The 144,179-nt window shown below is 33.5% G+C and overlaps 1 pseudogene; it reads right to left on the minus strand.

Annotated features, from left to right (window-relative positions):
- Positions 1–3,078: 3,078 nt before the first annotated feature.
- On the minus strand, positions 3,079–77,970 carry LOC141551387 (ectonucleoside triphosphate diphosphohydrolase 4 pseudogene; annotated as a pseudogene).
- Positions 77,971–144,179: the final 66,209 nt, after the last annotated feature.

The raw sequence follows: 144,179 nt of genomic DNA on the forward strand, positions 1-144,179 counted from the left end.
TGTGGTTGGCTGATGACTTGTAAAATCATGAGGAGATCTCATTACTTCACTATAAATACCTGGAATCAAAGAATAGTACATAATGACAGATCTTTAGTTGTCTTCTCTTACCCTTACTTTAGGAATGAGGAAAGAGTATTTTAGAAAAGAGAAGTGATTTGTACAATGCTATGGCAGAATGGAAATTTAAAATCCTGGCTCTCTGACAGATAATCCAGTGACAGAGTGTGGAAAAAGCTATTAGAATTGGAAATATGGGCCCTCAGTATAAATCTCTCATCTGTAGAGTTCAAGAAGTGTAAATATGGACAACAAACCCCTAATATTTCTCAAATAACACATTTCTTATCTATAAAAATAAGTATAATATAATAATGCTTCTAATCCTCACACGATTGTTAGGAAAAAAATGCTTTCCTAAATATTATATGTTATTACCAATTATGTTATTATTGTTATCACAGCAATATGCTTTCTCCATCTATTCTTTGATGTTTCAAGTTTCTTTAATTCTAGAAAAAAAAAAAGATTGTTTAATAGTGTTACTAGACATAATCTTTATTCCTTATAATATAAATGCTACTCATAAAAGGAACACAAAAAATTATTTATTTTCTTTTAAAGCACCATATTTAAATGACTAGAACATTTTCCCTCTGAGAATTAGAGGAAGATAATATAAGAAGAGATTCCAGTATTCAGAAGTAGAAAGTGTAAGAGGATTTACCAACAAAGTAAAGACAGGACAAAGGAAGAGAAATCTGTGGTGAGTGAAGACTTGTGTTGATATTTCTCCTTTCATTCCTTCTATTTCCTCTAAAACCATTTGGAATTTCTCCTGGGACATAATCAACCTCTCTAGGTTTGGAATTCTCCTAGTGAATATATGGTGAGCTCATACAATGAAACCCAGAAATCCAATCGATATCATGGCTCACACTATTCCTATATACCCAAAAGGTTCTTTTTTTACCTGTGTAATATGTGACAAAGTGAGAAATAATACCGAAGCCTGGCAGAATGAGGATATATACTTCTGGGTACCTGAAGAATCAGAATAAGTGTTGCTAAAGAATTGGGTCTCCTCCTCCAGCAGGGTCAAAGAAAGTTGTGTTTAAGTTGCCATCTGTTAAAAATATTGTAATACCAGCAACTATGACTGGCATAATCAACCTCTTCTAGTCTGATGCTAGTCTGGTCCACTACAATATATTTCCTCTTTCAATGTTTTTAACTTCTATATATGGACCACCTCCCCATCTTTTTCTTATCTATGTCATAGTTGATCATTACACTCCTGGATACATTATTTCTAAGCACTTACAAGTTTCCCCAGCAACATCCCTGATGAGACCACTTCTGGATGCCTATTTTCATCTGTCAGCATTAGGTCACATTAGTTTGATTTGCCACAGCAAATTTAGAATTTCTCAAATGTACTGACACATACAAAAGATGAGAAAAACATTGATTTGGTCCATCCTTGTGCTTTGGGGCAGGTATGACCTTTTATTATCTCAGACAATATATTTATGAGTGTATTCCTCCCCATCCTTTTTGTTATTTCCCATACACATATTTTGAAATGAAAAAAAATATTTTCCCCATATAATTTCTTTTTCAGCATTTTTCCTGATTTTAAACAGCAATATGAAACCAACAAAAACTTTTCAAACAGACTGTACTTTATCCTTGTCAAGACAAAGGATATAATTAAAGAAGTAACTGGTTATTTGTCATGGTTGGGCAGGAGAAAGAGAAAACTTAGTGTTGACTGTTCTGCTTTCAGCTAAGTTTCTCAGCCCTTATGTTGTGTCTACCTTGGGAAAGCTAGGTTAAAATAGATAGCATGTTGGACTTGGAGTTAGCAAGATCAATGTTCACACCCTGCCTAAATTGTACCACAATTCCCTTTTAATGTCCTAACCCAGTTTTCCTAATTGTCCTACCTCAGTTACTCTGCTTCAGGATATAACTATTCATCTTTGAGTCTTCTATTTCCCAGAGACTTAGCTTCCTTCAGAAACAATAAAAAACAGTGCAGAAAATATAAAGAAAGTGACATGTCTCTATCTTGACTTGGCATTGAACTAACATGAGTAATGTTTATGCTATTGTCTGGAGATAATTTTACAACTGCAAAAATCACAACCTTGTTTATGTTGCAACAGACAGTTCAGGAGATAGAAAGAAAAATATGCTATACCACTTTATACACTTTATAAATTAAACTGTTTCCCTGGCAGCAAGGGTTACTCCAAGCTGTTGTTAAAATTATAGCCAGCAAACAAATGTAGAGCCTATTGATTCACAGAACTTGAGAGGGAAATATAGTGGGGTTAAGAAATCAGTCTTTTGGAAGAAATATGATAAAGTCAGAAATATTTATAAGTGAAATGAATTTTAAGAGAAAAAATCAGGATGAAATGGGCAAACCTTGAGTGGGATATTCAAACTTCATTTCCCTAAAAAATAAAGTAGATTCCACCCAATCTTGAAGGAATTTAATCTAGGAAGGGGAAGACCATTGTGAACTGCTGAAAATTGGGTAGAGACTGATTCTTTTATCTAGAGAGTCAAAGTCTAGGGATAGTCTGAGTAGGGATATTTTTTTCTATCCAGGGGTCACTCTCAGCCCCTCCCGCAACCCTTGAAAAGCATATATAAATGGTAAGCCCTGACACTATAACTGTCTTTGGACAACCATCTTTTTTTTATTAATCACCCACTGATCTTATTAATAAAATAATTAAATTATCCAGAAATTATTTCTGTCTAAGCTTTTTAAACATTACATTATCTACATATGTTTGCATAAGGAATTGCATAAACCTTGAACTAATTCCCTTTTCACCTTGGCCTTAAAGAATTCTTGTTTCTCACTCTCTCTCTCTCTCTCTCTCTCTCTCTCTCTCTCTCTCTCTCTCTCTCTCTCTTAAGCAGGTCTTTTTAAAAATTGTTTTGTTGTTATTTGAGGGACCAAATGGGGAGGAAAAAAAAAAGAGAGAGAAATGAAAAGAACCCCTGAGGCAAAATAGCTTTTTCTTTCCGAGTCTCCCCGGGCCCTAGTGCCCCGGCTCACAAGGCTCCAGCCATCTTCTGCAGGGGAGGCCTTCCTCCATCCAGAGGGAAGATGCCGAGATGCTCCACTGCATGCTCTGGTGAATCCGCCTCAGGCACAGCAGGTAGAGAGGTGTGGAGAGGAGGAGGATCAGGAAGCAGTCCCAGAACTGGTAGTGGTTGTAGACAAAGGAGAAGCTCCGCCAGTGCTCGTGGCCGGCCCGGAAGGTCTCCTGCTGGACGTCTCTAGAAGGCAAAAACCGGGTCCTGTAGAGGATTGCTCCCAGTGTCCACTGCGCTTCCTTGTCGTACACCTACAAGGCCGTCTTTAGATTGCTATAATTAAGTGGGAATGAGAAGCCTTGGTGAAACACCTCATACATCCAGGTGGATTTAAACCACTGATACTTCAGCCTATGGAGGTCAGTGTGAGAGGCATACAGTACCAGGTCAAAGCGTTCCCGCAAGAGTGACCACCTTGTTGCACAATAATCCTTGGAAGCATTAATAAACTTAGCTGCATTGTAATCTCCTCCCGTTCTTAACACATCCTCAGGGCAATAGTAGAATTCTGAAAAGCCTTAGAATTCACTGTTCTCGAAATGAACTAGAGGTTGATAGACCCCGTTGAGGGAAGTCTGGGTCTCGTTGGTCTGGTTCATGAAAGGCTGGAGTGTCTTCCGGCACAGGGTGAAGTCTCTGGTTCCCTGAAGGTACATGGTCTGCCCATTCTGCTGAACTTCGTCCCTGATGTCTAAGGTAAGGCAAGGGTCCAGGTAGGGAGTATAGGAAGTTAGACCCATCTGCTTACTCAGGAGCCCGTTCCTCAGCAGGGTGCTGGCGAGTATGCTGTCCTCCTAGCGCTGCTGGGCCTTGTTTGCCGCCAAAGCCAAGGAAGGTGGCCACGTATGCCCTGTACACGTGCTCCATTCAATGGACGTCACATCCCAGGTTAAATTCTGCAAGCAAATTTTTGGCTACTTCTTCCTGCTGTGAGGAGGCAAAGCTTCCACTTTGGGAGACTTCGTATGCTATCTGGGTAGACGCTCCACCTGTCCAGAATACCCGCTGTCCTTTTGCGGACAATGGCTGCTTGGCTCTCAGCTCCAGTAACATTCACTTCTACCATGGCCTCATCATCCTCTTCAATGTGCTCAAATTGCCCCAGATCAAAGTTAATGCCAATCCAAGCACAGACACCTTCCTTCTGCCCTGAAAGAACTTCAACATGAGAGTCGGAGAAAGTCAAAGTGTTCTGGGACGTCTCTCAGAAGACCTTCCAGGATGGCTTTTCGCTGACTTTCTAGAAGGATTCTTATCCCAGCTGGACAGAGGATATAGAGAGGGGGTCTCTGTGTTTTGCCCCGTGGCATGTGTTCTGCAGCAAAACTCAGAAGTGGAGAAATATAATCACTGACTTTCTCTGGAGAGGTAGCAAACTCCTGATATGCCTGGTTTTATTTTCATCACCATCGGCTTCCAGTTCTTGTCCCTCACCTGTCTGGTGTCCAACAGATCGTGCGGGTGGCCATTGTGCTGGGGCCAGCAGTAGATGAAGATCGGTGACCGCTTGCTCCCACAATCCATCACGATGCCATAATGGATGTGGGGGTTGCTGGTGTCAGTGGCTTCGATGTCTGTCACGCGGGCCAGGTACCTGTGAAACTTCTTATCCCGGAACAAGCCCTCATACTTATTCCAGATGATGATGTCAGAAAAGTACAGCAGGGAAACCGCAGCAGCCAGGATGTCGACGACCACAATCTGGCGCAGGTGGATGTTCAGGATTCAAGGGCATCCCACGGGGGAGATGCTACAATGCCAGGAAGCAGGAAACAAGCAGGAGACTCTGATCGTCCATATGCTGAGATGATCCGAAGGAGAAATCTAACCCAGGCTCTTGGTCTCGGGCACCAGAGCAGCTGGGGAGAGCCACAGCCGTCCCGTCTCCACCGCTGTAGCAGGACCCCTGGGAACAGGGTGCAGTGGACAGGCTCATCTGGGACCTGGGAGGCTAAGAGGGCAGCACTGGGACCCGCCTCCCTCCAGCAGTTGCGCTTTCGGACTCTTGTTTCTCTTAAAGAATAGTTCACCTAAGTCATTTCTTTATATCCCTTAACATCCATTTACTAAGATTTGTTTTATTAAATTCAAATTTTTTCAATTATTTACTTGAGTTTTTATTATATCTATCCTTTTGAAGAATAAGATTTTGGGGAACAGAGACTGATTATTTTAAATGTGTTTCAAAAGTATCTAGCATTATCTCTATTATACATTGTTGTGTTTAACTGAATAGGCTATATTGTGAAGAAATATTCATCAATCTTAATGATAATCTCCGTAGGACAGTGCATGATGTTTGAGAGTGGGGATCAGAATTTCATGTTGTCTAGATCCATTCTGGAGAGCAATTTGGAACTATGCCCAAATGGCTATCAAACTGTGCATATCTTTTGATCCACAACAGTGTCTTTACTGAGCCTGTATCTCAAAGAGATCATAAAAAAGGAAAAAGACCACATGTACAAAAATGTTTATAGCAGCCTTTTTTGTAATGTCAAGGAACTTGAAACTGAGTGGATTCCAAGTGAATGTTATGAATATTATGCTCTATAAGAAACGATCAGCAGTATGATTTCAGAAAGGTCTGGAGAGACTTTCATGAACTGATACAAAGTAAAGTGAGCAAAACCAGATCATTGTACATGGCAACAGCAAGATTATGTGATATCGATCAATTGTGATTGACATGGCTCTTTTCAACACTGAGGTGATTCAGGCCAATTCCAAAAGACTTGTGATGAAGAAAGCCATTTGCACCCAGAGAAAGGACTGTGGGAACTGAATGTTGATCAAAACATAGTGTTTTCACTGTTTTTATTGCTGTTTGTTTTCTTTCTCATTTTTTCCCTTATTGATCTTGTGACCCTGGATCTCTTAGAATCAGCAGGAGTCAGGATAAGCAAAAGTCTTTATTCTTGGTCTTTTGCAGTTGCAGTTAGGGGATTAGATCTAGCAATCCCCACAGCTCTTTCCTCTTTCTCCACCACCAGGAGAATGAATCAATCTCCTCCTCCTACTCCACCCACTGATTTCACTTCCCCTTCTTTGTCCACACCCACCCATGGAGCCAGCACAGAACAGTTGGGGAAGGTCATCCTTCAAATATGTGGTAATAGAGAATTGTCCAATTGGTGATTAGCCTCACTTGCCAGGTTACCTTGCATCTGCTCATTTGTAGCCCTTGACATCATCTGATTTTTCTTGTGCAGCATAATTGCAGAAATACGTAAAATAATTGCACATATTTACCATATATTGCATTACTTGCTATCTATGGGAAGGAGTAAGGAGAAGGAAAGGAGAAAAAAAAAAATTGGAACACAAGGTTTTCCAAAGTTTAATGTTGAAAATATTGCATATATTTTGGGGGAAAAAAAATCTATTATCAAAAAAAAAAAATAAAAAATAAAATAAAAAGGAAGAATTTCATGTTGTGACAAGATCATAGAGTTGCAAGTTAAAAGAATCTCAGAGAATAGCCGTAACAATCTCTTCAATTTACACAGGCAGAAATTGAGACCTCCACAAAGTTAAGTGACTTAATAAGATAACAAGAAATTGCAAGGAATGGAATTTGAATCTCAGTTACCTGACTACAAACAGGTGCTCATTCAATTAAACCATCTTAAGTCCTTTGAGTTGAAAGAGAGCTTAGTGATCTTCCAATGTACACCATCACTTTTTGCCTGATAAAATCTCTTCAACTTCCTGAAGCCTCTAATTGTTAGGAAGTTTTCTTGCTTTGCAGATTCTCCTCATTGTCTCTACTTCTGTCTCTATATCTGTCCTGTAATATCTTGTCTAATAGTATGACTATTTAGATACTTGATGAGAGCAGCTATCACTCCCTTGAATTTTCTCATTTCCAGGATAAAGAAATGTCATTGATTCTACTGGACTTTATATGAATGGGATCATTTTTCTGTATCCACACAATATTTCAGACAGTTTTGCATGGATAATATTGAGTATGCAATTAATAAACAATTTAAGCAATAATGAATTAAAGATCTCTCTGAATAAGAGAGTCATCATGATACCCAGAAAGATCAGTGACTTTGAAGATAGATTACCTGAGTTCATATTCCATCACCAACATTTACCTAATTGTATAATCTTAACAAACATATGTATATATATATGTATATATATGCATACTTAATATCTTTGCAAACTTGCAAATTTTCCTGAAAACAAGGAAATTCAAAGCTCCATGGTTGCTATCATCATGACTTATTTTCTCATCTATATATGACAAATTCTGATTAGATGATCTCTGAGAGCCATTTCAGTTGTATATCTATGCTCCAATCATTAGCAAAGTACCTGACACACAGTACTAGGAAAATGCTAGTTGTTATTTATTATTACTTTATTAGATTTATTATTATTATTATTATATCACGTAAGGGTTAAAAAGCCTCTAGAAGCAAAGAATGCAATTCAAGGCATGTGGAAGGACCTGAGGGATGAGAGGTTCTGAGGTGCAGGAGAGTCCTACATGGAGGTGGGGCATAGCCCCAAGAGGCGGTGTCTGACTCCAGGTACCATGCCTCCCTCCTTAGTGCTCTCAAAGCCTAGCTGGCCTCCTTCCTTCTTCTCGGGCCAATCCCATTATGCCAGATTCCTAGAAGACCCTCTCCCTTCCCCCATATCATCAGTGGGGTATAAATATGTGCTATCTCTGAATAAAATTCTCTTTCGCTTCACTCCTATCTTCTGGTGGTCTGTCTCTATGGGATCCAGGTTGGTGCCCGAAGACTGGTAAGTGTGGCCTAAGCATGCCGTTGAGGGACGGGCATTAAGAGTAGCTCTAAGGGAAGCTACCAGGTCCATAGGGGTGTAACATATAATACTCACTTAATAAGTGATTATTTTATCACTTTTCAAGTAGAATGAAACTAACAGGTAAAAATTATATTCATATATATATATATATATATCTTCCTTAAAAGTGAAATGTTGGGCATAGGGCATGAAGGGGACCAGAGCAGTTATACCATAAAATTTGGTATCTACATCAGAATTTTAACCTCACAGTATCTGAGGTTAGTATAAAACTAAAGAAATGAAATGTATCAGAATGGCCCATCATTGTATCAAGGTTAGAAATTCAGCTCTTTTTTGAAATGAAATATATTCAGTTCCTTAGGCATTTGAAATTTAGGACTTAACCTATTACTCAGAAAGATACTTGCCTTTAGGAAATTTTGATTTTGAATCTGAGATATATTTTTGACTAAAAAATAAAAAGTACTGATGTACCATCATGGAGCATAAAACCCACCAATTTGTTTGACAGTTTTATGCTACTTGACTTGAGAATGATTCCTAATTTTCTCCCTTCCACCCACCCACCAAGGACTTCATGTATTGAAAAACCACAGCCCTATAGCTCAGATCCATTATCATATATGCTTCACTAAGTCAAATTCAGTGGTCAAAGGTGGAAGAGAAATATAAATATGCAATCCCCAAGTGGGAAGGAGACTAGTGAGGCAGAGAGTAGCTACATAATAAATTCTATCATAGTCTGACAGGTAAAAAGAAAGTAAGGTAATGTTCTGTAAAAGGTACAAATTTATTCCTGGATTACTATCCATCTTCTGGATCAGAGCTCTATGATATCCAAAAATATCATAAATACACAATAAATACAAGCAATTTCTTTAGACAGTTAAAACTTTAAAAATCTTTTCCACCACAGATTTTATGGCTCCCCTCTATGTAAGTCTATCAGGTGGTAGCTCTGAGATATAAAAATAATCCACAGCTAATAGAGTTGGAGCATTGTAGTCCATGATAAATGTCTACATAATGATTACCTTTTTTCAAAGAATCAGAAATTTATGATAGGAAAAGGGAGAAGCAAAAGAAATTCTCTAAAATATCACTTGGTTTTTGAATTAGCAGTTTCTAAAACTTCTCATGATACTTTCCACTTTGGAATTTTATCCAATTATGTGCTACAATTTTTTTTTTTTGATTTGTTTTTTTGGTATTTTCCTTCTCAAGACCAAATAAAGAAGGGCTTTATTAAAATGGGATTATGATTATATCCAATACTGCTTCATCTTCTATTTTTTAGAAACCTTGGAGTTAGAGAAAATGGAACCTCTGGAACATATATCCACACATAACATCTCATACCTTCACCCCCCCTATGACTCAATTTTCATTTTTGATAAGTCGGTTTTATTTTTCCCACAGTGAGAGAAAGTAATAAGGTATGCATCCTTTTCAATAATTTATTTGAGAAAAATTTGCTTCAGAGTGGAAATTATGAATAGTTGCTCAGTGAAGAGATGGCTTCTACTACTCCTTAACCTTCTCTGACCTTCAGATTCACCCCTAACAATCTACTGTTAGTGCTACATTATAAAATTGCTCAGTTTAGAACATAAAGAAACTACCTCTATTAAGAAAGAATTTATATTGTTTTAATCATTACAGGGTATTGTTAGTGAGTAATCCAGTGTTGTTTAGTAGGAAAGATCAAAAGAAAAAAAAAATTGTAGTCTTTATATTTATTAGTGTTTTTTTCCATACAGTAATATATCAATATATACAGATAGCACGATTTGTTTAGCAATTACCTATTAAATAAATATTTCCTTAGCTTACAACTCTTAACTACTTTTTTTTTACCTTTTTTTTTTTTTTAATTAAAGCTTTTTGTTTTTTTAAATATATGCATGGACAATTCTTCCCCTCCTTTCCCCCATGCTCTCCCTTAGATGGTAAGTAGTGCAATACATATTAAACATGGTAGAAATTATATGTTAAATTCAATATATGCATATATATTTATACAATTATCATGCCACACAAGAAAAATAAAATCAAACCAGTAACAAGAGAGAGCGAGAGAGAAGCAAAATAAAATGCAAGCAAATAACCACAAAAGAGTGAAAATGCTATGTTGTGAACCACACTCAGTTCCCACAGTCCTCTTTCTGTGTATAGATGGCTTTCTTCATGACTAAGGAATTAAAAGTGATTTGAATCATCTCATTGTTGAAGAGAGCCAAGTCCATCACTGTGCATAATGCTCTCTTGGTACTTCTCATTTCACTTAACAACAATTCATGTAAGTCTCTTCAGGCCTCTTTGAAATTATCTTGCTGTTCATATCTTACAGAACAATAACATTCCATAACATTCATATGCCATAATTTATTCAGCCATTCTCCAATTTATGGGCATCCACTCAGTTTCCACTTTCTTGCCAAAGTAAAAAGGGCTGCCACAAACTTTTTGCACATTTGCGTCCCTTTCCCTCCTTTAAGATCACTTTAGGATATAACCCCAGTAGAAACACTGTTGGATCAAAGAGTATGCACAATTTGATATTTCAGCATAATTGTAAATTGCACTCCAAAATGGTTGGATCTGTTCACAGTTCTACCAACAATGAATCAGTGTCCCAGTCTTCCCACATGTCCTCAAATGTTCATCATTATCTTTTTCTGTCATCTTAGCCAATCTGAGAAATGTGTAGTGGTATCTCAGAGTTTTCTTAATTTGCATTTCTCTAATCAATAGAGATTTAGAGCACTTTTTCATATGATGAGAAACGGTTTTCATTTCTTCATCTGAAAATTGTCTGTTCATATCCTTTGACCATTTATCAGTTGGAGAATGGCTTGAATTCTTACAAATTTGGGACAATTCTCTCTATATATTTTAGAAATGAGCCCTTTATCAGAACCTTTGAATGTAAAAATGTTTTCCCAGTTTATTGCTTCCCTTTTCATTTTGTCTACATTAGTTTTGCATTATTATATTAACTTTTTAAACTAATATAATCAAAATTATCTATTTTGTGATCAATAATGATTTCCAGTTCTTATTTGGTCACAGATTCAAAGACTCAAAAATTGCATGCCCAGCATACTTACCTTGGCTGTTATATATCTCAGCTTATCTTCTGAGTAGATTCATTGAGAAAACTAAGCATTCAATGATCTTCAGAAAGTGAATAGAAATCTCTTCTCCCCCATGCCTCCTTTTTTTGTCTGCTTGTGTCATGTCATTGATTTAATAGATATGACTAGAGTTATTTTATCCAATCAGCAATATCTTTATGCCTCTACCTACTTACTGGTGACACTGCATGTTCTCTGATATTATTTATTTTATTGAGTCCTAGTGATATAATCTCATCATAATATAATAGGTATGCCAGGAAGCATGGAAATCATACTTTATTCAATACATCATTGTACTCTTTGCATAATTTTAGTAGCAGGGATGATATAATGCATATTGAATATAACCCAGACAGTTTACCAGAAGATTCATTTAACTCTAAGGCATTCCTAATGAATACATGGGAAGTGGACTTGGGACTAGGTATAGGAAAAAAAAAAAATCACCATTTTCTTGTCCATCACTTTTCCTTTAGCTTGAAGAGATCTCCATTTTCTTCTTGTAGCATCACTGATAGAATAGCAGGATCATTGCTCAGGTTCATGAGACTCAGAGAGGTCTGGGTCATAGAGTCAATGCATTAGAGGACAGAAGCAGTATGGGTAGAAGGATAGTTGGAAGAAAGAGAAATACAGAGACATAATGACAAAAGACAAAGATATAGACAGAAAAATTCAGGTAGAAAAGGAGAAATGAGGAAGAGAGACAGAGGAAAGATACTCTGAGAGAGAGATGGAAACAAAAAATAAAAAGAGTACTTTGGAAAAGACTTATATTAGATCTCAAGGCTTGAAAAGAGGGAAAATTTATTTGAGGGATGAGGCAGCAAAAGCTTTTTTAGTCTATTGTTAATGCATTCAAAATGAGGTATTTAAAGATTAAATGAGTTTGGGATAATAAAGAATTATTAGACATTAGACTTACATATCAATTGATAAATGGACATTTCAGAAAATTTATTTGTAGAAGTCATGTTTGTAGCAAAGTAAGTATAAATAAGGTAATATCAAGGCTAATACTTTGTAGGCAATCGTCTGGTAAATTAGAAAAGGTGGCCTTCTATAAGAACTTTGTAAAATTTAAGCTCTTTAAGGAAAAGGAATGCCTACCATAGTACTCCCAATCAGCTAGAACTAACCTCTAACTTGGATATGACAACTGCTGAGTAGAGAAAGCCAAAAGTAGGTTTATTAGAAATCTAGTAGAGGTCTAATTAACTTTAGTATGAAGAAAAGACTTGCAAGCAGAAACTTCACCTCCTGAGAAGGAGGGCTTGTCATTGAGGGACAAAGGCAGGATTTGTATCCATAAATAAGCACAAACCACAAAACAATCATTCTTAAGTCTTGACTAACGATTCCCATCGTAGGCTTGATGAGGTAACTAGGTGGGGTTGGCAGAGAGACACTAAAGTTTTGATGGAATTATTCCCAGAGGCAAGTAGAGAATGATATCCATGAGGATAGTTAATCCTTATAGCCACCTCCTGGCTATGTCCAGCCAGAAATCCAAGTTATGTAAAATCCTGGAGGTTTAATTTCCCCTATAAATCTGTCCATAACTCACCTGATCTTTGCTAAATTCCTTTGGGATTATAGCCAGACACTGACACTCTGCCTTGTGGTGTCTTTTCCCTAACTCTACCCCTATGCCATATGGTATCACTCTTCTCATTTCCATCAACACCATGCTTCATAATGTCTTTCTTCTTGTAGCTAACTCTCTTAAGTGTGCTAAATCCCTTTTAGGAGTTAATCTGCCAAGTAAGGGCATACTCCAACCTCATGGAATATTCTTTTTCTCCTAGTTAATTGTGAGTTCCACTTGGGAACTTGTCATTTATATTATTAATTGTTAAAAACTCTTTCCTTGGTAACTATATGTTCTCCCAACTCTATTTTATATTGACCATTTCTGGTGTCTATTGCATCTCTTCATTGTCTCTGTAACTCCTCTCCTAAATAAACCTATGTTTTGCCAAAGGAAATGGTTATTGTGAATTCTTCACATGACTAAACAACATGAACATCAATCTCATCATTTGGTACAAACCCCAAACACATCATTTAGGACTAGAAACTACTCTTTTAAATCACACCAGGCTCCTGCATAAAGAATGCAGGTGTTCCTCTTTCTTATAGGAATATCTCCAAGATGATTATCTCAAATTTTAGGAGTCATTGATCCTTGCGATTATTCAACAGAGTACAGAACCTGAGTTACATTCCTGGGAACAGGAGTGCAGTAGCTTTGGGTTCATTTACACAAACATAGGAATTCAGGAATTATTGCCATTGAAGTAGCTTTAGAATGCAGCACATCTTATGCTTCTGGCTCTCTGGTTCCTACAAAAAGGTGGGAAGGGGAAGGAGCTTCAACAAACTTCCATAAATTCCTCAGTGAATGCCTGGGTGCTTATCAAAGAAATAAATTTTGCCAGAGACTGACAAAATGCTGATCACAAAGCATTGTTGTTAGTCCAGGCTCAAGGCATGATCTGCTTGCTGGGCCTTAGCTTTGGGAAACAGAGTGTCTTCAAATATCTTGGAAGTGCCTTGTACATAATGGAAGCTTTATAAATGTTTATAAAATTGAAATTAATGGCAATAGTTGAGTACAGAGGATATAATCACTCCAATAGAATTTTTTTTTCAAAATTCATATATTTAGCCATTAATTTACCAAGCTTTGACTCAGACTACTTAATGAGCTTGCATCCAATCCCAAAACACTATCATCTGTATCCTACTTCTGTCTTCCTTAAAACAATAGTATGGGAGGCTTTACTTTAGTTAAAATTTGAGTAGATCATAGCTATAGCAGTCATCTGATATACAGCCTAATAGTCCTTTGATGTTTTTTTTTTTATTTTTTATTTTTAAAGGGAATTAAACTAGCCTAGCATGATTTATTCTTGTGATCACTGAAGTATTTTTTTTTTCCCTTCTAGATGTTCATGTATCATTTGTTTAATATATTTTGGCAGTTTGCTATAAATTGAAGTTACACCTGCTAACACAAAAATCAAAGTCTTAGTTTTCTTTTAGATCCCAGTAGATTACCATAGGTCACTCTAATTGTCTAATATGGTCTAATATTTTCAACATTGACTTGGATAGAAACCCAAATGTCCTGGTTTTCAAATGTTTAGATAACACAAAAATTAGAAGGACAAACTATATTAGATAAGGGTTAGGAATCAAAAAGATCTCAATAGGATTAGAGCTGAATCTGTAATTCCAGAGAAACTGAGGCAAGATAGAAATTTGAGAACGATTTAATATTTTATTTGAAAGGGAGAAATTTACTGGGACCAAATGGATCCACGATTTGGTCCTAGGACTGAATGACACTATCATCTCCAAGAATCCAACAGTGAATGTCAGATACTAGACTTTCTTATAGTATAAAAAGAACAATGACATAATGGAGGAAGTACCTGGATGGGGATGATATAATGAGGATGACCTAATGGGGGGAGGCACCCAGGATGACATAATGGAGGGGGATACTCTCCAGTACTGGAGAGGCTCCTCATATTCTAATGATATCTAAAATGGTTAAAGACCTTTATGCTATCAAATATAAACAGGGAATGATTAAAGCCTAAGGTCTAAGATATAAGGGCTTTATTCAACCAAACATTCTAATGATTAAGAGGGAATGGTTATAGCCTGAGGCAGAGTAACTGAAATAGGACAATTAGGGAAACTGGATCAGGACATTAAAAGAGAACTGTGGCACAACAAATCTACTGAGATACAATCAAATAAAAATATGAAATATCATATGATTCCATATAATCAAACTGTCAGTCAAAAAACATTTTTAAATAGTAATTGTTTTTAATAAATGCTTATCGTATTTAACAAAAGCTATTGTGTACCAAGAAATATACTACATTGTAGGTATATAAAAAAGATAAAATTTCTGCCCTCAAGGAATTCATAGTCTAATGGGAAATACAATACAAATACCTATGATAAAACAAGCTATAAACAGCACAAACTGGAAGAATCATTAGAAGGAAAATACAAGTTCAAGTCATGGAAGTCATGACCAGATAATTCTTAATATAAAAATTTTAAAATGTGCGGTTATAGCATTGAACATAAACCATTTTTTTAAAGAATACAGAGGGAGCCAAGAATGTTAATTCACTCTCTGGAATAATTAAGATATATTATTCAATGGAAAATGCCATCCAGATCCAGAGAGAAAACTATGGAGACTGAATGGAGCTGAAAACATTTTTTTCATCTTTTTGCTGTTATTTGCTTGTTTGTTTTTTTATTTTTATTTTTATTTTTTTCTTTTTCATGTTTTTTTTTCCTGTTTTTGATCTGATATTTCTTGAAAAACATGACACATATGTAAATATGTTTAAAAGAATTTCACATATTTCACTTATACCAGATTCCTTAGGAAGTAGTAGGGAAGGGAAAGGGGAGAAAAATCTGGACCACAAAGTTTTATAAAAATGAATGTTGAAAACTATCTTTACGTGTATTTGGGAAAATAAACTACTCTTGAAAAAAAAAAAAAAAAGTAGAGGCAGCTAAGTGGCACAGTGGATAGAGCACCAGCCATAAATTCAGGAAGACTTGAATTCAAACATGGTCTCAAACATTTAACACTTTCTAGCTGTGTAATGCCAGGGAAGTCACTTAACCCCAATTGCATCAAAATACCAAGAAAATTATATTGCTACTATTCTCTGTTCTAAACATACATTTTCAATATTGTACTCACTTCTTTGTGCCTTATTTTAGGAAGGGCAGTGATTACCTGAAGAATGTGGAGAGAAAAACTATAATAATGAAGACACTTGCATTCATGACATTTGGGGATACTTTGAATGATTTGAATGTGTTAGCTTGAAGAGGAAAAGATTTAAGGATCACATGACAATTGCTGTAGTTTCATTTGTTTGTTTGTTTTAATTTTTAAAGTTCCATCACATTAAAAAGGGATCAGGTTTGTCTAGCTTGGCCCTTCAGGAATATCAAGAAGATCAATGTAGATGTAGATGTGAAACCAAGAAGCACATGCTATAGAACTTGGAATTGTAAAAAAATAGTAGAGTAGAAAAGTGGGAGGTATTAAATCTCCTTCTTCTCCCTATCATTTATTTTATTGGTTACCAGGGAAATATTTTTTTGCTGCCCTGGGTTTGAATGAATGAGTCTTGAGAGGTGTCTCTTTCATCCAGGATGTAAGTATTCCTCTTTAATTTTGTTACTAAGTTGATGAATTATTACCCTATATTACTAGTGGGGTAGGTATTGGGGCAATAAACTGCTCTTTTTTTATTCTTTAACTCTTACTGTATCATATTTTCCTTGATACTACCTAGCAATTCACAACACCATGTTTCTCATGACAAGTAGTGTCTCCTTTCTGGGTTGAGTCAATGATTTTCTCTTCAGGAAAATCTTCATATGTTTTATCTCATTCCAAGTATTCAGTGATCCTTTCCTAATTTCTCCTGCCATATTTTTCTATCTTTCAACCTTTTGACATAGGTCTAACATATGTTTCTCTATGTTCTATTTCTTATTTTATCTTCTTGTTGAAATGTACCTCTTTCTCTTCCAACTTTTCCTCATCCTTTTTCTTTTCTCTATCTTCTTTATTTTTATCCTGCATTTTTTACTGTATCTTTTCATGTATCTGTCTCTTGATGTCTCTCTCTCTCTTCCTCCTCTTCTTCTCCTTCTTTGTCTCCTCCTCCTCTCTACTGACCACTGTGAAATGTTCCCTACTTTATGCTTCATAGTTCTCCTGGGAAGTAGTACCTCTAGGGAATTTTGACAGTTTCTATCAACAAAACAGTATGATTTTCATTTAAAATTTAAGAATGGTTAAATAATGAGAGAAAAGAAGAAAGATGGCATAATACAGATCAGTAAGTTTTGTCTCTTTATTTTTTGTATGTGATGGTAGGATGGGGTAGAGAAGGGTGAAAAAATGATTGACAATTTCTGAATACAATAATGCTGGATTATGCTGCCAAATTCTTCACCCCTCTATCCCTCTCAAACCATCTGCAGCTGCAGCTGTAGATGAGTTACATTGATAACCTATCATAGAAAATGATGTTCATAATGATGGCCCCAAATCATCAAGGAACATTTAAATTATGCTCACTATATTCTATTTAGGATAGCAGTTTGTATGTATTCCATTTCAGAAAAATTTGCATAAATAGAGTTAAATTGAAAAACTTCCAACTTCAAGAATTAACCCTCAGCATAATTCAGTAACATTGACCATCCGGAAGTATTCTTCTCTCAGTTCTGCATAACTGAAATTTTGATATAAGTCACTGCTTTTTATTATGACATATGATTAAATGATATAAAATATAAACTCACATACAGATATACATATATATATATCTATTAATACATAGAATGGTTATATGTGTTAATTTATATATGTACATATTTATATATGCATATAATATAATCAAACCTATAGGTATATATTTTGTATATTATACAAAATGTATATTGATATTGATATCTATATATTTATATGTATATATATATATACATGTATATATATATATATACATGTATATATATATCACACATATATACACATATAAAATGTTACCTTGTCACTCATCTATTTCAAAACTTAAATTATGTGTTTGATGCATTTCAACAAGAAAAAATGTTTCAGGTCTAGGCACTTGCTTGGCCCTCTTCACACTTGGGTGTTCTCTTGGTTGAGCAGTAGGCACATGAAGTTGTCCAGGTATACTTCCCAAGATAGTTCTTCCCTACCTGATAAAATCTGGATTATAGACCATAGTTCCAAGCCCCCAGGAAAACCGAAATCTGAGAATTTAAAATGACCCAGTGATTCCCCCTTCTGTACCCCTAAAATGACTCTGTTCTCCTTTTCTGTCAGAACTCTTCTCAGCATAAGAACAATGGAAATCTCATGCAAGACTACTATCTCTCTGCCTTGTCTTTAATGTATTTTCTTAACAGCACTTGCAAGTATTTCAGATAAGGAAGCAGGCTACATGACTTAAATCCTCCAATTAAAATTTAATATTTCTCAACTTGTCTCTATATCTTGGCACAACATAGCAAAGAGAATGATGTGCAGGACTGTCAGATTAGAGCCCAAGATGATGAGGTTAGATTTTGGACAAGTTCCTACAAGATGATGTGTTTGCAGTGTATAGCCTCCCATCTTCACAGTACTACTGTTGATGTACTGTACTGTACTATGCTGTACATCAACAGTAGTACTAGAAAGGACATAGATAGAGCATGAGGTACGGAGGAAGGGTAGGAGAAGAATCATCAGGAGCAGCAGCAATGGCACAAGCAGCAGCTACTGTAGCCCAATTAGACTTGGCAGAGGATATAAGACTTCTAGCAACTCTGAACTCCAGGCAGCAGCCTGAGATTTAGACAGTGGACAATGTGGAACCCAGGCTTCCCCTCCACATACAATATGCCTCCACCCAAGGAAGCTTGAACAGTGTGAGGTGAAGGGAAGAATATAAATGTCATGATTCCTCTCAAAATGTGAATTAGGGAAATAAGGGAGGCACCTTTGTGGGCTGAGCTAGGCTGGGCTGGTTTGTTTTTCTACAGCTGGAAGCCTTACTTACCCCTTTGAGGAATTTGGTGAGGGAGATGGTTAGATTGGATATGAAGTAGTTATGGGAAATATTCATCTGGTACTCAAGTTTTTGACACTGGTCTTGGTTTCTGGAAACAATTTATGTTGAGTACTGAGGTACCACTGTATATGAATTTTTGTACGTATTTATATATTATAATGTATGTATAACACTATAGATAGATATATAGATAGATGGATAAGATAGATATGTATAAACACATATTGGAGGCATGTTTCTAACTATCAAATTCCTGAAACAGTAGCAACACAGAATTCTCAAGCAATTTTTGTTTTTTTTAAAGGAAATTCAATAGCATTCTTTGGTCACTAATTGTTATTGCTTGTCCTGTGTTCTAGAAAAGACCAGTAATATTGAGAGGGTAAAGTTCTAACTTGCAATTGAATTGGATTAAAGTGAGGCAGAACTGTGCAATGTAATCAGCCTTATCCTCTACAGTCATCAGGGTTTAGTGTCAAGACAAAAGTCAAGACAGGCAATGGCCTAGGAAGTTCTGGATAACCTTGACCTTTTTAAAATTTTTAATTCAGGTCTTTTCCAGGTCTATGTTTATCTGATACAATGCCCATTCAAAAACAGCTAGGTAATAATTGAGATGAAAAGAAATTTAGTTTGCTATCAGAAAATAATTAATCTGGGAGGGAAGAACCCTCTGAGTTTCTGGCCAGAACAGAAAAGAATTGCTATTTACCAAAACAATTAGCAAGAGCAGATTGGGTTGGGACCTATTATTGGCCATTCAGTGAAAGCCAGAGTAATTGGAGTTTAAATGCACAGTTCAATAACCCCATTGGAATAACAATGGACTTTTTTGAAGCCTGCTTTTTTTCCAGTTATATTTCAAGAAATAATAACTACTTTACAAGATAAAGAGTTAATTCTCCAAGATTTTGAAAACAAATGATAAAATAAATAAAACATTTAAAAACACCTAGCCACTAAACCCCAATATATTTTACAAAATGTGTGACTGAAAATTATATTACTTTAGACAGAGCACCCACATTTATGAGCATGACTCCCCACATGCATAGAGGGACCCTGTATGATGAAAGAAAGAGTAGAAAAAAGAAGAGGAAGAGGAGGAGGAAGAGGAGAGAAAAAGGAGACATCTCTGTACAAAACCAGTCTGGAGGAAAAAGAGTGATAAGTTGATGAATCCTTTTTTGATTACAACATCTCATGAAGACTATTTCAAAAGTTATAAATGGTGTCTCTCATGCATTGTGGTAATATAGCAGTTTATTGAATAAGTTGGTGGGAGGTGGAGTCAATTTATTCAAATCTTGTTTCATCCTCTTATTAGAGATATTAACCATATCAAGTCACTTATCCTTTCTAGTCACAATTCCTTTATTTGTAAAATAAGGATAATAATAGCACTTACTTCCTAGGATAATTGTGATGTTTAAACAAATTTATAAATATGTGGAGGGTATACCTATACATAAGTAGACAGATATATATATATATATATATATATATATATATTTATTTATTTTTAATTTGTAATATATATTTGTTATAGATACATAACAAATACATAAATAAACGTGTGTGTATATATATATATATATATATATATACATAAACATTTTGCAAATCTTAAAGCTATATGCTTGATGTATCATCTTCTAGATTGTAGATAACAAAAATAAATTCATCAATCTTTTGTAAAAATATAAAAGGAGCATCACTAAATATCTCTTAGACAAACTGTGTACATTTGTTTTTTCTATTCATGTTGCTGATATTTCATCATTCATTAGTGGCTAAACATGAGTTATATCAAACTATAGGCACAGAAAAAAATAATATAAAAACTTCCCTTGGGAAAATCCCCTAAGACTTGTTTATTTATTAGCTTTCTTCCTCTGCCTTAAAGCTTACCTGAAAGAATGAATTATTTTCCCCTTAAATTGAGTTTTTGTATTCTACTAGTTAGAGTCAAAGAAGGGTCAGTTTGATTAAATCCAATTCAACAACAGTTCAACATTTGATTCATAATCCATCAAAATCCAAATTTAACAGCAAATAGCTTTGGTGCTGTTGTTTCAGCGTCTAGCAGAAGGCCTTTTTGGTAGACAGAATAGATAGGATGGATCTGGGGAAAAAAACAAAACCAAAAAAACACTTGTTTGAACATGGATATATTCAATCCACTGATTTGTAGAATGTTTATATACCCTAGAGATAAATGTGTAATCTCTTTATCTACTTTTAAACAAGCAGTATTCTCTGCTATATTTATGAGTAGGAATAAAAACAAGTCCTCCTCCACCTTAAGCTTCTGTGCTCCCTATGAAAAGAAAAGAACAAACCAAGAGGAGGAAAAAAACAATTTACCCTAACTGCTCAAAAGCCAGCTTAACATCTTATCCCACTTGGTAAGCTTTTCAGATCAGCAAAAGAAATATAGACTTGTGTATTTGGTAAAAGATGTTGAAGTTTAATCAGTTCCTACTTTTGTTTGTTTTGTTTTAGGCTTTACTTTTGCTTTATAAAGAAGTATTCTAAGTGTGGCTATAAACAAAACTTTTGACAAGAGAATATTTTCTCTTGCTGATTTGAAATCATAGAATGAAGGAGCCAAAAGAGATATGAGTTTGTTTGTTTGTTTGTTTGTTTGTTTTTCCCATTAAAAATTCCTGCTTCATTTTGTAGAGCAGAAAAACAAAATAGGAAAGGTTCATTGATTGACCTAACTTCATGAAGGGCATTTTTGTTAGAGTCAACATGAGAGTCCAAGTGTCAAAATTTCTAGTCTAACATTAATTTCCCCTTAACTATGACCTCTGAAATTCTATCATCTAGTAACAACAACAAAAGACATTTGGGAAGCAATAGCATTAGAAAAGAGATAGTGATTGTGGAGAAATCACTTCCCTTATATATTATTTAAGATTCATCCTGGCAGTGATGGAAAGAAATTGGTGGGGTTAGGTCTACATCATCTGAAATAGGCATTAGAAAATCTATTTTTTTTAATTAAACAATGTTATAAATATAGCTATTTTTAAATTCACTGCATTCTTCAAAATAATTCTAAAAGCAGCAGAAGAAATGCTTCTTTCAGAAACAGTTTAAATTTGGAAATCTAGTGACTGAGTTAAAGGATTTTTGAGTTATTTCTTCAGAAGAACAAGATAATCTACTTTGGGTGTTGTGGAAGTTCATGTGATAGAGACATAAAAAAATCAGAGTTAATATCTGTAGTTTCAAAGCAGGAACTCTGCATTAGAATAATTGCAAGTGTCTATGGTTTTGGAGAACAATTTCTTTGAATGATAATGAAGGAAACAATTTTGTGTTTTAGCATGTGATTAATGTTCACTGTAAATGGTAAATAAATAGCTCTATGCCTGGGTAAAGTGGTACAGTTATCTGAATTATGAACTGAATTATGTATTTAGAATATAGTTAGGTTTGGTGGCTGTATGACAAGTAATCATGTGCTATTCCTAGACTTGTTTAGCATTCAGAAATGGTAAATCTGAACTTATCTTAAGGGACTCATTTTCAAACTTCACAGTATAGTGTCTGTTCCTAAGATTTGCTTTTTTGCTGCTAAATTTTGGAATCTACAGACCTCAATTAAGACAGATATCCTTTTCTGGACTTTTACTCAGAAAATAGTTACTATTATCATTATTATGTTATTAAGAAACCCAATTTGCTCCATATGAAAAGGCTCTAGCTATATGAAAAGGGGCTCTAAATCACTACTGATCACAGAAATGAAATTACACACTTTTCACATTGACTAAAATGGCAGGAAAAGATAACAATGAATGTTGGAGGAATGTAGGAAAACTGGTGGAGTTGTGAACTGATCCATCCAACAATTCTGGAGAGCAATTTGGAACTATGCCCAAAGGGCTATCAAACTGTGTATGTCCTTTGATCAGCCATGTCTCTACAGGGCCTATATTCCAAAGAGATCTTAAAGGAGGGAAAGAGATTCACATGTATAAAAATGTTTGTGGCAGCCCTTTTTATAGTGGCAAGAAACTGGAAACTAAGTGGATGTCTATCAATTGGAGAAAGCCTGAGTAAGTTATGGTATGTGAATATTATGGAATATTATTGTTCTGTAAGAAACAATGAGCACAATGATTTCAGAGGCCTTGAGAGGATTATATGGATTGATGCTAAGTGAAGTGAGTAAAACATTGTGCATGGGAACAGCAAGATTATATGATGATCAATTCTGATTGGACATATCTCTTTTTAACTGAGATGATTCAGGCCAGTTTCAATAGTCTTGTGATGGAAAGAGCCATCTACACTTAGAGAGAGGATATGGGGACTGAGTGTACATCATAACACAGTATTTTCACTCTTTTTTGTTGTTCTCTGCTTCCATTTTGTTTTCTTTATCAATTTTTTTTTCCCTTTTTGATCTGATTTTTCTTTTCTTTTCTTTTTTTTTTTTTAATATTTTTCCAAATTATCCCCTCCCTCCCTCCACTCCCTCCCCCCGATGGCAGGTACATACATTTTACATGTGTTACAATATAACCTAGATACAATATATGTGTGTAAATACCATTTTCTTGTTGCACATTAATTATTAGCTTCCGAAGGTATAAGTAACCTGGGTAGATAGACAGTAGTGCTAACAATTTACATTTGCTTCCCAGTGTTCCTTCTCTGGGTATAGTTATTTCTGTCCATCATTTGATCTGATTTTTCATGTGCAGCATGATAATTGTGAGAATATGTATAGAATAATTGCCCATGTTTGACATATATTGGATTACATGCCAAATAGGGTAGGGGGTGTGCAAAAGGGGGAAGCAAGAGTTTAGAACTTAAGGTTTTTGTAAGGATGAAAGATGGAAATTATCTACGCATATGTTTTGAAAATAAAAATCTTTAATAATAAAAGAAAATAAACTGTCTGTGCCCTATATTGGGGTACTGAGACAGTGTTGTGGATAAAATACTGAACTTAAAATCAAGACCTTATTTCCTATCTTTACTCGACACCTTTTTTAACACTATCATCGTGGGTAAATAAGTTAACCTCTCAGTCTCAGTAACTTCATCTGTAAAATAGGGATAATGTGACAATATTATTTTTAGACTTGAGATGAAATATGCAATGTATTTTGCAAACAATGAAGTTCTATATAGATGTTTGCTATATTGTCAGTAATTTGAGGAATATGTCTGCATATAAACATAAATCCATATATGTGAATACAGACACATATTTAAGGGCCTATCTAAATGTTCGCTTTTTTTTTGCTATTTTAAGTGGAATCAATACCTATATTAAAGCAACTGTAGGCAATTACACAGAAGTATAAATGTCATTGTGTGAATATTCTATAGATAGTTAGTGGAAGAAGTGATTTTTTTTTTTCTTTTTCTGTTTCATTCTTTTTTTTCTTCCTTTTAAAAATTAATTTTATAATTATAATTTTTGACAGTACATATGCATGAGTAATTTTTTTTTTACAACATTATTCCTTGTATTCATTTTTTCAAATTTTCCCCTCCCTCCCTCTACTCCCTCCCCTAGATGACAGGCAATCACATACATATTAAATGTGTTACATTATAACCTAGATACAATATATGTGTGCAAATCCAATTTTCTTGTTGCACGGTAAGAATTGGATTCTGAAGATATAAGTAACCTGGGTAGAAAGACAGTAGTGCAAACAATTAACATTCAATTCCCAGTGTTCCTTCTCTGGGTGTAGCTGTTTCTGTCCATCATTGATCAACTGGAAGTGAATTGGATGGAAGAAGTGATTTTGACGGAGTTCTAGTAGCAATCAGAGTTGTGGAAATCCCTTTTTAACCTGAAGTGTTTTAGGTGGCAAAAATGGAAGTTTATTGTTGGATGAGAAGTCAGCTTTTCTAAGATACTGACTTCATAGTGGCAAAGTCCTATTAGGGTAATGGATGCTGGTACTGAGAAAAGCATGTCTTCTCAATGGGCAGAGTCCTGACAGGCAGCTATAACAAGGGACAAGGCATAGTCCTGCTTTGGACATTCTGCAAAAAATGACTAAATACAAACTTATTATATGAGCAGATCTTGGTGGGGGGTTGGGGCAGTTTGAGCTGATCAAACCAGGATCTCCCAAATGAAATTGCTTTGAAGGCTTTTTCAGCCTGAATTTGAATAGATCTGCTATCTATGGAGGTGATTTGCCTTAGAAATGGCCCAATCAGATAACTCCACTTAACTTGTCTGGTGAGATATGTTTCCCAGGAGGTCCTGAAACTGGAATCTCCCTTCTTTACAGATCAAAGGGTATGTAATTTTAGAGTATTAATTTTATAGATTAAAGGGAATGTAATTTCACAGCCCCATCAATTTGAGAAATAATCCATCTCTGCTAGTATGTTTTTGAGGAATAAATGTCCATGCTGCTTCCTCCCATCCTCACCCCTCAAAAGCCTGGTCTTAGGAAAACAGAACCATTCTAATAGGACTAGAAGTGTATGAACAAAATAAAATAAATCAATTTAGTTCTAGTTCTTCATGCCAAAATAGATCCAAATTCCATCTACTGCTGGAACTCTATCTTTCCAGAAATCAGCAAGAGTCAGGATCACTAAACGTCTTTATTCTAGATCTTTTCCTTCGCCTCCAACGCCCGGTCACGAGTGCAAGTGAGCGTGAGTTCCACCACCCAAGTTTCTCTTGCTCCTCCCACACAAGTCACTTCCCTCTCTTTGTCTCACCAATCAAGTCAGCACAGAACAGCTGGGGAGGGTCAACCTTAAACAAGTTAATAGGGAACCGTCCAATTGGCAATTAGTCTCACGTGCTTCATCATCCAAGTGCATTGCTCAGTTCTAGCCCTTTACATCTCCCGCTTTCTTTTGTTTTAGACCACAGGAGGTCGCGCCATCCCTGACCTTTCAGGGAGATGAGAACCCCAAAAAGGACGTGATCACGCCCCCCCTGACTTCTCAGGAGGGGAGATGAAAGCACTAAAAAGGAGATAATCACGCCCTCCCTGACATCTCAGGAAGGGAGATGAGAAGCACCAAAGAGAAGTGGGGATTTGCTAGCGGGTTTCTGGATTGAAGGGCCTTATTAGAGACAAGTATGCACAAACCCATCAGCATGGGAGTTATTACACAAGCACATAGCAATAACGCAGAGGCTATTAGTGGTGACTCTCCCCACAATCAGTGCAGACTCGATGTGGTGTAACAAACAGGAATTGTACATGCAAATAGTGACATAACAAACAATATAAATCAACATGGTATTGTAAGAGATTTCCAGAAGTCCTAGAAGGAGGGTATGTAGACACCAGACACACATACCCCTTCTTCAGCAACCAAGAAATAGTCCAAAACCAATCTATTGTCCATTGCTTCACTGTTAGGGAATCCAATGATCCCCACAAGTTTTTGAAATCCCACATCAGTCTTTTTATATGTTAGGGAATCCAATGATCCCCACAAGTTTTTGAAGTCCAGCAACAGTCTTATGATGCCTCAGAGAATCCAATGATTCCTGAGGACTTTCAGTCCTACAATAGTCTTATGATGCCTCAGAGAATCCAATGATTCCTGAGGACTTTCAGTCCTACAATAGTCTTATGATGTCTCAGAGAATCCAATGATTCCTGAGGATTTCAGTCCTACAATAGTCTTATGATGTCTCAGAGAATCCAATGATTCCTGAGACTTTCAAGTCCTACAATAGTCTTATGATGTCTCAGAGAATCCAATGATTCCTGAGAATTTTCAAGTCCAACAGTTTTTGATGTCCATGGGTCAAACGCCATAACTGCCAGGTTCTTTCAGTGGTGGGCACAGTCAGCAACGGAACCACCCGATGTTTCTTGGGCCTTCTCCTTCGTTTCAAGGGTCTGTTCTGTCTCTCTCCGATGGACAAGGCGAATACGGCTCGTTGGCACCCATCTGATTCCTTCTCCATCTGTAGAGATACAAGCAAACCCTCTCCCCCAAGCAGTTAACCTATCTGGTCCCTTCCATTCACCACTTTCTGGGTCTCTCCACATCACTTGGCGATTATCTAAAGACAGTGGAGCTGCTCGCACTGGACACTGCCCTTCCGGTGAGTTATAAAACCTGTCTGCTGGAGCCAGTGCATCTTTGTCAAAAATTAAAAAATTAATGGTATAGAGAACTAAATTTAGAAGTTCTCTAGGGTTACCCGTGGCTCCCCCTTTCTTTTGTTTTTGGAGGAGTGTCTTAATATCTCTGTTTCTTCTCTCTACTATTGCCTGCCCTTGAGGATTAAAGGGTATGCCCGTGGTGTGTAAAATCTTATACTGTGCACAAAAGTGTGTAAAATGTTTAGATGTATATGCAGGTCCATTGTCTGTTTTTATTGCTTGTGGCACGCCCATAATTGCAAATGCTTGTATAAGGAATTCAGTGACCACTCGGGCTGTCTCTTTTGCTGCTGGTATTGCAAATGTGAATCCTGAAAAGGTGTCTACCACGACATGGATAAAAGATAGACGACCAAAAGATTTATAATGGGTCACATCCATTTGCCAAATTTCATTAGGTCTCAAACCACGAGGGTTCTTCCCTGGAGGGAGTGTAGGAGCATGGAAAGGAAGGCAAGCTGTACAGGCTTTTACTATGCTCCTAGCTTCTTCTCTTGTTATTCCTTAGAAATGTAGGTAATTGCTACACATTCATTCATAACTTTAAAATAAATAAAGGTAATTGTGTAATAAGTATATACTTCATTCTGCTAAATTCTGGAAAGGCTACCCAGATGAATAAGGCCTAGTATATAGTCTCAAAGATCACAAGTTTAAAAGTGAAAGAGCCTTCAGAAGCAATCTAGTACTTTGCCTTTCTTATTTTATACTTAAGGAAACTCAGTTTAAAAGACACTAAGTAACAGGTCTACAGACAGGCAGGCATTAAGAGTCAGCTACAGGATTTGAAACCATCTTCTCATTCATGAACCAGTATACTTTCCATTGCACTGTACCACCTGTTCTTTGTGTTAAAGAAGGAAGAAATTCTGTACTAAATCAAACCATTTTTTGTAATGTTCATCATTCTCCCCACCATTGCCCAGGGCAGAACTCAATGCACTCCATATGTTCTGTAGCTACATTAATATAGTAATAACACCATTTACTGCAGCCAGGACTGGTGCTTGTATTTACCTGGGCAATCATGCATAGCTTTCTGAATAGCACACAGTAGCTTTGTTCCAGAACTCATTTGAGCATATAATAGAGTTCCAATGAGTTGCAATTTTCTGCTTAAGGGGATGTTTTGGCCAGTTGTTTTCCTGTTATAGCTGGGTCAGGATGTTTGTAATTTGGTAGAATGACTGAAGCAGCCTTCACTATGCAAAATCAGGTTTGCTGGGTTAATTTTTACTCAGTTGAAGGAAGGTATATTAGCATTGTTAGCTAGGATACACAGCAAACTTGTTCCCATAAACCAAAACTTCATATAAATTAAGAGCATTTGAAAGCCCTGCATCATCATTGTCCTAACAAATGCCTACAAATACTATCAGCAATAATAACAATAGCCAGCATTTTATGGTTTTTCAAAGCATACAAAGAAAGTACTTTATACAAATTTGCATCTGTTACTCTTCCTAGTTTTGACTCAAGTTGACTTTCCACAATTCATCACTTGTAAAATTATCACCCTGCAGCAAACTCAACCCTTGATTAACTTCACTTTCTCAACCATCTTTCCCAACTAACTAGAGGGCTAGAGGGCCTAGTACTATGCTTCTTTCAAAGCATTCTTTTAAATGGGACAGACTTTGAATTCCTTCTACTTTGCACCTACAGCCCTGGCACTTTTCAGTTCTCAAGAACAAGATCCCCCATTCCAATGGGCCCCCTTCTATACCCCACTTGGTGTACTGTCTCTTATTATAGATTGTAAGGTGTTTGAGAGCAGGGATTACATATCTCTTACATAGCATAGTGCTTGGCACATAGAAGGTGCTTAATAAATGTTTATTGGATTGGAATGGAGTATTTAATTTTCACAATAATCTGTGAAGTAAGCCATTTTATAGCTAAGGATATTGAAAACAAAATTGGTGATCTTTTGCCCAAGGTCATAGTAACTGTCTGATTCAATTTCAGGTTTTCCTGACTTAAAGGCCAACATTCTATCCAGCTCAGCTAGATAGCTGCCTAGTTGATATTAAAGTTTTCATAAGGTATTTTATTTCTAGGAAAATTTCATCAAAATGCAAAATAGACAATATTACCTATTTTAGATTTCAAGTAAGCTAATATCACTCATTAAGACCTTAACATGAATTTATGTTCATTATTATGAAAAAATACTTATGGCTTATTATTATTTTGCTGGATATTAAGGTGCATGAAATGGTTGAATTTTAGAACACATTGCATTTGGAGTAGAGAGATAAGACATATGAGCAAAAATAAACAACTAGATTATGTGGCAAATGTATAATAATCCAATGCATTATAAATATCTTATGGTTTCAGAGGAAGGGAATAAACACAACCTAAAAGGAAAATTTTGTATCTTTCTTGTCAAGTGGCTATCTAGTTTCTGGTTTTGCATTTTTATTAATATTAACCTACTATGAGCACACTGAAACCAGATCCTTGGATCTATAAAGTTTTATAGATCTTTGGATTTATTAAAATATGTATTTGGACAGGGAAGGAATGAAAAGATGATAAAATGAGAAGCAAAAGAGACCATTTTAGACTTTAGAGACAATCTAATATTATGATTAACCTATGGTCACATGGATAATAAGGATCAGTAGAAGATTTTAACTGAATCTTCTGACTCCAACTTGAGTTTCTGGATCTTACACTATACTGTTTTTTCAGTGACAAGTAAGGTATTTGAAATCAGGGCTTACATATCTCTTACATAGCACAGTGCTTGGCATATAGAAGGTGCTTAATAAATGTTTATTGAATTGGAATGGAGTATTTCATTTTCACAATAATCTGTGAAGTATCTATCCCCATTTCATAGCTTTTTTATTTATTATTTAACTTATTCATGAATTTAAGGTCTCTAGACCATTTAGGTGATAGCTATACCTATGTATCCACATATCCTCATGAGAGCATCACTAGTTAGAGGCAGAATCCTTTTATCATTCTTCAAAAGCAATTGCCATTCACTGAGTAGTAAGAACAAAGTTGATTAATCAAAATTCTTATTTCTTGTTTCAATCTATAAAGCTTTGTCTTGAGAAATCTTTTTAGATTATTTTATCTTCTTCAGATATATAATGACCTCATCATGGGAGGCAAAATAGGAAAACAAAGATCAGTATCTGAAATCAGAGGGCTGTATTCCAATTAAAACTCTATCACTTAACATTATATATGATCTTGTACATCCACTTAACTTCTATAGGTTTCAGTATCCTCAACATAAAGTAATGTGAGGCATGCCATATAGTGTCAAGAGAAATTTCTTCTTTTAAAAGTCAATTAATTATTTCTTTTTAACATTCTTTTTTCTTGTTTTAATTTTGAATTTCAGATTCTCTCCCTCTCTCAAACCCTTTCCCCAATTACTGAGAATGCAAAAAAATATATACATATGAAATCATTAAAAAGATTTCCATATTAGTCATAAAAACAACAACAACAACAAAACATTTTCTCTGGGGTGAAAATACCTTTTCACATTTTTTTTTATCATGAATCCTCTGGAATTGTCTTGGATCATTGCACTATTCATGGTAGCTGAGGCTTCCACAATTGTTCATCATAACAACATTATTTTACTGTGCACAATGATATTTTGATCACTTCCCAAAAGTTAATCTAAGTCTTGCCATATTTTTTCCTGAAAACACCCACCTTGTCATTTTATATAGCACAACAGTACTGCATTACAGGCATATGCCACCACTTGTTCAGTCATTCCCCAAATAAATTAATACAAATTAATTCTGACACTGTATAAACTATTTGAAAAAATGGGTAAAGAAGGAGTCCTGTCAAGTTGTTTCTCTGATACAAATATGATTTTAATACCTAAATGAAGGAGAGAAAAAATAAAGGAAGAGAATTATAAATCAATTTCTCTAATGGATTTTGATACAAAATAATTTAAATAAAATACTAGCACAAACATCATAGACATATATCACAAAGATGATACAAAATGAACAGATTGAATTTTACTAAAGGCAAGACTGGTTCAAGATTAGGTAAACTATCAACATAATTGAACATGTCTATAATAAAAACAAAAAAAATCATGATTATCCCAATAATATCAATATCATATCAATCAAACTACCATAGAATTATTTTGTACTGGTAGAAAAAATAGCAACAAAATTATTTTGGTAGTCTAAAAGCTCAAGACAGTTAAAGAAATTCATTATTTAAAATGTGAAGGAAGAGAGCCTAGTAGCACCATATTCAAACTAAATTGCAAAACAAAGATCATCAGAACAAGCTGGTATAGACTAAGAAATAGAGTGCTTCATGAGTGAAATAGATCAAAAGATTAAGTAGAAAATTTAATAAATTAAATGTATTTAATAATAATGATAATAGTTAATAATAATAATAATAAATGACCATAGGAATTAGAAAAGATTCTTTCAACTGTGTACCATAGAACTCCATCTTGAAAGTAACAATCTTGAAACACTAAAGAATCATGTTATGAGATATTTATGTAGTTAGTAGAATTTGGTATCAATAGATCCTGAATTTGACAGGTTCTCTGGTATTTACTAGAACATTAAGCTTAACTTTCTTCAGCTGTAAAATAATAGCATCTGTCTCACAGAATTGTTGTGAGGATTAAAAGAAATAATATATGTAAAAGTACTTTGCAAATTTTTAGAGAGAAAGATAGAAAGATATTATCATGGAGATAACCTGCTACCTTTAAAGAAAAATCTCAGATTGTATTATTCAAATATATCAGTGATATCACATTTTTATCTCCTCTAATGAAGCAGATGGTATATCAGACAAGCCTACTCATTCTGTCTGACTATTATCCATCCTTCCAATAAACTTGCCACAGATCATCATCAAATTTGCTGGAGAACTTCCTTGCTTTCTGCTAAAATCATCAGTAGTGGTTGATCACTTTAGCTCTCTTGTCATTCCTTGACCTTTCCATGTGATCAACTCAGTTTCTCATCTTTTCATCCAATTCTTTAATTAAATCTTTAATTTTGGTCCTCCCATGGATTTTTCATTAGTTTTATGTTACAGCTTTTTCAGAACCATTATACACCTCCCTTATACTTCCTGTAATACACTTATTTTTGATGCAAAAAAAAGCAGCTAGAAATTCATAAGCACCCTTTCTCGTTTCTATACAATTTTGTGATGTTTATTTGCATGTGTATTATAAGTAATCTCTCTGAAAATATAAGAATAGAGAAGGAAGTCTTTAAAATTATGCACTAAAGCCAATAATGTAATATTTACAGTAATTCATATGACTGAAAGATACAAAGACTATATGGTTCTACTATTTTATTGCTCATTTAAAAATATTTAATTTTGTTTTTTTAATCAGCCTTAAAAATATTAGGTTTTGAGAAGAAATCTGTCATAGATTAAGATCATACAAAATTATGTGATTAAGGAATCCATAAACATAATTTTTCTAATAGTTTTCTGATTGTCAGACTAGTGATAAGTATTTCCTGAGCATCATTTTATTATCATCTTCACTTTTGCTAAAATATCTATCTTTCACTCACCAGAAGTTTGGTCTCCATTTGTGGGATGCTGAATTCTGATAAGTAAGCATTCATTTTATCTTGTCTAAAGCTGGGTTTACATTACATTTCTTGTTAATGCCTACACTATATTGTCTATCCCATCTAGCACCACTACATTCCTGTTCTTCTTGGTATAGTGCTTTCTTCTATAAAAATATAAACTCCTGGAGAGCAAGGACTGATTGTTCTTGCTTTTATCTATATTTTAATTGTTTAGCAGACAATAATCTCATTATAAATGCTTTATCTATTTGCCTATCAAAAATGAAATATATATACATATATATATATATATATATATATATATATATGTGTGTGTGTGTGTGTGTGTGTGTGTGTGTGTGTGTGTGTGTGTGTGTATATGTGTGTATTTATACATGTATCTCCTATTCTTAAGTGAGATGGCTTGTGCAGGTTCCAAATGAAAAATTTTAAGCATCAAGGTCCTCAGGAGATTCTTGTTTGTTGAAGCTTTTTATATTAATTTCAAAAATCCCCAGAATTTCACAAGTCATTTTCATTTAGATCTACTGAATGATTCAAAAGTGATTTGCCTAAAAATCCATACAGGAAAAACTAAATTGATAAAACAAATGTCTTTTTTCCAAACATGGCATTTATTTGAAATGCACAGACTCAGTACATAACTACATACATTTGGCATTTGCAATTCAAATGTCACATAACTGAATCAAAGGAAGAAAATATGTTGGAATGTATTTGGCATGCTATGCAGTGCTTTTAAAGATTCCATCATGAGGTGATCAAAACCCTTTTTAATATAACCATTTTAACAAAGATATTATTGTATGGCTACAAAAGTTGGAACTCCCTAATTTTTGATGTATCAAATTTTGGGTAGTCCAGAGACTAATGAAGAGAGGTTCATGTTATTTTTAAGAATGGTACAGTATATTTTCAATGATAATCCATGTTTAAGAAGAAGAGCAAGAAAAACAAATTTTAAAGGCATAATTGAAGAAGAAAGTAAGTCGGTATTATTGAGAGAAAGGGATAGCATATAGAACTCTCAAAATATTGAAAAATAATAGAGGAAACTCTCTGACACATAGATTTGATCTGCCAAGGAGAAAAAAAAAAATGGAAGAACAAAAATCATAGAACAGGAGAGAATCATGAGCTATAAGATGCACTCATTGAGAATCTAACATACATGAGCTTTATGGATCCATTAAAGTGTTGATCTATTCAGATTTCCAGTAGTGTATGAGCACTATTGGATAGAAGATTTGAATCAGGCTTATTCAGGACAAGTATGAGATATGCAGTGGCTATACCTTTAGCTAACTTTGAAACTTTGTTTTCTTTAACAAATCCTTTCTTAGATCTAAGCTTACTAAGATCAATTTTTTTAAATAAAAGGAAACGCTTCACATATTATGGGAAAAAAATGAAGTCTAAAAAGTTCCCTTCACACATATTAATAACAATCATTTTATCAGCAGGACTGCAAATCTCTTCCAATGAATTTCCTATCGAATAGTGAAGATTTTCAAAGATTAAGTGGAACTAAAGTTCCTGAAGCCCTGACTGATGGATTAATTTAAGTTGTGAAGGTAACAGAGTTCTCAAGCACAATGAAAACAATCCTATTTTATCAACCCTGATAATTGGGTTCTGTTTGACTTAACATAATTTTTCCTACTTTTTTTCCCTCTAATCTTAGCTTCAGTGCTCTTAAAACCCAAAACTTATGTGAATTTTCTGAGATAAACTGTAGAAGGGCACTCTGGTGAATTAGCAGAGCCATGGTGACCTGAGTACAAAACTTGCATCTAATGCGTCTTATCTATGTGACCCTGAATATGTATTCAATGAACAATGAGCTAAACATTATGAGAAGGCTTAAAATGAATCATTTTGTAACAAACTATATGTTTTCGGGTGAAAGGTGGGAAATTCAATTTATTTTGTCTATTCCAATATACAGACTATAACAATCTAAACTTTAGTGCAGAAACTGTTCTATTTTCATCTTTAGTCTCCAGCTTCTATCCTACTGCATATGGTTAATAATATTTGGTTTTTTTAAAATAATATTTTATAACCTCCAATTACATGTACAAACAATTTTAACATTCTTTTTTTAGGTTTTGAATTCCAAATTCTTCTCTTTACTTACCCCTCACTAATATCATTGCTGGATATTTAATATTATATAGGTTATACATGTGCGGCCAAGTTAAACATTTCTATTAATAAATATTTGTTGAGTTCAGTTATTTTTAAAGGAAATAATATGCAAAATACTTGAAATTTTCTTCTTAGTATGTCTAGTTATCCTAGGATCAAATAAATTCAATATTATAAATGAAAAAAAAATTATTCAAATCCTTAAAGTTTTTTCATGACTTTTAAATGTCTCTTATTTCAGAGTCTTTAAAGCCATGGATTCACAGCTTAAAGGGAACTTAGAACATCATTTAGTCCAAATCCCTCTTTTTTCTTCATTTTTTAGATGAAGAAACTGAATGTGAGGCTCTCTATAATTCATCCTCTAAATAGCTGCAAACTCACAATTTTGTTCATTTCACTTCCCTATTCAAGGATATATCTGAAAGTGACCATATTGTGAAAACAAAAACATCAATAAAATAGAATAAATAGTAATGGTGATATATCTGGGATTTCATTAGAAACACATACTGGTAATACTTTGATGATTCAGGCTGCTTATAAACATCAAAGTGAAACACACTTGCTCTTAGAAAATTCAGAATATCTCTCAATTCTAAGAATACTACTTATGTTTTTGTTTATTTCATTTCTTAAATTTTATTTATTAGAACAGTGTTCTGTGGATTCAAATTAGAAAACATCAATGTGAAAGAGAATTATGTTCTAACCTAAGTAATCCCAGCAAAGTATCAGACCTGGATCTAGAGCAGGTTTGTAAACTTGCTGGTTTCGCAGTTTGTCCATTTTTTATACCGTTAACTTTAAAATTAGAATTTGATCTTTTGTTTTAGAAATATATTCAATTAATGCTTTTGTTAAATAGAATTTCCCCTATTACACACTGTACTTAGCATCAAAAAGGCTCAATATGATTTCTGGTTCTGGCATTTCCTGTCTTTGTCACCCTAGACAAGTCATTTGCAATCCAATATACTCATCTATTTTATAGGAATAATTATATCTAAGAGGCAGCATGCAGTACTAGAAATAATCTTAGAACTTAAGGTAGAAGAGCAATATTGGATTTGCCAATTGGAACTGGGATATACTTGAGAAATTTCATTCACCTCTTTAGTCCTGATTTTTTTCAACATGTATAAGATATTAGACTAGATAAAAGTCAGAGTAAGCATGAAGACAGTATGAATAAGCATTGGAGGGATAATTTTTTGTTTTGCTTTAAATTTGTTTCCTTTCCATCTTTCCCATCAATTATCCACTTGCCTTCATTCATATGTTGTCATACTATATGTCTTATATAAATCATACCCATTTGGGGACTTCAATAAATGCATGGGATGGAATAAATGATTTCTGAAGCTCCTTCCAGCTTTGAGCTTGTGCTATTCAATCCACTTCCTATAATTTCCTTCACCCTTTTCACTACCTTTTCTTCTATTTTACAAAAGTATCCACTTACCAAATGGTCTACTAATGATCCATTAGAGTAATTCACTCTCTAAGGCCATTTTAAGTATCCCTGGGAGTATCACTGCTCTGGTGAATTAGGTTTGATCAAGACTTGCAGAATCTTTTCTGGTTCATATAAAAATTCTCAAGACTTCTATTTTCAGGTAACAGAAAATATGAAAACTTTCTTTTCAATATATTCTGGAAAATAAATTTATCAAAAAGATCTCACCTTAAAGCAAAACAAAATGAGAGACAAAAATGTTATAAGAAACAGAGATGGACATTAGCTATTTCCAACACAAAGCTAAATAACAACAATCTACTTCCCATAATAAAAGTGTCTTTACTAAACAATGTGATGGAATAGAAACTGTTCAGTAATAAATGTGGGGCATTCTTCCTTTTCACAGTGTTTTCTATGTACTTGATATGCTATGTATGAAAATTGTACCAAGAACAATTGCCCATCTGCCTCTGTGTCTTTGTAAATAATGAAAAAAAGCTCCTCCTTTGTGAGGCTGCCCCTCTTGAATTTGTCAGGTCAAACCAATCCTGGCCTAATTTTCCAGTCTCAAAGGCCACCTTCTCAGTTTCATTTTATAATGTGAAATATTGATGAGAAGGGCTAGATGGGGAAAAGCTCAGACTATGTCAATGACAAATATGCTCTTCTTGTTTTCAGAACAACTCAATTGTGTATAATTCTGTCACAATAATCCTGATTTCTGTTGCAGGAAAGAAAGGGATTTGTGAAATGGAAGCAACATCATTTGCCAGGAAAATGGGACTCATGTAACACTATTATTTTTACAGAGCCTCATATATTTTGTTTATTTTCAGGACAAGAATCAACCAAGTAGGTGATTTCAAATTTGAAAGGGACCTTGGTGAGTAACTAGTCCAATGCAAACTTTAAAAGGGATTTCTTCTTCTAACTCATACTTGACAACTAATCACCCAGTTTATTCTTGAAGAACAACAAAAAAGAATTCACTACCTCCTCATGCACTCTATTCCACTTTTAGATAATTCTAAATATGAGAAAATTTATTTTCACATCAAGCTCTCTGTCGATCTTTTGATCCTATCACAAAACTTAAGAGAGTTATTTTCTATTTTGTAATGAAACACCATGATTTAAGATAAGAAAAGAAAGTTAAAGAAGGGGCATTTGAGATTATCTAGTCAAACCTTTTATGTGGAAATCTGAAGCCTATAAAAATGAAATGAATTATCTGAGAAATCATACTTTGGGGATAATTTTATTTAATTGTATGTACCTCAAAAAAAAGATGCAAAGGGTAAATGAATGGAAGTGTTCTTTCAGGCATAGAGCCCTATATTAACCTGATTATCATAAACTAATGGCAATATAAAGAATTGAGATTATAAATTTTATAACTAAGCTTTCTGTTTAGTCTCAAGACCTCAGGATACTGCTCACAGTTTTGAGTACATGTAACACTGTTCCTGAAAAGACAGTTGAATTAATGCCTCCTAAGCTTTCATCGAGGACTTTGCACCTTTGCAAATTGCTAGGTAATATTGGCAAAGTGTATCTTACAAAGGTTTCTTTTTAAGCCATTTGCTCCCTTAATATCCCTTTCCCAAATGCTCCAAATATTTATCCTCATTTGCCTCATGCACAGAAAAAAAAAACAAAAAACAAAAAACTTTGTTCCAAAAGACCTGATAAATCAATTCACAATGCCTTTGACATATCAAATGATCTGTCATTTATTTGTTCATAGTTTAGATCCCTCATAAATGTTTTCTCATTCTTTGTGATTCTTATGTGTGATTTTACATAGAGACTTCAAATTAGATGCACCCATTATACTGAGACCCAAAACGTTTTGCATTATTTGGGTACCAAGGGAGAATACAGGTTGTCTGCTTAATATTCCTTTCTTCTGGATGATATACTCAATACATTTCTGATAATATTTTTTTAATCTTACATCCCATATAATATCTAATGTCCTCTTCTTGATTATAATACTTCTTGGCATCTCTGAAGTATTTGATATTATTGATCTTACTCCTTAAAATTCTCTCCTTTCTGATTTTTGTAATAGTGATCTTTCTTCAGTCTTTCCCTTTTTTTCTGGCCAATCCTCAGTCTCCTTTACAAGGTCATCATAATTCTGCCTCATATATGTGGGTTTCTCACAAGACTGTTCTGAGTCATTATCTTTCTACATGCTTAATAACCTCATTAGCCCTAAGAGTTTGAATACCTTCACTACTCAGATGATTTTGAAATTTGCTCCAAAATTTATTAAACTGTGAATACCCTTTGATCCAGCAGTGTTTCTATTGGTCCTGTATCCTTTCCTTTCTTTAAGATCTCTTTAGGATATAGGCCCAATAGAATATTGTTAAATATACTTTTATATAGTTTAATAAATTTTGGATTGTTCTCCAGAATGGTTGGATCCATTCAGTTTCATTAACAATGTATTAGTGTCTCAGTTTTACTACATCCCCTCCAACATTCTGTCACCTTAGCCAATCTGAGAGGTGTTTAGTGGTATCTCAGACTTGGCTTAATTTGCATTTCTCTGTTCAATAGTGATTTAGAATATGTTTTCAAACGACTAGATATGGTTTCAATTTCTTCATCTCAAAATTGTCTGTTCATAATCTTCGACCATTTATCACATGGAAAATGGCTTTAATTCTCATAAATTTGAGTCAATTCTCTCTATATTTTAGAAATGAGGCCTTTATCAGAACCTCTGAATGTAAAAATGTTTTCCCAATTTTTTGCTTTCCTTCTGATCCTGTGATCCTAACTTATTCCACTGATAGACTACATTATTTCTTAGCCAATACCAAATGTTTTTTTGATCGCTGCTTTATAATGTAGTTTTACAACTGGTACAGCTAGGACACTTTCATTGGCATTTTTTTCCATTAATTCCTTTGAAATTCTTGATCTTTTGTTCTTCCAGATGAATTTTTTTATTATTTTTCTAGATCTGTAAAATGATTTTTTGGGTTTTTATTGGTATGGCACTAAATAAGTATAATTTTATATTTTCTGAAATAAATATTTTCATCCTACTCTCTCTACTATGTATAAATATAGAGTTTTAATTAAGAAATCTCGATCCTTTAAAATATATTTGAATTATGGATCTTCTATAGGACATGTGGGCCCATGTCATTACTCCCATCAGGAAGCTTCAGTGATTTCCATTTACCTCAAAAAATGAAATTCATGTGCTATGCTTGCCATTTTAAGCTTTTAAAATCTGAATATCATCTACCTTTTCCAAACTTTTTACATTATTGAGTAATCCTCTCATTTGGATATGTATGCTATGGCAAGATTAGAATATTTGCTGTTCCCTGCATGTAACATTTCTTATTTGTCTTCTGTGCCATTGCACAACCACTTCCCCATGCCTTGCTCCTCAACTTTCCCTCTTTGAACCCCCAAGCAGTCAAATGATTTACTAGTAAAAATCTATTAAACACTTAGTATACTAATGTTAAGTATATATATAATATATATAATGTATATATATATAATATATATAATAATATATATAATGCTGAGTATAATGCTTAGTATAACTATGCTGAGAATTAGGTATTCAGAAAAAGGCAAAAATTCTCCCTACTCACATAATGTTTCAGAGATAACATGTAAATTATATAAGTTATACATGGAATAGAAAGAAGGTAATCTAAGTGGGAAAAGTGTAAGCATCTGAGAGATTAGGGATTGCCTCCCAAAGTAGGTGAGATAGGGAATAAGTTTAAATGAAAGAAAGGAAATCCAAGGGAAGAGGTAAGGAGTATCACACCATGGAAATGGGATAGCTCATGAAAAGGCATAATGATTGGAAATGCAGTTTTATGTTTGAAGAAGTAAAAATAATCCAGTATAGTTTGATTCCATTATGTGAAAAGAACTAAAGTATAAAAATACTGGAAAGGTAGGAAAATATTTTATTTGATTTTATTGATAAAAATGCATACATGTCATAGAGTGGTGATATGGTCAGATTTTGTTTTAGGGAGGAAAAAAAATCACCTTAAGAGTTAAATGTGGATGGTCTGAAGAGGGGCAAAATGAGGCAGGGACATTCAAAAGACTATTGTAGTACTCCTGATATTAGTCAATAATTAATTAAATTTTGATTGTAGCAATATGAGTAGGGGCAAAGAGAAGTATATGAGAAACACTGTAAAGAACAGATACTGTAAAAAGATGCTGCCATAAGTCTAGTAGTAAATTTGATATACAGGGAAAATTGGGAACTGAATATGAAAGCATGATTGTGAGTATGGAGGTATTCCAAAAATTGGTTCAGAAGAAAGAAGGACTTTGTGGGGGAAAGGGAAGATAATGATTTTTTTTTTTAATCTATTAAGTTTAACAGGACATCTAAATCAAAATGCCCAAAACACAGTTAATCATGCATTACTGTAGCTTAGGAGAAGTTTTAGAACTTGATAGATATGCAGATCATCTATAAAGTAATTGAATGCATTGATGAGATCACCAAGGGGTATAATATAAAACAAACAAGGACAAAAAGTAGGGGGCATTAAAGATTATTGTACATGATTTGCATGAAGAACTGACAAAGAAGAATAAAAGTAGCGTTTAGATTGACAATGCCTTAAAAACCTAGGAATAAGCTACATCTAGCAGTAGATAATGCTATCAAATATTATAAAGAGATCTAGAAGGATCACAAGTGATAAAAAGCCATTAGATTTGACAATTAAGTGACCACTTTTAACTTTGGAGAGAGTAATTTCAGTTTAATGTAGATATAAGAAAATAGATTGTGGAGGTTTTATAAGAGAGCAATAGAAGAGGAAGCAGAGGGATTGAATGTAAATGACTTTCATCTCAAAGTCTATCACTGATAAGAGGTTTTTTTGTAATGCCAGAGAAACTGAGGCAAGATAGAGATCTAATATTTTATTTGAAAGGGAGAGATTTACTGGGACCAAATGGATCCATGGTTTGGTCCCAGGATTGAATGAGACTATCATTTCCAAGAATCCAGCAAACTATGTGAGTTCTCAATGACATATATACACGTAGTTCAGCTACAGAGGGTAGACTGAGGCAGGGGCCGAGTCAGGGTGCTGAGAGTAAGAACACAGGACTAACAATAGGGATCTGACAGGGTGAGGGGAGTTATGGAGGATATCTGATAATTCAGATTACAGAATGGAGAGAGGCACCCAATATCTGATCTTAGACTAAGATAGAAAGTCTTTCATCTTACCTGGATCATCATGCTTAGGAGGGAGGGGTGTTGTTGTTGCAGGATGGAGCAGAACAATTGAGGCAGGACAATTTAGGGAAACTGAGTCAGGACAATAAAAGAGAACTGTGGCACAGCATTTTATCTCTAGCTTTTCTCCTTTCTCACTGGATAATTTGGCTATCTTTGTGCATATTGCCTTCCACCATGTCCCTCAGGTAAATGTAAGCTTCTTGTTAGCAGGGAATTGCTTGTTTTAATTTTAAATTTGTTAAAAACAACCTATTACATATTAGTGGATAAAATTATTTATTGAAATAAATTTGTGACCATAAGTTTAAACTTGCCTGTGTTCATTTCATATTTTTCCATTCCTTTTTATGTCTTATGTAACTCTGATTACTGGGAAGTTGTTGTGTTACAAAATTTGAAAGAATATTTGAGTCTAAAAATGGTTTTTGCCCTGGGGAATAGCTGGGGATGGTTAATGTCACTGTGCAATTTCCCAAGTACAATATGAACTGCTATTCAATTCTGGACCCTATTAATTGGTTATATGCCATGCTTATTCCAGGTAATGGGCAATATACAAACAATAGAATGACAAAGACATACATACTCTTTTGAATCTCCTTCTATTTGCTCTTCCTGCAGTAATTAGCACTCAGAAGAATGTGGCTCCAATTATCTTTAGAGAAACTTTCTTTTTGAGGTTTACAAAGCACTAAATGTTCCTGGTTCTCCCACTACCTTTCTGACTACTATGAAGTCTCCTTTTGGAGCCTTCTCCTAACTCTGCATATAAGCATTAAAGTGTAAACCTTTTGAGGATAAAGGCTGCTTGTACTTGTGATTGTGGTTGTTGTTTTCTTTTGTTTTTTAACCCCTCTTTGTATCTCCAATGATTAACATAGTACCCTGCATTGAGTAGGCTCTTAATAAATGCTAATTGATTGATGTACATAGAGTTGGAAAGTACCTCAGATGTCATTAAGACTAACCCTTTTATTTTAGGGATGAGAAACTTGAAGCAGCGAGAATTAAAGTAAGTCAGTTATCTAGCATTTATTAAGTATTTACTATGCATAAATCATATGCTAAACACTGGGAATAATGACAAAAAACAACAACAACAACAACATGAGCCATCCCTTCAAAGAACTAATGTTCTAATTTGATGAATAAAGTGACTTAACCAGGGTTGCACAGTTGTGTCCAAAAACAGATATGAATTCAGAGCTTCCTGATTCAAAATCCAATAGCATTATTACTATATTATCCTTTTCTCTTTGAGTACTTTCTTCTTCCCTTCATAATCTCATCTTTTCCTCTGACTTCATTTAATACCCTGAAGGCAAGTCAGTCTATCCCTGATGACACAGCTGTGTTCTGTTCTCATATCTGCTGTTGCTGCTTATAAGAAATCTCTAATTGGATATCTCTCTGTTTGTTCATCCATTCATCCATCCATTCACCACAAGCTTATTACGTTAACATAGGATAAAGCCTCAAGGAAAAAGAATGCTTGTCTACTTATAGAATTTCAGACATTAGTTAGCTAGGTAGAGGAAGGTATTGAGGTCAACAGAGGCTGCCACTGCCTATTTTGCTGTACCCTAGGCAAGAAAGTGATTAGAAGCAACCTTTTATGAAGTCTCCTATATTATATCATTCGTTGATGGGGAAATTCTAGTTTACATCCTACTGGTCCCATGACACATTTGTCCTTTTGGAGCTCTCTAATCATATCCTTATATAACCACTTCTTGTCAGGTCACCTCTTTTAAACCTTCTCAGCTTTAATTTATATATGTATTATATATGTGTGTGTGTATTTAATTTACATATGTATACATATATGAACACATAACATGAGAAATTTGAAGGAGAAAGGAGGAAGGCAGTAGATAAAAGCTTTCTCTCTGGTGTGGAGTGAGAGAAACACCCAAATTTACCCCCCCATTCCCTCTAAAATTAACACAAGTGATATTTAGTAGTTCTAAGTCTACCCCTAAATAAAAGATAGAGCCCTTTCTCCTCTTATCTCCATTTCCTAGTGCTGTTGTGGCAGTTAAGTTTCAACCCACGTTTTGTTCTGCAACATTTTCCACACACTAATAAAATGAAGGGCAGCTAGTTGGCAGAATGGATTGAGTGCTAGGCCTGGAATCATGAAAACCCTTCCTGAGTTCAAATTCAGTCTTAGTCACTTACTAGTTCTATAATCCTAGGCAGATCATTTACCCCTTTTTGCCTCTGCTTTCTCATCTATAAAATGAGCTGGAGAAGATGGCAAACCATGCCAGTACCTTGGCAAGAAAACCCAAAATGGTTTCAAAGGTGTGACTAAAAAGCAACAACAATAAATGTTGCATACAATAATGCTTCCATGTTCTGATGAAAAACTCAGGGCAAAGAAAATGTGCTTATCATCTATATCTCATAAAAAAAAAATTAAGTGCAGTAATGCTTTACCAACAAAAAATGTAATTGTTTTCTAATCATAACCCAAAGAATCAAATCATATGCCTTCTTGGAATGATAGGACTTTACTGTTCAAAATATTGTCAGTCTTTGCCATAACTATCATCTGCTTATATCTTTGTACATAACTCTGGCAGCCACAATAAGCCAACACTTTGCTCTCCATTCCACTACTTCATTTTCATATAACAAATTTTATCATATATGAAAAAAGGTGATTCTTGATACATAGAAACTTTTAAATGTCCCCTTTTTTACTGAACTCAGTAGACATTGAAATACAAATTTAGGAATAAGATTTTATGAGTTTTTAATTATTTTTCAAAGTCTAGTACAAGGCCGTGTTTAAGTGTACTTCCCTGAAAGTGTCCCTGGGTCAGTGAGTACATGGGTAAGGGGTGATAAAGTGAAAGAAAACAGGAAAGTTAGAGAGGAGCCAGGTTATACAGGCTTATTAATGTCAAAGAAAAGATTTCACATGTTTGAGTAAGTAACTGGAGTTAGTTGAAGGAGATTGAGGAGGGTGGCCTGGTCAAAACTTGTGCTTTAGAAAGATTACTTTGGCAATTTAAGATGGGCTAGAGTAGGGACAGATTTGTAGCAAGCAGACAAACCAGTAGACTATTGCAGTACTTCAGGGCTAAAATAGTGAGGGCTTGAACCCAGCTGTGGCAAAGGAAAGAAGGGTCATATAAAATAGATGTTGTGCCATATTGATGGCTTTTTTGCTTTAATATATGATGAAATAAAGTAGAAACAAAAATTTCCATCATCTGTTAATTTCCAAATGGAATCAAAGCTAGATTGAGGTCTTTGAAAATATGTGTGTTTTGTGTATGTATTTGTGTGCACACATATATATGTATGTATGTATGTATGTATGTATGTGTGTATATGTATATAAAATAAATACATATATGCATAAATGTAGATAAGATATAATTAGAGTCAATGATAAATAATTTATCATATAGTATATAATATAGTGTATTTAATAATTATAAATGTGATATTATATATATATATATATATATATATATATATATATATCCAACTATAAAACATATTTTGTAGAAGACAAACCAGAATAATTAAACAAATAATGATTTTTTATGGGGAGGTTATATAATAAAAATCACAATACCACCTAAATTAATTCACTTAATTACTATTATCACAATTAAACAAAGAATTATACATGTATAACCTATATCAGTTTGCTTGCTGACTTGGGAAGGGAGATAAAAAAGTGAGGGAGAAAAAAAGTTGAAACTCAAAATCTTACAAAAATGAATGCTGAAAACAAAGAATTATTTTACAGAGGTAAAAAGATGACAAATTTCATATAACAAGTTAGCATTTTTAAGGGCAATGATACTTAAAAAGTGGGAAGGAAAGAAGTCTATAATTATCATGAAGAGTAAACATTAAAATTAATTAAATTTAGAAATATTGTCAAAATATAAAGAGATTTATTAGTAGAACACATTAGGTGCAGAATATATAGAAATAAGTAAACACAGTAATATAACACCCAGCAAACTCAGAGATCCAAGTCATTGATATAAAGACTCAATTTTTGACAAAAATTGCAGGGAAAACTAGAAATTAATATAGCAGTCAATATTTCTGTCAACATCTTACTTTATATACAAGGTGAAATACAAATAGATAGACTCATATTAAATGTTTGCATAAAATAAAAATAGATAAAGAAGAAAGAAATGGCCTTTCAGATGAATTTATAGGAGCATTTATGACTCAGCATGTAATATAAAGGATCACAAAAATTAAATTAATAATTTAAAATTTTATAAAATTGAAAACTTTTGTGAAACAATTCTAATATTGTTAAAAGTAGAAGAGTAATGGGTAATCTAGAACATTATCTTTGTAGTGTTTCTCTGATCAGCAACTCTTATGCAGGATATATGACAAAATGAATCAAATTTACAAGACTAAGAACATGTCCCCAGTAGTCAAATTGTCAAAGGATATGAAACAGGTAATTTCTTTTAATTTTTTTTTAAGTTTTAATTGTATATATCCTTTTATAATTATAAATAAAGATAGATTTTTAGCATTCATATTTTTTAAGATTTTGAGTTTCAACTTTTTTTTTTCTCCCTTACTTTTTTTACCTCCCTCCCCAAGTCAGCAAGCAAACTGATATAGGTTACACATGTATAAAGAGTTATTAACATATTTCTGTATGAGTCATGTTGGAAAGAAAAATCAAAACAAAAAATAAAAGAAAACAGCAATAAAAGTTGAAAATAGTATGCTTGCTTTTATCCACATTCAGTCTCCATAGTTCTTTGTCTGGATGCAGATAGTGATTTCTATCTGAAGTCTATTGAAATTGTTTTGAATCACTGTATTGCTGAGAAGAGCTGTCTTGATAATCATGTAATCTTGCTGTTTCTGAGTACAATATTCTCCTGGATCTGTTCAATTCACTAAGAATTATTTCATGTAAGTCTTCGTAGGCTTTTTAGAAATCAGCCTTGAATGGGTCCTTTTCAAAGGCAGCAATTAAAAAATATCAAGAATCATATCAACAATATGTCAAATCATTAATATTAGAGGAATTAAAATCAAATATACCTCATATTTATCAGATTGGAAAATATATCAAAAGAAGAAAATTTCAAGAGTTGAAAGGACTGTGAGAAAATAGGTATACTTAAGGACTATTGTTGAAGGTATAAGTAGGAAAGGATTTGTGACTGTGTCTCCAAAGATTTTTATATGTGCATTACCAGTATCCAGCTATGGGACTACTAGGCCTATGCCCCTAAAAGATCAATGAAAGAGAAAATGAAATTATATATCTATATGTATATATAAAATCTTTTTTCATAGAACCAATAAAACTAAAAACTAAGAGGGTATTTTCCAGGGAAACAATTAAACAAATCATAATATATGAATTAATGAATTATTATGGTGTCACAAAAATAATGAAATAAACTATGTAAAAAAGAAACTAGATACATTTTTATGAAATGATGATGATGATGAGCAGAACTAAGAAGAACTTATATAATCACAACAATTGTAGAGAAAAACAATTTTGAAAAACTTTAGATCAGTGATTAATGCAATGAAAAATAGCAAGTACAAAAGACTGAAATTGAATCATACCTCCCACCTTCTCCCAGAGGTGATAAATTAGATACTCAGTCTGAGACATACTTTTTAGGTCATAGCCAATGTGGCTTTTTATTTTACTTTACTACATGAGCTTGTTATGAGGTCTTGTTTGTTGTTGTTTTCAATTGTTCAGATAAGGCAGGAGAGAGATATTAGAAGAGAAACATAAGAAATGTTTGTACTACTAATTAATTAATAAAACATTTCTTATGATTGTACTATTAATGAATTAACATAGCAGAAAAACTAGTGTGATTTGTGATTGTTTTCCATGAAAATGCAATGTAAGAAACCAAAACTGAAAATAGACCCTCAAAATAAGAACAATTGGAACTTTACCTTTCCTAAGATCTAAAGAGACATAAAAGTCTAAATTGAAAAATGAAAATCTAATTTTCATCTCTTTTCTTTAAATGGGCTTCTTGTTCAATCCTGAAAGACAGAGGAGACTCAGAGGCAGATGGATGAAATGATGGCATGATAAATCTGCTGTTTGAGTTCTTAGTTAATTGCCCATCACACTTGCATGGCTTAGCATGTCACATTTTCCACCTACCCCCTTTACTGAAAAGGGAATAGCATTGTCATAAGCCAGTCTCCTCATGTCTTTTATTTGATGAATCCTATAGATTCAGCAGTGTAATTGAAAGACAGGTTATGTCAGCATCTGGAGAACATATACTCTTATAGAACAATCTTTTTGATACATTCTGAAGGGATATGTCACCCTTAATAACTTTAAATCAATTTACTCATTTAGAAAATGTGATTCTAGTAGTTAATAAATATTTTTTTTCTTTTCTCCAATACAAGTTTAAAATAGTTTTAATATTTTTTAACATTCATCATCATCCATTATCTACTTTAATGTGTCTGAAAATATTGGTAAAGGACAAAATGACAAAACATATAGCAACATTTATTATGTTTTAAGCACTATGATAAATGTTGGGGATATAGAGAGATGCAAAAACAATCTCTGCTCTCAAAGAGTTTCACAGTCTAAAGTGAGAAAAAACATGCAGTCCACTATTTACAAATAAAATAAATAAAGGCTAGATTAGTGACAATCAATAGAGGGAAGGCATAAGGATAAAGAAAAACTGGGGAAAAAAATTATACAATATAAGATTTTGACTGACATGTGAAAGAAGCCAAGAAAGCCAGGAAAGGCAGAAAGCCAGGTTATAAAAATAAAAAGTAAAGTACTTTTTACACCTTAAATCAATATACCATTGCTAGCTATTATTAGCTATCATATCAGTTTTTTTTCAATTATTCCTCCATCACCTCTTCCTGTTTTAATCTTATTTTTCATACCTAAAAATAAATGAATGAATGGATATATAGATAAATAAAATGAATAAATAAATAATTTGATAAATAAAATAAATTAATAAATAAACTAAATACAATGATATAATTTTTTAAAAAAGCTCCATATCTTCTTTCTCATTGTAATTGCTCTTGTTTTTGTCTTCAAAAATTTTAATGACCTTCCTTTCTCTCCTGGGATAATTTCTTCTATTAAATTTTTATACATGCAATCCCATTAAATTTTTCTCTGAATATTTTGAAATTTGCCACCCTCCTTCCACCACGATTTAGGATTTATATAAAACTATACTCTCTTTTTTATATTTTTTCTTTGTGATTTCTAAGCTACAATGACTGCTTATCCCCAACGTATCTAATAGATTTAACTTCAAAAACCAGACACTAAATTTTGGTAAAAACCAGTTTCACAAAAGTATTTTTCCCCATTGACTTTTTTGTAGAGTAGAAAAATAATTTTCTTAGAAAGTATCAATATTTTAAAGAACACTTTATTTTTTAGTTAAATAGGATTTTATGTTTTCAATTACATCTAAACATAGTTTTTTTTTACATTTATTTAAATAAAATTTTTGGTTCCAAATTTTTCTCCCTCCCTTCCATCCCCCCTCTCCAAGATAGTAAGCAATCTGACAGAGGTTATAACCATGTTAAACATTTCCACATGAATTATGTTGTAAAAGAAGAAACAACAAAAGGGAAAAGTCACAAACACACACACACACACACACACACACACACATATAATATAATGAAACCAAAAAGTCAAAATAATATTCTTTGATCTGAATTCATAGCCCATATTTATTTGCTGGATGAGGATAGCATAGTCTTTTGGAATTGTACTAGACCACTGTTGAGAAGAGGTAAGTCTATCCTCCTTGATCTTAGCACAATGTTGCTGTTACTGTATCTTCTATTCTCCTGGTTCTGCTCACTTCACTCACCATTAGTTCATACCAACTCATCATTTCTTACAACACAACTGAATTCCATTTATATTCTTATACCATACCCAAATTGATGGAAATTCCATTAATTTCCAATAATTTACCACTACAAAAGGATCTGCGGTAAGTATTTTTGTTTATGTGTAACTTTTCCAGGTTTCTATGATTTATTTGGGATACAAACCTAGTAATGGTATTGCTGGATCAAAAGACATGTACTGTTTGATTGTCTTTTGGGCAAGTTTCAAATTGATCTCGAGAATGCTTGGATCAGAAGAACATAAAATACTGTAAAGTAAACCAATAATTAATTAGCTATTCTGCTTTTGGCAGAATTCCAGTTATTTGAAGTTCCTTATCCTGATAATATGTAGCTTCAGTGCAAATCCTACAATCTCTTACCCATTTTCCAATTCCACTTGATCATCACTCAAATACACTGGTTCATTTACCATTATTAGTAAATGGTACTGATTACTGGTTCACATATCATTTATCTATATGTCCATTTAAAATTACTTTTTTCAATGGACAAAGCAATCAGAACACTATTTTTTCCTCTAATGCCTATAATTTCTCATCAAGGACTTAGCAATCATTTCTATGTTTCTTTTGCCAGGGTCATTGCTCATAGAAATCACAAGGAATAGGCACTAATCATAAGGTTTGAAAAGAATGGGAATCTTTTTTTGTCACATTCCATATGCATACTTGAAGAAGGTAATTGTATAATTTCTGAATATTTTGAAATCTCTATGAGCTATTTCCTTTAATTATGTCTTTAAAATTTCCTTGGAGATTACAAATTATTGTCTATTCCAAATGAATTTTTTCCTGGCCCTATAAGTTATCTCATTTGTATTTTGATTGTTTTAGAAAGAAAACTAAGAATTGTTTTTTTCTTTTTTCTTTTTTTTTTTTTTTTACTAACAAGTAAACAAATGCCCCTTTTCCTTCCCCCAACACACCATAGAAAACTCAATAAGAAACCAGCAGTTATTAGTATTTATTGCTTCCTCATTTTTAACCTTACTGAATAATGTCTTTCCTTATAGTACTTGGTGATATAATTATTTCAGGTATTACTGATAGCTGCTTTCTCCACAGAGTATTAACATTTACTGTGAGAAAATAGCCTCATTATTATTACCTATTTCCCTAATGTTAAGTGTCCTTTTTCTTCCCTGGGTCACCTATTTCACTTAATTCCACTCCTTTAACCTTTCAAATGTTCTTTCACCTTTTCTAATACTCTTTTTTTTTTTTTTAATATATCTTAAAAACACACTACCATTTTGTTTATTTTATTCTCTAAAATACCATTCAGAATGAAACGATATCCTTCAAATCAATTTCTCTTTACTTTGTAAATCCTTTTCTATATATCAATATGTATATATATGTATGTAAATGTGTATATATATGTACATATATACATATATATATGTACATATATACATATATATATATATGTACATATGTACATAGATAGATAGATAGTCTCTCTCCCTCCCACCCTCTCTCTCTCCCTCCCTTCTTCCTTCCTTCTCTTTCTCTCTCTCATTTTTTATACCCCCCATATTTTTCAATATATTTCTTCTCAGTTTCCCCAACTTTTAGAGCCAAAACATATCAAGGATGAAAAAAGAACAAAAAAATTCAATAAAATTAACACACACTTCAATATGATACTAAAGGCAAGTACCACACACATAGTCTCCCACCTCTTTAAAAAAGGGTTATATATTTTTTCCCCCTAAGGATATTTTTTTTTTATCAAATTTCATATAATTTATTTTCTTTTATTCTCTGGTGGTAGATATGGTTTCCATATACATACCTCCCCCTCACACACATATGTGTGTTTTTCTATGTTATTCTGTTCTTTGATACAACCAAAATGTGTGACTATAAGTATTATATCATATATTGACACTTTGAAGCATATACCAACAAATAGAATCTGGATTCAAAGTGTGTGTGTGTATGTGTATAATTTGATTCTCATTTTCAAGTTTTTTTTCCAATTTGTTTTATAAGAAGTGAAAAGTCATGTATGTTTTCTTACTATTTATTTAATGAAGTTTTAAAATAGTTGTTAATATTTTACATCTTCTTTTGAGAATACAGTTTGCAAATATATAGTGCAATGGATAGAATGCCAGGCCTGGAGTCATGAAGATTCATTTTCGTGAACTCAAATTTGGCCTCAAACATTTGCTAGCTATATGACCCTGGGTAAGTCAATTCATCCTGCTTGCCTCAGTTTCCTCATTTGTAAAATTAGCTAGAGAAGGGAATGTCAAACTACTCCAGCTTGCATTTAATCTTTTACCACTTTGTCATTGAAAGTTAGTTATTAATCATACATATTTGTGTCATTTTCTTCCATACCAAAATTATTACATAATTATGAGAGATATTTGATGAAATTTCCCCAATACACTTATTTTCTTCTTCCATCTGTGTTAAATTTACTGGTAGGGGTGAGATGTTTATTTGTTTTGTTTTGTTTTTATTTCACACAATCAGAATTTGTTTGTCTAGAGCTTACTTTTAAATGTAATGCTATCAAAATTATCTATTTCATTTTAAATAATCACTTCTAGCCCTTCTTTGGTGAAAAATATTCCCATTTTTCTATAGTTATGAAAATATTTTATCTGATCTATTTATACCTTTTTTTGTATGACATGAGCTTTTAATTACAATTTGGAAAAAAAGCAGAAACTCTTCAGATTAGTGTCTCATTTCACATGCCATAACAAATTCCAAAAGGATGTGTCCAAATATCCAAAAGTATATTAAAAGAGTAATTAAAAGTATATTACAATAGATTTAGAAGAATAACAGGATTATCAAGGAGATAAGTTTGGAAGAATTCATTAAAGGAATATGCCCCAGTATGCTATTGACTGTCAGGTTAAATCTATAGAGGAGTTTAGCAGCCACACCACAGTTAGCTATAGTAGATAGAAAGATGCCTTTAAAAGGAAGATACTATGAGTGAGACAGACAGATTGACAGATAGAGGAAACTCCAGTATCTCCCAAGAAAACCCCAAATGAAGTCATGAAGAGTTGTGTACAACTAAAAGGCAAACTGAACAAATATTGATTCCCATATGTTTTATGCCTTTTAGTTATTGTCAATATCTCTATTCCCATCGTTTCATCCTAAATTTTCTAATTGCTTTGTAGAAATGAGGTTGATGCTTATGAATTTGTTTTATGTACAGTTATTTTAGCTGAACTACAGTTTATTTATTATCTAGACTTTCTAAACTGTTAAAGTAACCATAAGTAGAAGTAATGGATCCTCTGAAGAGGCTGCATTGTTGGAATTCTCACTAAATATTTCCCTGGACTGGAACCATTTACTATAGTCCAATTTACCAAAATCCATTTACCAAAGTTATTGTAATATTATATATATTATTATAATTATTGTATATATTATATTATAATAAAGTTTAATAGTGCAAATTTAAATATATGCAATCATTCAGAGGATTCATTTCTTTTGCACAAATCAAAAAAAATTATACTAATTAGAATTGCCATCATGTTATCAGCAAATAGAAATTTGTTTTGTCTCTTACTTGTCAATATTATTTTAATTTCTTATATTTTCTTATCATCATTTGTATGTTTAGGATTTTTAGAACTTGGTCAATTAACAATGGGTGACATTCTTTCCTTAACCCTTGCTTTAACATTTAATATGAAAACTTCTGATACTTTTCTATTGCTTATTATTAATTTTATTTTTTATATTGTTTCTATATCAATATTTTATAAGTTTAAAAATGCTCCTTTTATGCCTATACTTTTTTATGCTTATCAAATGAATGGTGTATTTTAATAAAGGTATTTTTTAACTGATTGATAAAATCACTTGGCTTTGAAGAAAAGATGAAAGCGTATTGTACACATGGAATATTAACTATATACAGAGCATTATATGTTCAATATGTATTTGGTGCTGCAGAAATTCAGTTCTTTAGGAAATAAAGCTTAAATATACAGATACAGCAAATAGAGACATAACAATTTAAACTGGCAAAGATGATAGTCACTGAAATAATGAGATCGTCATTTGTTCTATAAAAGATTTTACATATTTTGTGCTCTCTTTTAAATGGTTTTGGTGGTTCTTATGAATAACTACTGGGTCAAAATGCCTCTTTGACATCTTTTCTCCTTTAGCGCTCTCGCTTTTCTTTGTTCATTAAGTCAACAAACAATTTAATAGTCTTCTATATATTAGATTCAGCATAAGAGAAACAAATATAAATGAGATAAATATCTTGTATCAAATGAGAAAACATTTGCAAAATGCTTAATACATTGCCTTACATAGAGTAGGCACTTAATAAATCTTTGCTTCCTCCTCTTTACACTTTACCTGTCCTAAAAGAGCAAATATTCTCAAATGTTATTTACTTTAAAACTTTTTCTTTCATTATTGTACTTGTCTTTACACAATAAACAATAGAATGCCTTTATTTGGCAGAGTAAGCAAATTTAATGAATTCAAGAAAAGTGTACAATGAATTCAGGAATTGGTGATATCAAAAGTACTATATCTAGGGGCTGTAAATATCCATTAGATATTTCATTACAGGAAGTGGCATTGTGTCCTGCTGTAAGAAGAAAATTTGTCTAGCACACAGTTGTTATGGGCCAGAATTCTGAACCTGAAACAAAGATTCTTATAAGGTACTAAATGAAACTGATGAGACAATGGTTATCTAATTTAGCATGGTGCTTAGTAGTTCTCTAAATTCAGTATGATTAATTTAATCTCACAACAAATAATGGTTTCCTAGTGACATAATGATTGTTTTATACTCAGTGTAGAGCATATAAGCCAATCTCTCAGAGTCAAGGAGAGAGATTCATTTCCACCTTCAGTCAGGCTCCTGGTAGCTCTCCTGTGGGACTGAGAGGCTCAAAGAGAGAGCTAGGGAAGACAAGCAGACTGGAGGCTGAAGCACAAGCCCTTGTACTCAGATTCATTCATCCCATCTCACACCATCTTGGTAGCAGGCTCTCCTCCTTAGCTTCTTCACTGAGACCAAGACTCTGGAAGGCCCTTTAAGAAAGCTAACCAGGCCGCAGGAAAGGAGACAAGACTTTGAAAGAGACAATAAAGGACATGGATTTTACCCCATTGCTGTTCTTGTGGTGATTACTCTACTGAAATGAAGGCTGCCCCAAGACCCCAAGAAACACTAAGAAAATTACACACAGTATGGAAAAATTCCTCTGTGTACCAGCTACATATACAAATCCTTTATATCATTCATATCTGACTGTAATGTTTGCATCATAAGGGAACTCAATGCTATCTGTATGAAAGAGTTAAGTTATACTTATTTCTTTATGGTTCCTATGGTTCAATAAAATGCTTTGTACATAGTAAATACTAAAATATAAGCAAATTATTTCCCCAACTTCTAGATAGTGTCTTCATAATCCTAGAATACCACTTTTATTCCCAAAAGTTCATCTTCAAACTTATCTTTTTCACATTTGCAAAAGACAATCATTTCTGTGTGTCTCCTCCATTCAAGTAAACTCAAATATTTTTAAAAATCTTTCAGACTAAAAGAAAAGAACACACTTGACCTCTGATAATGGGCAAGGTACAAAAGAGAAAGACATTTGAGAATCTGACTCAAAACCCAAAGACAATGAGTCTTATTTAAAAAAAAAAAAATAGATTTAAGACAACCTGCCTCTGTGGGTGGGGGGGGGGAGATGAAGGGGGAAAATTTAGAACAAAAAGTTTGGCAATTATCAATGTTGTAAAATTACCCCCGTACATATATCTGGTAAATAAAAACTTTAAAAATTTTTTTTTTAAAAAGAGGAAAAAAGGAAAAAGATAACGAAGGTATATAAATATACATTTATGAACAACAACAAAATATATATTTAAGAAGGTATGACAGAATGTTTCAGAGAAGAATAGAAAGTGGATGATCAAGAAAAATTAAAATGTAATGGGGAATTAAACATTTCCTCTGAGAACTGGAGGCATTAAATTATTTTAACATATGTGGAACAATCACAAGAGTAAGTTGCTTGAATATGTAGATGTGTCTGCTTTGTAATGACATGCCATAAAAACATACATAGAAAATCAAAGGCATATTTCTATTTCTTTAAATAGGATGAACAAGGAGAAGGTCAACACTGTCTGAATATACACAATGTGTGAATCACTACATGGATGCTGGAGTGATAAAAAGAAAAACATTTTCTGTCCAATGGCGGGACAAATATCAACACTTGGGATCCAGAAGTAAGTAAGCTGTGCATCACAAAATGTGGAAGTGGCAGGGACCAAAGAGATCATCTAGTCCAAGTCCTTCCTTTGAAAGAAGAAAAACAGGTCCCAAGTGTTAGGATTACTAGGTGAGAACTCAGGTTGTCTGGACAATGACAAGGTGAGAATTCAGGCTGTCTGGACAATTACAAGGTGAGAACTCAGGTTGACTTGATAAGAGGAGCAAGCTCATTGGTTGGAGTACTTCTTCCCAGAAGCCCTTGCATTATCCCACGCCCATTCTCTGGGAGGATAAAAGAGGACACCACTCCAGAGATAGAAGAAGTCTCTGCATTACATCAGGCTTGACGGGGCTCTCTACAGGAAGGGAAGTCACTTCTCTGGACAAGAGTTAACAGCAACTGCCTGGAGACAACGGTTCTCTACAGGAAGAAGAATCTGTCTGAGAGATTTGAGTAGACACAGCAGATCTCTTCCCAGAGAGCGATCCGGCAGCTTCTGGAGACTACAGCACCCAACACCCAAGAAAATAAATGATCTTCTCAATTTCATGCTGATAGCATAGATAAGATTTAATCTTAGGCTTCTCCAATTCCAAATCCTGGGCTGTTTTCATGCTATTATGTTGGCATAGAGCCTGAAGTTTAGCACAAGATGTATACCATAGTGGTCAATGTAGAGGACTATATATATATACACACACATACAAACACACACACATAACACATATATATATATATATATATATATATATATATATATATATATATATATATATATATATATGTGTGTGTGTGTGTGTGTGTATATATATATATATATATATGTGTGTGTGTGTATATATATATATATAATATATATATATATAGTCACTTTGATATTTATTGTTCCTTTAACTATTCTTATCATTTTATCTCTACAGTCTAGATTTCTACATGCTAACAATAAATACAAATAGCTAAGAGGGGAGAAAAAGTGGTTTCAGGAAATATATTTTGAGCCAATTTGATAAAGATTTTGGAATGGGGAAGTATTTCTATATATTTAAAGAGAATTTGTATTGTTTATCAAGAATGTATTAATAAAAAAGATTGAATGAAACATCTGTGACTATACAGAGACCAGAAAAATACAGATGGGGAAATTTATAAGGAAATTCTAGTACCTCTTTTTAAAGACACTTTTTAATCTGGTTCTGCAGATTGCTAAATCCAATGAATACAAAGATAATTGGTATCCCTGCTTCCAGTCTTTCTCCTCTGCAATCCATCCTTCACACAGATGACAACTTGAAATCCTTAAATATTAAGCCTTATCATATAATTTCTTCACTCAAAAATCTCACTCTTGCCTCTAAAATTAAAGACCTTTTTTCCTTAAGGTATTAACCACTAACTGTTTACAAGCAACTTTCTTCATATTCTTCCTCTATATTTCCGGAAAATAATTTTCATCTGTAGAAGAATTGGAAAGTCACATAGGATCTGCAGTATAATGGGTGGGGGTGTTCATAGACTCAACTTCCCCATTCCAAAATCTTTATCATTGAGAATATATGTGAGATATAGAATATCACCTTATTTAATCAATTAGACATATTGAAGGAGGTAACCATTGAATCAATCAAAAAACATCTTAACATTTTAAATTCAAATTGCTTGAAAGACTAGTTTTGACATACATTATGAGATATATAAAACATAAAGTGACTTTGAAATGAGAAATTAGAGTGAAAACCTAAAAGATAACTTTGATAAAGCCCTTGAGAAGGATTCATTTGTGAATGAGAAGAGTTTTGACCTTATCTTCCTCTCCCTCTACTTCAATGTCATTGACTGTAGAAAGGTCTTACAAAATTCAAGAGATTTTCTGGACTTTTTGCTAGGAATATCTTCAATGAGTCTATATCAATATAAAAATTGAAGAAAAATAATAAAGGGGGGGAAAGCTAGCCCAAAAGCTCCATAAGGAGACTTAAAGAAAAACTATACCAAGCCTAAAGACACATAATGAGGACTCCACCAAAAAATAAAATGATTTGCCTCTTTGTCATATGTACCCTAAATATGGACTCACTATTTCCTGGATTTTGGATATATTGTTGTGAATATTGTGTGAAAGTGTTTTTACATACTTTTAAGAGAATATTTTCTATAGCTGCTCTTAACAAAGTCAATTTGGTTACTACTACTTTCTAAAATAGTATTAGTTCAGCTGGCTAATTAATAATAATTGATGATTAGTAGGAAGAAGAACACAAGCATTATAGCATTAGGAAATATCACCCCAATTCTAGCAGTGTTGGTAGAGGGACTAGACCTGGAATATGTGTGATGTTTGGGATAGCATTTCAAGAGTCTGAATTAAACCCTTTTTACTTTGCCTCTTTTATTAAGTCTACTAACTTCCTTCAGAGTTCAACTCACATTTCAAATATAGGAGATTTTTCTTGAACCTTTTTCAGCTATGCTCCAATTTGCTAGTGCCTTCTTCTGCTTAAAATTATGCTTGTTTCTTTATTTTTTATACTTATTTACGCGCACAACAACAAGTAGAGGAATATAAATGTTCTAATAAGAAGTACTATTTCATTTTCTCTTTCTATCACCAGAACCAAAAGACAAGGTACCATAGTGGCTAGCATTCTGTCTTAACAAATCAGTAGATCATGGGTTCAAGTCCTATCTTTTATATATGTATATGCATAGATAAACCAGTGCTGGTTAATTCCCTAAGACATTATGTTGCAAAGCATTATTGCTCTGCAATGGAAAAATAAATTTCTTATATTCATGAAATAGGGCAGGAGAAAGAGAAAGAGACAAAAAGCAAAGAAAAAACAATGTCTAGATAGAACTGTTAAAATGTTCTTTTTAAAATGTATATTCATGGGTGGGGAAGAAAGGGTATGATTTATTTCATATAATTAGAGGCAAACTTGGAAGTAACTCAAAATTCTCTTGGGGGCATTCTTCCTTTCAAGAATAGCCACATAGCCTTATATGCCATGTAGCCTTTCAGCTTGGACAAGGTGGGACCCAGGAAATAGAAGGGGTGCAGCCCCTGAGGTAGGAGGTTGTGCCACATAGGAGTATAAGGAACCTGAAGAGGTTCCTTGAGGTAGTGAGGGGCCTATCTTCTTGCTAGATCTCCTCCTTTGGTGCAACATCATCTCCACACGCCTCTTTCCCAGTGTTTCACTTTTAGTATTTGCCAAGTGGCTTGGCACAGGTAATCCCAGAAGAGAGGAAGCATAAATAGATGGCTTTGATCACAACTATCTCTCCTGTCTCCTTCCTATCTGCTCAGATAAAATAAAGACAGACTACTTGCACCCCCCGATCTTTCCATCTCTGTGTTTATCTGGATGGGCTCTGAAGACTGGTATGACCCTTGCAGCCTGCTCAATTTAGGAGAAGAGTGCTCAGACAGTCTGGCACAAAATTCAATATTTTTTCTACAGTGCCATGGTGAGTTCATAAGCAGTTTCATATCAAAACTTGTAAGCTGAAAACAAACAACATCACTATTGACAACCAGATGCAAGCTGAGACATTTGTACAGGCCATGACTCAAAAATAAAGATGATTCTTAAAAAAAAAAAAAAAAAAAAAAAAAAAAAAAACATGTTCTCCTTCACTGTCATGTCCATGAAGGCCAAACACATGAATCTCAACTTAGAATAAAATAATTACCTATGCGCCATGGAGAGTAAAATGTTTCAATTTGCATTAAAAAAAAAAAAAAAAAAGATTAGGGGTTCAGCTAGTTGGCACAGTGGATAGAGCACCAGCCCTGAAGTCAAGAGGACATGAGTTCAAATCTGAATTAAGACATTAACACTTCCTGGCTGTGTGACCCTGGGCAAATCACTAAATTCCAATTGTCTTAGCAAAAAAAAAAAAAAAAAAAAAAAAAAGGCAATAACAATCATTATACTGCTTTACTGCTTTGTGTCAAATAAATCCATAAACAATTCCTAGCCTACTACATTTTTTTTTAGCATTTAGGGATACAACAATAAGACATAATAGTCATTGTCCTTAAGACCTTATATGTAATTGGATGAAAAATACATGCAAACATTTTTACACAAAAAACCTCACCAAAAATAAAAACAAAATAAATATAAGGCAAATTTCTTAGGAGGGTAGAGTATGTAAAGAAAAACTCTAGAAATTGAAAGATCAAGAGAGAGTTCTTGTAGAAGATAACACTGTAGCTAGATTGGAAGATAGCTTAGAATTCTAAAAGGTAATTTAGTGGTACAATGGATAAGAAGGGGTTGGAGGCTGTGTGCAAAAACAGAGACTGGATATGGAATGCATTGTAAGGAAAATAAAACCAATTTGGCTGAATTGTAAATTAATAAATAGCATTAAATGAGAAATAGAATAATTTGTATTTCTTCTAAAAAAATGGTACTCCCAGGGGCCAAGATAATGGAGTAAGCTGTACATTGCCATGACTCTCCCATATTCATTTCCAAACAACCATAAAATATCCCAACCAGACAAAAATGGGGCAAAATAATATTTGAGTCCAAGAACATTGGGAGATCAGCAGAAAAGCTCTGTCTCACTGGGGTAAAGGAAGCACATAGTCCAGAATAGGAAGCAACTCAATAAGCCAGCAGAAAGCTCCTCCTTAGCAAACCAGAAGGATATCCTGAACCCCAGCACATAGATAGAAAAATGGCAGAGTATAGCTCACAGAATTGCCATGTCCTTCAACATAGCCCTAGCCCAACAGGTAGACACTAACCTTACAGATACCTGAGCAAAAAGGTGTCTATTGGCAGCTAGACCATTACATTCTTTAATGTAATCTTGAGGAAATGCAGAAATACCTCACCAGTTGGAGTACATGCCAGATATTAGCATTAGGACCCTGCCTTGGCATCAGGTAAGCTGCCAAAGACTTGTGGCTTCCAGGAGTACTAGGCAACCTTCTAACCACCACTTCATCCCAGCACCAAAAACAGGGTTATACTTTGTGGGCCTCAAGGCAGCATCAGTTGAGCTTCAGGTCAATAGGCAGGGCTGTAGCCCCCTAGCACAAGAAGAGTGGTATAGACTCTAGGAACAGTGTTAAATTTAAAAGAAAAGAAAAATAATAGAAAATGAACAACCCCCCATACACACAAAATTAGAATCTGACCATAGAAAGTTATTATGCTGACAGAGAAGATCAAATACAAATTCACAAGAGAATAATAATGTCTAAACATCTATGAGAAAAGCCACAAATATAAATGAGAAGTACTCTCATGCCCAGAAAACAGTAAGAGTTCAGAAAGGATAAAAAATCAAAAATCTAAAAATATTATAAGAGAAGTAGAAGAAAAATTGGGAAAAGAAATGAGAATGATGGGAATTGAGAAAAAAGTTAACAGCTAGGGGAACAATAATACTTAAAAAGTAAAATTGGCCAAGTGGGAAAGGAACAACAAAATAGAATTAAGCAGGGGGCAGAGCCAAGATGGCGGAGAAGATACACAGAATCTGTAAGCTCCCTTCTTCTCTCATTACCAATTAGTTAAATCAGCCTCAAAAATAACGCTGGACTGATAGAAACCACAAGGACTGGAAGCACGACTTACCAGCTGAACAGAATCTGGAGTTTCAACAGAAAAGGTCGGTTCCCAGGGGAGGAAGAAGAAAGGCCAGCACAGACTGTTAGGTGCTAGCACACTGCACTGAGCAGACTGGGGAGGGCTCTGGGATCAGAGAAGCCACTGAGATAGAGGAATCTGACACAGGATGTTAGCTCTTCTCTGCTTATAAAACAGCAGTTCAGAAGAGAAATTAAGCCACTTTAAAATATAAAGCCAGAGCCTAGAACCATCCCAATCTGGAAGTGACCTAGCAGGTCTTGGCACAGCTGTGAAGCCGCCTTCTGCTGTTCCGGGCTTCACCTTGGGGTAAAGAGCCTGAATAGCCAGGACACAGGCCAAGGCAGCCTCTAATCCACATAGTGCCAGGCTTGGCCTAAGGCTGTGGAACTCAGCCACAGAAGTCCCAGAGAAGCAGAACCTTTGAAATAGGGACCACGGTTTCTGGGCAGACACTTCCAGTCTGAGCACAGGGGCTTTTCACATCAGCTGCTGATATCCACACCCCACAGGACACATTGGCTGGGCTTTGTGTCACCTTTACTGTTCAGTCTTAAACCTCATGGAAGTCTCTAGGACACACAGTGGGGTTCTTTACTGGGCAACCCTCACAGCTCAGCCATACTAATCACCCCTGAAGCACTTCCAGGGAGGGGGAGGGGAACTCTCTCCCAGAGCTCTCTCTTAGCTCAGGCACAGGAGCCACTGCAACCATCTGGACTGGAAGGAAGCTGCTAAAGAAATAAATAAATAAACTTCTTACCCCAAGGGCAGACCCCAACAGATTTTTTTAACCATGAGTAAAAAGCGAAAGAGAACGATCGATTCCTTCTACATAGAGAAAGAGTGTGTATCCAACCCCGAGGAAGTTAATAGCAGAGAGTCAGCAGATAATAGCCTAAAGGGGAATGATACCTGCCCCCCATCACATAACTCTCTCCTTGAAGAGACTATTAAAAAGTTAAGAGAGTTTGAAGAAAAATGGGGAAAGGAAAGAGAAACTATGATAGAGAAGAACAACGTTCTGAAATTGGAGTTGGAAAAAATAAAGAATTCACAGGAGATTCAGGGAAACAAAATTTGTGAATTAGAAAAGGTTAAAATATCACAGGAAAGTAGGATTTCTGAATTGGAAAAGATAAAAAAGTCTCAAGAAAGTAGGATTTCTGAATTGGAAAAAGAATATAATTCTCTAAAAAAAAATTAGGGAAATGGAAAAAAAATTCAATAGAGCAAAATAATTCATTTAAAAACTCAATTGGGCATTTACAAAAAGAACTAAAACATGTGAATGAAGAAAATAACTCATTAAAAATCAGGATGGAACAAATAGAAATGAATGATTCATTGAGAACCCAAGAATCAGTCAAACAAAACAAAAAAGCTGGAGAATAATGTCAAATACTTACTGGGAAAATCTATAGACCTGGAAAATAGATCTAGGAGAGATAATCTGAGGATCATTGGACTTCCTGAAAACTATGACCAAAAAAAGAGCCTAGATTCTATTTTACAGGAAATTATCAAAGAGAACTGTCCAGAGATAATAGAAACAGAAGGGAAAATAGGCGTTGAAAGAATTCATCGAACACCTTCTGAAAAAGACCCTAAAAAAAGAACTCCATGGAATATTGTGGCTAAGCTTCAGAATTACCACACAAAGGAAAGAATATTACAAGCAGCTAGAAAAAAGCAATTCAGATATCAAGGGGCCACAATAAGAGTCACTCAAGATCTGGCTGCCTCCACATTAAAGGATGGATGGGCCTGGAACCTGATACTCCGAAAGGCAAAAGATCAAGGATTGCAACCAAGAATAAACTACCCAGTTAAGTTTAGCATTTTCTTCCATGGAAGAAGATGGTCATTTAATGAAACAGAGAAATTCCATTTGTTTCTAAGAAAAAAACCAGACTTAGGAGGGGAAAGGGACCTGTAGGTGCCAAAAATGTTTGTGGCAGCTCTTTTTGTTGTAGCTAGAAACTGGAAGATGAATGGATTTCCATCAATTGGAGAGTGGTTGGGTAAATTATGGTATATGAAGGTTATGGAATACTATTGCTCAATAAGAAATGACCAACAGGATGAATACAGAGAGGCTTGGAGAGACTTACATCAACTGATGCTGAATGAAATGAATAGAACCAGAAGATCGCTGTACACTTCAATGTTGTATGAAGATGTATTCTGATGGAAGTGGATATCTTCAATATAAAGAAGATCCAACTCACTTGCAGTTGATCAATGATGGACAGAAATAACTACTCCCAGAGAAGGAACACTGGGAAGTGAATGTAAATTGTTAGCACTACTGTCTATCTACCCAGGTTACTTATACCTTCAGAATCTAATACTTAATGTACAACAAGAAAATGGTATTTACACACATATATTGTATCTAGGTTATATTGTAACATATGTAAAATTTATGGGATTGCCTGTCATCAAGGGGAGGGAGTAGAGGGATGGAGGGGATAATTTGGAAAAATGAATACAAGGGATAATGTTATAAAAAATTACTCAAGTATATATACTGTCAAAAATTTATAAATAAAATAAAAAAAATAGAATTAAGCAAAACAATCCCTTAAAATTTAAAATTGTGCAATCTATGAAATATCAAGAATAAATCAAATAAATCCAAAAAAATGAAAAAAATAGAAGAAAATATAAAATATTTCATGAGAAAATATAATGTTTCTGGCTAGATTTCTGAAGCTTCTCTGAATGGTCCTTGATCTCAGCAGAATAATCACCACTAGAATAGTCAGGAATAAAGCCCAAAGTCTTTATTGTCTCCTTCAGTTTCCCAGTCTGTGCCAGCAATCTCAGTCAGTCAGCCAGTCTATAGTCTCTCATCTCTTCCAGTCAGCCAGTCAGCCAGTCAGCAGTCTTTACATCTCAGTCTCTGGCTTTGGCCAGACTCTGATTTCTAAAATACTCTATTACAATTATATTCATTATATTGAGTATAAGCCAATCATTATATAACTAGGGAACCATTATCTTATCAATTCCACTGAGTTAAAATCTTGTTGTAAGATTACAATAATTATAATGAATCCTTAGTATACCTTTTCAGAGTTCCTGCCCTCTACAAGAAAACAACTAATTTGGAAAAAAAATAGACAATGTCTTTGGAAGGAATCTTTGGACTACCTGAAGTCAATGATCAAAAGGAAGACCTGGCAAGAATCTTTTAAGAAAATTATAAAGGAAAACTGTCCTCATGTCCTGGAATAAGAAAGTAAAATACGCACTGAAAGAATTCACTAATTTTCTCAGGAAAGAGATCAAAAAATAAAAACTTCAAAGTAAATTAAGCAATCAAATAACCCATATCCCTTAAATGTGGCAAATTAACATTCTTCCAAATATTTAAAAGACTGGAAAAATGATGTTATTATCAAGAGCAATAGGGGAATTAGGAAGAAAGGAACATTTTGGCAGGAAGATAATTATTTTAGTGTTAGATATTTTGAGATTAAAATGTCTGAATATTGAATAGCCATTTGGAGATCTAAGGTTGCAGGTCAGATGAGATTTCAGAATTTGCTAAATAAATCTGTGAATCATCTGTAAAATGATGATTGAATTCATGGGAGCAGATAAAAACCCAAATAGTTTAGAGAGAGAAGATTCAGAACTGAATCATGGGCAATTTCAACAGTTAATACCACAATTTAGATGAAGATCCATTAAAGGTAACTGAGAAGGGCAAATGAGATGAAGGAATGAAATCCATCTATAGAGTGAAGATCTAGAGTGAAGAGGAGGTTGCAGAGTGTGATCAACAATGTCAATTTTTTTTTCAGGAAATCCAAGAAGGATATGCATTTTTAAAAGATCATTAGCAATTAGGAATTTGTGATGACTTTGGAAATTATCAGTTTTAGAAATTTATAATACAACTCTTCAAAGTCACATATAATACAGACAGATGAAAATTATAGTATATAGGCAATTACACTCCCTTATATCAGTTGGCTCTCATACTTTTGTTTCTTTGTTTTTGGAAGAATTGACAAGACAGATTGATTCCACTTATTGTAGTAATTTTTGAAGAAGATTAAAAAAAAATACCTGAATAGTTGTGCCTTTTAAGTTGGCTGTAGACAAATATGAAAATTTACTAACCTGATAAGGATTGTTAGTGACAATTGCTGTCTTCCTGAACCCCAAATGAATTAATTTCTGTTACTGATTGTTTAAATACATAACTATGAAAATCAATATGAAATCCATTAATCATTTCAGTGAATGCTTAAAAAATAAAGGCTTTTACCTCATTATTTTATTTTATTGAATATAGTTGTAATAATAGTAGTAATTATAATAATAACATTTTAAAAATTTGATTAAGCATGTTGCCATGAAATGGGTATCAATGGCCAGTTAGAGGAATTGTAAAAGGGGTGTTAAATATCAAGGAATTTGTGAGCCCTAAGCTAACTGGAAAAAAAAAAAAAAAACTAGCAATAACCTGAAATACTGACCACTGGAAACAATGATTAGATTGGCTTGCCTCCAATAAGACTTAATTGTTCCTATGCATCTAAAAAATAGAAAGAGTGATACATGGTTTTAGAATACCTTGACTTATGTCTATTTTGATGATAAGTTTGGCAAGGAAGACAGTAGGCACAGTAGCATTTTTTCATGTTCTGATCAAGAAGTCAAGTTACATTGGAATAGGTCAATGATTCCAATACTCTACTGCTAGAAACATTTTCATTGTAGATGGTATAGAGCACTAAAAGGAGCAAACCATGATTATAAATAAAATGGCCTGAAGATATTAATTCCTATTATGAACCAGTACTACAATATAACATTGAAAATTAATCTTACTGTGATAATCAAAAACTTTATTCTATTTCTTTTCATTGACATCCATAGCTCCAGATTATACAACAATATATTGCAGATCAAAGCATGAAAATTATTTTAAGCATATTCACTTTTAAACCCAGATTAGAAGAGCAGGAATAAAAGAATAATTGAATTTAGAGAAAAAAAACCTGAAAAATCAGGCAATTTTTCAATGTGTAGATAGATACATTTACGTATATATATGCATATTTATATATATTTGTGTGTATGCATAAGTGTATCATGGATCTATATAATTGAACAAAATAATGAAAATGTGAGTTAACTTCTAACCAGTGTGTGGCAAGAGCTAAAACAGAGCAGACTAGATATAGGAGAGTTAGGACACAAACAGAAGTTTGAATAATTTCAAGAGGCAGACAATACCTGCAGGCAGACATCTACCCCGTCCCTTCTAAGAAGAAAGGCTTAAAGCTGCTGATGTGGGTGCCATTTATTTAAATGAAAGGGTTGAGCCACAACATTTCTTCGTCTTGAGGAAAGTTTCATGGTTGGGATTTCTTGGGGCAATACAGGTGTCTTTGAATCCTGGGGAAAAATAATTTTCTCAAGTATTGGGAGTTATGATTACTGTGTGGGGCACAAAATCAGAGTTCTATGATGGGATGAGGAAAACAACACAATAACAGACATTTTGAACAAATGGTAGAAGTCCCTGGGAAATAGGGATAACTAAATCCTCTAGTGAATACCTGGTGCTGGTCCAGCAAAACACATAGCCAGATAATGATATACAGAGTAAAAAGGATTATTGTTATACCAAGATGAGGACACAGTCTGCTTGCTGGACCTTAGCTCTAGGAAATAGGTATCTCCAAAATATTTTGACAATCTGATATATTTGAAAACCACGAGCAAATTATTTAAGTCCATTATGGTTTTGTCTAGTTTTATATTCATGATCATCACTGGAAAAAATGGAACTAGATATTGCATTCCAATATAAAAAGGATAATCATATTAAAACATAATATTAACACCATCATTTAAAGTTATGACATTAATAAAATTGGTTCTATAAAGTACATTAACTGCTTATTTATTTTATGGAAATTTTCTTTAATGATACATGAGGTGCTGGTGCTAGTGTGGAAGACTTGAATTCAACTCCTATCTTATAAACTTGCATTGCAATATACTCTTGTGTAAGTCATTTAACTTTTTTCTGCCTCAGTTTATTTATCTGTAAAATTAGTGTACGATAAGCCCTTATTTCATAGGGTTCTTATGGGGATCAAATTAATTAACATATGTAAACATACACAAAGCATAAAGCTTCATATAAATATATTAGTTTATTACTATGGAAAAACCTCATTTTATCTAATTTCCCTTATTGTGTACCAAATAAGAACAGAAACTGAATGATTTGAATTTGAATCTTGAGGTCAAATTGAATCAATGGATTAAAACAACATTCAGATTTTATACATTTTAATATAGCTAAAATGTGAATAAATTCATTTGATGCATGGGAGAGTCTTTTTGGTGAGAGGGAAGAAGGAATGATAGGCAAAAAAAAGAAAGAAAAGAGTGATGAAACAATAAATAAGCAATAAAAAAAAAAAACAGAAGTTCACAAGGGATCAGAGACATGAACAGGGTTTTGTTGGTACCATCGTGTTAAATAATACACATGTACATACATCCACTAACAGAATTAAATATCTTATCTACTTGAATTGATACATTCTGAGAGTCATCTTTGAAGTCATCTTTTCTTTATTTGGCAAAAGAATGTAGTTCCTTAAAACATCTTGAGAAGAAATATTTTTTCTTCTTCAATACATTGTTACTGTTATTTCTGTTAAACTCAGCTGACATCAATTTAATTCAATTCTATAGATAGATAGATAGATAGATAGATAGATAGATATAGATAGATAGATTAGATAGAGATATAAATATAGATATTTACCAAACACTAAAACATTTCTGAGCACAGGTATAGTTGCTGGAGAGAAAAAGAGAAAAATAAAACAATGATTGCCATCAAAAATTTACATTCTGGCCCTCTGCAGCAGCAATGTGGGCAAGGAAGCAGCACTTTTTTTCCTTTCTTTGAGCTCTGTGGTAACCTCTAAAGACAGCAGGAAGAAAGCAGAACGAAGTGGAAAAAAAGTAGACTGGAATTTAGCAGATATGTGCAATCCTTGTATTTGATCTTTCTCCAGCCACAATATGTTAGCATAATAGGAATGCCATGGAGCCCTTAGCACCCAACAACATGAAGCTTGTCTTGGTTCACAATAAGCAGCATTTTTTTTGAGCTGGATGAGAAAGGTTTGGCCCAAGTTTTCTTTTTTTTTTTTTTTTTTTTTTTTTAAATTTTTTTTTATTATATATATATATATTTTATAATATTATCCCTTGTATTCATTTTTCCAAATTACCCCCCCTCCCTTATTCCCTCCCCCCGACGACAGGCAATACCATACATTTTACATGTGTTACAATATAGTCTAAGTACAATACATGTGTGTGAATATCATTTTCTTGTTGCACAATAAACATTAGAATCCGAAGGTACATGCAACCTGGGCAGACAGATATTAGTGCTAACAATTTACATTCCCCTCCCAGTGTTTCTTCTCTGGGTGTATCTACCTCTGTCCATCATTGATCAACTGGAAGTGAGTTGGATCTTCTTTATGTTGAAGATTTCCACTTCCATCAGAATACATCCTCATACAGTATCGTTGTTGAAGTGTACAGTGATCTTCTGGTTCTGCTCATTTCACTCAGCATCAGTTGATTTAAGTCTCTCCAACCCTCTCTGTATTCCTCCTGCTGGTCATTTCTTACTGAGCAATAATATTCCATAACTTTCATATACCACAATTTACCCAACCATTCTCCAACTGATGGACATCCATTCATCTTCCAGTTTCTAGCTACAACAAAAAGAGCTGCCACAAACATTTTGGCACATATATGTCTCTTTCCGCTCTTTAGTATTTCTTTGGGATATAATCCCAGTAGTAGCACTGCTGGGTCAAAGGGTATGCACAGTTTGATAACTTTTTGTGGCCCAAGTTTTCTTGCAAAACCACAATAGGATAGTGATGTCAGTGGCCCATGTATACTGAAAAGGCAAGTCATTTTCTAATTTTTTGACTTGATGCTTCATTGTCTATATAATCAGATGAAAGATGTCCATCAACAACATCTGGGTGATGAAGAGAAATAAGCTAACATTTCTTGGCAAGGGGATTCTTACCCTGAAATCACTTAAATTCAGTTCTAGAATGAAATTTTCAACATGGAGAAGTATGGTGGGGAAAAGATTGCAATTATTCTGATGGATACTCAAGGTGCATTTGAGAGTCATTCAACAATGGAACTTTGTGCTTTTATATTTGCCCATAGTACAATAACTAGCTCTATCCTGATTTATAGTCTCTCCCAAAACATTCAGGAGTATGACTTAACAATACTTTCAGCTATGGTCTTCTGGTAATTGATAAAATTTTCCAAAAGGCCTTCCAAACTTTTCTGCTTGTGATTCAAGACTGGAGTTTTCCTTATAACTATGGGCTCGAGGGAGGATTGACATTTCTAGAGAATCATTTCCAGGTGAAGGAGCAGCAGCATAACAAAATTCAAAATGTTTGAAATTGCATTCACTTGTGTTTCATCAACATCAACTATTTTCTCCTCTTACATCCAAGACTCCAAGTGGCCATTAGTTCAAAATTGGGAGATGACATTCATGAATTCAAGAATAATTACAGGCCTTGATATTATTTGTGTTAATCAGAAGTAAGAACCTACCTTTTTGGAGTTTCAGCCCTCTACACAAACTACTGCAAAAGAAATATGAAATCAGATATCAGACCATGGACCAGTTTAAGAAGAGAAAGAAGATTGCAGAGAGAATCAAGGACTTCAGCTTGCCATACGAAAGTGGGTTGTACAGTGACTTCTCCAAACACAACACAAAGATGTTCAATTTCTTCCACAAACAGGCTGTGATCTCCAGCTTCATTGTGCTGCTCTACTTGAGTTTGGGTTTCAAACACTTGTCATTAACATTGTCAATCAGCTCTGCAGCACACTGGACCTGATGCTCATAAACCTGCTGCTCTGGGTCAGTAGCAAGAGTCAAACAGTACCATCAACTCTAGCATCTTCTTTGTCTTTGGGCAGGTTACTCTTGCATGAGTAATTCATATCACGATGCTTTTGAGAAAACAGGGTTCAGTCTGCAATTTATGAATAAAAAATGCCAATAAAGGTAAGGATTTGACCAAAGACTTGCTAAGACTGACTCAATGGATCTCTTGACCAGGCCTTCTGCAAGCAGAGGGAAAATTGGAACATAGGGTTTTGCATGAGTCAGTGGTAAAATAGTATCCTTGCATATTTTTCCCCCTGAGACAATTGGGGTTAATTAAGTGACTTGCCCAAAGTCACACAACTAGGAAGTGTAAGTTTCCAAGTCACATTTGAACTCAGGAACGCCTGGCTTCAGGACTAGTTCTCTATCCACTGAGACACCTAGCTATCCCTTGCATATTTTTGAAAATAAAAGGTTCAATAAAAAATGGAATAATAGGATAAGGATATTGGAGGCAAATACAAACATTGGGTAAAACAAACAAACAAACAAAAAAACATGATGAAGTGAGCCTTCAGTCCACAAGCAAATTAGAGTTCAGCTAAACAGTGATTGCTAATAGTTTAGTCAGTCAGGTATCAGATTACATTTAAGTGTTTATATCTCTTAATTTTTATATCCAAACAGCTGCTTTGCTTTAAACACCCAGTGTCCTCAGTGTAAAACTCAGTTAAATACATCAAGCCTGAACTAGCCCCATAAGCCTTGGTGACAGAAAGGAGCCCATCTGCTTGTTCAACGAGCTTTATATAAAGCACATGGTCTTATTTGCTAGCATTTAGAGATTTGACATATTGCTCATGGTAGTTCAACCATGGCCTATTTATTCTTTCAAAGCACTCTTTATGAGAGAAAATAAACCTGAAGGAAATGTATGTATGTGTTCATGATCCTTAAAATTTTAAGAAAACTGTAACTGCTGAGTTAATGTGCTCTGAAAAAAGCATAAAGGATTCTTCAAGGATATAAATATATATGTATGTATATTAAAATTCTCAGTCCACTGAATTTTAACTCATCTACTGAAGTGAACCTGTGGTTTCATCAATACAAATATTCCCTCCGCCCTTTAGTCATATCAAATTTTTGTTTGTGTCCTCCAATAAATTCATCATAAGGGGATTAGCTATACCTCGACATTTGGAGATCTCCAGTCAGTTTTCCTAATACCATGAGTATAATACTAAGCAAAATAATTATACTTGAGTTCTCTTGAATTCTCAGAAGGGGACCAGCTCATCTCCATTTACTCTCATGTATTTCTCTAATGGCATCATTTATACTATTTGTTCAATAGAATTATTTTTCTTCAGCATATTGTCATGGACTCATATCTACCATACATCCCCACATTGACCTTTCGTTGAGCCTCAACTTCAGTTCTTCAGATGAAACATTCTATTCCTAATACCCATATAACATCATAAGAACATTGCTACTAAAATGTAGAAAGAAAAATAAGTAGAGTTGTTTTGCTTCTTTTTAAGATGTTGATTAATTTTTTTATTCTCCTAAATAGGTGTATTTGATATTTCTGCCTTTCTGCATTTGATTATGAGGCTGTTATGACCTATTACAGGTTTGCCTTTTAGGTGCCATGAACTACTGAGAAAAATAAATATTCTTTTCCCTTCCCATTCAGTTTTTTTTCCCCAGGTGTCTATCATATCTAACTTTTCTAAAATGCTATTCACCTCCTTTACTCCTTTCTTGTTTATGTCATGAATAAACTTATCTAGTTCTGAGAGAGGAGGTTGAGGTCCCCTATTAGTATACTTTTATTTTTTAATTCTTCCTGTAATTCATTTAATTTTTCCTCTAAGAAACTTGATGCTATGCAACTTATTGCGTATATGTTAAGTGTTGATATTATTTCATTGTCTATGCTATCTTCTAGCAAGATGCAGTTTCCTCCCTTATCTCTTTAAATTAGATTTATTTTTGTTTTTGCTTTTTAAAAATGTGGATTGCTACTCATTTTTTTATTCCTTCCTTCCTTCCTTCCTCCCTTGCATTTTTCTTTCTTTCTTTCTTTCTTTCTTTCTTTCTTTCTTTCTTTCTTTCTTTCTTTCTTTCTTTCTTTCTTTCTTTCTTTCTTTCTTTCTTTCTTTCTTTCTTTCTTTCTTTCTTTCTTTCTTTCTTTCTTTCTTTCTTTCTTTCTTTCTTTCTTTCTTTCTTTCTTTCTTTCTTTTCCTCTCTTTCTTTTTCCTTTCTTCCTTCTTTTCCTATCCTTTTTTTTTTTTTTTTTTTTTTGCTTTAGCAAAAGCATAATATGGTCTATTCCTTATCTTTTACCTTTACTCATTGTTTCAAAGGGGTTCTTTGAAAACAGCACAGTGTAGTATTCTGGTTTTTAATCCACTGTGCTATCTGCTTTTATTTTATGGGAGTGTTCATCTTATTCATATTCTGTGGATTTTTCTTTATCCTATTTTTCTTTTTTCATATACTTTAAATTTTTTTTTTTGCCCTGCACCTCCTCAAAGAATTTTGTTTCTGCTTCCTTCAATCTACCCTCTCTTCTATTAGCACCCCCCCATATAGATACATTTTCTTTCCTCTTTCTCATACTATTTTCTTATAAGGCAAGATAAATTTATATATCCAACTGAGTGCATCTTATTTATTCTTTAGAACAAATCTGAAGAGAGTAAGTCTAAACAATCCTCCCCCTCTCCCTTTGATTCCTCTGCTGTAATATGTCTTTGTAGCTCTTCAAGTAATTTATTTTACCCTATTCTGCAACCTCCTTTTCTCATCTCCCATTACAATAACTATTTTCACCTCTTATTTTTATGTCATCATATCAAAGTAAGCTTATAGCCTATATACAGTCTATATAAACCCCTTCTAGCTCTTCTAATAGAGATAGAGTATTCCAATTATAAGTATGATCTTCCCATTTTAATCTTTATCCCAAATTTAAGATTGTATCCCAAATTTAATCTTAATGAATAACACATTTTTCTTCACTGTTTGCTTTTTATACATCTCTTGATTCTCGTATTTGATACTAAATTTTCTGTTCAGCTCTGTTTTTTTCAAGAGGAAAGGTTGAAAGTTCCCTATTTCATTAAATATCCATCTTTTCCCTTGAAAGATTATGTTCAGTTTTCTTGGTTAGTTTAATCTTGCTTTTAATCTAAATTCTTTGCTTTTTGGAATATGACATAGAAGTCCTATAATATAGAAGCTGCTAGATCCTGGGAAATCCTGACTTGTCTCTTTAATGTTTGAATTGTTTGTTTCTGATAGCTTGCATTATTTTTCCCTTGATAGACTAATGTTGGAATTTGATTCCAAATTCTAGCTAGGTGATACAGTGGATAAACCACAAGCCCTGAAGTCAGAAGGACCTGAGTTCAAATCTGATCTCAGACACTTAAGAATGCCTAGCTGTTTGACCCTAGGCAAGTCATTTAATCCCAAATGCCTCAGGGGAAAAAAGAATTTCACTAAATTATTCCTTTGAGTTTTCATTTTAGGATCTCTTTAATGAGCTAACTGGTGTATTCTCTTAATTACTACTCTCCCTTCTGTTTTTTGTTTTTGTTTTTGTTTTTAAGATATCAAATAGTTTTCTCACTAATTTCTTGAAAGGTGATGTCCAGATTATTTTTTGATAACCACTTTCAGGCAATTCGATAATCATTACATTTTCTCTCCTGGATCTATTATCTAGGTCAATTTTTTTTGCAATGGGATATTTCATATTTTCCTCTATTTTTTCATTCTTTTGATTTTGTTTGATTGATTCCTGATGTTTCATGGAATCATTAACTTTCACTAGCCCAGTTAATTTTTAAGTTAGCTTTTGTACCTCCTTTTCCATTTGGTCAATTATACTTTTAAAGGAACAGTAGTTTTTTTTTTCCGTGTATTTTTGTCCACGTGACCAAATCTAATTTCATATAATTGTTTTATTATTTATTTTTATTCCATGAATAGATTTTTTTTGAGCTTCTTTTCCCAAGATGTTGACTGTTTTTTTTTTTTTTTTTTTTTTTTTTTTTCATTATTCTCCTGTATAATTGTCATTTATTGTTATGGGCCAGAACTTTAAACAAGGTGCTAAGTCACTGGAATTGATAGAGAAAATGATTAAGTACTTAGTACTTATTAGAGTTCACACCTTTAAGAGAGCATATATAAGGAGAAGCCCACAAGCCCTCTCTTGGGGCCGAGTCAGATTCATTCCATTTTCCACCTTTATTCTGGCTGGAGGCTTTGGATTCAGAGGGAGCTAGAGGAAGAAGCTGAAAGAGACAAAGGACTAGCAGCAAGAGCTCTCAGAACCAAGGAGAGAGATAGGCCTCTAAGAAAGCTAATAGGGCTAATTTGAAAGAGGCAACAAAAGATATGGATTTTAACTCCTGCCTGAATTTGAGGTGATTATTGAACTTAACTGAAACTAAGTCTGCTTCTAGAAGTTCCCCAAGAAACCTGCTCCCAGAGAACATTACACTTTAGAGAAGAACATTACATTTTGGCATCTGAACGTGGGACCAAGAACCTTCATCTGTGATGCAGAAATCAGGGTGAGTACAACAAGGAAACTTTGTTAAAGGGCTAAAGTAGAATTTTATTTAAAATGGGACAGATGTTTCAAAAACAGCCTTCTGTTTCTCTTCAAGGAAAATGTGTAGAGAGCATTGTCAGACTTATGAAAAGCCAAGGTCTGATTATAATTTGGGAACAGATCACTGAACTTTTAGAAACTGTACAGTACACATCTCCTTTGTTCTCTGTGGAAAAAGAATTGGATCTAGAGGAATGGAAATTAGTAGGAGAGCAATTATGTCAATTCTACAATAAAAATGGACCTGACTCAATTTCCAAAGATACATTTAATACATATAATTTATTACAACTTGCTTTAGGAACTTATATAAGTTATAGATTAAGGAAAAAGAAGAAAGAGCAGGAAGGGAAGGTGCCAACTAAACTAGATGAAAATGATGAAGAATCAGATAAGAATGGAGTTAAGTACAATTCTGATCATGGCATTTCACAACAGGAGCATTTCCCCTCCCCTGACCTACTCCCCTAAATTAACGCTTTTTGGGTGGAAGGAGAAGGAGGAGGGGGAGAGGCAGTGACATAAACAGAATCACCTGTGAAGCAGCTTAAGACAAGATTGCAAAGGCATTGGTCAAGACAAAAAAATGAAGGACGGGATGTATCTGATATTATAAATGTATACCCTGTGATTGAAGAGCTTGATTCTTCAGGTCAAAAAAGGAGAAGATATATTCCTTTTGATTTAGAAAAAAAAATAAAGATTTGAAAAAAAAGTTGCACTCTTTATGGGGATATTAAGATGTTACTAGATTTTTCTTATGAATCCTAATCCCTAGTAATTGGAAATGCATAGCAAGGACATGTTTAGAATCTGGACAAAACTTGTTGTGGCTTTCAGAGTATCACAAATTATATAGGGATTAAAGCCAGATGCAATAGGCAAACACGAATTAATGTACAAGTCACTTACAACCAACAAGCAGATGAAGGTCAGTATGGAGAGAATTCAGAACATATTAATTACCCCACAACAGCTTATGAGCAGGTTGCAACTGCCACAACAAAAGCTTGGGGTTCCCTCCCTGGATAAAAAGATCAAGGGGAAGCCTTCACAAAAATACAGCAAGGTCCCAATGAACCCTTCGCAGATTTTGTGGGACATTTGCAAATAGCTATCACAAGAACCATTGGAAAAAATGCAGATACAGAAATAATTACCAGACATCTGGCTAAGGAAAATGCCAATGAGGTTTGCAGAAGAATTATATGGGGACTACACAAAAATGCTCCTTTAGAGGAGATCATAAAATGCTGTGCCACAGTGGGCATAAATGCTTATTAGACCCAGACTGTGATGAACATGGGAAGACAGGGTCCCTCTTGGCAAGGGACTTCTAGAGAGAATCATCGATGTTTTCAGTGTGGAAAACTAGGACATCTGACATCCCAATGTAGATATAGAGATAGAGTGAGAGGACAGGGTGAAAGAATAAAAGCCAAAACCCTATGTCCAAAATGCCACAAGGGCTTCCACTGCACCTCAGAATGCAGATTGACCCAGGGAAATGAGTGGTGGGGCCCAGCTCCAAGATATTATGCAAAAGACAGGTGGGGCATTGTGACTGCTGAGTTTACAACCAGAGAGTCTTTAGAAGATCAGGACTCTAATGTGATCAGTCAGCAGAAAAGCAATCACATGGCAGAAAGGGATTACATGATCAACCAGCAGAAAAGCAATCAGATAGCAGAAAGGGATTACAATTGGGGCAAATACAAGCTTTTTAAACCAACAGGGCAATGTCCAGTGCAAACAGCTTCAATACAATTGCCAGATTATGAGGAGAAATCCCCAAAGTGGTAAAATACAAGGGAATTATATAGGTTAACTGCTGGGAGAAAGGGTTTGCTTATATTTCTACAGATGGAAAAAGAATCAAATGGGTGCCAATGAGCCATATTTCCCTTTGTCCATCAGAGAGAGACAGAAAAAGAGAAAAATCTGGAAACAAAGGAGAAGACTTAACAAAATCTGCAGGATTCATTGGATTCCCTAAGGCAAGATGAGACTGTTGCAGGACTTGAAAACCAGCAGGAATCATTGGATTCCCTAACACAAGATGAGGCTATTGCAGGATGTCAAATCTTGCAGGCATTATTAGATTCCTGGCACATGAACCAATGGACAATGGATTCCGTTTGGACTATTTCTAGGACTTATGGACATGTATAAATCCTCTTGTTGATTTGTTATTGTTATGTCACTTCTAGCCTGTGTTATGTTACTATGTGCCTATGTAACTTATGTATTTATGTGTAATACCTCCCATATTGATGGATTTATGTATATGTGTTTTAAGTGAGCCCCCTCAGAAATCCGCTAATCTGATTTGATTTCCCATTTCTTTTGGTGTTTTCATCTACCTTTCTGAAATGTCAAGAAGGGCATGATCACCTCCTTTTTATAGTGTTTTCATGTCCTTTTTTGAGCAGTCAGGGAAGGTGTGTTACCCTTCTTTTGGGGGGTTCTCACTTCCTTGAGAAGTCAGGGAGGTCATAACCACCTATGTTCTAAATCAAAAGAAAGAGGGAGATATAGGCCAGAAATTGAAACAAGGTGCTGGAATTGATAGAGACAATGATTATGTACTTAGTACTTATTAGAGTCCATATCTTTAAGAGAGCATATATAAGGAGAAGCCCACAAGCCCTCTCTCGGAGGCGGAATCAGATTCATTCCATTTTCCACTTTTGTGCTGGCTAGAGCCTTTGGATTCAGAGGGAGCTAGAGGCAGAAGCTGGAAGAGACAAAGGACTAGCAGCAAGACCTCTCAGAAACAAGGAGAGTATAGGCCTCCAAGCTAAGCTTAGAAAGCTAATAGGGCTATTTTGAAGGAGGCAACAAAGGATTTGGATTGTAACTCCTGGCTGAATTTGAGGTGATTATTGAACTGAACTGAAACTAAGGTTGCCTCCAGAAGTTCCTCAAGAAACCTGCTCCCAGAGAACATTACACTTTAGAGAAGAACATTACAATTTATTTTCCTAATTTTTCTTTTACCTTTCTTATTTGATTTAAAAAAATATTTTTCAAACTCTTCTAAGAAACCTTTTAGGCTTGACACCAATTCACATACCCCTTTAATTCTTCACATACAGTCATTTTGATATTGTCATTTTCTGAATTTGTGGTTTGATCATCCCTGTTGCCATAGTAGCTTTCTATGGTGATGGCTCTTTTTGCTGATTTGCTTTTTACAGTTGAGCTCTGTTTCTGGGGCACAGGGGACACTGTCTCAAGCATTTTGAGCTAGAGGCCTAGGATCCTATTCACTTTTTTTATGCACTGAGGCCCAGACGCTGACAGCTTGTCCACTGCACTGAATATCCTGGATTAGTCATGTATGTTGTGCTTTTGATGGCAGAGAATTTACATTCTGTGCTAGGGCTGGAGGTCTCACTGCTAGCCTGCCATGTCACTAAAATGCTATACTAGTATATAGAAACTCTAGTTGCTGATCTTTGCTGTGGCTAAGAGTCTTCCAATGTCTTGCTGCTACATCACCTACACTGGACTGTGTTCCCCTTTTACTTAAGTGAGAGAGAACGTTGCTTACTTCCTCTTAAGTTATTTTAAGCTGGAAAATAGTTTCCTTCAATCTCTTCGTAATTTCACTCCAGAATCTATTTAGAGACTTGACTTAACTTTGTTTCTGAAGTAAACTGGGAAAAAAACAAACAAACAAACAAAAAAAAAACTGGTTTCTTTCTATTATCTTGGAAACTTTGGCGGCCCCTTTTAATTCCATTATTATTATTTCATTCATGAAATCAGAGAAATATTTACATTTATCAAAATAATATAGATTCAGAAATTGTGAGAGTAATTTTTATCCTGTTATTTAAAACTGTAAATTAAGAGTAAATTGAATCTATCATTTGTATACAAATCAAAGTAATTAACAACAATGTCTAGGCAATTTGTTGTGTTTACTTTGGAAGAATAAATTTTTCTTGAAAACTCATCTTCTTCTATTCATAGCCTTAGAATGAGTTAGTTCTGATATTACTTTCAAAGAGTTTGAATTGGCTGAAACTTCACAAGAAGTTCTTATAGTACCTTTATCTTAAAATATTTGCTAATTGATTTTCTTTGAACCAAATGAAAACCTATGAGAATCACAAATTTGTCCAAAGGGAAGAAATAATGAACACTTCCTCTCTCCTGTATAGATCTATTTTTTAGATATCCTTTTATAAAACTTTTTCTTTCAAGTAAATTGATTTATTGTTAATGCACATGACTTTATGAATCATGTTGGGAGGAAAAATGTTAACAACATTTTTTGTTAGGATCATGGTTTTGATCTATTCTGCTATTCACTTCCATTTCATGAGCATCCATCTCATTCACATTCAATTTTATAGTTACAATTATTATATATTTTCCTTCATCTTATTCTTTCCTCTGTTTTTCTTTCTTTAATTTTCACTTCTTTATCTATCCTTTTTTCTCTATTTCCCTGTTGCATGAAATCTATTTCTATATCAAACTTTGTGTGTATATTTGTTCCATCCTTTGACCAATTCAAATGAGAGTTCTAAGTTCATGGCCTAGGATCAAAGATATCTTCCTCATATAATAACATCGTGTTTAGATGTATACATACACTTTCAAAATCAATCTTTACTCTATAACTTTATCCAGTAAATTAATTTATTTTTATTACACAACACTTTATAAATCAGATGAAAGAGAAAAATTAGAGCAAAGGGGAAAAAACATGGGAGAGAAAAAAACAGAAAAAAAAGAAGTGAACATAATATTTGTTGGTTTACAGTCAACCTCCTTAGTTCTTTTTCTGCATGCAGATGGCATGTTCTGTTTAGTGTCTACTGGGATTGTTTTGGGTTATTGAACCACTGAGAAGAACCAAATCATTCATAGTTAATCTTTACATTTTCTTCCTGTTGTTTTGTACAATGTATTCCTGGTTCTGCTTGTCTCACTCAGCATCAGTTCATGTAAATCTTTAAAGATCATTCTAAAATCATCTTGTTCATCATTTTTAATAGAATAATAGTATTCCATTATCTTCATGTACCAAAATTTATTCAGCTATTGCTCATATGAGGGGAATCTATCCATTTTACAATTATTTGATCCCACAAAAAGAACTGCTACAAACATTTTTGCACAAGTGGGTATTTTCCCTCTTTTGTGATTTCCTGGGGTACAGACCTAGTAATGGCACTGCTGGATTGAATGGTATGCACAGTTTGATAGCCCTTTGGGCATAGTTCCAAATTGCTCCCCAGAATGATTGAATCATTTCACAATTCCACCAACAATTCATTAGTGTTACAGTTTTCCCATATATCCTTAATCATTTATTATTTCCTTTTCCAATTATCTTAGCCAATCTGAGTGGAATGAGGTGGTACCACAGAGTAGTTTTAATTTGCATTTCTCTAGTCAATAGTGATTTAGAGTATTTTTTCAAGGATTATAGATGGTTTTAATTTTGTCATCTGAAAATTATCTGTTCCTATCTCACCACTTATCAATTAGGGAATAACTTCTATTCTTATAAATTTGACAGTTCTCTATATATTTAAAAATGAGACATTTATCAGAAACACTGGCTATAAAGGTTTTTTCTCAGCTTTGTATTTCCCTTTTAATCTTGTTTCTGTTGGTTTTGTTTGTGCAACACTTTTTAATTCAATGCAATCAAACGTGTCCATTTTGCCTTTCACAATGTTCTCTAGTTTTTCTTTGTTCATAAATTCTTCCTTTCTCCAAAAACCTGATAGATAAATTATACTTTACTCCCCTAATTTGTTTATAGTATCCTCCATATTTCTCAAAACATGTACTCATTTTGACCTTATTTGGGTATAGGGTGTGAGAAGTGGGCCTGTGCTGAGTTTCTAGCATTTTTTTTTTTCCAATTAATGACTTCTTATTTCAGAAACTGGAATAGGTTATTCTTATTGTGTCATGTCTATACAAACAATTTTACTGATCCTCCATTTTATTTCTTAGCCTATATAAAATGGTTTTGATGACTGAGACTTTATTATATAATTTTAGTTTTCATTCTGCTAAGCCACAGTCCTTTGTATATTTTTTCATTAATTCCCCTGACATTCTTGACTTTGTTCTTCCAGATGAATTTTGTTATTATTTTTTCTAGTTCTATAAAATGATTTTTTCGCATTTTGATTTGTATGCCACTGAACAATTAGATCAATTTAGCCAGAATTGTCTTTTTTATTATATTCACTCTGTCTGATATTTTTCCAATTAATTTAAATCTGAGTTTCTATGAGAAGTGTTTTGTATTTCTATTAATATAGTTCTTGGATTTGTCTTGGCAGGTAGACCCCAAGCATTTTCTTTTATCTACAGTAATTTTGAATAGAATTTCTCTATTTCTCTTTCTATCTTTTGCTGATGGACTTTGTAAGGAATATATATATATGCTGGCTATTTTTGTGGGTTTCTTTTAAATCCTGCAACTATGCTAAAACTGTTAATTCTTTCCAGTCAGTTTTTGGATGATTTCCAGATTTATCTAAATACATCATCATATCATCTTCAAAGAGTAATAATTTTATTTCCACATTGCCTATCCTAATTCCTTGAATTTCTCTTTCATTTCTTATTGCAAAAGCCAGTATTTGTAGTTGAATGTTGAATAACAGTGATGACAATGGCATTCTTGTTTCACCTTTGATTTTATTGGGAATGTGATCAGCTTCTCTCCATTACATATAAGGCTTGCTGATGGTTTTAGATAAATACTTCTTATTACTTTAAGGAAAGCTGCCTTTATCTCTATGCTCCCTTGTGTTTTTAAGAGAAATGGGTGTTGTTGTATTTTCTTAAAAGCTTTTTCTCCATCTATTGAGAAGATCATAAGATTTCTGTTGGTTTTGTTATTGAGACGATCAATTATGGTAATAATTTTCCTAATTTTGAATTAACCCTGCATTATTGGAATACATCATACTTGGCCATAGTGTATTATTCTGTTGATAAATTGTACACTCTTTGCTAATATTTTACTTAACATTTTTGCATTAATATCCATTAAAGAGATTGGTCTGTAATGTTCTTTCTCTGTTTTAGCTCCTCCTGGCTCCTGGTTTAGGTATCAGTACCATATTAGTGTTATACAAGGAATTTGGCAGTACTCCCTCTTTACCTATTTTTTCACTTTAATTGTTCTTTAAATGTTTTGTAGAATTCACTTGTGAATACATCTGGCCTTGGAGATGTTTTTCTCTGGGAGTTCATTAGTGGCTTGTTCAACTTCTTTTTCTAAAATGGTTCTATTTAAGTATTTTATTTCCTCTTCTGTTAACCTGGGCAATTTTTGTTTTTGCAAATATTCATTCATTTCAGTTAGATTGTCAGACTTTCCTCCATACAGTTGGGCAAAATAGCTCTTGGTTATTGCTTTAATTTCTTTATCATTGGTAGCAGGTTAACCCTTTTCATTTTCCATGCTGGTGATTTGGTTTCTTTTATTTTTCCTTTTTCTAATCAAATTAACCAAAGTTAATCCATGTTATTGTTTTAGTTTTTGTTTTTTCATAAAAATGAACTCTTAATTTTATTTATGAGTTTAATAGTTTTCTTAATTTCTATTTTATTAATTTCTCCTTTGAGTTTTAGAAGCATCAAATTGGTGTTTAATTGGAGGTGCTTTATTTGTTCTTTTTAAAGCTTCTTTAGTTGTATAACTTACTCTTTAATCTTTTCTTTATTTTTTATGTAGCTATTTAGAGTTATAAAATCTTTCCTAAGAATTACTTTGGCTGCATCCCATAGTTTTTGGTATGTTTTCTCATTATTATCATTCTTTTGAAATACATTATGGATTGTTTCTGTGATTTTTGTTTGACCCACTCATTTTTTAGAATTAGGTTATTTAATTTCTAATTGCTTTTTAGTCTATCTTTCTCTGCCCTTTTATTGAATATATTTTATTATATTTTGGTCTGAAAATGAAGCATTTAACATTTCTGACTTTCTATATTTGATTGTGAGGTTTCTATGCCCTAATACCTGATCAATTTTTGTGTTGGTGCCATGTAGTAACAAAAAAAAAAAAGATGTATTCCTTTCTCTTATTCAATTTCCTCCAGAGATCTATCATTTATAGTTTTCCATAACCCAATTAAACGAACTATGTACTTTCTTGTTTATTTTGTGATTAGATTTGTGTGATTCTGAGAGGGGAAAGTTGAAGTCCCCATTAGAAGAATTGTGCTGTCTATTACTACCTGTAACTGACTTAAAATCTTCTCTCGCAATTTGCTCTGCTTTACCACTTGGTGAATACTCATTTAGTTTTGTCACTACTTCATTATTTACAGTACCCTTGTCAATATGTACTTTCCTTTCTTATCTTTTTTAATGAAATCTATTTTTATTTTTGCTTTATCTGAGGTAAGAATTGCTACTACTTTTTTTTTTTTTTTTTTACTTCATCTGAAGCATAATAATGTCTTTTCCAGCCTTTTACCTTTGCTCTGTATGTGTCTCTATGTGTCAAATGTGTTTATTGTAAATAACATATTATAGGATTCTACTTTTTAATCCATTCTGCTATTTGTTTCTGTTTTATGAGAGAGATCATCCCATTCATATAATGTCCAGGTTAGCTCCCTGCTGGGCCTCAGATCAGTCAGAGTCAGGATCAGTCAAAGTCCTTGGTCTTTAGGAGGATAAGTGGCGGAGTTTTTAATTTCTTTTACATTTGAAAGGATACCATCAATCTGTGGGGAAGAAACATCTTACACATCCACATTCATATTTATGATTCCAAGTTCTGTGTTTCCCTCCATCCTGCTTTCTCTCCTGTATATACTTTTGTTCTCTCTTTCCACCCTGTTCTCAGTAGTGTGTGTTTTTTTTTTTTTTGTTTTTTTTTTTGTTTTAACCTACCCCACCCATTACTTTATCTCCTATCACTCCTTACCCTTCTCTGCTTCTCTTGGTAATTTTTTAAACCAACTCCGCCCATTATCTTATCTTCTATCAACTTCATCCCCTTCACTTACCTTTTCCCCTAGTGTTGTGTCTTCTCTTCAATCCAGTTTCTCTCTTTTCTTTTCTTCTCTCTCCTCCTACTTCTTTATAGGGTTAGATAAATTTCTATAACCAACTTACTGATTTAAGTTATTCTTTTTTTTTTAGCACCAAAACTGATGAGTTCAAGCTTCAAACAATTCTCTTGTCCCTCCCTTTTCCCCTCTCAATTGTAAGAGGTCTTTCAAACCTCTTCATGTGAATTATTTTTTTCCATTATACCTCTCTTTTCCTCTTTTTCCACCCCTGTCTTTTCCTTTGATGTCCTCACATGAGAATCCATTCAGAAGCACACCTTTATTACATATGATACTTCAGTGACAAATATTGTTCTCAAGAGTTAAAGATATTATATTCTTACCCAGGCATGTAAACAGTTATCCTTTAAATAATACATATTTACCCTTTTTTACCTTTCTTTGGTTTTCTTGAGTAAGGTGCTTTTAGATCACATTTTCTGTTTAGTTCTTGTTTTACCATAGAAATCATTGAAAATCTCTAACTTCATTGAGGTTTCATTGCCTACCCTGAATGTTGATGCTGAATCTCTCTGGATAGTTAATTCTTGGTTGTAAATCCAAGTCCTTTGCCTTCCAGAATATTCCTAGCCCTCTAATGCTTTACTGTAGAAGATGCCAGATCTTTAGTAATCCTGACTGTTGCTCTTTAATATTTGAATTGTTTTCATCCGGCTGCTTGTAGTACTTTTTCCTTGAGATTATTTTGAGTTTTTCACCAATGCTCCTTGGACTTTTCCTTGTGAGATCTCTTTCCAAAGGTGATGGATGGATCTTTTCAATGAGTATTTTTCTCCTCTATTTCTAGAATATTGGGCTAATGTTCCTTAAAGATCTCTTGTAGAGTGCTATTCAGATTCTGTTTTTTTTTTTTTTTTTTTTTGGTCATGGACTTCAGATAGATCAATCATTTTAAAATTGTCTCTTCTGGTTCTAGTTTCCAGGGTGGGTGTTTTTCCAATGAAGTATTTCACATTTTCCTCCATATTTTAATTCTTTTTGGTATCTTAATGTTTCACAAAGTCATTAGCTTTCATTTAATGTGTGATTTTCTTCAGTTGACTTTCTTTCTTTCTTTTTTCTTTTTTTTCATTTGGGTAATTTTACTGTTTAAGGGTTGTTTTCTTCAGATAATTTCTTTCCCTTTTCCAAACTATTGACTCTCTCATGAATACCTCTTATTCCTGTTCTCATTTATATTCTACCTCTCTTATTTGCTTTTTAATGTCTTTCATGGGCACTTCCAAGAAGTCTCTTTGTGCTTGAGACCAATTCAAATCACTCTTTGAAATTTCCTCTCTGGACATTCTTTGTCTGAGTTTGTGTGTTGTGCTAAACTGTCAGCATAGTAGCCTTCTGCCATTAAGGTTCTTTTCTGTTTTTTGCTCATTTTCTGTCTTTTTCTTTTGGTATTTTCTTTTTTTCTTTTATTTGTAAAGTTGAGCTTTGATTCTGGGTTATAGGAGGTGTTCTTCCAAGCTTCTTGTGCAGTTCTGAGCCTTGGCTCTGAGCACAGGGTTCCTTTGTGTTTGCAGGGGGTAGCTTTGCCTTCTCTTCAGAAAATAGCCTTGTTTCCCAGTGTTTTCCTTCAGAACTGGGACTAGAAGCTGCCCCATAGATTTGCTCCTCTATTGAGCCAGGACTGAGGATATTAGCTGCTGGTTTGCTGTGATTAAGACCCTTTCACCAGTTTTTCCAGAGTGTATCTTACCTGGGCTGAGCACTTTTTTCACTTCAGTTAGACTGACTTTTCTTGAAGTTTTTCCAGCCTATTTTAAGCTAGAGGATGGATTAATTCTATCAGATTCTGTTGAAATGCTTGTTTTCATGTATTTTTAGATGGAAACTGCTTTCTATATTAAGCAGCTTCCTGGCTTCACTCTGCCATCTTGGTTCCACCCCAAAAGCCTATTAAATCTTTTACAATTAGAGACATCACTAGAATTGATCAAAAGTGAGAACAACAGTCAAGTTCTTTAACAAGGCCTTGAAAAATCATAGGAAAACCGAATTGAATGATCAGAAAAGATAACAGGGTACAAACCTAACTATAAATGAAATTACTATTAAACCTGTCCTAAATGAAAAATTCACTAAGAATGTGAGGATACACTGTTAAAGACCTAACAACATTCTTTCTCCCCTAATATCAAATTTAACTTTGCTTCCTTTCACTTATATCTGTATCGTTTGATTCATTCCTTGTGAAGAAATGACAAATTTATTTCCTCCTCCATAAGAAAATATATTATATTTTGGCTACAAATCATGGTTACAATCTTTTCTTATATAATCTGACATTCAGAAATTCATCAAAATAAAATGATTTGTATAAGTAGCCATACTGATGTTTACCCCCTTCACTCATTTCACATTAGTTGGTGAATCCTTTAACTCATTGAGTTAAATGAGAGAATGTTCTGCAAAACAAAAACCTAAGATCATGTGACTATGAAAATCAAACCCCCATCTTTGGCCTTTTTACTTATTTTCTGCTTTAGTTGAAATGGCTGAATTCTCACAAACTAGTTGGTTCAAGCTGCTATTCAAATGTGGGGCCATCTAGTATCACTTTCTTGAAGTTCTACATTCATTCCACCAAAAACTAAAAAGAAGCAATGATCGTACCATTGGTGTGAACTTGATGGGAACAATTTTAACCAGTAACAAGTAAGTTTTTGAGCTTACAAATACAGAAAGTGAGGCAAGATAAGGTAATTTATGTCCCAGAAGAATTGGATAGAAATGCTTGTATGTCTGGTCTTATTATATCTTTGTTGTAAACATCTCATTTTAAAATCTACTTGAAATTAATTAATGAAATAAAACTGTGTCTTATTTACTAAGCCCTTACAATAGAAAAACATGGCTCAAATTAATGATAGTAGATCTCAGTCTGTCAGTTTCCTCCTGGAACCTTAAAAGGACTCATAAACTGCTTCAGAGGGAAAAAGTCAAGGAATAAATACAATGCATTATGATAATTTTAGATTATATTTTACATCTAGCTGGAACTTTAAAGGAAGAGTTCAACCTCCTTTTACATATGAGGGAATTAAACAATAGTAGTATTGATCATACATCCATCATTTATGTGCCCTTCTACATATATCTTTTAATTGTGTCAACCAATATCATTGATGATAATGTGTGTGTGTGTGTGTGTGCGTGTGTGTGTGTGTGTGTGTGTGTGTGTGTGTGTGTGTGTGTGTGTGTATTTTCAGGGACATGTTTTATTCTTACATCTTAAAAACTCTTTGATATTTATTTAAAAATAAATCAATGGCCAATTTAAATCATTGGATGGCTATTCTGTAGAGCAAATCATGTCTCCCATATGGATAGAGTATTATGTAACATCTTCTACAGTAATAAAATATAAATCTGTTCAAAGGAATTAATTTTCTTCCTTACTAATATTTTAGAGTAGGATAAATATTTGGAAATAAATGGAAAATTTGCTTAGAGAATGGAGATCATGTTGAGTCTGGAGTCAAAAAACCTAGGTTTGAATCCCATCTACCTTTGTGACATTGGGGAATCCATTTCAAATCATTTGAAAGTCAGGATTCACAGGTATAAAAATGAGGGATTTGGGATGGCATGGACTCCATCAACTTCTCTAACTGTAAATAAGTGATCTGTGAACTTAAATAATTCACTTTGTGAATAAAACAACAACAACAACAAAAAGATCCAGTTCAGATGATTTCCCTTGCATTCCTTCATATGTTGATTATTTCTATCCCTCTTGCCCACTATGACATTAATCCCTAATACAAATTCTCACATTAATGCTGCTCTGCTATCATTGGGCTGTTTTATCAGCTGCAAGGGAACAGGCTAAATGTTTAGGGAATGGACAAAAAAGCAAAAGGAGAGATCATTAAATCTTAGGACCATTACATCATAGTTAATCATGTTGCAATTGAAAAGGGATCTTAAAGACCATCTAAACTAATTTGACAAAAGAGAAAATTGACATTCAGAGAGGTTGCATTATACACATAGCTAGTGGTGGAGATACCAAACATTGTCCCTAATACCCTCAAAAGACTTTTTGTAAGGGCCCTTTAAATGGGCGGACACAGTGCATCGGGAGATTGAGGCCCAGAAGTAATTTCTGTGGATATTAGGACTGCCCTTGGGCGGGATCCTGGCCATATTGAGATAGTTTCGTAATGGGTGACTCTCTCGCTGATTGGCTGTGTGTGTGACCTCACAGGCCCTATGTAAGCCCACTGCAGGCAGCAACCGCCCTCTTTAACCTCGTGCTCTTGACCCTGGCTCCCTAGCCTGGGTGGCCAAGCCAAGATGGGTAGCCAAAAGAGGTAAGGGTTTTGGTAGTGAACACATGGGTCTTCTGACCAGGTGTTCACTCGGGAACCAACAAGTCAGGGCATCAGTCAGGGCATTATGTGAGTAGGTATAATAAAGGCTTTTAAGATTACACGTGGTTGTTCTTGAGTGCGCTACCGGTTACTAAGCTATAGATTCAAGAGATTGTGGCCAGAGACCTTAGAAGGCCTCAGAGGAGGCGAGCCGGGTAGAGCTCACACTGCAAAGGACAGTGGTCAAAGGTGCTCTGGTGGGTCTAGGACAGACTAGTAATTGTAACTGCCAGGAGAGCACGTTACAAATGGCGCTCAACGTGGACGCATCAGGAATTATCAGGTTTTGAAAATATTTAATATTCAGAATTAAGATTCTGAAAGATCCGGTAGAAACGCCACTTAAGAGGGAAGACAGAGAAGCAATATGGACCCAGGTAAATCTGGGATCAGGCTCAAGGACACAGCTGAACATAATGCTTATTATATAAAGAGGTTAAAGAGCCAGATGGAAGATCTTTTAACAAAGATCACCACTGAAGAACAGCAGGAAGCTTGTAATCAAGCTCCACAAAGGCTATCCCCACACCCAGTAAATAGAGCTAGGAGAGGGAGCAACCTAGAGCTAATGCGATTGTATGACAGTAGAGAGTATAAAATGCCACAGCAAGAGTTGCTGGAATTGCAGGTTAAACTACAGATGGAGATAGAGAAAGAAGAAAAAGCTAGGTTACTACAGATAGAACAGGAAGAGTTCAAACCAGTGGCTGAAACTAAGGAAGGAAATAAACGAACCACATGGACTAAAGTTGTAGAAATTCTTCTTAGCATTTTGTTGGTTTACCTCCTGCATTGTTGTTTTAAGGAATTTATTGATTACTCTTTCATTGAGAAGAAGTTTAGTTCTTTTTATGTGCAAAGCTCAGGTTTGATTTTAAATCAGCCTTTGGGGAATTTTCCAATTCTTCTTCCCTCTGCCTCACCTTCTTGGGCCAAGGGAGAAGGGGGAGGAGGAAAAGGAAGGGCGATAATACCATCAGCACTGCCCATTAATCCATTTAAAACTCCTGTGTCTTCATTTCAAAGGACAGGAGTGGGCTTTATGCCCCAAGGCAAAAAGGAATTGTGGGGTATTGAGTATAATCAGAAAAGTTTTAAAAATACAGTTGAGTTAATTTCTAAGAAACCTTACAGGGACAAGACCTTGCAGTTAGAGAGAGTGGAGTTTTATACTTGTAAAACTGCTAGGATAGTCTATGGAGAGTTGAAACTCCTCTTTTCTTACCTAGTGGATTTTCCACTTCCACAGGTGAGCTTGATTTCCCAACCCCCTACGGGTACTTATAAAACAGTGTTTATGTCTAGAATGGGTTGGAAAATTGCTGTTTTAATCACTAGAATAAATAGACAGTGTGTGCTCTTTGACCCAGGAGGAAAAGTAATATCAGATTTATTGATTCACACTCCTGGAGTACAATTCGGTATCAGAAACTCAAACTTTGATTTTTAGGCAAAAGAATTCAGGGATATGGCCGAGTGTTCTAGTAAAGTCATTACTGCACAGACTATTCCCAAGATCTTCTCTTCTAAACAAGAGAAGGGAATTTTGGGATATGTGATTGCTTACAATTTTTAAATTTTGATTTTACATTTTAAAACATTTTTTATTTTACATCTTCAAAGTATTTTGATTTTACATTTTAAAGTTATTTTGGTTTTATATTTTTAATCTATTTCGGTTTTACACTTTTAAATTATTTTGGTTTTACATTTTTAAATTCTTTGCATTTTACCTTAGCAATGCACTTCGGGCATACACAGAAAGTGCAGCTAAGTGACAGACTGACTTTTGTCTGACTTGTTAATCTTTTTGACAACAACTTTGTTTCCACTGTGATGTGGAAAGGCCTGGATGGCATTTGGAAAGGCCCAAGTTGGGCCCCGGGGACATTCCTTCCTAGGTGCAGATCCAGCAGCAGAGTTCATCCCCACCAGAGACATTTGTAACCTGGGGATCCAAGAGAAGGACCAGACAACAGTCCAGAGAGACCAGCCAGATGTCCGCAGCCCTTCAGACGCTGATGGCAGCGATGCCCCTCCTGACCGTCACCAGAGACAGCAGACACAGTTCCAGTGTTGCAGCTGAAATGGACTGTTTTGGGTGATACGCGATATAAAGACTGTAAATGGACAATGGGCCTGCTTGCTTCTCCCGTGGCCACTTGCCATATGGTGGCCTGGGAAGAGGCTTTGCCCTATGCTTTTAAATTAGTGGGTGAAAAACCAACACACCCACCTGCCATTGTTATTGAGACAATGTTACTGGACATGACTTTGCTTATGTGCACCTGTGAAACTAGAATTGTTCTAGAATTGTGAAAAGTGCAATAGAGAATTGTGATAAGCTAGAATTGCTCTAGAATTGTGAAAAGTGCAATAGAGAATTGTGATAAGCTAGAATTGCTCTAGAATTGTGAAAAGTGCAATAGAGAATTGTGATAAGCTAGAATTGTTCTAGAATTGTGAAAAGTGCAATAGAGAATTGTGATAAGCTAGAATTGTTCTAGAATTGTGAAAAGTGCAATAGAGAATTGTGATAAAGTAGAATTGTTCTAGGATTGTGACAAGTGCAATTGAGAATTGTGATAAGCTAGAATTGTTCTAGGAGTGTGAAAAGTGCAACAGAAAATTGTAAGAAACTAGAATTGGTCTAGAACTGTGATAAATGTAACTAGAATTGTGACAACCTACCTACTGATATTTGTTAACTAGAATTGTGATGTTTTACCTTGTTGACTTCCCACCTCAGTGTTGACATCCTACCTCATTGGCATCCAATCTCTTTGGCCTATTATCTCGAGTATGACTTTGATGAATGGGTTGAACATTTGGGCCACTGTTGAGCCTGGTTCTCATTGTCATACTTCTGTTTACTGATTTGCTGCTTTGTACCTCCTTGGGCATAACACTCTGTCATCTCATGGATCAAGTGAACTATAGCTGGTGCTAAAAGTTTAGCTTGATGAGATGTGCGGTTCCCGCAAAACAAGAGAAAGGGAATTGTAAGGGCCCTTTAAATGGGCGGACACAGTGCATCGGGAGATTGAGGCCCAGAAGTAATTTCTGTGGATATTAGGACTGCCCTTGGGCGGGATCCTGGCCATATTGAGATAGTTTCGTAATGGGTGACTCTCTCGCTGATTGGCTGTGTGTGTGACCTCACAGGCCCTATGTAAGCCCACTGCAGGCAGCAACCGCCCTCTTTAACCTCGTGCTCTTGACCCTGGCTCCCTAGCCTGGGTGGCCAAGCCAAGATGGGTAGCCAAAAGAGGTAAGGGTTTTGGTAGTGAACACATGGGTCTTCTGACCAGGTGTTCACTCGGGAACCAACAAGTCAGGGCATCAGTCAGGGCATTATGTGAGTAGGTATAATAAAGGCTTTTAAGATTACACGTGGTTGTTCTTGAGTGCGCTACCGGTTACTAAGCTATAGATTCAAGAGATTGTGGCCAGAGACCTTAGAAGGCCTCAGAGGAGGCGAGCCGGGTAGAGCTCACACTGCAAAGGACAGTGGTCAAAGGTGCTCTGGTGGGTCTAGGACAGACTAGTAATTGTAACTGCCAGGAGAGCACGTTACAACTTTTTTTTTTTTTTTTTTCCCCATTGAATCACAGCTCCTAGGACTGGGAAGGAACTCAAGAATTAATGTAGCAGCTCCCACCTATCATTCCGTTTTAAAGATAAGATAACTGAGAACTAGAGAAGTTAATTGACTTGCCCAATGCATATAACTAATATGTGTTATTAAAGAAAATGGAAATTGTATCACATCTCCTAGTAAATCTTTTAAAAATTGAGAAAAACTTTTTATTGTGTTTTTATATATGTATTAGAATGATGACAGGAACTTGTAGTGACTAAATTGACACGCTTCCAAATAAATATAAAGATTAATGGAATATTAAAGTTGAATATTAACCAGTTGCAGGCTAGGCGGGACAATGCACACAGAACACTGTACCTGAAGCAAGAAAAAACCAAATTCAAATTCACTCTACCTCAGGTCAGTTAACCTGAATATCTGTTTCCTCACCTGTAAAATGAAGATAATGATAGTATTTCTGACTACCAAAGTTGCTGCAAGAGAAAACAAAAGAGATATTTGCAAAGTGTTTTGCAGTTCTTAGAACATATAAATGCAAACTATTATTAGTGTAATGGTCATCATAAATAGCTAAAATAGAGCTCTGTAATCACTTCTTTTAGCCAATAAAGTGATAAAGAACAAAAGGGAAGTGACTCAGTGAAGGTTACTTAGATGATAAATAGTATAGGACTACAAACTCTAACCAGTAAAGCTCAGCCTAGCATTTTGTCTCCAATATATCACACTACCTTTCCAATGAGTTTTATCAATTTCTAGATTAAAGTAAGAAAATTGAGGATATATAGCAAATAATTTTTGAAGGCATTTTATAGAAGGGACCCTTTTTAGGTGGGGATTGACTATTGGTTGTACAATGGATAGAATGCTGAATCTGAAGTCAGGAAGGACTGAGTTCCTCAGACTCTTCCCAGCTGTGTGAACCTAAGCAAGTCAGTTAACCTCTGTCTGCATCAGTTTTCTCATCTGTAAAACGAGGATAATTATATCACATTTAGCTCAAAGTTGCTATGACGATCAAAATGAAGTAATGTTAATGAAAGAGTTTAACACAGTGCCTGGTACACACAATATGTGCTATATAAATTCTTATTCTCTTTCACCCCTCTTCTGAATATCAAAATTCTATGGATTTTCTATCTCTTTTTTTCTCTCTGTCCCTGTCTGTCTCTGAGTTTCTATCTCTGTCTCCCTCTGACTTTCTCATTTTGTCTATTTCTCTATCTCTCAGTCTCTGTTTTTTTTTTGTCTCTCTGTCTCTGTGCATCTCTTTGTCTCTGTCTCTGTCTGTCTTTCTGTGTGCCTCTGTCTTTTCCTATGTCTGTCTCTCTTCTTCTGTTCTGTCTGTCTGTCTCTCTCTGTCTCTCTCCAATAGCTAAAAGGCAATAAAGATAATTCCAGAGATGAGACTAAAACTCAAGTCCCCTGACTACTAATAAAATTGACCTTTCATTACATTATACATTTCAAAGCCAAAAGAGATCATGGAATCACTTTGAGATTTTCGGTCTTTGAGATCATATCTTTCAGCCTTTGACTTACAAAGGAGAAAACTAAGGTAAAAATAATGTTCAAAAATTTGTTCAGGGTCACACAAGTAGCTAGTGACAGAGATTGGACAAGAACCCAGGTGTTCTAACTTTTTTCAATCATCTTTATGTCATACCTCTTTTCTTCTAAGCCATAAGCTTAATGTCAAGAAAAACATACAGCATACAAATCCAAACAGTGTAATTTTGGTTTCCTAGTCCATTAATTGGATCACAGCACATATTTCCAAAGAAATAACATCACTCACATCTACATTTTTTCCCATTGTTACATGTCAGACTTTCTTTGATGATTGAAAATTAATATGAATTCCCCACTGACTTTTCTCTTTTCTTCTCTTTCTTTTCTCTTTGCAAACACTGAAACTACTTCCCTGCAGTGCTGGTGACATTCAAGCAAATACAATTTCTTTCATTTGCTGCCTTGCTGTGACCCAGCAACTTCAATGATATCTCCAGGAATTTCCATGGCTGGGGGATCACTAGGAATTTGATATTGCTAGACACTTGATACAATGATGCTCTTGAGAAGAAACATACACCACCTTACAGATTTTCTATCATTAGATTTTTTATCATAACTGGTTCAGGCAAAAGCAAAAAATTAACCCCAAATATTTACCTAATACCTTTGAGCAAAACTTTGACATGGGAATATGTTTTCTATACAATTGTGTTATTTTTCATTTTGTTAATACTACTTTTCATGACTTCCTTTATGCTTTTACCACTTACTTTTGTTGTTCACTTCTTCAAGTATTTTGAAGACTCATAGATTCTTACAGAGAGAGCTACAAGGAAATGTAGAATTAATTAAATCAACTATTTCATTTTATAGATGAGAAAAATGAAAACCAAAGAAATTGACTCATGTAAGAGATTCAGAGTTGAATCAAAGTTTTCTGATATAAATCCATTATTTTAATGTCTCTCATTCCCTTCATTTCCTTTCTATTAACATTGCCTGATTTAATAAAATTGTATTTACTCTAAAGTTAAAGGAGATGGATTAACATCTTTTTTTTTAATTTTATAATTATAACATTTTCTGACAGTACATATGCATAGGTATTTTTTTTTACAACATTATCCCTTGTACTCCCTTCTGTTCCAAATTTTTCCCCTCCTTCCTTCCACCCCCTCCCCTAGATGGCAGGCATTCCCATACATATTAAGTATCTTATAGTATATGCTTGGTACAGTATATATGTGCAGAACCGAATTTTGTTGTTGTTGTTGTTGCAAAGGAAGAATTGTATTCAAAAGGTAAAAATAATCTGGGAAGAAAAACAAAAAAACAAGCAAACAAACAAAAAAATGCTAACAGTTTACACTCATTTCCCAGTGTTCCTTTTCTGGTTGTAGCTGATTCTGTCTGTCATTGATCAATTGGAATTGGATTAGCTCTTCTCTATGTTGAAGATATCCACTTGATGAATTAACATCTTTCTTCTGATGCTCACTTCATGCCTCACGTTGGGCAACACACTTCTCCTTTGGGAACCTTCATATCCCATTGAATAGATCACCAGGGCTGAAGTCAAGATGACTTAAGATCAAATTTGTCCTCAAATAGGTACTAATGTGTGACTTTAACCTGTAATATTCTGTTCTAAAATGTAATCTTATCTGGGAGCAGGTTTCTTGGGGGGCTTCTGAGAGCAGCCTTCATTTCAATTTGGTAATCACAAGTGCAGCCAGGGATTAAAGTCCAAATTCTTTATTGTCTCCTTCAAAGTCTTGTCTCCTTCACTTGGCTAGTTTTTTTCTGGAGGCCTTCTGGATCTTGGTTTCAGTGTTCTCCACAGGACAGCCTGCCACCACTTCTCTGTCTTCTTTAGTTCTGCCTGACTACCTTCTCTGGCTTCTGAATCTCCTCAGCTGAATCTTGGTTGAGTCTCCTAGCTTATATATGCTCTCTTAAAGATGTGAATCTTGCAGAACTCTAATAAGTACTAAGTACATGTACTGAACTAGAGAACTGTTAAATACCATGCTAAATAATCATTGTCTCTATCAATTCCACTGACTTAGCACATTGTTTCAATCCTTTGTTTCAAGTTCAGAATTTTGGCCCATTAAATTAGCCCAGCCATTAAACTTCTATTTGCCTCAGTTTCCTCATGTATTAAATGAGAATAATATAACACTTAATTCTGAGAGTTGGTGTGAGGATTAAAGGAGTGAATAATTGTAAAACACTTAGCATAGTATCTGGCACAAGAGTTATATGAATGCTTCTTGTTGTTATTGTTAAAATTAAAAAGTTGTTTTGAGATGAAAAAAATTATAATCATTTCTAATCATATAAAAAGGTGCTCTAAATCACTATTGATTAGAGAAAAGGAAATTAGGATAACTCTGATAAACCACATACCTCTCAGATTGGCTAAGATGATAGAAAAAGTTAATGATGAATGTTGGAAGGAATGTGGGAAAACTGGGACACTGATACATTGTTGATGGAACCAACTTTGGTGTACCAATTTACCATTGTAAATGGATCCAGCTATTCTGGAGAGCAATTTCGAACTATGTTCAAAAAGTTATCAAACTGTGTATATCCTTTGACCCAGGAGTATTTCTTTTTTGCATATATCCCAGAAAGATCTTAAAGGAAGGAAAGGGACACACATATGCAAAATGTTTGTGATAGGCCTTTTTATAATGACAAGAAAATGGAAACTGAGTGGATGCTGATCAGTTGGAGAATGGCTGAATAAGTTAAGGTATATGAATGTTATGGGATATTATTGCTCTATAAGAAATGATCAAGCAGATGATTTTTAGAGAGCCCTTGAAAAACTTACATGAACTGATTCTAAGTGAAATGAGAAGAACCAGGAGATCATTGTATATGGCAACGTCAAAATTATACAATGATCAATTCTGATGAACATGACTCTTTCCAACAATGAGATGACTGATGCCATTTCCAATGATCTTGGAATGAAGAGAGCCATCTATACCCAGAGAGAGGATTGTGGGAACTGAATGTGGATCACAACATAACATTCTCATTCTTTTTGTTGTTGTTTGCTTACATTTTGTTTTCTTACTCATTTATTTTCCTTTTTGACCTGAATTTTCTTGTGCAGTAAGAGAATTATATAAATGTTTGTACATATTGGATTTAATATATAGTTTAACATGTATAACATATATTGGATTGCTTGCTATCTATGGAGGGAGGACATCTGAAATATCAGGCTATGCAAGAGTTAATGTTGAAAAAACTTTCTTCTTCCTTCTTTCTTTCTTCTTCCTTCTTCCTTCTTTTTCTTCTTCGTCTTCTTCTTCATCATCTTCTTCTTCTTCTTCTTCTTCTTCTTCTTCTTCTTCTTCTTCTTATTATTATTATTATTATTATTATTATTATTATTATTATGATTATTATTTCTAACTCATCAGTCCCTTCAAGTGCCACTGTTCAAGAGCAACTACTAAACAATGATAATCAGAACCAAGACTAAGTTAGGCAGATGAGATTTAAAAGATGATCCAAGTCTAATATCATGAATTTTGAATTACAGAGATAAAGATAAGGGAAGAGCACATTGGTATCACAAATAGAGGTAGACAAAAGATTGTGCTTATGCATTTCTACCAAAAATAGAAGAGAAAAGAAATCACAGATTAATTTTTTGGTACCAATTTACAGGGGAATTTGATCAAGCAAATATCATAGTATCCAACATTAAGTTTAAAACATCTGGAAGTGGAACTAAGAAACAAAAGGAAAGTCTAATATGATCAATTTAGTACCTGAAAAACCAGATTTAATACATTGTCTGTCATTTATTCATTTAACTTTCTGAATCTCAGATTCTTCATCTGTAAAATGAAGAGGTTGGGCTAGACAATAATGAACTATCACATGTAAATAAGACTTTGTGGTTTGAAATGATTTGTAAATATTCCTTTTATCTATTGGAATATGCAATTCAAATATAGAGCTGAAGGTCAAGGGATAGGACTGAGTGAATAGCAGTTAGATAATTCCTAGGAGCAATAAGAAAAGTACAACTTAACAGAAAGACATAAAAATAGGGACACAGATCACATCAATAGACAACAGGAAATCCCTGATGAAAAGAGATGGAAAATGGCACAATGCATATAAATCAATTGAGAAATAGATCAAAAGAGAGATACATCTACACATATATATGCATGTACATGTATGTATACACAGAAGTTCAAATTATATCTCTATGTACCCCATACATACAGACACATGCATGTCTGCATGGGTATGTATGTATACATCAACTCCACTACAAACATATGTATACATATATACATGCATGCTATCTCATAATATTACATAAATCTATCTAACAAACTCTGCATAATAAATATATGTAATAACTTTACATATGCAAGTCAATCATTTGTCTATCACACACATAGTAAACATATATATATAAAACACATGTTATATATATGTTAAATGTGTATGTATACACACATATATGCATATGTGTTGTGATATATACAGATACTTGTATATTCTTGTATAGTGCACATATGTGTGTACATGCATGTATACACATATTCAGAGATATTTACAACATATATAAAACTGAGCTTTCAAAAAAGAATGGCATAGCTGTAGGATACAATGTTTTTCAAGCTTCGCATGAACGTTTCAGTACAAAACTGCTCTATAAATAATATCCTTCTTATCCTCAGTTATATCAGATAAGGCTGTTTTAATAATTTTTTTTTAATATTTTGTTTCTTCAGACATGTTTTCAATGACAGATGAAGCACTAAGAAACCTTATACTGTGCTGACTAGTGCTTTTTTTTTCTTGCTCACCTTCCTTTCCAATTTAAACTACATCTACCATCTGGCAGAAAAGTAATCAATATCTTAGCGTTGTCACTTCTGAACATTCATGAGTATTAGCTTCCCAATGACAAGGTATGGAAGCAAAGTAGTTCAAGATTAAGGTCTTACTTTCAACTGAATCTAATTCATTTAACACAATGGAGAATGACCTATATGGTTGGGAGACAGGCTGAAAGATGTGTCATGTTAATTGTTATATCAAATAATCACAAATTTTGGTATAAGTTTTACTCTTTTTTTAGACAGCTAAACTTGTTGGCTTTATTAGTGCAATAACATTCAGTGAGCTAACATTGCAGGCTTAATTGAAGGGTACAAAATCATCTAATCTGTGGTAATAACTGATGCTTCATTTCTATAAAGTCAAACTATAATGCTATAACCATAAATAGATAGGTAGATTGATAGAATATGAGATCAATAGAAACATAGAAGATATAAAATAGAAAATAAATTAAACAGAATATATAAAGACAGATAGTTAAATAGAAAAAGAGAGCTAGAGTTAGAAAATAGAAGGATAATAGATTCAATATGGCAAGTATGAGATAGAAATGTTACTTTATGTAATTCTCCATGATGTAAAATCACTCTCTCTTTACACACACACACACACACACACACACATACACACACACACGCTATAGGAAAACAACAACAACAACAACAACAACAAACATGTGTACATATATATATATATATATATATGTGAGTTGTTGGGTAAAGCTGTGTATGACCTGGTGTCAAAAAGATCTAAATTCAAAACTGGCCTCAGACAATTATTAGTTTTGGAGCCCTAGGTAAATGATTTCCTCCTGTTTGGATTATTTTCCTCATCTGTAAAATGAGCTGGAGAAGCTACTTCTGTATCTTTGCCAAGAAAACCCCCCAAAAAGTTACAAAGAATTGAGCTAGACTAAAAATAACTGACCAACAAACATTTGACTATATATGCAAAAATATGTATAGACTTATCTTTATTATCTGTATATATCTAAAAATTATATATCTTTAGATACAGATAAATATATTTCAGTTTGTATATGTCTGTCTATCTCTTTCTGTCTTTCTCTTTCTCTCTTTCCCTCAAATCCTTCCTCTTCTTATCAATGTCATGAATTATCAGTATGGGTTTGATGTTATAAAAAGCCAAATAAGGATTTTTGGTTTATTAAAATAAAAATAACTAGAGAAATGTGTGTAAGAAAACATTTTTATAGGCATCCAAGAGATTGAGGGACCTAGTGAAGACTTTAGAAACAAAAAGCCAATCATACATATTAATTAACTTATATATACAAGTTATTATTAATAAACATGGTAAATGCAAAAGAGAAATTACAAATTTACAGATACTTGGAAAGTAAACACTTGAGGAAGTAATTAGTAATTTACAATTCAAGCCTATTGATTTTGAAATAGAAATCTAATTTCTCACATTAAAACATAGATCATTCCTAATTCAAAACTTCCTGAATGTCATTGGAAAGCTAGGCTTCTTTGTACACACACACACACACACACACATACATATGTATATATGTATATATAGCTATTATATCTATAATATAATATATAATAATATATATCTATACTATTATATATATGTATGTACATGTGTTTATGGATGTGTGTATATATATATATATATATATGTATACACATATATGTGTACTTTGAATATATATATCCACACATTCATATATGAAAATAAAATTATTTTTCTATTCCTATTATTAAAGTATCTATAAGCGGTAATATCTTCATTCCTTAGATTTATGTATATAATTTTGTCACTTATTCAAAAATATTTTTCTTTACTTTTCAATCATAAATTGTTCCATTTATATTAAAGGGACAGTGTATGTTGCTAATAATTTATTTTTGCTGTTTTAATAGGAAAAAAAAGAATTATTTTTACATTATATGGAATTCAAAAAGGCTCACTCTCTTGTTATTATTTTTTTATATTCACTATTCTGTGAATTATAGGCAGGGAGGTAACATAACTGATTTTTGGTTGAATAAAAGCATTAGATTATATGATCATCTTCTGTCAGCTCTCTGAAAGAATCTTATGTACAATTCCAGAAATGGGCAGGATGATGAGGATAATGCATTCCTCCTGTTCTTACTGTATGAGGTTGATTTATTCTGCTAGCTCTCTTATTTTTGAAAAGGTTTTTTTGTTTATTTCTTTTTTTTTTTTTTAAAGAAATGAGATAAAGTGAGAGACAGACTCAGAAATTGAAGCAGAGAGAGCTAGAAAGAAACAGAGACAGAGAGACAGAAGTATTCTGTGTATTCATTAAGATCACCAACTTGATTTTAAAAAGCCCAAATTCAAATAGAAAAAAAAAAGGATAACTTAACCTGCTCTAACAAGCACTGAAGGTCCCAAACTGAGAAACTAGTGATTTATCATTTACTTAGTGGTTACAGTGAGAGCAGAGCCTAACTCTTTTGGCTCCTGCTCCATGCTTTTTTTCTATCTTTGTATTTATCTAACTGTGTTTATTTCTCCAATTTACGCATAATCTTCATTTTCTAACATCTACAACTCTAGACACCTTTTTTTTTTTTTTTTTTGTTCTTTTTTGCAATTCCTTTTCCTCACTTTTGAAATGAGGGGATTGAAGTCAATTTCTGATAAGCATTCCTTCTGGGTTAAATTCTATTGTCTAAAATACACCCTCGATTTTGGAAAACATTTAAGAGGAAGAATAAATGATATTCTTCTATGTAAGATCCAGAACTATACACAATCTTTTAGCTACAATATGACAAGGGTAGATTTTTTTTTCTTTAAAGAATTGATCTTGGATATCACTCAGCAAACAAATATGTATTAAGTACCTGCTATTAATTAGAGAAGGAAATAACAAGCCACTCCTGTGTCTTTGGCTAGAAAACCCCAAATGGGTGATGAAGGGTCAGAGTTCATTTAAATAACTGAACAACTGAACAATAAATTGTGCTTGGTAGCCTCTCTGACTTAGAGAAAATTCAATGAATAAGAAACCAGTGAAGCAAAAGATAATGAAGGCTATACTTGGAGACAAAGGACATGGATTCAAATCTCATATCTTACTACTCATTTCACCTTAAGCAAATCATTTAATCTTTTTGGACCACAGTTTTTTTCATCTGTGTGAAGAAACTGGGGAGGAGAGATAACACTAATGATTAGATAACCAATTAGTGATTCCACTGAGAGTAGAATTTAGGATTTTTGTAACTGAGCTGTGCTCTATGCCATATTCACTTGTTTATCTCATTAATTGCATTCACTTGTTTAATCAACCCCAAATTTTCATTTCCTACCCTCTGGAACATTATTGTTCCATAAAACATGCTATGCCTTAAATAATGATTTTTTTTAAGGAGGAAGTAAAAGCCATTCCTTCAATCTTTAGATGATCCTTTCCATTTGGCATGTAATTGGATTTCATTCTCAAAGCCTTTTACATTTATTTAGTCACAGAACCTCTCAATGCCACCAGAAAAAAAAAAAAAAAAAAAAAAAAAAAAAAAACACTTATGCAGAAATTCACTGTGGCAATCTCTAAATAGTCAAATGACATGTCTATTACTGAAAACTCATTAAATAAATTGCTTATATCGGGGTAAATGTATGAATAGACCTTATCCTTCCCCTTTATGTTTCCTGCTGATGGAGTCAAGAGAGAGTGAGGTGATAAATGTATGTCATTTGCCTGACTAATGCTGTAATTCACAACTACCAATTCCAATAAGCCATTATATATTCTTATGGAGCAAAGAATGGGAATGATAAATTAATATACCACAAAGCAACAATAATCCTGAATGGCTGCCTAAGTTGTTTAAGAAAAGCACAGCTTTCAGACATCGTTTATAAATATTCTTATTGTTCTCCAACATATACTTACTTAAATATTGCCTTTTATTGAATTCCTAGGTAACCAAGCAATTAAAAACAATCAAGTGGGGCTAAACTATCATTACATTAATGGAAAATCAAATGAGTAATTGCTGAAATGTTTTACCATAAAGTTCTACATCAATAATTTGGGGAGAAACAAGTAAATAGTTTATTGAAGTGTTTGCTTAATGTATTTATTATTGTTGTATAATAACTTTTAAAATTTTATAGAAATCACTTGCCTTCTTGGATTCTCATTTTTCTTATAATAAAGATTTTTGTCTGGCTCAATGATTTTAATAATATAAGGGGATCCTGATGAGACAATTCCTTCTATCAATGCATAGCACCATCTGATCTATATATTAAAAACTTATTTTCTTAATTGTAAGAATTCTGATGACATAGCCTGAGTCATGCTTTTAGTGTGCATCACAAGAACCATATAGCTAAACATCATTGTGAGGTCATAATGCTAATTAGGGTTATATAAATCCTACTCCTTATCTTTATTTTACTTTGTGTGCATCTCTCAATAACATTTGCTAAAAGCAACAGATTGTTGAATCCAGAATTTTAATTTACTATCTTATTTCCATTTTATAACTAAATCCATCCAATTCACATTTTAACGTGTAATCACTTGATGTTTATTTTCATCATTTCTTTGTTTTTCACTATTGTTCTTTCTATATTCTTATATATCCTGATAGATTTACTTACTTCTTCCCACTAACTTGTCCTCCTATTACTTACCTTCTCCAAATATCCCTCTCTTATCTTCTCCCCTCACTTTATCACTTTGGCTTTTTTATTTCTATCTGAATTTAGAAGACTTTTAAACCATTTTTAAACTTTAAAGCACTTTAATCCATTACTGATGAGAATAAGGTCTCAGCATACTCTTTTTTGTAGTGTCAAAGCATTTTGATGATTGCTGCTGTACAACATAGTTTTAGCTTTGACTCTGTTAAGGCACCATTTTTATATCCTTTTTTTAAATCAATTACCTTGATATTCTTGATCTTTTGTTTTTCCAGATGAAATTTGTTACTATTTTTTATGTTCTATAAAATGATTTTAGCATTTCATTGATGTGGAACTAAATAAGTAGATCAATTTAGGCAGAATTGTCATTTTTTATATTAGTTCAGCCTCCCCATGTTGATATTTTTTTCAATTGTTTAAATCTGACTTTATTTGTGTGAGAAGTGTTTTATAATTATGTTCATATAGTTCTTGGGCTTGTCTTGGTAGTTAGTTATTTTATTTTATCTATAGTTATTTTCAATGGAATTCCTCTTTATATTTCTTGCTGATGGACTTTGTAAGTAATATATAAACATTATGATGATTTGTGAGGGTTTATTTTATATCCCGCAACTTTGCTAAAGCTATGTATTATTTCTAGTAAGTTCTTAGATGATTTTCTAGGATTCTGTAAGTATATGATCATATCATCTGCAAAGAGTAATAGTTTTATTTATTTATTGACTATTCTAATTATTTGGATTTATTTTTCTTTTGTTATTGGTAAAGCCAACATTTCTAGTACAATGTTGAATAATAATACTGATAAAAGGCATTCTTTGTTTCACCTCTGATCTTACTGGGAATATGTCCAACTTTTCTCCATTATGAATAATACTTCCTATTGTTTTAGATAGATAGTGCTTATTATTTTAAGGAAAGCTCACTTTATTTCTAAGCTTCCTAATGGTTTTAAAAGGCAGGGTTGCTATCTTTTGTCAAAAAGCTTTTTATGCAACCATTGAGATTATCATATGATTTTTGTTGGTTTGGTTATTGAAATGGTCCAACATAGTGATAGTTTTCCTGATATTGACGCAGTACTGCATAAATTCCACTTGGTCATAGTATATTATCCTGCTCAAAAATTACTGTAATCTCTTTGCTAATATTTTATTTAATTTTTTTTGCATCAGTATTTATTTGGGAGATTGGCTGGTAATTTTCTTTCTCTGCTTTGGCTCTTCAGGGCTTAGGAAACATTACCATATTTGTCACATAGAAGGAATTTAGCAGTACTCCTATTATATCTATTTTTGCATATAGTTTACATAGTATTAGAATTAATTGTTCTTTAAATGTTTAGTAGAATTAACTTGTGAATTCAGTTGGCCTTAGAGATTTTTTTTTTTTTTTAGGGTGGTCATCAGTAGGTCATTGAATTTATTTTTCTAAAATGGTATTATTTAAGTAATTCATTTCACCTTCTATTCATCTGAGCAATTATATTTTTGTAAACATTTCAGTTAGATTGTCAGACTTGCTTCCATATAGGTGAGCAAAATATGTCCTAATTATTGCTTTAAATTCTTTGTCGTTGGTGATAAGTTCATCCTTTTCACTTTTGATTTAGATTTGGTTTTTTTGTTTGTTTGTTTGTTTTTCTTTCCTTATTCTAACCTAATTAACCAAAAGTTTATGCATTTTGTTGCTTTTTTCATGAAACAACACTTATTTTATTTATTAGGTCAATAGTTTATTTTAGCTTCAATTTTATTAATCTCTCCTTTGAGTTTTGGAATTTCTATTTGGGTATTTAATTTATTTGTCCCTTTTCTTGGGATTTTAGTTTCATTCCCAATTTATTGATTTCCTGTTTTTCTATTTTATTCATGTAACTATTTAGCGATATAAAATTTCCCCTAAGAACTACTTTAGCTACATGCTTTGGTAATCTTATTATTGTCATTCTCTTGCATGAAATTATGGATTTTTTTATGATTTGCTGTTTCACCCAATCATATTTTATAATTAGAAGGTTTAATTATCTACTTGTTTTTAGTTTGACTTTTCCTGGCCCTTTATTGAATAATATAATTTTTATTGCATTGTGGTCTGAAAAGGAAGCATTTATTTTTTCTTTCTGCATTTGATTGTCAGGATTTTATGATTTAATACATGGTCATTTTTTGTGAAGGTATCATATATTGTTGAGAAAAAATATTCTTTCTTTTACTTATTCAAATTTTCCCCACAAATCTATCATATCTAGGTTTTTTAGGATTATATTAACTTACCTACTTTCTTTTTTGTTTATTTTATTGTTAGATTTGTCTGATTCTGAGAGAGAAAGGTTGGGGTCCTTCACTAATATAGCTTTGCTGTCTATTTCTTCCTACAACTGGGTTAAGATCTCTAAGAATCTGGCTGCTCTACCACTTGGTGCATACACATTTAGTATCATTACTACTTCATTGTTTATGGCACTCCTTTATCAAGATGTAATTTATTTCCTTATATCTTTTAATTAGAACTATTTTTACTTTTGCTTTATCTGAGATAGGAATTGCTATCCTTGCTTATTTTTACTTCAGCTGAAGAATAATAAATTATATTCCAACCTTCTGCCTTTTCTCTATGTGTATTTCTGTGTCAACTGTATTTCTTGTGAACAGTATATTGTAGGATTCTGTTTTCTAATCCACTCTGTAATTTGTTTCCATTTTATGGGAGAGTTTATCCCATTCACATTCACAGTTATGATTACCAGCTGTGTATTTCCCTCCGTCTTGTTTTCTACTGTATATATACTTTTCTTCTCTCTTTTCACCGTGTTCTTAGTCATATCATTTTGCCTTGCAAACCCACTACCTTATCTCCTATCACCCTCCTCCCTTCTTTTAGTAGTAGTTTTAAAAAATGTATTTAACCCATTTCACCCACCATCTATTCTTTTATAATCCCTTTTCCACTTTTCTTACCTTTTTACAGACCTTACCCTCCATTCTATTCTGTTTCTCCCTTTTCTTTGCTCTTTCTCCTACTTTTTATAGGATTAGATAAATTTCTAAACCCAACTTAATGATTAAGTTATTTGCTTTTAGAACAAAAACTGATGAGATCAAACTTCAGACAATGCTCACCCTCTTCCCTTCTTTCCCTTGATTATAATGGGTCTTTCCTATCTCTTCCTGTGAACTAATTGTCCTATCATACCATCCCTTTCCTCTTTCTTTTTCAGTACAGATCTTTTCCCACCCCTTAATGTCTTTTTCTTTGATATCATCATATCAGATTCCATTCAGAAGCATACCCTTTGTCTATTTGATGCCCCCTGACAGATTTAGTTATCAAAAGTTATAGATATCATTTTCCTATCTAAGGATGTAAATAGTTTAACCTTTAAATAATGTATATTTACCCTATTTATGTTTCTATGTTTCTCTTGAGTCCTGTGATTATAGATTAAATTTTCTGCTTAGTTCTGGTTTTTTTCAATCAAAATGATTGATAGTCTCTTGCTTTTTTGAAGCTCCATCACCTTCCCTGAAAGATGATGCTGAGACTAATTGAGTAGTTAATTCTCCTTTTTATGCATAGGTCTTTTGCCTTCCAGAATATGGTAGTCCAAGCCCTTTGATCTTTTATTATAGAAGCTGCAAAATCCTGAGTAATCCTATGTGCTGCTCCTGGTTATTTGAACTGTTTTGTCTTGTGGCTTGCAGCATTTTTTTTCTTTATTATTATAGTACTGCAGTTTCACAATTAATGTTTGTTGTGGTTTTCCTTGTGGGATTTCTTTCTGAAAGTGATCAATGGATTCTTTCAATGAGTATTTCTCTTTTTGTTTCTAGAACAGTAAGGCAGTTTTCCTTAATTATTTCTTTAAGAATACCACCCAGGCTCTTTTTGTTGTTGTTGTTGTTGTTCATGGTCTTCAGATAGGTCCATCATTTTTTATTGTCTCTCCTGGATCTATTTCTTAGGTTAGCTATTTTGTTAATTAGGTATTTCACATTTTCTCATATTTTATTTTTTCATTCTTTTTGTTTGTTTGACTGATACTTGCTGTCTCATAGTTATTGTTTCCATTTGCCCTGTTCTGATTTTTTATGTGTGGTTTTCTTCAGTTAGCTTTTCTATCTCTTTTTCCATTTGGTTAATTCTACTTTTTGACTTTTCCAAGCTGTTTACTTACTCTTGAATACCTTTCATTTCTTTACTCATTTTTTTCTTCCACCTCTCTTTTTTTTGCCTTTTAAAGTCTTTTATGAGCACTTCCAAGATCCCTCTTTTGACTTGAGACCAATTCATGTTACTCTTTGAGTTTTGAGTTTTCTTCTGTGGACATTCTGTCCTTGTCTGAGTTTGTGTGTTATTCTAACTTGTCAGCATAATAGCTTTCTATAGTCAAGGGTCTTTTCTGTTTCTTACTCATTTTCTTTTGATATTTCATTTTTCTTTTTCTTTCTTTCCTTTTTTTTTTTTTAATTTTATGGTTGAACTCTGCTTCTAAGATATAGGGGCTGCTGTCTCCAAACTTCCTGTGTAGCTCTGAGCCCTGGCTTTGAGCACAGGAGTATTTGTAGGGGTTAGCTTTGTCTGCTCCATTCAGGAAAAGTCCAGCTTCCCAGTGTTCTGGCTTATGAACTGGGACTTGAAGCTACCCCACAGATTTGCTCCTCTACTGAGCCACTATTGAGCATCTTAGTTGCTGATTTTCTGTGGTTAAGACCTTTTCATTTACTTTACCAGAGCTGACCTGGACTAAAAAGTTTTTTTACCTCAGTGAGACTGACTTTTCTTGAAGTTTTTTCAGTCTATCTTGAGCTGAAGAATGATTTCATTCCATCAGACTCTGTTCAGAAGCTTGTTTTCATGTGGTTTTCAAGGGAAAATGGGCATGTTCCAGCAGTTTCTTGACTTTACATAGCCATATTGGCTCCACCCCAAGAAGTCCTCAATCTTTCATCAATGACTTGAAATTATTTAATAAACAATAGAATTTCTGGTTTCTATTTATTACTGTACCCTCTTCATGTTTAGAACTTTCTATACTAATTTAATACCTCTTTTTTTCCTTTGGAAAAGACCCTTTTCTTGTTCTGGAATGCTAACACACTGCAACATAAGCTTCCTGTCTTAATTAAGAAAATGACTTGGTTTTCTGATCAGTATTTATATTGTTAAATTTTCTTTTCTTATTTTTTTTTCTGGATTTCCCTATGCTTCACATTCTGTAGTATCTTCCTCTGTTTTCATCTAGAAATCAGGATATATCCCCTGGCACCATGGACTCTGGTCAATATTTGTCTAATCTTGTTGTTTCTCCAAGGTGGTCATTCCTTATTAAAAAACAAACTGCTTAAAAACAGGGATTATCTTGCTTACTTTAATCTGTTTCCCTAGGGTCTAAGTTCATGCCTGGAAAATAGTAAGCAAGTAAAAATTTCTTTCTTTTTTTTTTTTTTTTATTCCTACTTTCATTAAGTTTTATTTCTCTTTTCTTGTGTAGCATAGATGTGGGAGTGTGATATTAAGATCCAAATGTTTTTGCTTTTCCTTTTGACAACATTTGGTGTAAATTCCTTACAACATTTTTTGTTTTTCATCACTTTGTCATGTTCCTTACAGTTTTATCCTTAAATGCCATTGGGAATAATTTGCTTAATTGTCTCTCTTCAAGTCTTTATCAAATTTGTTTTTCTCTTTCCCTGCTTTGCTAGTTTTTTGGACTAAGTTGGCCATGATTTTCCATAGTTTTCCTCTATAAGATTTTGAAAACGTTTTCTATTACAAACCAATATGGGCTTTCACTACCATATATCTCTTCTTGATAAAGAAGTTAGAAGTTTATTCAATGACGTAGCTTCCACTTTTTTTTTTTTTTTGGACTTGTTACTATAGCAGTTGATATTATTTTGCTTAAACTTGTGCATTTAATGGTCAAAATTGACATTTATACTGTTTTCTTTACTTATTGGCCACTTTTGGACATTAGCAGCTTATTTTTTCCAATTTCTCATGCTTTACATTTATTCTCAATTTTATTTTATTTTTTTAGTTTTATATTCATTTTCATCTTCCCTCTAAGAAGTATCTGATTTAGAAAATGTCCCTATATCAGTAACAAGTCAATTTCTGTATGTTAAATATGACAAATTTCATTTTTGTGATGATATTTCATATAATCTTGGGACTTCTTTTTCAAACTCTCCACAGATCTGTCAAAATACATTTCACAAAACTGTACCCTAACTTACTCCTAAGTATTACCCCTAGGATCAAATGTAAATTATTTTAAGGCATTTAATATACCTTATAAACTTGTGCAATTCTACATTTCTAAAATTATTATACCTCTGTACTCTTTTTATCCTACAGGCAAGCATATGTTTTTTTGTTTTTTTTTTTTGTTTTTGTTTTTTTATTTTTCTGAGGCTGGGGTTAAGTGACTTGTCCAGGGTGACACAGCTAGTAAGTGCTAAGTGTCTGAGACCAGATTTGAACTCGGGTCCTCCTGAATTCAGGGCTGGTGCTCTATCCACTGTGCCACCTATCTGTCCCAAAATGTTTGTTTTACATGAGAGGACTGTATCTCTCATCTAAGTGCCTTGACATTAACAGTTCTTAATAATTAAATGTTCTCCCTACTCCCCTCCATCTCCTGGTAATCCCTGGTTTCCTTCCAAAAAAAATTCAGGTACCAATTTTTGCATGATGTCTTACTTGTACTCCATTGTTCCTTGTATGTACTTTGTAAATGCATATCAATATAGAAAGATAAATAGATAGATAGACAGATATAGTAGATAATCTATCTATCTATCTATATATAATGTATATCTATATATATACATAGATATGCATATCTATGTATATATATATATATATATATATATTTACCTATCTATAGATAAACATATATATATATATATATATAAACATATATATCTATAGATAAACATAAATGTTTGCTCCCCCATTAGAATATACATTCCTTGAGTGATGGTTTGCTTCTATCTTTGTAAATCCATCAACTAGTATTGTACTAGTACAATGCCTTATACATTGCAGTTGTATAATTAGTGTTTATTGATAAATTGTTGTTTCATTGATAGCCAAAATGTAGAGATCATTTTAATAAATGAAAGATTACTTCTCATTAGTGGTCAAGTGATAAGACTTTCACATATAGAGTCCCAACAACTAAGAGAATATTTCTAGTTTAGAAACTTAGTATACTCGACCCTCTTTTTTAGCAATCTGCCACTGCAATTAAAGAAAATGAAAGGATCAATTTAAGATCATGTGCCATTTCATATTTTTCTTACTTTCATTAGTGACCATGGCTACAAAATTTATCAAATGACCATAGCACTATTAGTGAATCTCTTTAACCATAGCTTGATTTTCTAGCCATTATAGATAGATTATCTATCTAGGTACAGACTTATAAACACAAGTCTATTATACATTGTGTTCTCTCTCTCTCTCTCTCTCTCTCTCTCTCTCTCTCTCTCTCTCTCTCTCTCTCTCTCTCTCTCTCTTTCTCTCTCTTTCTCTCTCTGTGTGTGTAAGTTAATTGCCCAGGGTCACATAGTCACCCTATGTCAGAAGTAGGTCTTGAAATAATCTTCCTGTATCTAATGCCATTACATTTAATGTATTTAATCCCTTTACCAGCTACACAAAGTGTCTTTCTAACTAATATTGATGTAATACTTTCAATACATAGACTCATATTTGACTCCAAAATATTCTGTTAAATGAGTTCCACACATATAAACATTCCAGTTCTATAGAGTAGAAAGCTAAAACATGGGAGGGATATAAAACTAAGATGCTAGAGAATAGACAGGTCTTTATCTGAACTCTTCCTGGTATCCTGTAACGTGCTCTCCTGGCAGTTACTATTACTGGTCTGTCCTAGACCCAACAGAGTACCTTTGACCACTGTGCTTAGCAGTGTGAACTCTACCCGGCTGGCCTTCTCTGAGGCCTTCAAAGGTCTCTGGCCACAATCTCTTTAATCTATAGCTTAATAACTGGTAGCGCACTCAAGAACAGCCACATGTAATCTTAAAAGCCTTTATTATACCTACTCACATAATGCCCTAACTGATGCCCTGACTTGTTGGTTCCCGAGTGAACACCTGGTCAGAAGACCCATGTGTTCACTACTAAAACCCTTACCTCTTTTGGCTATCCATCTTGGCTTGGCCACCAAGGCTAGGGAGACAGGGTGAAGAGCGCCAGGTTAAAGAGAGCACCTGCTGCCTGCAGTGGGCTTACATAGGGCCTGTGAGGTCACACACACAGCCAATCAGCGAGAGAGTCACCCATTACGAAGCTATCTCAAAATGGACAGGATCCCACCTACAAGGCAGTCCTAATATCCACAGAAATTACTTCCGGGCCTCAATGATGCTCTGTGGTGCAGCCCATTTAAAGGGCCCTTACAGTATCCCTCAGATCAATACCAACTTCTGAACTGATTTTGGAGTGACAGAACACATACTTGGAGTGCAACAAATTCCCAGCAAAAATATTTTGGTAGAACTTCAGAAAAGGTATATTTCAATTGGGGATGGGAGGAGGAAACCTTGTGCAGGTACAGTACAAGGACTCGGGACTGTGTAATGTCAGCACAGTGGGGAATCTTCCAGGAGGTTGTTAGTCAATACAGCAACATTGGCTGCTCGTCTCTTCAGAAGCTAGTGAACCTGCAGATTAGCTGTGAAAAATCCACCTCAAATATGAAAGGGAAATAGGAAGTCTCTGAAGTCCAGAATGAGTCATACCCACCCAGAACAGAAAGGAAGTCAGCAGCACTAGCTCAGGGCAGTATAAAATTGCTGTCACCTCTAGAGGAAGCTTGAGATAATCTGCTCTTTGCCCTAAGAACAGAAATCAACCATTAAAAATTAAGCAAAAATAAAGCAAAAAGAATTCTGATCATAGAATAGTTTTTATGGAGAAAGAAAAGAACAGACTTCAAATTCAGAATACTAAAGGGGAATCATGTCAAGATGAAGCCCCACAGCAAGATATGAGTGGGTTCCTATATGACAAGGCTCTCTTGGAACAATTAAAAAATATATATTTTAAAAAAAGAAATAGAGTAAAAATGGGGAAATTCAAACTCTCTTTTAAGATTTTTTTAAATAGAAGTTGAAGGAGAGTTTGGAAAAAGAAAAACAAAAATTACCTGAAGAAAACTCCTTACAAAATAGATTTAGCAAAATGAAAAAAATTATATAACTCCTTAAAAAATATGTGTGATGAAATGGAAAAAGCAAACAACTTGAAAAACAGAATTTGTGAAATGTAATGTTCTTGAATTATGAGGGTCTGGTCATCTGCTCAATTATAATCTTCTCTGGGAGGAGATCTGTAAAATCTTTTCCTCTGTGCACAGGTTTCTTGGGAGCTCTGAATCTCCTCCAACTCTTGTCCTTTCTCAAATCAGACTGGTCTCCTTTCAGCCTGCCTGGCATCAAGACTTTATCCCAGAGTCGATTCTCTCAGACCCAATGCTGCCCTTCTTTTATCCTCCCAGATAATGGGTGTGGGATAATGCAAGGACTTCTGGGAAACATTACTTCAACCAATGAGCTTGCTCCTCCCAGAGTTCCTAAGGTGTAAACTCCCTTTAAAGGCCCAAACCAAAGGTGTGAGCCAGAGAACTGTCAAGTCAACCTGAATTCTCACCTTGTCACTGTCCAGACAACCTGAGTTCTCATCTTGTCACTGTCCAGACAACCTGAATTCTCACCTGGTAATCCTAACAGTGAAATGAAAAAAAAAAATAATCCTTAAACAAAACAACTCATTTAAAAGGATTGTTTCAGGAAATCAACAAGGAAAACTGCCCTGATGGCTTACAACCAGAGGATAAAATAGCCATTGACAGAATTCACCAATTATTTCATGAAAGGGACTCCAACATGAAAATAAGGAATATTATAGCTAATTTTCATAGTTATTAGGTCAAGAAAAAAATATTGAAAGCAGCCGCAATGAAATAGTTCAAATATCGAGGAGTCACAATCAGGATTACCCAGGACTTAGCACATGCCACTTTAAAATATCAAAGGGCCTGGAAGCTGATATGCCAAAAGACAACAAAACTTAGATTACAGCCAAAAATCAACTCTCCAGTAAAATTAAGCATTATATTTTAGGGGAAAATATGGAATAAATGGTAAATTACATTTATTCCTGATGAAAAGATAAGAGATGTAGAGAAAATCTAATCATCAAATATAAAACTCAAGAGAAATATAAAAGATAAAAAATAAAATTAAAAAAAAAAACAACTCTTTTCATAGTTAAAAAGCTTACATTCTTATATGGGAAGAAGATATGTTTAATTCTTGAAAATTTTATATTTGTTATAGGTATACTTAGAGGGTACACATTTTTTATAATTTGATTTTATTATGATAATATAAAAGAAATTACAGATAGAAAGGGGATGTACTGGAAAAAAGAAGGAAAGGGAGGTAAAATGGGATAAATTACATTTCATGAAGAGGCAAAAAAGATCATTACAATTGAGGGAAAGAAAGGAGGGGAATGAGCATTAATTGAATCTTATTCTCATCAGATTTGGCTCAAACATCAAATACAAGACATATTTAGCTTCACAAAGAAGTTATAGGGAAGTAGAAGGGGAAAAAAGGGGGGGGTTAGTGGAAGGGAAAAGAGAAGCAAAATATTGGGGAGGAGGAAAAAGGGGAAAGGGAAGAAAAAAGTATAACTTGGGGAAAATAAGATGGTGGGTAATACAGAATTAGTAATTATAGGTGTGAATATGAATGGGATGAATTCTCAAATAAAATGGAAATGGATAGCAGCAGGCTGGATTAAAAAGCAGAATCCTACAATATGTTGTTTACAAGAAACACATTCTATCAAACATCTAAAGAACAATTAATTCTAATACTATGCAAACTATTTGGAAAAATAGGGAAAGAAGAATCCTAACAAATTCTTTATATGACACAGATATAATACTGATACCTAAACCACAAAGAGTTAAAATAGAGAAAGAAAATTATAGACCAATTTCTGTAACGAATATTGATGCGAAAATCTTAAATATTAACAAAAACATTATAGCAAGTTATTCCTAGGATAATACACCATGACCAAGTAAGGTTTATTCCAGGAATAGCAGGGCTAGTTCAATAATAGGAAAATTAGTAGCAAAATTAACTATATCGATAACTAAACTAACAAAATCATATAATTATCTCAATGATTGCAGAAAAATCATTTTCCAAAATCCCATATCCATTCTTATTAAAAACAATAGAGATATGGGAATTGTTCAGATCTGCTCACTGAAAGATTTTGGTACGAGCCCAATCCCTGATCTGGAGTCAGGAGTGAAGTGGTGGGAGTCTGTTTATTCAAAGAAATTCTCAGCCTTATGTGCCCTATGTTTAAGTAAATATACTTACATAACTATAAGATACTGTGAATGCACTAACTATAGGATATTGTGCATGCACAACTACATAAGCACCTTTTTTTTTTTTTTTTTTTTTTTTTTTTTGGTGCAGAAGTTTCCTTACCATATCAGCATAACTCTGCTTCAAGTACAACACGGTTGTCATGCCCCCTAACTTCTCAGGAAAGCTGAGATGTTCTTAGGGGGCATGGGGAACCAAACCAGACATTCCATGACTCAGTTCCTTACTAGATTAAAAGGTATTATGCTTTACCCAGGTTTCCCCACTATCTGTGGCCCACAAGAAGGAACAAACGGAGTTTTCTTAAAATGATCAATAGCATCTATTTAAAGCCATCAACAAGCATCATGTATAATAGAGATAAACTAGAAGGATTACCAATAAGATCAGAGGTAAAACAAAGTTACCTACTGTCACCATTACTATTAATTATTTTATTAGAAATGTTAGCTGTGGTTAAGAAGAAAAAGAGATTAAAGGAATTAGAATATGTAGTGAGGAAACCAAATTATCACTCTTTGAAATGATATGATGGTATACTTAATGAATCCTAGAGAATCCCCTAAAAACTACCAGAAACAATTCACAACTTTTGCAAAATTGTAGATACAACATAAATCTACATAAATCATCAGCAGTTTTATATATCACTGACAAATTCCAGCAGCAAGAGATACAAAGAGAAATTCCATTTAAAATTCCTGTAGTTAATATAAAATATTCATGACTCATCTCTCAAGGCAAAGTTGGGACTATATGAACACAATTACAAAACATTTTCCACCCAAATAAAGTCTGATTTAATCAACTGGAAAAATATCAAGTGCTCATGGGTAGGCCAAGCTAATATAATAAAAATGAAACTACTTCTTATATTAATGTAGTTATAAAGTGTCATACAAATTATTTTACAGTATAATTATTTTACAGAAATCATTTTACAGAGCTAGAAAAAATAATAGCAGTATTTAGTTGGAAGAACAAAAGGTCAAGGAATTCAAAGGAAATAATTAAAAATGCAAAAAAAAAGGTGGCATAGCTGTACCACACCTAAATTCTGATAAAGATTTCATATCTAAATTATATTTAAAAATTGATTAAAATGTATACAAAGTCAAGCCATTCTACAATCAGCAAATGGTCAAAGGATATGAACAGACAATTTTCAGGACAAAATTGGAAATCATTTCTATTAATGTGGAAAGGTGTTTTAATCAGTATTGATCAGAGAAATGCAAATTAAGATATATCTAAGATAGCACTACACACCTCTCAGATTGGCTAAGATGAAAGGAAAAGATATTGCAGATGTTGGAGGAGGTGTGGGAAAATTGGAACACTAATATATTGTTGGTAAAGTTGTGAACTGATTCAACTATTGAAGAACAATTTGGAACTATGCTCAAAGGGATATCAAATTGTGCATAGCCTTTGATCCAGCAGGGCCTCCATCCCAAAGAGATATTAAAGGAGGGAAAGGGACGCACATGTGCAAACATATTAGTAGCAGCTCTCTTTATCACGGACATGAGTGTGAGTTGAACATGATGGAAAAAATATCTTTTCTTTTTTTTTTTTTAATGATGAAATTAAGGAGTGAGAGGGCAATGTGTGGGGAGAAAGGGAAAGGAAAAAGTAGAATGGTATAAATTATCTACCATAAAAAAAGAGCCAAGGAAACAAACATTTACAGTGGAAGGAAAGAGGGGGAGGAAAGGGTGAGCCAAGCTTACTCTCATCAGAATTATCTCAAATAGGAAATAACATACATACACAATAGAGGTATAGAAATCTGTTACCCTGCAGCAAAATAGATAGAGACTAGGATATAGGAAGTGTGGTGGATGATAAAAGAGAGAGTATCTTAGGGGAGGAAGTGGGCAGTAACACTGAGGAGGGACCTGGTGAAAGGAGAGAGAATAGGTGGGGGGCACAATTAGCAATAGTAATTATAAAAAATTTTGAATCAAGTCTTTTTTTCTGATAAGGCCTCATTTCTCAAACATAGAGGGAACATAGAAGAAAAAGACAAAAGCTATTCCCCAATTGATAAAGGATAAAAAGCTATTATATAACCCTATAAGGCTGTAATTTCATGCAAATTCCTTGACCTAAAAACACTATTCCTAGTCATGAATATGAAAGGAGAATCATAAAATGACCTATATGTGCAAAAATATTTATAGCTGCTCTTTTCTAAGGACAAAAATAAATGGAAAATGAAGAGATGCCTATCAATTAAGGAATGGTTCAATACACTGTGGTGTGTGTTTGGGATGGAATATTATTGTTCTTTTGGAAATGATGAGCTGGGTACTCTAAGGAAAAAAAAAAACACCTAGAATGCTCTCCATGAACAAAGTGAAATATACTATATGAAAAGTAATAGCAATTTTCTTGGATGACCAGCAGCAAATGAATTTGCTGTTCTCAGCAATAAAATCATCTACAACTACTCTGAAAAACATGATAAAAAAATTCTGTCCATTCCTAGAGAAGGAACTGATTGTGTCTGAAAAATACATTGAAGCATTCTCTCTTTTTCTCTCAATCTATTCCTTTCTTTTAACTTAATTTTTATTGAGGATTTTTATTTTCATGAGCATGGAAGATCTACGTTTTATTTTACAACTTGACTTTAATGGAAATGTTTGAATAATTTCACATGTGGTTTCTTAATTGGGGGTGGAGATGAGGGAAATAATCTATAACTCTAAAATCTTAAAAACAAATGTAAAATAATTGTTTTGAATGTAAATGGGGGAAAACTATTAAATAAATAAATTTTAAAATTAAAAAATTACTACTGACAATAGAAAATTAATGACTCCATGAGACATCAAAAACAAACAAACAAACAAACAAAGCCAAAGAATTTAAAAATAGAAGTAAATGTAAATATCTTATCAAAAAAGATAAAAGATTAAACCAAATTAATTTAAAAATTATTGGATTTCCTAAAAGTCATGATAAAAAGAGTATAGGAATTATATATTAATAAATTATAAAGGAAAATCATCTTGATAGCTTAATACTAGTTGGCAAAATAGAAATTGAAAGAATCCTCAAACATTCCCTGACAAAGATCTAAAAGGGAAGCCCCCAGGAATATTACAATCAAATTCAAGAGCTCCCAAGTCAAAGACAAAACATTTCAAGCAGTCAGAAGAAAACAATGAAAATGTCGTGAACCCAAAGTCAGGCTCACACAACTTTTAGCAGCTTCCATCTCAATGGAGCTGATAGCTCAGAATCTAATACTGAAGGGAGTAAATATGCTAGAAATACAATAATAATAACAATAACATAATAATAACAAAATCTACCTAGGAAAAAAAAAGAAGTTGGAGAGATTAATCCTTCAAGGAAAATGGAGGATTTTTTGAGTATTACTGATAAAAAACAGAACTGAAAAGAAAATTTTATATTCAAACACAAGTTTTTTGAGAAGCATAAAAAGGTAAACATCAAAAATAATCATAAAGGACACAAATATGATAACTGCTTATATTCCTATACAAAAAGATGATGTGTGGAAACTTTTTCACTTTATGTATTTACTTTTACTTTTAATTATTTTATTCTGAATTTAAAAATCAATCATTTCCATAATAGAATTGAATAGAAAAATATAATTTCACATGAAACTGGATCTATAATGGACAAATGGCTACTCCTTTTAAATAAAAAGATCATACAACGTTCCTTTTTTCCCCATTTTTCTTTCCTCCCCTCAATGTAGATTTCACTATCATTATACATGACTATGTAGATGAGTTGACATACACAGTGAATAAAATTATTCTAAACACATTTCTATTTATTTCCCTGAATGCAGATAGTCTCTTCACAGATCATTTATAGTTAGTTTGGATTTTTATAATACTCAAAATTGACTTATTAAAAGTTTTTCCTAAAATAATATTGCTATTACTGCACACAACATTCTTTTGGTTCTGCGCATTTTGTTCTTTAATATTTCATGTAAATCTTTGTTTTACTAAGATCATCAAAATCATCATTTCTTACTGTACAGTATTATTATATCACAATCATAAAATATGACTTGTTCAGCCATTCCCCAACTGAAAGTTTCTTACAATTTACTGTTCTTTGTCACCACAAAGAGAACTGATATAAATATTTTAGAACATATACTTTCTTTTTCTTTTCCCCTAATAACTTTTGGAAACAGACCTTGTAGTGATATTGCTAGGTCAAAGGGTATAGCCAGTTTAATAATTCTTTGGGCATAAATTCAGATTGCTCTCCAAAATGGTTGGATCAATTCAGTGTTCTACCAAAAGTTAATCATTATCCCATTTTTCCCATAAACCTCCAACATTTGTTACTTCCGTATCCATAATTTTAGCCAATAGGATAGGAATAAAATCTGTAATCAATTATGATTTGTGGTAGTTTTTATCTGACAATAAATTATTTTTATTTCTTCATCAGACAACTGTTAGTTAATATCCTTCAATTGTTTTTCAGTTGGAGAATGGCTATATTCTCGTACCTTTGACAACGTTCTTCTTATATCTGAAATATGAGAATTTTATCTAGGAAACTGTCTAAAGATTTCCCCTCTCCCCCTTTGATTTTCTGTTTCCCTTTTGATCTTGGTTACATTTGTTTAATTTGCACAAAAACTCTTTTTAAAAATAATGTAATTGAAATTATTGATTTTACACCTCACTCTGCTATCTCTTATTTATTCATAATTTTTCACCTATCCTTAAGTCTGATATATATTTTGACCTTAATTTCATAAATGGTATAAAATAGTAGTCTACATATTTTCTCTCATACTGCTTCATAATTTTCTTTAGAATTTTTTTAACCAAAAAAATGAATTCTTATCCCCAAAACTTGTCTTTACACTTCTGAAACTATACTATAGTTATTCACTACTGTAAATTTTATATCTACATACAACATAGTTTTGATAATTACTGGTTTACTATATAATTTAAGACATAGTACTTATAAACATCCTTTCTTGTTTTCATTAGTTTCATTGATGTTATTGACTTTTTCTTTTTCTAAATGAATTTTCTTATCATTATTTCCATCTTAGTAATTTTTTTTAGTAATTTAATTTGGATAGCATTTAATACATAAATTGGTTTAAATAAAATTGTCATTTTTGTTATATTGGCCCTGCTTATTCATAAATGATATTTAAATTTGGTATATTAATATTAAAAGATTTTTTAAAATAATTTTGTTCATATCATTTCTGAGTTTGCTATGGAAGATGTACTCCCAGGGATTTTTTTCTTTCTAAAATTATGTTAAATGGATACCTTTTACTAGTTTTTTCTTGCATGGTTTTATTAGGTATATAGAAGAATGCTGATTTTCATGGATTTAATTATATATTGTTACTTCTTAAAATTATTCATTGTTTTAACTGTTTTAGTTAAATATTTTTGATTTTCCAAATATTTTAACATAATATCTGTGTGTGGGGAAGATAAAGAAAATAACTTTGATACCTCATTTCCTATTCTAATTCCTTCTATTTCTTTTTCTTCTCCTATTGCTATTGCTAAGATTTTCAATAAAATATTAAATAATAACAATAAAAAAAACAGTGAATATCATTGTTATGTATCTGATCTTACTGAAAATGCTTCTAGCTTAGCTTGTGACTTTTGGTAAATTATTTTTATCAATTTATAGAAAATATAATTTACCTATGTTTTAAGTGTTTTCATAGAAAAGAATTGTACTTTAATCTAAATCCTTTTCTAATCTATTAATATAATCATATTGTTTTGTTACTTTTATTATTGATATAATCCATTTTGCTAATAGCCCTCTTCATTTTAAACATACATGAATTTCTGGTATAAGTACTACTTGGCCACAGTGGATAATTTTTGAAACTAAAATACAACAATAAATTGTTTAGAAGAAAGACTCTTGAAAGAGAAAGATACAAAGCAAAATAAAGGGCTGGAGCAGAATCTATTATGCTTCAGCTGTGGTAATAAATGGTATGGATAAGAATCATGATTTTAGACAAAACAAAAACACAAATAAACACAGTTAAAGGATGAACAAGAAAACTATATTTTATAAAAGATTCATAGACAATAAAGTAATATCAAAACTGTTCACAGCAAGTTTCTCTGACAAAGGTCTCATATCTCAAGTTAATAGAGAACTGAATCAAATTTATAACAATAAAATAGAAATTATTTCACAATTTGTAAGTAGTCAAAGAGTATTAACAGGCACATTTCAGAAGAAGAAATCACACTATCTAAAGACTTGAAAAATGCTCTATTTATTAGAGAAATGCAAATTAAAACAATTCTAAGATATAAGCTCACACCTATCAGATTGACTGACATGACAGAAAAGGAAAATAAAAAATACAGAAAGGCATGTGGAAAAACAGGGACATTACTTCATTGTTGGTGGAGTTGTAAACTAGTTCAACTGTGAAGAACAATTTAAAACTATGCCCAAAGTCTATCAGATTGTGTATAATGTTGATCCTTCAGTACCTTTACTAATTCCGTTTTCCAAGGAGATAAAAGAAAAAAAGGGCCTATATGTATGAAAATATTTATACCAACTCTATTTATGGTAATAAAGAATTGCAATTTGAAGAGATTTCCATCAATTGGGGAACTGCTGAACAAATTGTGGTATATGATTTTGATAGAATACTATTGTACTATAATACATGATAAAGAGAATAGTTTCAGCAAGACTTAGGAAAACCTATATAAATTGAAGGAGAATGAAATGATCAGAACCAGGAGAAAATTGTACATAGCAAGAGCATTTTTACCCAGCATTATAAATGTGCATTTAATTTTTTTCCTAATAGTATTTTATTTTACCAATTAAATATAAAGATAATTTTCAACATTCATTTTGTAAGATTCTACTAGCAATTTATAATGATGATTAAACATGAAAAACATAGCTACTCTAATCAATAAAATGGTCCAAGACAATTCTGAAGGAATTAGGAAAAATGTTTTCCACCTCTAGAAAGAAAATTGATGAGCTCTGAATAAAAATTGCAGTTTTTTTTTACTTTCTTTAATTTTCTTGTTTTTTTGGAAGGAGGCAGAGCTAATATGATAATAGGTTTTGGATGATTTCACATGTTTAGTTGATATCAAATTGCTCTTCATCTCAATGAATAGGGGAGTGCCTATAAGGACAGAATAATTTGAAACTCAATATTAAAAAAAAAACAATGTTAAAATTATTTTTTTAAAAGACAAGAAAATAAGTAAATACTACTTGTGTTGAAGGCATTGTTCTAGGCACCAGAAGTTGAAGTGTCAGTGATCACTTCTTTTCCCTGTGGAATGCTTCCTTACTCCTGCATTTATTTTGAGTTTAACTAGAAATTTTGCTTTGTTTTAGCTGGACATCAGCTGCCTGAGACATATTTAGTACTTCCTCTTTGAAGACATCATTCTTCATGTTGACACCATAAAGATATGGGAAAACATGAAAAAATACCAAACTGGTGTTTCTTAGCACTTTACCTTACTGCCAACATGGAGAAGAATAGTCATCTCCATTATTTCAAGAGCAAAGCCAACTCATGAATCAAATTCCTTTAAGCATCACATTTGCTTTGTTCTGCATCCACTAATTGTACATTTACCCATAGTCTGCTCCCTAGAAAGTGTGAACCATGGTTCATACTAGGAGCTTAGCATGGAGATATGATCATAGATATATAGACCATGAATGTGGAGTATCCTGAAGGCCATTTGGTCTCACATGTTCCTTTTTTAAATGGAGAAATTGAATCACTAGGAAATTAAATTATTTGTCTGAGGTCATATAAATAATAATTGTCAAGGTAGGACTTGAATTCAGTGTCTCTCACTCCAAGCAACCTGGTTTTTTATTTGTACTTTCAACATTATTCAGTAAGGATCATAATTCCACTATGGAAGAATAAATTCAAGCTCTCATTCTTTTAACAGTAGATGATAATTTCTAAATGAAGGACAAACTTTGGAAATGTTGTCATCTTTTCTTAGTTTACAAATTCATTATTAGTACAAACAATTAAAGATACCTAGTGAACAATACAAGAAAGGAGTAAGGGCTGTAAGAAAGGGAAAGAGAAAACAAGGGATGGAGAATTATACAATCTGTAATATCTTTGAATGGGAATACAGATGAAAAATCATTGGAAAAGGGAAAAGTACAGGTTATTATTTGGAAAACTTTACAATGTTAAGCACACATTTAATTTAATTATAGAGTCCCCTTATTTCTAGTATATTTAGTTTCCTTCCAACATAGCATATCAGCCACCTCCTTTATGAGGAATTCTTTGAGTCTACTTTTCCCTTTCTCCCAGTTTTTATTGCTCTCACCTATGAACATTATTTTCCTTTATCTTGAATATTCATTGTATTTTCTTTTATGTGTACATTTTAGAATCATCCAGTATAATAAAAGGTCCTCAAGGGCAGATGAATTTTTGTCTTTGTATCTCTAGAATTTATTACAACGCCTTGTATGAAATAGGTACTTGATAAATGTACATGGAATTAAATTTACACTTCAAAGACTACATTTCATTAAATATTTAAGTTCTATTATAAATATACAATTACAAAATAACCAAACTTGATGATTTAATTTTGAAACATTCAATAGAACTGGTTATTTGAAATCCAATTCAAGTCATATCTTAGATACTTAATTCATCTTGCCTCCTTTAATACCTGGACAATAGTGAATTTTCTTTACTCTGAATTTAGAATTATACAATTATAGAGCTAAAAGGAACCTTAAGAGATACTCTCATCCAATCCATTTTGCAAGAAAGGGTACTGACATTCAAAGAAGTACAGTTAGAGTAAGGAGTAAGACAAGAATTAAAGTGACTTAATTCATAGTCATAGTCATAAGATCTGGGTCAGATTTTATTTAGCATGCCCCTATCTTTAAATAGATGAATAAATTAGAGCCCTACTTTCTTTGTACTTCACCAGTGTATTCTTAGAGACAGCCATTGGGCACATATGGTTTCAGAGAACACTAGATATAGAGTTTGTACCTGAGTTCAAAGTCAGCCTCCAATACTTACTTTTTACTTAGGCAAGTCATAACCTTTGTTTGACTCAATTTCCTTATTTATAAAATGAGAATCACAGCATCTGCCACCGAGGGTTATTGTGAGGATAAAATGAGATATACTCACATCTTTTAAAATATTAAAGCACAATACAAATGCTAAGTGATACTTTTAATTATTATCTATATCACATTTTGAATTATTATTTTGCATAGCTAATTCTTTTTTATATTTTATGTATCTCTTATCTCCACTATTAGGTTATAAAAAGCTTTGTGTTAAAATTGGAGTCTCAAACTTCTTTGTATTCTAGTATCTTTTAACCCAACACCATTATTTGCATTCCTGATATCCTTTAAATACAGTGAATATTGAGGCTTTGTGGAAGCTTTTTAAAAAAAAATACTTGACCTTGACAAAAGAATTTTATTAATTAATTAATTAATATAATTTATTTTTACAAAAATTTTATGCATAGGTAATTTTTCAGCATTGACAATTGCAATACTTTTTGTTCCAACTTTTCCCCTCCTTCCCCTCACCCCTTCTCACAGATGGCAGGTTGACCAATACATGTTAAATATGTTAAAGTATATGTTAAATACAATATATGTATACATGACCAAACAGTTATTTTGCAAAAATAATTGGACTTGAAGCAGTGCACCATTAGCCTGTGAAGGAAATAAAAAATGTAGGCAGACAAAAATAGAGGAACTGGGAATTCTATGTAGTTGTTCATAGTCAACTCCCTGAGTTCTTTCGCTGAGTGTAGCTGGTTCAGTTCATTACTGCTCTATTTGAGTTGATTTGGTTCATCTCACTGTTGAAGAGGGTCTTATCCATCAGAATTGATCATCATAAAGATTTGTTGTTGAAGTATATAATGATCTCCTGGTCCTGCTCATTTCACTCAGCATTAGTTCATGTAAGACTCTCCAGGCCTTTCTGAAATCATCCTGTTGGTCATTTCTTACAGAACAATAATATTCCATAATATTAATATACCATAATTTATTCATCCATTCGTGCCAATTGATGGGAATCCATGTAGTTTCCAGTTTCTGGCCACTACAAAGAGAGCTGCCACAAACATTCTTGCACATACAGATCCCTTTCCCTTCTTTAAAATCTCTTTGGGATATAAGCCCAGTAGTAATGCTGCTGGATCAAAGGGTATGCACATTTTGATAACTCTTTGAGCATAGTTCCAAATTGCTCTCCAGAATGGCTGGATGTATTCACAATTCCACCAACAATGTATCAGTGTCTCAATTTTCCCACGTCCCCGCCAATATTCTGTATTATCTTTCCCTGTCATTATAGCCAATCTGACAGTTTTGTAGTGGTATCTCAGAGTTGTCTTAATTTGCATTTCTCTGATTAATGACTTGGAGCATCTTTTCATATGGCTAGAAATAGTTTCAATTTCTTCATCTGAGAAATGTCTTCATATCCTTTAAACAAAAATATTTAAAAGATTTAGTCAATTTACACTTTTAAATGTTTTCAGTTTTCTAATGTAGCAAAAGATATGCATATATATATGCATATATATATATATATATACACACATGCACACACATCTATAGGTAGATAAATAGATACATACATACAAATATTCACATTTGTGCATGTTTTTTGTGTGAATCTCCATTTATATGATCCATTTTATCAGTCTTCATACCTTAGATGAAAGACTAAGCCTGCCCATAAAACTTCCAAGGTAGGAGAGGCTCATTCATCTTCAGCTAATATAAGAACCAAAATAAAAGATAAAAGTAAACTATGGTGCAATCATGTAGAAATTTCATTGTGTAGAGACTCATAGATTTAGAATTTATTCTTATTTCTTCTTGTTCTTTTTGTTCTTGTTCTCATTCTTGTTCTTATTCTTGTTATTCTTCTCCTCCTCCTTCTGGCTCCTCCTCCTTCTCTCTCCCTCTTTCCCCCTCTTTCTCCTTTTCTTTTCCCCTCTCCTCCCTACCCTATACTTGTCTTGAATATAGCATTGTTAAAGAAGAAACAATAAGGTTCTGATAAACTTAAACCAATGAGTCAGCAGAGAAGGTGACTTGCAGGCCCTCTTACTCATCAAGGGCTTTTTTTTTCCACTCAGGAAAAATCGATATCAGTAAGTTGTCAAAGCAGCAATATCAGGAACTAGTTCTGGTTCCTCAGTTTTCCAAATGTTTGGAATTTTTTAAAGACATATGGGGACTAGCACTTGTTTCATACACACACACACACACACACACACACACACACACACACACACTTAAGAGCTTTCTGGGTTTAAAAAAAAAAAAAAAACGTAGATTTTATCCATAGTAGAAATTCTATATTTGATCTTATTCCTTTTACTTTCAAAAATACATGGGGGCAAACATGAATTAGATATCTGAGATTATTCTATACCATGCACACATGAGCAAATTGCATTAATTTTCAACATCAGAGAAAGGAGAAGGATGGAGTTTACTGGTGGGTAAGGGTACCAAATCAGGTTTAATTTGATGTCCACATTTAGAAAATGCTCTTAGACTATGTTTAAGGGCAGACGAGCACTATTTGCCAAATAGAAGTCCCAGTTCTCCCAGAACCTTAGAGAGTTTGTTGATTGGAACACATAAGAAGTGATTAGAATTGTGATCATCTGGCCCTCACAACCAGAATGGGACTGCAGAACTGAGTGACAGTGCTTTCTGTTATTAATATTCATTTTTAAAATCAAGTATTTATAAAACAATCTGAGGTTTGCAAAACATTTGATAAATATATCCAATTTTAATCTTATAGGTATGCTGGGAAATCTGTGCTACTATTATTCTCATTTTACAGATTAAAAAAATATAGTGCAGTCAGAAGTTAAGTAATTTCCCTAGGTCACACAATTGATTTTTGAGGCTAGATTTTAATTTAGCTTTTCTTGAATCTAGGCACATTGTTCTATTCACTTAGATACCTAGTTAACTTGACAAAGTTTAAACCCTTCTCCTTGTAATCAATCTTTCAAGAAATCATCTTTTAAAAAAAGGGAATGTCAAAATGTTGAGAAAGTAATAATATTTAATGGAGAAAGAGTTTGTTTTGATCCAAAGTAGAGTGTATCCTTAAAAAAGTCCTAGATATAAGACGCATTCACATTCATTTGGCTAAATTGAAACTTATCAAATTTATCAAGAATAACCAAAATTCCATCTTAGTAATGTTGGGAAAACAATAGTATTTTCTTATATTAGCAATTACTTATTTTTCATTGTTATTTAATATTTATACTATGTATCTCCTCTCCTTAACTAAATTGGAAACTTTTTGAAGGCAATGGACCATATTTTGATAGTTTCTCACTCTTAGGACTTAACATTTGTAAAATGATTATGTGAACAAAGGTAACATGTTTTCAAATGAAGTGTCATCATCCATTGGATATTTACAAGGAGTATTTTTTTGCTTTCTGACTCTTCCTAAAAAGCAAAAGCAGCTTTCAAGCTCTAGACAATCTCTCTGACTTGACATATTCTGAGCAGATACTGCCAATTGAACTGAATTATTTATGACTTTAAATGGAAGTGCTGTCCTACAGAGACCAAAGCAAAGGCTAGCAAATGTTCCTGTGTTCAGATTGGCCTCAGACCCTACTCCCCAAAGGCAGCATTGTTTTTCATGTGCAGCCTGAAAGCGATTCTCAGTAACTTTTCTTGCTTTTCCAAGGAAACTTAACACTGACTAGTACTTCAGTTCAAATCTCCTGCCAACAGCTCAGTATAAGATGTTAGATCAATGATAGACTATAGTCTTAGTTTGTCAGGGAAACGTGCACATGAGATGGATTTAATCCCCGGTAAATGGGAAGATTTCTTACCTACACATAAGTATAGGTGATGTGAATTTTAAAAGATGAAAGCCATTAAGAAAACTGTTGGAGATCATGTATGACCAAATATTGGTTCATAGCAAAATCTTAAACACTAAACACGAAAAACCCTGCATTGGTAAATGATCTTGCTTTTTTTCCCTCATAACCTTTGTAATTGATGTGTGAAAAGTAGTAAATTAAAAGCACATATTTCTCTCTAATTACACAAAAGACACTGGAATAGGTTCCTTGCTGGGTACAAGGATGAATAAAGAACAGTTTCTTCCCTCAATGACCTAATATTTTGCATAGAGATGCTATCAAATTTACAGGTTTAAATGTCAGAAAATTATTTTAAATTCATAAAAAATGAATTATATCAAAATATAATTTAAATATTTTAAATGAATTTATAAGTTCCAAGTTATGGATTTCTGATCTAGAACCATCTTTTCATTTTATTGATAAAGAGAGACTCATGAATTTTAACTGACTATACCAGTACTAATTATGAGGAGGAAGATTCAAACTGATGTACTTTGACTCAAATCTTAGAGCTTTTGCTACTATGTCATGAAAAACTGCTTTAAAAATCACTTCCAAATTATGGCTAGATAGGAAATCAAAGTACTTTGCTTTATTTAAAGTTTTATCTATTTATTCATAGCACATTGAAAAATTAAGGTAATTTTCTAAATTCCTCAGGTTCCTGGATCAGTGTCACTTAAATTTATAGATAACTGAGACAACAGTGCTTCTCTTGTAAAGCACTAAAAGATTTCAAAAATATTCTGTTCTATACTTTCAGTATACAATCATTGTTTATATTTTTCAAATTATTGATATCCTTTATTTTCATTCCGTTCATTTCCTAATATTGCTTTCCCCTAGACCCTATCCAGTGAATCATCACTTTTAACAAAGTATATTTTTAAGAGAAAAGAGAACTATTTTATTGCTAATATGCAAAGTCTATAGTCCTGCAAAGATGTGGATAAATGTGTTCATTACAATTTGTATTTTTTAAACAATGTAATTATTGGCAAATTAACAATACTTTTTCATTCCCTTTTCTTCATTACTTCCTCTAATAGCAATATGTATACAGAATTAGTCCATTGAGACATCGGATGAATATGAAGACATACTTATTAACTCAGATTGGTCAAAGGTATAAGAAGGAAAATTCCATCTACCTTATGCCATTCACACAACAGTGATCCAAGTTTTTGGGAATCCCATCTTTATTTAACTATTGGTTTCTGTTGCTTCTCAGCATCAAGTCTCAAAAAACACAAAATATTTTTTTTAAATCATCAAAAAGAAGTTTAGGCAGTGAACACTTGATTTAGAGTCAGACAATTGGATTCAAATACTACATATGTGTGTATCCTTAAGCTAGGCACAAATATTAGTTAGGATTCATTTTCACATCTTACACAAGGAATTAAATTAATTTTACATCTATAGTAAAACTTTACCTCCCATCAAAACTACAACAGCCTGATTTCAAGGGAAAAGTGATATCTGTGACTGCTTATAGGAGTAAGTGATCACCCTATTACTGCCCTGAAGAAGCCAGATTTTAGGTAAGGTCTGTATTGGGAACATAGGCTTTTTTCTTAAGGGCTGCTCTAATGTCACAATCTTCCTACTAATTCCAGTTTTTTCTCTTCTTGCTATGTAAGAATAGCAATAAGATATAGTGAGGAGAGTCAAAAGAGTTCAGCTTTACTTCTCATTTCAATCATCACATAACCCTGAACAAATCAATTATACTCTCTGATCTTCAGTTTCCTTATCTGTAAAATGGGAGGTTTCTTTTCAATGATCTCTGAAGTCCCTTCCAGATCAAATTCTTAAATAAAATTATGATTCCTTATCCAGATCAAAGCTTCTTAAACTTGATCCATTTTTGTCTGAGAATTCTTTATGCTACTCAAGATATATAGGTATATAAAATATTTAAACAAATCACACATTTACTGATAATAATACATAATTTTGTGACTCCCACATTCAGTTACATGATCTCATATAGGGTCACATCCCACAGTTTAAAAAGCTTTGATCCATTCTATTCTTGACCTCTTTCCCACCCAGAAAGGATCTTCTATTCATGCCAGTTGATTGTTAGTAATTATCTGAGTAAATTAGCCCCATATCCATTAGAGCCCAGGGACTTTTAGAAAAGACAGAGTCATAAAATAAATCTTTTTTTTTCCTAGCATCAAAAGAGTTGAGACAATGTAGGGGACTAGGAAAAAAACATAACAAGTTTGGAATTTGGATTCAAATCCTGATTTGGTTATTTATTACCCATGTACAGGGTAAGTTACTCAAACTCTCACTGCTACTCATTTTCTTGATCTACAAAAAGGGGAGAGGGGATATAGAAACCAGTTGTTTTCTAAGGTGCTTTCTTATAACAGGATCAAAAGCAAATATTCAAGTGCCATATTATCCTTACATCTTTTTTGGAAGGATGAAAAGGGAGATGAGAACAGAGCTGATGCAAAAGGCATTACTAGGTCAATTTTATATAAAACTGAAGTTTTGATGCTGAGTACAATGCAAGGAAAACTTCCACTAATCATATGAGTTAAACAGTGCCAAGTATATAATTTCATATATAAAAGGAAAATAATGGTAAACGTCCCTTGGATTCTGTCTCTGCAACACAGAGAGATTAACTCTGAAAATGGTATTCACTGCCCCATTTAGCCTCTGGATTTATTCTGGTTTCCATGGTGATCTTGTCCCATAAACCTGCATTACTGCTGCTCGTAGGAGACCATTCATTTGTCATGTAAACCTGTAACCCAAACGGTCCCTCTAACTGCTAGGTCCAGTTCCAAATGCAGGGCAAACTGGCTAATATATTTATTTTGAATCGATAGTGTCGCTACATTTTAATAACAATGACATTCTTATTTGGCATTTTATTTGCTACATCAATTCTAAAGTCTTATTTTATTAGCTAGTATGGGCCTTTTGAGGACACCCGTTCTGGTGCTGCAGAAGTCAATAAAAGTAATAAATTAAATGTACCAGTCACTCATTTTTTTCCTTTACACAGCACCACAAATCCCTTTGCAATCATGCCAGTGTTGAGGAGAGGGGGCAGGAAGGAGGGAGAGAAGGAAACATGGTGATGGTTCCTATTTATGTCACTTTAATAAATAAAAATAAAAAGCTCTATTATGCTGGTATGTGACTCCAAGATCTATTTGAATATATTCGCAACCAGAAAGAAATTTTATCATCAAATTATTCATATTTCTTTAAGCAATTTTTGTCTAATAGTATCAGTGGCCACAGAACCCTTCCATCATCACTTTACAATTCCTGTCATTTGCTCATCCCTATAAGAAATTCACAAACATATTTTTGAGAGTGGAAGGGATCTTGGAATCCATGCAGTGGCATTAGCACTAGACATGAATTCAAATCCCAGCTTGTCTGCAATGTATTTGTCGAACTTAAAGCAAAAGAATCTCTCTTGTTCTCAGTTTCTTATTTTTAAATTTAAAAAAAACAACCTAGACTCTAATAATTGTTTAAATAATGTATCTTCTAGCTCTCAAATATATGGTCCCAATGTCTAAATTGGATTAAGAGAGAGGTAAGAATACTATTTGAAGTCAGTAGACCTGGACCTAAATTCTATCTCTGCCAATTAGAACCTGCCTGCATAACTTGGGACAGCATCTCTGTACTTCAGTTCTTCATTTATAAAAGGAAGGATTTAGATTAGATAGACTCTAGCTCTCTTTCAGTTTCAGATATATGATTCCATGATTCATAGTTTGCTTTTGTTTTGTTTTGTTTTTCCAGATTGAGAGAATGAGACAAGGGAAGTGAAATTACATATCTAAAATCACAGCTGCTTAGAGACTTTCAAATTTAGAATTAATTTCTTCTTAATACCAATGTATGTTGTTTTCCATTATATATAAACTTCCTTATACATTGAGCAAGATAATATTGTTTCCATTCATATGTTTCTGGGAATTAAAGAATCTTCAATTCAGTACTCACAGAGTCATGCATACATCTTGTCAAATTATATGGTATATCATTCTGTGTCTAATTCCTAAAATAAGACAAACTGAATTATATAGAAAATTTGCTACTAGGAATAAGTTGCTGGAAAGGAAGAGAATCTGAAGCTAGAGGTTCATCTACCTTTGGACCTAGTACTAAATAAATACTAAATGCACACACACTCACACACACATGTAACGTGCCCTCCTGGCAGTTACAATTACTAGTCTGTCCTAGACCCACCAGAGTACCTTTGACCACTGTCCTCTGCAGTGTGAGCTCTACCCAGCTCGCCTCCTCTGAGGCCTTCTAAGGTCTCTGGCCACAATCTCTTGAATCTATAGCTTAATAACCGGTAGCGCGCTCAAGAACAACCACATGTAATCTTAAAAGCCTTTATTATACCTACTCACATAATGCCCTAACTGATGCCCTGACTTGTTGGTTCCCGAGTGAACACCTGGTCAGAAGACCCATGTGTTCACTACCAAAACCCTTACCTCTTTTGGCTACCCATCTTGGCTTGGCCACCCAGGCTAGGGAGCCAGGGTAAAGAACGCCAGATTAAAGAGGGCGGTTGCTGCCTGCAGTGGGCTTACATAGGGCCTGTGAGGTCACACACACAGCCAATCAGCGAGAGAGTCACCCATTACGAAGCTATCTCAATATGGCCAGGATCCCGCCCAAGGGCAGTCCTAATATCCACAGAAATTATTTCCGGGCCTCAATCTCCCGATGCACTGTGTCCGCCCATTTAAAGGGCCCTTACACACACACACACACACACATATATACCCCTAGATAGAAAGCCACTTCATCTATACTATGATAGGAGCATATTGAGGGAAAAGATCAGCCTTTTTACTACTCAGTCCTCACTTAAATTGTTAGAAGGTATCATTTGTCAAACAAAGATACTACTAAGGACACCAGTGATGGAGATGGAGATATATTCCGTGGTTGCCATAACATTACCAAGGAAAGGCAACTTGTAAAAGTTTCCTTATTGGTGGATTGATGATATCTAAGATCATACATATCTACCATATTATAAAGTATGGAAAAAACTGAGATTAGCCCATAATATTTCCCTATGTCTTCCTCTGTGTCTCTGTCTCTGTCTTTCTTTGTTTCTCTCTCTCTCTCTCTCTCTCTCTCTCTCTCTCTCTCTCTCTCTCTCTCTCTCTCTTTCTCTTATTTCTCTCTTTCTTTCCTAGTGTTCTCCTTTCCAGACTCTGGTAGAATCACAACAGATACCAATATTGATGCATTGCCATCCCCTTTAAGTGAATAATTTTACAACTTATGTACATTGGGTTATGCTTATGATTCTATTTTATTATATAGAAGTTATAATAGACAAATCTGTATGCTGTTGAGTTTAAGATTCTTTTGACTGCCATTGTGCTTACTTAGATGCTCTATATAGTTTACTTACACTGGTTTGGTATGTTTGTCACTGGGGTAAGAATTTCCCTATGGTGTAGTACATATGCTGATGTTCCCTAATAAAAATCTTTCTATAGCAACACATTTTCTTTGGTTTGGCTTTGTAAGCACACTAAGAATAAGGTCCAAATATTCTAGGAGTCCTAGTATGACATTCCCAACATCAAAATGGGGTAGATTCAATAGCTGGTGAATAGTCAATTTCCATCTTTTTGCTCAGTCCTGTTATTAGAGGTTTTCTAACATGTTATTCAATGTTACATTCTCATCAACACTATATTTCATTGTAGGTCAGGTGTATTCTAAGGAGCTCCATGAGCTAGGCATATATGACAATGACTGGTACAAGGTATTTGATATACCATGATGTTAATAAGACTTCTATTGACAATCATCTTTATGGAAAAAAAAAATAATGACATTTCTGCTATGATTTTAGTCATTAGATATTTCATTTGCCATAATTCTCTGAAAATCACAATTTGTAAATAAATAAACTATAAAAGCACTCTAATACTCTATTAAATTACATAAACACCCAACATTTATTTGTAATAATTCAGCAGGAGTTAGGCAATCCCTGAAAGTATTTGTTGGCCAGCCCTGTTTTCTTCCTAGAGGTTCTAGAAAGATCTGAAATATTCAATATTACATATATATTCTATACTTATTTAGAATACTTATCATTTGAATATTATTATGGCTTGAATTTTTCTTTAGAGTTTTGCTCAGAATCTGATATCTATCTCACAAATTATTTTCTGGGTCATCTACCTTTATCATAACTACTAGTTAGGTGACCCAGTCATAGTCATTTAAGTCAAGAAGACCTGAATTTAAATCCTTCCCCTGAAAATTAGTATTTATATGACCCTGGGCAAATTAGTCAAGTTTAATTTTCCTCAATGTTTTTCTAATGTTAAAATGGGCATAATAATAGAACTTACTTCCCAGGGTTGTTATGTGAATCAAAGAAGACATTTTAAAGCATTTATCATAGTATCTGACAAATAGTGCGTACCAAAAGTGACAGTAAGGAATAGTTCTGAGAAATAGGGTATCTCACAAGAAATGTTTACAATCTCCCCAAAATCTGTTGACTTTTTTCCATTTTTTTCTTATGTCACACGCTCCCAAAAAATATCCAAGAAGGAGCTCCTAAAGAAACAATTTCATTCTTTCTGTTAGAGGTTACCTCCTTCATAAATGTTACTCTTGCCTCGATCTAGAATAATCCATCTATGAGAAACAATATAATACAGAACAGATAATTTTAAATTTTACATCAGGAAATTTAGCTTCAAATCATCCCTCATGGAGTTGGCAGGTCTCTTCCCTAATTAAATTTCTTTATGGATCCTTTGTTCTAGTATTTGTTGCAATCAGCACAATATCATCACTCTGGACAAACTCATGATTTATAGGGAATCCCTTTTGACCTTAGACCCAATGTTAGTCCTTCTTCAAGAGAAAGCCAATTCCATTAGGGAGCATGTGTCTCCTCTACTAATACCTGTCTTTTCTGAAAGGATGGGATGGTGATCAAATTTTCTTGGTAGACACATAGGGAAAATTTGTATGTTTTGATATGGGCTGAGTAAACATCTTGAAAGAGAACTTCTTTTAAGGTATCAATTTACCTAAATACATTAAATTTCAGTCAAGTGACAATAATCAAAGTGAAGTTTTGTATTCTCCAAATTATTTATTCATCTAAAAGGAAGCAAATATATATATATATATGTATATATACACATATATATATATACATATATATATATATATATATTCCACTACTGTTCACCATTTGTGATTCTTATTTTTTGGTTTGTATTTCTGGGAGATATAGTACAATGTATGTGACTATGTCTATAGCCCAGTATTGAGCTGGATTTAGAAGTCAGATGTCTGGGTTTAGATTGAAAATGCAGTTATTTAATTATTGCAAACTTTTTGACCCAAAGATCTATTTTCCCTATAATATATCTATATCTATATCTATTTATCTATATCTATATCTATATCTATATCTATATAGATAGATAGATAGATATTTGTAAGGTTGTAAAGCCTACAAATCATGTATAACTGCAATCCCTAAAGAGAATTATACCATGAGGTATGTTGTATGCATGAGTTTAGGTTGTAATATATTACAGATGAGTACTTGTAAAGAAGGTGAGTGAAGAATATCTTCAAAGAAAACATTGAGCAGAAAAACTGATGGAACTGCACAAATCAAAAACAAGAGGCAGTTAAATTAACATTGATGTGTCCCATACGTGTCCATAAATATGACTCCAATAAACTGAATTGACTCTCTATCATGAATATAGGAGATGATATATATACATATATATATACACATGAGAGTACAACAGGATAGGCAGGCATGTTGTGTTGCCAATGTTAGCATCATTGAAAATAATATACACATCATTGAGATCAAAGGATCATTGGAATATTAGAATCACAGAAATTTAAACTTCAAAGAAAGCTTATTAGTCCTTTAAGTCAACTCAGATCCCAGAAGGAATTCCTACTAGACCATGATTGACAAATGCTCTTCCATCTTTTCCTTGAAGATGAATGAAAATATACTACCACTTCCCTAAGGAACCCGTTCCACTTAGAGCTAAACTATTTGTGTTGGGCTCAGGCTGGTAGGATGAAAAAAGCATTGAATCTGGGGTCAGAGAACCTGAGGCAACAAACTTTTTCTGCCCTTTTTTCTCTTGAGTAAAAACAGGGACTGTTTCTTCATCTAAAATGAAAGTATTTGATTCGGTGAACTCGAAGAAGTTTTTATGTTCTGATTCTGACTCATTAACTTGTTTGTTCTTATTTATTAAGACCTTTTTTTCTGATACTGGAATTACATTTGTGTCTCTGCCATTGCTAACCATTTATCCTGCATCTGCCTTTTGGAGCCAAACAGAATATGCTTAATACCTCTTCCATGTCACAGAACTGTCAATATGTGAACACAACGATCATGTGCCTATCTCTACCACTTTTAATCCTTCTTATATACAGGCTACACAACCCCAGCTTTTTAAACTGAACATAAAACTAAGTTAAACTGCATTTCATGAAGCTCAGACACTTGAGTCTTGAATCTTCTCCCCTGCACATGTTTCCATTTTATCAAAATATTTCCTAAACTACAATGCTTGTGGCTGAAAGCAATACTTCAGAGATAGGCTAACCAAGGCTGGGTTCACTAGAACTATCACCTTTGTAAATCTGGAACCCATTCATTTTTCAATTCAATACAAATTAACATTAGGTTTCTGGGTGCCATAGAACACAGGTAACTGTCATATTGAGCTTGTGGTGCTCTAAAACTTTCAAATTTTGGGGGGGTGAATGGTAAAATAATAATGTCGACCTATCCTAGGTTTCTGAAGTTGTTTTCTTTATTACCCAAAGATAAAACATTATATTTATTCTTACTGAAATTATTCTTATATTCATTTTTATTATATATTTTTATAATATTATCCCTTGTATTCATTTTTCCAAATTATCCCCCCCTCCCTCTACTCCCTCCCCCCGATGACAGGCAATCCCATACATTTTACATGTGTTACAATATAACCTAGATATAATACATGTGTGTAAATACCATTTTCTTGTTGCACAATAAGCATTAGATTCCGAAGGTACATGTAACCTGGGCAGACAGATATTAGTGCTAACAATTTACATTCACTTCCCAGTGTTTCTTCTCTGGGTGTAGCTACCTCTGTCCATCATTGATCAACTGGAAGTGAGTTGGCCCTTCTTTATATTGAAGATTTCCACTTCCATTAGAACACATCCTCATACAGTATTGTTGTTGCAGTGTACAGTGATCTTCTGGTTCTGCTCGTTTCACTCAGCATCAGTTGATATAAGTCTCTCCAAGCCTCTCTGTATTCCTCCTGCTGGTCATTTCTTACAGAGCAATAATATTCCATAACCTTCATATACCATAGAAATTATTCTTATATTCTAACCAATTCTCTAGCTTGCCAAGAATCTCCTGAACCATCCAAATTGTGAATTATACTTCTCAACTTTGTCATATACAAATTTTATAAATATGCCTATGCTTTCACCCAAAATACCAATAAAATGTATTCAGATTTATTCTAGAGACCTTTCACTGTAGACTTTCAGCCATGCTTATATTAAAGCATTACTTATTATTCCTTAAATCTGTATATTAAATACATTCTAAATATGCCTGCATTATACTCTGTATAATCCTGTTCTTATGATATAACCCAGATCTCTCCAGCTATTTCCCATTTATCTTTTTATTTTTATTGCTATTTTCTAGAGCTATTGAACTTTTTTCCAGTTAAACAAATATTAATAAAAATGTACTGAATTCAGAATGTGTGATGATCAATTATGAAAGACATAGTTCTTCTCAGTGGCTCAGTGATACAAAGCAATCTCAACAGACTTTGGAATAAAAAAAAAAAAAAAAAAAAGGTCATCTGTTTCCAGAAAAAGAATTATGGAGATGGAATGTAAACCAACATATGCGCCCACTTCTTTTTTTTTTTTTTTTTTTTTCCTCTCCCATGGTTTCTCCCTTTAGGTCTGATTTTTCTCTCATAATAAGATTCATAAAGTTTTAAATTTAAAATAAATAAATTATAAAAAATAATATAGGAAAGAAGATCTGAGAAACTGAAATGTAATAGTTTCAATGGCAGCAGAGAGAATTCTAGAAGTATAATATAAGGAAAAATAGGACATAAAATTATTTTTTAATGTACAAATGAGGATAAGATAGAGGAATCCAAGTTAACTCCAATATTATTATCCTGGAGGACTAATATAATGGAAATAACTTTAATAAAAATGTTTTGAGAGGCTTCTGAAAAGATGTGAAAGATCAGAAAATTCCAAGTTCTCCAGATTTCCCTCAGAAAATAGGTAAAACTGAGCTTAATGGCAATTGTAGATGAATTAAATAATTAAAAATTGGGATAAAATAGTGGTTCTCCTGGGACAACTGGAGTGAACATCTGAAGAAAGATACCAAGATGGTAGTTTTGTCCCTTGAGAATTATAAACACCTCCAGATTAGTTTTTATGAAACTGAAACCAGGGATTTAGGAGTTAGGTATTATTAACTGGTTTAGAAAGTAGCCTCAATCCCAGCCAAAGGAACTTCTACCCCTCAGACAAGTCTGGAAAGACTGAAGGAAACTCTCATAAAAGAGTTGTGCAGTGGAGAGTTGGCCTTGGATAAAAAGAAACCATCACAGTCCCAGTGCATGCAAAAGCAGGAACAAGGTCTTTAATGGCTATGTGCACTGAGGTTGGGGAGAAATTCTTGGTTTTGTATTCAAAGACAGAGAGGAGAACTGAAGAAGGGCATGAGGCCAGAGATACCATCCTACACTAGAGATGTTTACATCAATAATCTGGTACAAAATGAGCAAGCAAAGGAAAAAGAATCCAAATATGCAAAGATACTATGGGAAAAGGGAAAATCAAGATCTTCAGATGTGGATATTTGAAGAAGAAGTAAAAAGGCTGTCCTACACCAAAGAGTAATGTCAAGTTGTCACTTGGCCAAAAATAATTCATAAAATTTCATTTTATTTTTTTTGACCTAGTAAGAAACTTTATTGTTTTTTTTTTTTCATTTCTTTAGCCCAAGTTTTTTTGTAGCTTTTTATTTATGTATATATACATATATATATACATATATATATATATATATGTATATATATATATACATGTATATATATATATATATATATATATATATATATATATATATATATATATATATATATATATATATATATATATATATGTATATGTGTGTGTGTGTGTGTGTGTGTGTGTGTATGGGTAATTTTACTACACTGACAATTGCCAAGCCTTTTGTTCCAATTTTTACCCTCCTACCCTTCACACCCTTCCCTCAGATGGCAGGTTGACCAATACATGTCACATATGTTAAAGTATAAATTAAATATATATATATATATATATATATATACACATGTCCAAACAGTTATTTTAGTGTACAAAAAGAATCAGACTTTGAAATAGTGTACCATTAGCCTATGAAGGAAATAAAAAATGCAGGCGGACAAAAATAGGGGTATTGGGAATTCTATGTGGTGGTTCATAGTCATCTCCCAGAGTTCTTTCTCTGAGTATAACCGGTTCAATTCCTTACTATTCTATTGGAACTGATTTGGCTAATCTCATTGTTCAAGATGGCCATGTCCATCAGAATTTATCATCATATAGTATTGTTGTTAAAGTATATAATGATCTCCTGGTCCTGCTCATTTCACTCAGCATAAGTTCATGCAAGACTCTCCAGACCTTTCTGAAATCGTCCTGTTGGTCATTTCTTACAGAACAATAGTATTCCATAATATTCATATTACCACAGTTTATTCAGCCAATCTCCAATTGATGGGGATCCACGTAGGTTCTAGTTTCTGGCCACCACAAAGAGAGCTGCCACAAACATTCTTTCACATACAGGTCCCTTTCCCTTCTTTAAGATCTCTTTGGGATACAAACCCAGCAGCAACATTGATGGGTCAAAGGGTATGCTCAGTTTGATAACTTTTTGAGCATAGTTCCAAATTACTCTCCATAATGGCTGGATGTATTCACAGTCCCACCAACAATGTATCAGTGTCCCTGTTTTCCCGCATTATCTCCAACATTCTGCATTACCTTTCCCTGCCATTCTAGCCAATCTGACAGGTGTGTAGTCGTATCTCAGAGTTGTCTTAATTTGCATTTCTCTGATTAATAATGACTTGGAGCATCTTTTGATGTGGCTAGAAATAGTTTCAATTTCTTCATCTAAGAATGGTCTGTTAATATCCTTTGACCATTTATCAATTGGAGAATCACTTTATTTCTTATAAATTAGAGTCAATGCTCTATATATTTTGGAAATTAGGCCTTTATCAGAATCTTTGACTGTAAAAATGTTTTCCCAGTTTATTGCTTCCCTTCTAATATTATCTGCATTAGTTTTGTTTGTACGAAAATTTTTCAATTTGATATAATCAAAATTTTCTATTTTGTGATCAATAATGACTTCTAGTTCTTCTTTGGTCATAAATTCCTTTTTCTTCCACAGGTCTGAGAGGTAAACTAACCTATGTTCCTCTAATTTATTTATAATCTCATTCTTTATGCCCAGATCATTGAACCCATTTTGACCTTATCTTGGTGTACAGTATTAAGTGTAGGTAAATACCTAGTTTCTGCCATACTAATTTCCAATTTTCCCAGCATTTTTTTTGTGAAACATTGAGTTCTTATCCCAAAAGCTGGGGTCTTTGGGTTTGTCAAACACTAGATTATTAAAGTTATTGACTGTTTTATCCTTTGAACCTAACATATTACATTGATCAACTAGTCTATTTCTTAGCCAATACCAAATGGTTTTGGTAACTGCTGCTTTATAATATAATTTTAGATCTGGTACAGCTAGGCCACCTTCATTTGATTTTTTTTTAAATTAATTCCCTTGAAATTATTGACCTTTTGTTTTTCCATATAAGCTTTGTTATTATTTTTTTCTAGGTCATTAAAATAGTTTTTTGGGAGTCTGAATGGTATAGTACTAAATAAATAGATTAGTTTAGGTAGAATTGTCATTTTTATTATATTTGCTCACCCTATTCAAGAGCACTTAATATTTTTCCTATTGGCTAGATTAGACTTAATTCGTGAGGAAAGTGTTTTGTAGTTTTGCTCACATAGTTTCTGATTTTCCCTTGACAGATAGATTCCTAAATATTTTATGCTATCACTAGTTACTTTAAATGGAATTTCTCTTTGTAACTCTAAATGTTGGATTTTGTCGGTGATATATATATATATAAAAATGCTGATGAGTTATGTGGGTTTATTTTGTATCCTGCAACTTTGCTAAAGGTGTGAATTATTTCTAATAGCTTTGTAGTAGAATCTCTGGGGTTTTCTAAATTTACCATCATATCATCAGCAAAGAGTGATAATTTGGTTTTCTCATTACCTCCTCTAACTCTTTTAATCACTTTCTCAACTCATTGCCAAAGCTAGCATTTCTAACACAATGTAGAATAGTAATGGTGATAGTGGACAACCTTGTCCACCCCTGATCTTAATGGGAATGGTTGCAATCTTTCTCCATTACATATGATGCTTACCGATGATTTTAAATATATGCTACTAATTATTTTAATGAAAAGTCTATTTATCCCTATACTTTGGAGTGTTTTTAATAGGAATGGATGTTGGATTTTATCAAATGCTTTTTTCTGCATCTATTGAGATGATCTTATGGTTTTTATTAATTTGATAATTAATATGACCAATTATACTGATAGTTTTCCTAATATTTCCTAATATAGCCCTGCATGCTGGTATAAATCCTACTTGATCATGGTATATTATCCTAGGGATGATTTTTTGTACTCTTTTTGCTAATATCTTATTTAAGATTTTAGCCTCAATATTCATTGGGGAGATTGGACTATAATTTTCTTTCTCTGTTTTCATCCTACCTGGTTTAGGTATCAGTACTATGCATCATAAAAGGAATTTGGTAGGACTCCTTCATTCCCTATTTTTTCAAATAGCTTATATAGTATTGGGGCTAATTGTTCTTTAAATGTTTGGTAGAATTCACATGTAAATCCACATGGTTCTGGGAATTTTTTTTAGGGAGTTGATTAATAGCTTGTTCTATTTATTTTTCTGAAATAGGACTATTAAAGCAATTTACTTCCTCCTCTGTAATCTAGGAAGCCTATATTTTTGGAGATAGTCATCCATTTCACTTAAGTTATAAAATTTATTGGCATAAAGTTGGCCAAAGTTAACTCATTATTATTTCTCTAATTTACTCTTCATTGGTGGAAAGTTCTCCCTTTTCATTTTTAAGACTAATTAATTTGATTTTCTTCTCTCCTTTTTCTAATCAGATTTACCAGAGGTTTATCTACTTTATTGTTTTTTTTTTTTAATAAAACCAATTCTTAGTTTTGTTTATTAGTTCAATAGATTTTTTTAAACTTTCGATATTATTAATTTCTCCTTTTAATTTTAGAATTTCAAGTTTAGTATTTGATTGGGGTTTTTTAATTTGGTCTTTTTCTAACTTTTTAATTTGCAAGCCCAATTCATTGATCTTCTCTTTCTCTATTTTATTCAAGTAAGCCTCTAAAGATATAAAATGTCCCCTTATTACCACTTTGGCTGTATCCCACAAATTTTGGTATAATGTCTCATCTTTGTCATTATCTTGAGTGAAATTATTAATTTTATGTATAATTTTCTGTTTCACCCAATCATTCTTTAAGATGAGATTATTTAGTTTCCAATTACTTTTTGGTCTATTTACACCTAGCTTTTTGTTGAATGCAGTTTTTTATTGCATCGTGATCTGAAAAGAAAGCAATTACTATTTCTGACTTCCTTCATTTAATTTTGAGGTCTTTATATCCTAATATATGGTCAATTTTTGTATAGGTTCCATAAACTGCTCAGAAGAAATTATATTCCTTTGTACCACCATTCAGTTTTCTCCAAAGATCTGTCATACCTATTTTTCTAATATTCTATTTACCTCTTTAATTTCTTTCTTATTTGTTTTGTGGATTGATTTATCTAATTCTGAGAGCACAAAGTTGAGATCTACCACTATTATAGTTTTGCTGTCTATTTCTTCTTCTAACTCTCTTAACTTCTCCTTTAGGAAGTTAGATGCTATACCACTTGGTGCATATATGTTTAATATTGATATTGCTTCATTGTCTATGGTACCCTTTAGCAAGATATAGTTTTCTTCTTTATCTCTTTTAATTAGATCAATTTTTGGTCTTGCTTGGTCTGAGATAAGGATGGCTTCCCCTGCTTTTTTGACTTCACCAGAAGCATAGTAGATTCTGCTCCAGATATCTTTACTATCTATGTGTTTCACTGCTTTAAATATATTTTAGGGTTCTGACTTTTGATCCAGTTTGCTATCTGCCTCTGCTTAATGGGATAGTTCATCCCCTTCTCATTTATGGTTAAAATTACTAATTGTGTATTTCCTGCCACCTTATTATCACCTGATTATGCTTTTCTTTTTCTTCCCACCCAACCCTATTTCTCAGTATTAAACTTATAAGCCTCACTTGTGAAATGCCGCTCACCCTATTTAGTATCCCTTCTTCCCCATTTTGAATCTCTTCCCCATTTTTATACTCTTCCCTTATTACTCTTTTCCTTTTCCCTTTTGCTTTCCCTCTATTTAATGAGGTGAGGGAAAATTATCTGTAAAACAAATATGGTAATTATTTACTCTTTGAGCCAACTCTGATGAGAGTAAGATTATTTTTTATATATTCAATTTTTTATTAATTTTTATAATTATAACTTTTTTTGACAGTACATATGCATAGGTAATTTGTTTTTTATTTTGTTTGGTTTTGTTTTGTTTTTTACAACATTATCCCTGGTACTCCCTTCTGTTCCAAATGTTTTCCTTCCTTCCCTCCACCCCTTCCCCTAGATGGCAGGCATTCCCATACATATTAAATATCTTATAGTATATCCTAGGTACAATATATATGTGTAGAACTGAATTTTGTTGTTGTTGCAAAGGAAGAATTGTATTTGGATGGTAAAATAATCTGGGAAGAAAAATAAAAAAAGCTCACAGTTTACACTCATTTCTCAGTGTTCCTTTACTGGATGTAGCTGATTCTGTCCATCATTGATCAATTGGAATTGGATTAGCTCTTCTTTATGTTGAAGATATCCACTTCCATCAGAATACATCCTCATACAGTATCATTGTTGAAGTGTATAATGATCTCCTAGTTCTGCTCATTTCACTCAACATCAGTTGATGTAAGTCTCTCCAAGCCTCTCTGTATTCCTCCTATTGGTCATTTCTTACAGAACAATAATATTCCATAACATTCATATACCGTAATTTATCCAACCATTCTCCAATTGATGAACACCCATTCATTTTCCAGTTTCTAGCCACTACAAAAAGGGCTGCCACAAACATTTTGGCACATGCAGGTCCCTTTCCCTTCTTTAGTATTTTCATGGGATGTAAGCCCAGTAGTAGCACTGCTGGGTCAAAGGGTATGCACATTTTGATAACTTTTTGGGCATAATTCCAGATTCCTCTCCAGAATGGTTGGATTCTTTCACAACTCCACCAACAATGCATCAGTGTACCCGTTTCCCCACAGCCCCTCCAACATTCATCGTTATTTGTTCCTGTCATTTTAGCCAATCTGACAGGTGTGTAATGACATCTCAGAGTTGTCTTAATTTGCATTCCTCTGATCAATAGTGATTTGGAACACTCTTTCGTATGAGTGGAAATAGTTTTAATTTCATTATCTGAAAATTGTCTGTTCATATCCTTT

Source organism: Sminthopsis crassicaudata, chromosome 1 (assembly GCF_048593235.1).
Source record: "Sminthopsis crassicaudata isolate SCR6 chromosome 1, ASM4859323v1, whole genome shotgun sequence".
NCBI lineage: Eukaryota > Metazoa > Chordata > Mammalia > Dasyuromorphia > Dasyuridae > Sminthopsis > Sminthopsis crassicaudata.